Source organism: Carcharodon carcharias, chromosome 13, assembly GCF_017639515.1.
Source record: "Carcharodon carcharias isolate sCarCar2 chromosome 13, sCarCar2.pri, whole genome shotgun sequence".
In the NCBI taxonomy this organism is placed as follows: Eukaryota; Metazoa; Chordata; class Chondrichthyes; order Lamniformes; family Lamnidae; genus Carcharodon; species Carcharodon carcharias.
This window is the reverse complement of record NC_054479.1, coordinates 61,483,268-61,601,609: the sequence shown is the minus strand read 5'-3', so window position 1 is coordinate 61,601,609 and position 118,342 is coordinate 61,483,268. Positions and strand designations below refer to the sequence as shown.

The window sequence follows — 118,342 nt, the reverse complement described above, 5'->3', positions numbered from 1 at the left end:
AAACACTGCAGTACTTTGCAAAGCATAATCAAGGAACAATCCATGAAAGTCCATGGTCATCAACACATGAGCCCTGAAAGAGTTGGAATTATGGATGAGGAAGTGCTTTAGAGAGGGTGCAGAAAAGATTTATAAGAATGGATGAGGGACTTCAGTTATCTGGATAAATTGGAGAAGATTGGTTTCCTCTTTGAGAAGAGATTTGTTAGAGACTTTCAAAATCATGAGGGCTCTGGCCAAAATGGTGTAAGAACAGCCCTAGTAACTACAGACCAGTCAGTTTAACATCAGTGGTAGGTAAGGTTTCAGAAACAATAGGCACTTGGAGAGGTTTGAGTTAAGGACAGCCAGCACGGATTTGTAAAAGGCAGATCCTGCTTGATTATCTAAATTTTTTGATGAAATAACAAAGGTTGATGAAGGGAATGTGGTGGACGTTGCCTATATGTGTTTTAAGAAAGCATTTGACAAAGTACCACATAAAAGGCTGGTTAACAAAATTGAGGCTCGTGGAATAAGAGGGTCAGTGTTAACTTGGTTAAAAAACTTTGCTTTAGCACAGAAAACAGCGAGTCATGGTAAATGGTTGTTTTTCAGACTGGACCAAGAGTCGATGCAAGGATCACTGTTCTTTTGACCTGATGCTCTCACCCATTGAGACAGCTAAACATCATGTCCATTACAAACTCGCTGATATGCATCCCACCCTTACCCTACCTAACATCACAATGTCCTCATTGATCAGGTCTGAAAAACACAACCAACTTTAATTCAATGATGAATTTAGAAGGAGAGTCATACAGACTCAAAACTTTAACTCTGCTTCTCTCTCCACAGTGCTGAGTTTTTCCAGCATTTTTTGTTTTTATTTCAGCTTTAACTTAACATATGCAGAATACCAACAAAGTCAAACAATCCTGAGAGCCACAGTGGTGTGTTTACGTATTCTTCTTCAAACATTTGTGAGTGCTGTGACGAGTGTGTCCCCAGACAATTTTAAGACAGGCTGCTGCTCTCCACGCCCCATGGCCTTTGATGACCATGCTGGGCGTCCCCTGCTTGCTGCAGGCCTGCTTGAGCCAGGGCAAGTATGGGGCTGCAGGGATAGAAAAAGAAAATGCTGGAAAAACTCAGCAGGTCTGGCAGCATCTGTGGAGAGGGAAACAGAGTTAATGTTTTGAGTCCGTATGAATCTTCTTCACTCTTCACTCAAAACGTTAACTCTGTTTCCAGCATCTTCTGTTTTTATTTCAGATTTCCAGCATCTGCAGAATTTTTATTTTTTCTTAGGGAGTGCAGGAACCTGTTCTGTGTCCAATGCTGCTGGAGGAGTTCCACTCACTGGCTTGGGGGTGGGAAGCTACTGGCAACCCTTTGAGTACCATGGGAGATATCCTCAAGTTTTTCAGCAGCAACTCCTCAGTCCTCAGCGTAGGGTGGCACCTCCCTGTTTCCGCAGCTGGATGTGCTCCTGGAAGGATGTCCAGGGGTATTGCCCACCTCAACATTGTGTTCATGGTGCCATGGTCTGCAGATTCATGCCAACACCAGGCATCCACTGTGTGGTTTCCTGTGTCTGCCTTTCCATGACAGTCACCACCATCTCCATGGGAGAAATGATGCGCTCGCCTACCTGAGCTGTGGCAGAGCTCATAGCCCGGATGAACTCCTCCTTCAGGGGCACATGCTTGCTCAATGCCTTGAGGAGCGCTGCCAGATCTTCCTATGTCTGTCTCAGCAACTACAGCAGCCTGTGTGGGCTATCAGAGGCCCTTCATCTGCCTGGGGCACAGCATGGGCGTGGCCTCCAGCAGTCCTCCATCAGTGGCCTTGGCCGCCACAGCCTCCATTGTCTGCATGCGCTGAACAGTGAGCTGTTCACCAGCGTGTGACACAGAGCTGATACTCACGTGCCTGCCCATTGGGGGTGTGTGTATCTGTGCTGGTGCAGGGTGCAGGGGAATGATGTGACAGTGCTTCCTCTGAGACTGGACCACACTTGTCATCAGAGGAGATGGCAGGCGGCTCACTTGCAGTTCATCTGCTGCATTGTCTGCCATCTTTCCTGTCAAGGATATAGAAAAACAATGAGATCCTCAGATTATACACGGTGAAATATTGACTACAGCTGCAGGGCTCTCCCATTTTGATGCAAGCTAATTGCAACACGCCACATACTCCAACCTCTGAGTCTGACATCAATCACCCTGCTACCCAGCCAGCTCCCATCTCTGCAGGAGTGAGAGCTCGGATGTCAGGTACTCCTCTGTCAGTCTTGGCCCACTCTCCCCTGTTGTGAACCCTTTTGTCCTACAAGCACAGTGGACAGCGAGTTAAGAGTATGGATGAGGCTGAGGAAATGCCCTCAAAGCTGGACTTGCCCCTGGTCCTGTGACAGGTGCGCAAGGTCGCACATGTCCCTCCCAAGCCTGCACTTTTATGTGAGGTGATTGAGGTGGAGAGGAAGATGGGCTCTCATGGAAGCCACATGCATCCAATAAACCTGAAGCAGCTGGTGAGAGTGCATAGGGTAAGTTTGATGCTCTGACCAATTACATAGAAATTGAGTGACCCCACTGTCCCCAGCCAGCTTTCAGCCACAGTTCTCACTCAGGCTCAGTCTTGCAGATTGAAGGTCATTCATCCTTTTGTGGCACTGGACCCATCGGCCTGCACCCCTCAGCTGCTAACCTCTGCTGCTACCTGTGACCAGCCTTCCTCGGTCATTCAGGTCATCCTGTTGGGAACAGTATCTTCCTGCTCTAATGGCCTGAAGCAGGTCCGTCTGCGATGCATCACCAAGCCTTGGGGCAACCGACCACCCTGCGACTTCTCCTCTGGAATGAACTTCCAGTCTCAATCTGCATTGTAGACTTCAGTCCAGGATGAGTTCTTCCTGATGGGCAGCAACACTTTATTTCATATGATTTTACCCTTTACCAACCAGCTCCTCTCACATCCACAGGGGCACACTGTTTAACCATGCTTTAATAATGAGTGTCGGTGTGGCCACCTTATAAAAATGGTGCCAGCACCAGGACGTGTGTCAGGTGCTCTGTGGGGCTCTCACCCCCCCCCCCCACCATGGCACTTCCATTAATTGGCCAGCTGGCACTTGTGGTGGGATTTTCCGATCCCGCCAGAAGTGGGCATCATTGTGGGAGAATTTCCAAATTTTACTGTCCCGCCTGCAACAATGCCCGCCACTGGTGGGACCAGCAAGTCCTAGCCTTGGTTGCGTTCAGGAAATGGCAGGATACCTGTGCCAGATTGCCGCTGCCCTCCTAGCCCAGTGTCAGGTTCCACAACACCATGATTAAAAATTCTACATAAATGCAAGTAGACAAAAGCGTTGGGAGCAATTTCTTTTTCATTCACAGGATGTGAGTGTCGCTGGCAAGGCCAGCATTTGTTGTCGATCCCTAAGCACCCTCGAGAAGGTGGTGGTGAGTCACCTCCCATCAACTGAGGGGCTTGCTCAGCCATTTCAGGGGGCATTTAAGAGTCAACCACATTGCTGTGGGTCTGGAGTCACATGTCGGCCAGACCAGGTAAGGACGGTAGATTTCCTTCCCTAAAGGGCTTTAGTGAACCGGTTGGGTTTTTATGAAAAAAATGATAGTTTCACGGCCACTGTTACCGAGACTAGCCTTTTGTTTCTGATTTTATTTAATGAACTGAATTTAAATTCTCCAACTGCCAAGGTGGGAGTTGAACTTACAGTACCAGATCAGCAGTCCAGGCCAGTGGATTACCAGTCCAGTAACATAATCAATTTGCCACTGGAGGCACAAGCCATCACTATTGGCCAATAAAGATGTGTTAAGCCTGACTGCAAACTATCAGCTTCTTCCACCAATGTCTCAAGTGGTTTACCCAGTGCTCTCGGTTGAGTTATATATATATATATATATATATATATATCAGGAGTGGAGGGTCCTGAGCTTAATTTACAATGTGTGTTGGGTATTCTGATCTCAGTCTGGGTGGGGATAGGAGATTTACAATTGGCCTCAGTGCCCTGTTAGATGGGTGGGTCAGTATTCCCCCCTCCAGCTTTCCTTTTCCAATCACTACCTTAGAAAGTGCACTTGTATAGATAATGGATGAAGAGACAGATGGATAAATGGCATTCGGGTGCGGTGTTGGAGAGTTGCTGGCAGCTGCGGAACCGCACCCACCATGAGTCAGTAGCTGCAAAGCAGGAGCAGGGAAAGAAACCGGCTTCAATTATTAAACAAATGGAGAAAAAGGATGATTTAGCAGGATAACCTGTTGCTGCAGGTTAACAGAAAGTGACAGACCAGCTATTTGAAACTGACATGCAACTGACAAACAGGCAGAGGGAAGAGAATGAGAATTTCACACGTCACTTCTAAGATAGTTTTCTGTTCCTATTCAATGCACTGAAAAAAGGAACCAGTGTTAATGTGCATGGAAGTAACAATTCTCTTTCATTCTCTTCTCTATTCATGGATCAAATTCAGAGAGAATTTCACTGGAAATCTTCTAACAATAACCACTTTCATACAGATGTAGAAAATCTTTCAACTTCTTTGGAAATATACACCTCACTTGAGTTACCTTGTCTGCTCTCCTCCTTCAGCCTCCACCCTGAGTGACTTCTCACCCTCGGTGCTTTCAACCTCCATTTCAACTCTTCTTGTTCTCCCTCCTGTCCTCCGTCCCTCCCTATATCTTTCCCTTCACACATGGTTAGTCCCCGATCTTGCTATCTCACTCGGACCACGTTACCCCTATGTTGCCATCACTGATAAGACATGTATCACTCGCTAACCCTATTCCCCTCCCCAAGCCCACTTCTTTCTGTGTGAGTTCTGGATAAAACCCTCACTGAATCAATTCTCTCAGCCCTCTCTATCCCTAATTATCTAACGTTTGGCCTTTCATCCACCATGGCATCACAACAGCTATTGATTGGCTCAATCACCCACTCTCCACCACCTTTTATACCCTTGTCCCCACCAGAACTAGTACTCTTTGCCTAATTGTTCCCTCATCATACTCATCTCCCCTCCCTTAAATCAAAAGAACTGAGACTTGAATGTCTTTGGTGAACAATTGGTTCCATTCATCACCAGATCTGGCTAGATCACTTAAAGCATCATTGGTAATGCTCACTAGATCACTTAAAGCATCATCGGTAATGCTCACTGATCACTTAAAGCATCATCGGTAATGCTCACTTGAAGCATCATTGGGTGTTTAACCAGTGGTCTTTAAAAAAAAAGAGCACTAGAAACCACCACAGTACAGTGCAACCTGAGCCCAGCACAAATAAAAATCTGAGCTGTTTCCAATCTATCTGTGGCTCATAACGACCTCCCAACATTGCCTGCCCCCCATCTCACCTGGGACCCAGCTCTCTCAGGCTCAACATTACACTGGAACATCCATGCCATACAGTGATGTTAACGTGAAACAGCAGCATTGCAATACAAATGCATTAGTTGAAGATCATCGTTAAAGCAAAATGATGGCGTGTAGGACAATATTAGGCGAGAGTTTCTTATTCTATGCTTTTCCAAGTGTACTTCAGGACTTGATGGCCAAGGAAGATGTGTCCATAATGTAGCCAAACAGGTTGACAATCAGACTGGAAATCCTTCCAACATGCCTAATGGCAGGTGGTAAGAGTGGGAGAGTTTCCTGATCAGGCATACTGCAGAAGGCAATGCCAAACCACTGCCAAGCATAATCAAAGACCAATTCAATGAAAGTCCAAGGTTACCAATTCGATCTTAGGACATGATACCTGGAAGAAGGTTGGCGGGGTGGGGGTGGTAGCTGTTGTCTCAGTGCTGACTGCAATTGAGAACCCTTTCTCAGTGCAATCCCAGTGCTGTTCTTTCCCATTCATACTTGGGATATAAATGTGGCTGGCAAGACCAGCATTTATTGTCCATCCCTAATTGCCCTTGAGAAGGTGGTGGTGAGCTGCTTTCTTGAACTGCTGCAGTCCATGTGGTGTAGGTACACCCACAGTGCTGTTAGGGAGGGAGTTCCAGGATTTTGACCCAAGACAGTGAAGGTATGGTGTTATATTTCCAAGTCAGAATGGTAAGTGGCTCAGAGGGAAACTTGCAGGTGGTGATCTTCCCATGCATCCGCTGCCCTTGTCCTTCTAGGTGGTAGAGTTGGCAGGTTTGGAAGGTGCTAAGGAGCCTTGATGAGCTGCTCCAGTGCACCTTGTACTTTGCTGCCACTGTGTGTTGGTGGTGGAGGGAGTGAATGTTTGTGGATGTGGTGTCAATCAAGTGGGCTGCTTTGCCCTGGATGGTGTTGAGCTTCTTGAGTGTTGTGGGAGCTGCACTCTTCCAGGTAAGTGGAGAGTATTCCATCACACTCCTGGCCTGTGCCTTGTAGATGGTGGACAGACTTTGGGAAACACCCCAGTCCAACTTCCATCTCCTCATATTCTGAGAACCTTGAGTTTCAGACTTTGAAATTTTCAATTCTTCATGTTGGAAGGATTTCCAGGCTGATAGTCAACCTGTTTGGCTACATTATGAACACATCTTCCTTGGCCATCAAATCTTGAAGTACACTTGGAAAAGCATTGTACAGGAAACTCTTGCCTAATATTGTCCCACACACCATCGTTTTGCTTTAATGATGATCTCCAATTAATACATTTGTATTGCAATGCTGCTGTTTCACGTTAACATCACTGTACGGATGTTCCTGGAAATGTCATTAATATATGTTTACAAAGTTACAAATTTGGTATAAAATCAACAAAAAACAGTAGAATATTTAAATTACAAAATGTTCACTGAATAAGAGGGAGAGGAAAACTTGACACGTAACCAGCACTGCCTGGTAACACAAACAGTCTGACACTTAGTCAGTTAAGGTACCCCGATGACCCAAATGATCAATAGAACAAACACTAAACAACTTTGATAAAAAAAATTAATGAAAACTCTTTATTTTAAAAACTTGACAAGCAAATGTTTGCATTTTTATATTTTGAGATTTGTTGCTATGTGCATATGCAGAGTCACAAATTTGGAAATAGTGCAATTGATTTCATGACTTTACACCGAGTGTGATGACTGAACAGACAGGGGGCAATCAGCTAGTTAATGGGAGAAGTACCTGGGATTAATTTGATCTAGGTCATGAAATAAAAGGGAAAGTAGGCACTCAGATAAGAAATTGGCAGACTGACAGGAAGCAGAGAGTAGTGATAAATGGTTGTTTTTCAGATTGGAGGAAGGTTTGTAGTGGAGTTCCCCAGGGGTCAGTGTTGGGACCTTGCTCTTCCTAATGTACACTAATGACTTAGACTGTGGTGTGCAGGGCATGATTTCAAAATTTGCAGATGATACGAAGATTGGAAACAAAAACAGAAAATGCTGAAAAAACTCAGCAGGTCTAACAGCATCTGTGGAGAGAAAAACAGAGTTAACGGTTCAAGTCGGTATGACTTCTTCAGAGATGGGAAGATTGGAAATGTTGGCAACAGTGATGGAGATAGTCTTGAACTTCAAAAGGATATAGACACATTGGTGAACTGGGCAGTTAAGTGGCAGATCAAGTTCAATGGAGAAGTGTGAGATGATTCATTTTGACAGGAAAGGTATGGTGAGGCAGTATAAAAATAAAGAGAGAGCCTCTAAAGAGGTGCAGGAACAGAGGGACCTTGGTGTATATGTACATAGGTCACTGGAGATGGCAGGGAATGCTGAGAGAGCCTTTAGTAAGGCATTTAGTATCTTAGGTTTTACTAATAGGGGCATAGAGTATAAGAGTAAGGAGATCATGTTGAACTCATATAAGACACTAGTTAGGTCTCATCTGGAGTACTGCATCCAGTTCTGGGCCATACTTGAGGAAGGATGTGAATGCACTGGAGAGAGCACAGAGGAGATTCACAAGAATGAATCCATGCATAAAGAACTGTAGCTATGAGGAAAGATTGGAGAGGTTCGGGTAAAAGCAAAAAACTGCGGATGTTGGAGAGGTTGAGTCTGTTTTTCCTTGGCTGAGAGGAGACTTGATAGAGGTATTCAAGATCTTGAGGGGTACGGACAGGGTAAATAGTGAGAAACTGTTCCCACTCAAGAGAACATCAAGAACTAGAGGGCACAGATTCAAAATAATTGGCAAAAGGAGTAAACGTGATGTGAGGAAAAATATTTTCACTCAGAGGGTAGTTGGGGAGCCTGGAACAAACTCCCTGAAAAGGTGGTGGAGACAGGTTTGATCGAGGTATTCAAAAGGGAATTGGATTACTATCTGAAAAGAGAGAATGTGCAAAGTTACGGGGATAAGGCAGGGGAATAGGACTAGGTGGAATGCTCTTTCAGAGTCAGTGCAGGCTTGATGGACTGAATGGACTCCTTTTGCACTGTAAAAACTCTGTGAGATGCTGTGATACTGAGTGGTCTGCTTGGTACCATGGGAGATGTACCTGAATGGTCTTGACTGTTGTGTGGGGGCTTCACCAATTCTGGGGGTTTCCACTTTGTTTTTTCAAGGGGTGCACACCATGTACACCCCTTATACACATCAATACCAAGAGTTCCTGCTTCCAAGGCTCAGTCAGGACGAGGTGTAACCCTGGGTGACGGAGTGCCCAGTGAGGTGGTGTGGAGTGATGACCAGGCCAGGCAATCAGCTTAGACTCCCGAAGAAGTGGATTTTATTTTCAAATTTGTTTTTGTTTGCCTTTACCAAGTGGGCCGAGTGGAATGTTGCCTGGTGATCTGCACGCCTGTATCCAGTGTGAAGTTCCCTCTAAACTGCATGGGCGTGCAGCAGCCTGAAAGATCCTGCAAAGGCCATGCACAAGTCAGCCCCTTTAAGTTATTGAGCATGCCTGGCCATGCAAAAAAAATTAAAAGGGCTGTGCACTTAAACAAATCACCAGGGCACTCCAAAAAACATTAAAGGTGCCTTGCTCCAGCCTCAATAAAAGGGCATGCAAGCCCCTGGATTTCCTGTTACAGGTTCCAAACAGGTTCCATACCGATGCTAGTACCCACCTACTTGCCAATTAAATGCCCTCACACTGACCCCACTTCACTTTCAGTGCTGACAACTGATATTAATGGGATCTTGTTCTAAGGAATTTCAGGGCTATGTCTCAAACACGGGATTGTGCACCTGGATGCAACTGTCTTTTGTGATCCTGTACATCCTGTCTTCCTATATAAACCCTTCCGGTTCCTTGCATCCTCCTGACTGACCTTCCTAAGCATTTTGTGCAGTTGTAACAGGGGAGCAGCCCTGACTGTTGGGGAGGGGAAAGGGAGGGTTGGGATGGGGGTGGGGGTGGTGTTGGACCTTCAGTGTGGAGCGAGTACTGGAGAGATCCGGGGCCTCTCTCAGATGTTGGTTTCAGGTCTTCTTTGTTCTGCTATACAGTTTCTGTAGGGATTTGGGACAGGTAGAATGGGGAGGGTGGGGGTGGGAACAAGGCTCTTAATATATCCAGAAGACCAAGCATATACACTGCTCAGTCTGACCAACATCTGGAATGTCAGTATCTGAACACTTGATGTATTAAAGCTCAAACACAGTGGTGTTTTTGTCCAATGTCTAAATACTAATCACATTCCAAGGTGTGGATTCACAAGATAATACCAAGAGTATGAACACAGACTGACTTTCTCTCCCCCAGTGTCCTGCCCAGGGGCACCGAGGTTACTTAACTCCACACAGATGGGTATGTGAGCCTGAATCTTTCTAGCCTAACACTAGGCTCTCTGGGTGAATGATCCTAGAATGAAATTGAAAGAGTTATGCTACCTGGTGTCAATCACAGGATTTGCCCACATACTCACACTATCTAATTTATTTAATTGATTCATTCACGGGATGTGGGCATCGCTGGCTAGGCCAGCATTTATTGCCCATCGCTAATCACTCTTGAGAAGGTGGTGGTGAACTGCCTTCTTGAACCGCTGCAGTCCATGTGCTGTAGGAACACCAACAGTGCTGTTAGGGAGGGAGTTTCAGGTTTTTGACCCAAAGCATCATGGTCTCAATCCTGGAATCTGGTACTGAAGGGGTAGGCCACACTGTTGTGACCAGCGAACATAGATCAGCAGACAATCTACAAACAGGAGCTTCCTACATTACAGAATTGGATAATCGAGTAACTCTGTGACCTCCCACATGCTGCAGTTGCCCGTTAACTGTGGCTCTATTCATTCTCCACCTTCAAAACCTGCCTATACCAATTGCGCTTCATTTTTCTAGAGCTCAGAGAGTCTAAGTACAACCGGATGCTATTAGTGACCAACTGGGGATTTGCAAGTCCTAGGTTGTCACTAGTACTGATCAGATTACGGACGCCGGACTGTGGGTCATTATGGTGAGCTAGCTGCAGGATAATTAGGCTGATTCCCTTGAAAGCAAGTTTATCAGCAACTGCACGGCATATCACTTCTTGGTCAAAGAGCGGCTGCAGGGTTACTCTGCACTCAAGCTGAGAGAAGGAAAATCGATTGCTCCGTATATGCCCGGGAGTGGGATTTAGAACACAGTACAACTCCTGCAAGGCTCTCACATTGTTTAGAGCCCTATCTGCAAGAAATGATTCCCCAACATAGGCCGTGACTAAATGTTTCAGCTTATAGTTCCTGACCTCTGACCTAGGAACAATATCCTTGGCTAGCCATAACATATCCAGGAATCCAGTTACACATCTGGCAAACTGATCTTTCATGAAGAGGTCGCCCCATGCCTTGTAAATAATTTGACAGTCACGGAACCAGATGTTGTGGCCTGCTAACAGAGGCCTGTCCAGCGACTGCAGGAACTGGAAGAAAGCTGCCATGGCCTCCTGGAGGCTGCAGGTAGGCTGAGGCTCTCCTCTCAGGTACAAGATTCCATCCATGATTTGTATCCCAGTAACAGCTGCTGCTCCTGCCGATATCGGATTACTGGGCAGGATGTACTTGTCGAAGATCTTCTCACCGCTCACTGCTGACAGCTGCACAATATCGCTACTTTCTTTGAAAAATAAAACATATACTGAGTGTTAGTGACACCACTAACATAGAGGCAAGAATTCTACTGTGGACAGGGCTTTACTCTTTATCCAACCTCGTGCTTTACCTGCCCTGGGAGTGTTTGATGCGTACAGTGTAGAGGGAGCTTTACTCTGTATCTAACCCCATGTTGTACCTGCCCTGGGATGGTTTGATGGGGACAATGTGGAGGGAGCTTTACTCTGTATCTAACCCCGTGCTGTGCCTGGCCTGGGAGTATTTGATGGGGATAGTATAGATGGTCTAGACTACTGACAGCCTGGCCACTGAGTGTGGGGAGAAAGGAGTGCAAGGAGTTGGATTCAGTAGAGTTTGCGGGAGAGAGCTGGCTCTAGCCTTCCCGATGAGGAATTTTAGACTCATCCAGGATTGGATGTTGAACAAGCAGTTTGACAATACAGGCAGTGAAGAGGTCGAGAGAGGTGATGCTGAGGTAGAGCTGGATGTTGTCTGCATACACATGGATGCTGTATTTTCGGATGATGTAGTCTTGGGGCAGCATGTAGATGAGAAATGGGAGGGGTGGAGGCCAAGGATAGATCCTTGGGGGACACCAGAGGTAACAGTGAGGGAGCGGGAAGAGAAGCCATTGCAGGAGATGGTCTCGATGATTGAATAAGCAGGAATGGTGAGGGTTGTCCCACCCAATTGTACAACAGTGGAGAGGCTTTGGAAGAAGGTGGTTGGAAGCACAGGGAGGGATATCCCAGTCATGGAGGAAGTCATGTTTTGATTCGGCTGTTCCATAAGAGCTGCATCAAACAGGAACCAATAACACTTTCTTAAATATACACATTTATCATTTGGGGTTTACAATTTACCCCCAATCTGATTCCTTCTAAACCACAACCAAACTGGACAAACCACCAAAAAATCACATATCCCCCAACAGAAACAAGACACCCACAAACCAAAAAACATGGATCTAGTCAAATGCCTCGGATACAATTCACTGGAGACAATGGGAGGAATTTTACACCCCATACACAGGCGGGTTTGGGTCGGGTGGGAAGTTGGAATGTTAATAATTTAAAATCTGGATCCAAGCCTGTCCATTTCTAGTTTTAACAAAGGTGGGACAAAGGGTGGGTAACCAATCCGCTCTCGGAAAAAGGATCAGTTGTTGAAATCTGGGGCCCAGACTCATTAATCATTCCATCATCTAGAGTCCCAACTAACTTACCTCTCTTTAACCAGAGCCCAAATTAACTGCCAGGAACAATAGAACACAGACTAATTAATAATGGGTAGAGGATTGGCTAACTAACAGAAGACAGAGAGTTGGGGTAAAGGGGGCATTTTCAGGATGGCAACCTGTAACTAGTGGAGTACCACAGGGATCAGTGCTGGGGCCACAATTATTTACAATATATATTAATGACATGGATGAGGGAAGTGAATGTACTATCGCCAAGTTTGCAGATGATAAAAAAATAGGTGGGAAAGCAAGCGGTAAGGATGACACAAAGAGTCTACAGAGGTACATAGACAGGTTAAGTGAGTGAGCAAAAACTTGGTAGATGGAATATAATGTGGGAAAATGTGAGGTTGTGCACTTTGGAAGGAAGGGTAGAGGAGCTGAATATTATTTAAATGCAGAAAGACTGCAGAAAGCTGCAGCACAGATGGATTTGGGGGTCCTCATGCATGAATCACAAAAAGCTAGCATACAAGTTCAACATGTAATAGGGAAGGCAAATGGAATGTTGGCCTTTATTTCAAAGGGAATGGAGTATTAAAAAGGGAAGTCTTGCTAAAACTATACAAGGCACTAGTTAGACAACACCTGGAATACTGTGAACAGTTTTGGTCCCCTTATCTAAGGAAAGATAGACTGGCATTCGAGACAGTCCAGCAAAGGTTCACTAGGTTGATCCTGGGTATGGAGGGATTTTTTTATGAGAAGAGGTTGAGTAGGTTGGGTCTGTACTCATTGGAGTTTAGAAGAATGAGAGGCATATTGAAACATATAAGATTCTTAGGGAGCTTGACAGGGTAGATGCTGAGAGGTTGTTTCCCCTTGTGGAAGAGGCTAGGACCATAGGGCATTATCTCAGGGTAAGGGGTCACCCATTTAAGACAGAGATGGGAAGGAATTTCTTCTCTCAGAGGATAGTGAATCTGTGGAATTCTTTAGCGCAGAGGGCTGTAGAGGCTGGGTTGTTGAGTATATTCAAGGCTGAGATAGAGAGATTTTTAAGCAGTAAGGGAATCAAGGATTATGGGAAAAGGCAGGAAAGTGGATTTAAGGATTATCAGATCAGCCATGATCTCATTGAATGGGGGGGTGGGGGGCAGGCTCGATGGGCCAAATGGCCTACTTCTGCTCCTACATCTTATGGTCAGAGCCCCAACTAATGAATTATTCCAATAATCACAGCTCAGGCTAACTACAACTCTTATTAACCAAGGGACTGATTAATTAATAGTTCCAGTAACCTGAGCCAGACTAACAGTAACCAGTGCTGAGACACACTACAATTCTTATCAATTAGTTTGTGTTCTAGTTAATAACTCCACTAACCAGAGCCCAGATTAACTGCACCTCCCAGTAACTACAGCCATACTAGTTAATCATTCCACTAATGAGAGCACCAACTAACTCGACCTGCCATTAACCACAGACTAGATTAACTGCACTTCCTAGTAACTAGAGCACAAGCTAATTACTAATTTCACTAATATGAGTCCAACTAATAAATTATTCAATTATATACTACTAACTCCAGCCCAGTGTCCACTAACCAGAGCCCACACTAGTTAATAATTCCACCAAACAGAGCCCAGAATAATTAATATTTGTCTGACCAGAGACCAGATCACTGAACCACCTAGTAACTGACACCCAGAATACCTGCACCTCTCACTAACCAGAACACTGACTAACTACACCTCTCATTAACCAGAACCCAGACTAACCAGAGCGCAGACTAATTATACCACTAATCAAAGCTAAGACTAATTAATAATTCCACTAACCAGAATCCCAAGCAATAGTACATCCATCCCACTAACCAGAGCCCACACTAATTAATAATTCCACTAAACAGAGCTCAGACTAACAGCTCTACTCTTGTAACCAAAGCCAATAACCAGAACCTAAGCAAACTGTACCTCCTGCTAACCAGAGCACAGATTAAATGCACCATAGGATATATTGGCTTAGGAGGGAGTGCAGAGTAGATTAACCAGAGTAGATTTAGCGGAATTCTAAGGGTTAGATTATGAGCAGTGATTACACAAACTAGAATTGTATTCTCTGGAATTTAGATGGTCAAGTGGTGATTTGATTGATGTTTAAGATATTAGGGGGATAGGGTAGATAGAAATAAACTTTTTCTGCTGATTGAGGAGTCTAGGACTAGGGAGCATTGTCTAAAGATTAGAGTCAGACCTTTCAGGAGTGAAATTAGGAAACACTAATACACACAAAGGGTGGTAGAAGTTTGGAACTCTCTTCTGCAAATGGAAATTGATCAATTGTTAACTTTAAAACTGAGATTGATAGTTTTTTTTAACCAAAGACATTAAGGGGTATGGGGTTAAGAGGTTATAAGGAGTTAGATTGCACATCAGCCAGGATCTAATTCAACTGCAAAGCAGGCTTGAGGGGCTAAATGGCCAACTCTTGTCCCTATCAGCATCTATTCACCTGAGCCCAGAATAATTAATATTTCCACGAAGCAGAGCCCAGACTAACACCATCTCCCAGTCACTGGAAACCGGAATACCAACAGTGAAAGCACACATGGTGAGGAAGGGAAGAGAAAACTAGAAATGATAAAATAATCTGACCCATTCCTGTGGTCTGCAGTTGGAAGAACACCAGTGGATTTCCACCCAGCTCCTGACTGAGCTGAACTCCTGCTGCCTTATCTTGATACCGATCTCCACTGCTCCAGTTAGACATGTTTGGACCCACGGGATCAGACGGTGGCACAATGCTCTCGGTATTCATCACCGCAGAGGATGTCTCTTTCTGCACTTCAGTCAGGGGTGATAATACAAACTGCAAAAGATGTGAAAGATATTGATATTACTAAACCCCAATTTTATCAATTTTTCCCACGTAACATGGGGCCACCAAAAGCTGGTTAATCACCCATCTCCACCGACATTCATAACAACCATCATTTTTTGATTTGGCAGTTGGTTTTACAGCAGGATACCATTCCTGCCCATTAGCCCTCTCCATTTATCCAGGCTGGGGGCCGGCACCAATACACGCTGGCTTTTCTTCACCAGTGGCATGGTTATTCCGTGGCCAACAAATCCTCGAGTGGTACTGGAAGCCATAGCATTCTGGCTCTGAGACAAGGGTGCATGGCTATGCCACAAGACCACTGATATCATCAAACCCCATAAACCAGGTATCATCAAACCCCATAAACCAGGTATCATCAAATCCATTAACCAGATATCATCAAACCCCATAAACCAGATATCATCAAACCCCATAAACCAGGTATCATCAAATCCATTAACCAGATATCATCAAACCCCCTAAACCAGGTATCATCAAACCCATTAACCAGATATCATCAAACGCCATTAACCAGATATCATCAAACCCCATAAACCCAGATATCATCAAACCCCATAAACCAGGTATCATCAAACCCATTAACCAGATATCATCAAACCCCCTAAACCAGGTATCAGCAAACCCCATAAACCCAGATATCATCAAACCCCATTAACTAGATATCATCAAACCCCATTAACCAGATATCAACAAACTCCATTAATCAGATATTATCAAACCCCATTAACCAGATATCTTCAAACCCCATTAATCAGATACCATTAAACCCCATAAACCCAGATATCATCAAACCCCATTAACCAGATATCTTCAAACACCATTAACCAGATATCACCAAACCCCATTAATCAGATATCATCAAACCCCATAAACCCAGATATCATCAAACACCATAAACCAGATATCATCAAATCCCATTAACCAGATATCATCAAACCCCATTAACCAGATATCATCAAACCCCAGATATCATCAAACCCCATAAACCAGATATAATCAAACCCCATAAACCAGATACCATCAAATCCTGTTAATCAGATATCATCAAGCCCCGCAAACCAGATATCATCAAACGCCAGAAACCAAATATTGTCAAACCCAATAAACCAGATATCATCAAACCCCATAAACCCAGATATCATCAAACCCCATAAACCAGATATCATCAAACCCCATAAACCCAGATATCATGAAAATCCATTAACCAAATATCATTAAACCCCCCTAAACCAGGTATCATCAAACCCATTAACCAGATATCATCAAACGCCATTAACCAGATATCATCAAACCCCATAAACTAGATATTATCAAACCCCATAAACCCAGATATCATCAAACCCCATTAACTAGATATCATCAAACCCCATAAACCCAGATATCATCAAACCCCATAAACCCAGATTCATCAAACCCCATTAATCAGATATCATCAAACTCCATAAACCAGATATCATCAAACCCCATTGACCAGATATCATCAAACCCCATAAACGCAGATATCTTCAAACCCCATTAACCAGATATCATCAAACCCCATTAACCAGATATCATCAAACCCCATTAATTAGATATCATCAAACCCCATAAACCCAGATATCATCAAACCCCATTAACCAGATATCATCAAACTCCATAAACTAGATATCATCAAACCCCATTAACCAGATATCATCAAACCCCATAAACCCAGACATCATCAAACCCCATAAACCCAGACATCATCAAACCCCCTTAACCAGATACCATCAATCCCCATAAACCCAGATATCATCAAACCCGATTAACTAGATATCATCAAACCCCATAAACCAGATATCATCAAACTCCATTAATCAGATATCATCAAACCCCATAAACTCAGATATCATCAAACCCCATTAACCAGGTATCTTCAAACCCCATAAACCAGATATCTTCAAACCCCATAAACCAGATATCTTCAAACCCCATAAACCAGATATCATCAAACCCCATTAATCAGATATCATCAAACCCCATTAACCAGATATCTTCAAACCCCACAAAACATATATCATCAAACCCCACAAACCAGATATCATCAAACCCCATTAACTATATATCATGAAACCCCATAAACCCAGATATCATCAAACCCCATTAATCAGCTATCATCAAACTCCATAAACCAGATATCATCCAACCCCATTAACCAGATATCATCAAACCCCATAAACCCAGATATCATCAACCCCATTAACCAGATATCATCAAACCCCATAAACCCAGATATCATCAAACCCCATTAACCAGATATCTTCAAACCCCATAAACCAGATATCATCAAACCCCATTAATCAGATATCATCAAACCCCATAACCCAGTTATCATCAAACCCCACAAACCAGATATCATCAAACCCCACAAAACAAATATCATCAAGCCCCACAAACCAGTTATCATCAAACCCCATTAATCAGATATCATCAAACCCCATTAATCGGATATCATCAAACCCCATAAACCAGATAACATCAAACCCCATTAACCAGATATCATCAAACCCCATTAACCAGATATCATCAAACCCCATTAACCACATATCATCAAGCCCCAGACACCAGATATCATCAAACCCCAAAAACTAGATATTGTCTAACCCCACAAACCAGATATCATCAAACCCCATTAACCAGATATCAACAAACCCCATAAACCCAGATGTCATCAAACCCCATAAACCAGATATCATCAAACCCCATAAAACCAGATATCATCAAACCCCATAAAACCAGATATCATCAAACCCCATAAACCAGATATCATCAAACCACATTAACCAGATATCATCAAACCCCAGAAACCCGATATCATCAAACCCCATTAACCAGATATCAACAAACCCCATAAACCCAGATTTTCATCAAACCCCATGAACCAGATATCATCAAACCCCATAAACCCAGATATCATCAAACCCCATTAACCAGATATTATCAAACCCCATACACCCAGATATCATCAAAACCCATTAACCAGCTATCATCAAATTCCATAAATCAGATATCATCAAACCCCATAAACCAGATATTATCAAACGCCATAAACCCAGATATCATCAAAACCCATTAACCAGATATCATCAAACTCCATAAATCAGATATCATCAAACCCCATAAACCAGATATCATCAAACCCTATAAACCCAGATATCATCAAACCCCTTAAACCAGATATTATCAAACCCCATAAACACAGATATCATCAAAACCCATTAACCAGATATCATCAAACCCCATAAATCTGATATCATCAAACCCCAAAAACCAGATATCATCAAACCCCATAAACCCAGATATCATCAAACCCCATTAACTAGATATCATCAAACCTCATAACCCCGGATATCATCAAACCTCATAAACCCAGATATCATCAAACCTCATAAACCCAGATATCATCAAACCCCATTAACCAGATATCATTAAACCCCATTAACCAGATATCATTAAACCCCATAAACCAGATATCATTAAACCCCGTAAATCCAGATATCATCATACCCCATAAACTAGATATCATCAAACCCCATAAACCCATATATCATCAAACCCCATAAACCCAGATATCATCAAACCCCATTAACCAGATATCAACAAACCCCATAAACCCAGATATCATCAAACCCCATAAACCCAGATATCATCAAAACCCATAGACCCAGATATCATCAAAACCTACAAACCCGATATCATCAAACCCCATTAAGCAGACATCATCAAACCCCAGAACGCTGGATACCGGTCAAACCCCTTAAATCCAGGAAGCCCTCTAGGGTTTGTCCAACATCCTAGCGTTCTAGGTTTTGTGTATTTATTATACAATAGGCCTCTCCAGTGTGTTGTAAATAGTTTCATCCTTTGCTGAGGGGAGGTCTTACCTTGCTGGGGACCCCATTGTCCTCACTGTTTTCAGGTGATATTTTTATCATATCCTCTGTTTAAAGATAATAAAGCATCAGCTTCTAGGAAAGGTTGAGTTTCCAACATTAGTTTAACTTGTTCCATGTTTTACTCAGTCAGTATAACAATGAACTTGCTCCATCATATATTGTGTGTTAAAATCAGTGGTATCAAAGTTTCCTTCAATCGTTACAACTCAGAAATATGCTTGCTTTTAAATGCTTCTTTTATTTCCTTTTAAAACTAATGTATCTGCATGCAGGAACTTCAGGACCAGTGTTTTACTACAGCATATACTGGGATTCATGCAAGATTACGAACATACATGTTAAATCCTTGAAAGGTCTTTAATAATAATCTGCTATGACTGATTATTCACTGCCTCCGTTCTCACTGTCCAGGCTTGCAAACATTCCTTTCCTTGTTCTTCCTTTAAGTTAAAATAGCGTATTCACTGCACACAATGCAGCCTGCTCTATGTCGGGGCAACCAAATGCAGATTGCATGATCACTTTGTAGAACGCTTCCATTCAGTCCACAAGCATGACCCTGAGTTTCCAGCCGTCATTTTAGTTCTCTGCTCCCCGACCTCTCCATCCTCGGTCTGCTACAGCATTCCAACGGAGCTCAATGTAGACCCGAGGAACAGCACCTCATCTTTCAATTCGGCACTTTACAGGCTTTCAGACTCAACACTGAGTTCAACAATTTCAGATCGTGACTTCTGCTTTTTTTTTGACTGTAGTTTGTTTATGGTGATTCCACTACTTCCATTTACACCTCCTCTAGACCCATCTTTTATTTCTTTACTTGTCTCATTATTATCTCTTTTTGCTTTCACTATCATCCGTTTTGCCATTTAATCTTTCCTACCTTCTCCCCATCACAGAGCTTGCCTTTTATTCTTCCCTCCCTCCTGCCCTTTTCCCTCCGAACTTGTTCATAAACTGTTCAATCTAACTTCTCCCAGCTCTCATGAAGAGACACTGATGCGAAACATTAACTCTCATCTTTCTCCGCAGATGATGCATGACTTGTTGAGTATTTCCAGCATTTTCTGTTCTTACTGCAGGAGAATGGATCTCACAGCAAGAACTATTTAGCTAGATTGTCCAATCAGTTTTATTTCAAAATAAATGGTTGCTGTTGGTGCTAAAATAATAGAATGGGAAAATCTCAAGGAAGAATTTGCATGTATGTAGCATCTTTCACAACCACAGAATGTCCCTAGGAGCTTCACGTAGAGGTAATTACATTTTTGTGGTCATGGTTGTTGGACAGCCAAACATTGCAGCTTGTTTCTAGGCCAACAACTATTTACAACTCACACACTGGAATACTATGAGATGTTGTGATGATTGCAAAAACAAAGGCCACAGCGTAGACTGAATAGAACCGCATTAGCACAAAAATACTTTGAAAGAGCCAGCGGGTGGACTGATCGTACGAACATACAAATTAGAAGCAGGAGTAGGCCACTCATTCCCTCGAGCCTGCTCCCCCATTCAATAAGATCATGGCTGATCTGATTGTAACTTCAACCTCACATTCCCGTCTACCCCGATAACCTTTCACCCCCTCGTTAATCAAGAATCTATCTAGCTCTGCCTTAAAAATACTTCAAAGACTCTGTTTCCACAGTCTTTTGAGAAAGAGATTTCTGAAGACTCACAACCCTCTGAGAAAAAAAGTTCCTCCTCATCTCTATTTTAAATGGGTGACCCCTATTTTTCAAACAGTGACCCCTAGTTCTAGATTCTCCCACAAGAGGAAACATCCCCTCCACATTCACCCTGTCAAGGTCCCTCAGGATCTTATATTTTTCAATCAAGTCACCTCTTACTCTTCTGAACTCCAGCAGATACAAGACTAGCCTGTCCAACCTTTCCTCATAAGGCAAACTGCCTATTCCAGGAATTAGTCTAGTAAACCTCTGAACTGCTTCCAATGTATTTACATCCTTCATTAAATAAGGAGACGTGTACTGTACTCCAGATGTGGTCTCACCAATGCCCTCTATAACTGAAGCATAACCTCTCTACTTTTGTATTCAATTCCCCTCACAATAAGTGATTACATTTTATTAGATTTCCTAATTACAAGCTGTATCTGCATACTAACCTTTTGCGATTCACGCACTAGGGCATTCAGATCCCTCTGCATCTCCGAGCTCTGCAAACTCTCACAATTTAAATAATAAGCTTCTTTTTCATTCTTCCTGCCAAGATGGACAATTTCACATTTGCCTACATTATACTCTATTTGTCAGATCTTTGCCCACTCACTTAATCTATCTATATCCCTTTGTAGTTTCCTTATGTCCTCTTCACAACTTACTTTCCTATCTATCTTTGTGTCATCAGCAAATTTAGCAACCATACAGTCCATCCCTTCATCCAAGGTAAACAGTTGAGGACCCAGCACTAATCCCTGTGGCATACTACCTGTTACATATTGCCAGCCGTAAAATGACCAATTTATGCCTACTCTCTGTTTCCTGGTAGGTAATCAATCTTCTATCTATGCCAATATGTTACCTCTACACCATGAGCTTTTAATTTCCAAATAACCTTTGGTGTGGCACCTTATCAAATGCCTTCTGGAAATCTAAATACAGGACATCCACCAGTTCCCCTTTATCCACAGCACATGTTACTTCCTCAAATAACTCCAATAAATTGACTCTGCATGATTACCCTAATTTTTTCTAAGTGCCCTGCTATAATGTCTTTCAAATCAGCTTCTAACATTTTCCCTATGACAGATGCTAAGCTAACTGGCCTGTAGTTTCCTGCTTTCTGTCTCTTTCCATTTTTGAATAAAGGAGTTACATTTGCTATTTTCCAATTGAATGGAACCTTCTCCAGATCTAGGGAATTTTGGAAAATTAAAAGCAGTGCATTAATTATCTTATTAGTCACTTCCTTTAAGACACTAGGGTGAAGTTCATCAGGATAAAAACAAAAAACTGCGGATGCTGGAAATCCAAAACAAAAACAGAAATACCTGGAAAAACTCAGCAGGTCTGGCAGCATCGGCGGAGAAGAGCAAAGCTGCTGTTTCGAGTCCTCATGACCCTTCAACAGAAGTAAGCAGAAATAGGAAAGGGGTGAAATATAAGCTATTTTAAGGGGGGACCTGAAATCAGCTTATATTTCACCCCTTTCCTATTTCTACTTCGTTCTGTTGAAGGGTCATGAGGACTCGAAATGTCAACTTTGCTCTTCTCTGCCGATACTGCCAGACCTGCTGAGTTTTTCCAGGTATTTCTGTTTTTGTTTTGAAGTTCATCAGGACCTGGGCACTTGTCAGCCGCAGCTCCAACAATTTGCCCAGTACCACTTCCCTGATGATTGCAATTTTCTTGAGTTCCTCCCTCCCTTCCATTTCCTGATTTACAGTTATTTCTGGAATGTTACTTGTATCCTCTACAGTGAAGACCGATGCAAAATACCTGTTCAATTTATCTGCTATCTCCTTATTTTCCATTATTAATTCCCCAGATTCACTTTCTATAGGACCAACGCTCACTTTGTTAACTCTTCTTTTTTAAATATCTATCTCTTACTATCTGTTTTTATATTTCTAGCTAGCTTTCTCTCATACTCTAATTTTTTCCTCCATTATTAATCTTTTAGACATTCTTTGCTGTTTTTTATATTCTGTCCAGTCTTCTGACCTGCCACCCATCTTCGCGCAATTGTATGCCTTTGCTTTAACTTTGACACTGTCTTCAACTTTTTTTAATTAACCACGGATGGTGGGTCCTCCCCTTGGAATTTCTCTTTGTCATACAAATATGTATATTCTGTGTATTCTGAAATTTCCCCTTAAATGTCTACCATTGCATTTCTATTGACTGACCCCTTAACCTATATTATCAGTTCACTTTCATTAGCTCTGCTTTCATTCCTTCATAATTATCCTTATTTAAGTTTAAAACATTTGTCTTAGATCCACTCTGCTCTCCCTCAAGCTGAATGTAAAATTTAACCTTATTATGATCGCTGCTATCTACTGGCGCCTTCATTATGGAGTCTTCAATTAATTCTATCTCATTGCACAATACCAGGTCAAGTATAGCCGAGCAGGTTGGTTGATATCAGAAAGTGCTATTCTAAGAAACTATCCCAAAAAGATTCTATGAAGTCCTCATCTAGGCTACATTTACCCATTTGATTTTTCCAGTGTACATGTAGATTAAAACCCCTTGATTATAGTGTAGCTTTCTGACAAGCTACTATCATTTCTTCCTTTATACTCTGTTCTACTGTGTGGTTACTGTTAGGGGGCCTGTACACCACTCCCACAAGTGACAACTTGCCTATATCATTTCTCATCTCTACCCAAACTGTTTCTAGGAACCTAAGGTTTCCTAAACTTAGGTCATCCCTTTTTAATGTGTTAACACCATCATTAATTAACAGAGCCACCTCTCCACCTTTTCCTAGCTTCCTGTCCTTCCGAAAGGTCATGTACCCTTCAATATTCAGGTTCCAACCTATGTCATCCTGTAGTCATGTCTCTGTAATGGCTATCAGATTGTACATACTTATTTCTATTTGCACTATCAGTTCATCTGTTTTGTTTCTAATGCTACGTACATTCAGATGCAGAGCCTTCAGTTTTGCCCTTTTAATATTTTTGTAACCTCTAGCCTTATCTGCTAACTTACTCTTAGATTTGTACTCTCTATCTCTTCCTGTCACAGTCTGTTTATCATTTCCCATATTAATAACTTAATCTCTTGCCTCATCTCTACTCTTTGATTTACCACATCACATTTAATATTTTATATTGGGTAAAAAATCTAATGGTTGCGACCAGGACAGTGCACAGCTATAGAGATAATGCTGAGGCTTTACGACACACAGGTCAGACTCATTTAGTGTACCATGCTCAGTTCTGATTATCATGCCACAAAAAAAATACAAACGCTGGAGGAAGTGCAGAAAATAACAAGACTGATCCCAGTGTAAACAGAATGAGCTAAGAGGAAAGACTGGAGACTAGTGAACTTGTTCATTCGAGGAGGAAGCCAGTGTCTGGACATTGGAGGGAGGGTTTTGATGGGAGAGTTGGGTACTCGAGGAATAGGCTTTGATGTGAGATGTAGGAAACTACACCAACAACTTGCCCCTAGATAGTATCCTTAATGAAAACATCCCAAGGTACTTCACAGGAACAGCAGTGAACAAAATTTGACATTGAGCCAAAGGTTTGATTGCAGGGTTTGGTTTTAAGGAGCGTTGTAAAAGAGGAGAGCAAGGTAGAAATGGAGAAGGTCGGGGAGTCATTTCACAGTGTAGGTGGAATGATTAAAATCGGGGATGTGCAAGAGGCCAGAATTCGAGGAGCACAGGGATCTCAGAGGGTTGTGGAGCTGGAGGAGGTTGCAGAGATAGAGATGGGTAAGGCCATGGCGAGATTTGAAAAAAATAAGGATTTTAAAATTTAGTCACTACTAAAACCAGAGATAATGTAAGTTGGGTTGCACAAGGGTGATGAGTAAATGGAACTTGGTGCAAATCAGGACACAGGCAGTTGAGTTAAGTTTATGAAGGTGGATGATGGGAGTTTGAACAGGAGTGCATTGGAATAATCATATTTAGAGGTAACAAAGACATGAACAAGGGTTTCAGCAGCAGATCAGCTGAGATGGGGTGGAGTCGGGACGATGTTACATTGGTGGAAATATGCGGTCTTGGTGATGGAACAGATATATAGTTGCAAGTTCATCTCAGAGTGAAGCAGGATACCAAGATTGGAACAGTTTGGTTCCACTTCAGACAGTGACCAGGGAGAAGCCGTTAAAGTTATTGGTTAGGGAACAAAGTTTCTGACAGGGATTGAAGACAACAGCATCATTCTTCCTAATATTTCACCACAGGAAATTACTGTTCACCTAGAATTGGATGTGCCTGACAACGTAGACACAGCGGAGATGTCGAGAGAAGGAGAATGGGTGTTATTAGCGTACATGTGGAACCTGACATTGTGTTTTTTACATGATGCTACTGTGAGGCAGCATGTAGATAGAAATAGGAGGAGGTCATCGGAGGAAACAGTGTGGGAGCAGAAAGAGAAGCCATTGCAAGTGATTCTCTGGCTGCAACCAGAGGACTGAGGCACGAGCAGTTCCACCCAGCTGGATGATGGCATTGGAGGAGGATGGTCTGATCTGCCATGTCAAAGGTTGCAGACTGTTCAAGAAGGATGAGGAAGGATAGTTTCTCATGGTCACAGCCATACATTTGTGACTTTGATAGGGCTGTTTCAGTGCTGGGGCAGAGTCAGAAACCTGATTGCAGGAATTGAAGCATGGAGTTAGGCTTCAATGGGAGAGTTAGGAAATTAGAGGTATAGGTCTCCAAGGTAGACTTAGGCTAGTGGAGGGATGAGCTTTAATGGGAAATGTAGGACAGTGGAGGCATGGACTTCCTTGTAAGAGAAAGCAATCTGGAACTGAGAAACAGACAGACAGGTTTTGTGTAAGAAACTGACCACACTATGTTGCAATGAAACAAAACTGATCCTAATTACATCAACCAGAGACATTAAATCAACAAGAGAGAAGCTAGCAGTTTAATTATACTTCCATATGTGGCTGGGAATTTCTGCTTTACCTAACTCCATATGGTACATTACATAGGATATACGGCACAGAAACAGGCCATTCAGTCCAACTAGTCTGTGTCGGTGTTTATTCTCTACTCGAGCCTCCTCCCAAATTCCCTCATCTAAATCTACTATTGTAATCCTCTATTCCCTTCTCCCTCATTTGTTTGTCGAGCTTCCCCTTAAATACATCTACACTATTCACTTCAATCACTCCCTGTGGTAGTGAGTTCCACATTCTCACCACTCTGAGTAAAGGAGTTTCTCCTGAATTCCTATTGGATTTCTTGGTGACCATCTATACTGACGGTCTCTAGTTCTGCTCTGCCCCTACACTTTCTCTGTATCCACTCAATCAAAACCTTTCTGAATTTTAAAGACCTCTTTTAGGTCACCCCTGAGCCTTCTTTTTTTAAGAGAAAAGACCCAGCCTGTCAAGTCTTTCCTGAAATGTATACCCACACATTTCTGTTATCAACCACATCCCCTAGGAGACTTTGATGGGGACAGTATAGAGGGAGATTTACTCTGTATCTAACCCTGTGCTGTACCTGCCCTGGGAGTGTTTGATGGGGACAGTGTAAGGGGAGCTTTACTCTGTATTTAACCCTGTGCTGTATCTGCCCTGGGAGTGCGTAATGGGAACAGTGCAGAGGGGGCTTTACTCTGCATCTAACCCCGTGCTGTACCTTTACGGGGATGTTTGATGGGGTCAATGTAGAGGGAGATTTACTCTGTATGTAACCCCCCATTGTACCTGCCCTGGGAGTGTTTGATGGGGGCAGTGTAGAGGGAGATTTACTCCGTGTGTATCCACCCCCCCGGAGTGTACCTGCTTTGGGAGTGTTTGATGGGGTGAGTGTAGAGGGAGCTTTACTCTGTATCTAACCCTGTGCTGTACCTGCCCTGGGAGTGTTTGATGGGGTGAGTGTAGAGGGAGCTTTACTCTGTATCTAACCCTGTGCTCTACCTGCCCTGGGGGTGTTTGATGGGGTGAGTGTAGAGGGAGCTTTACTCTGTATCTAACCCTGTGCTCTACCTGCCCTGGGAGTGTTTGATGGGGTGAGTGTAGAGGGAGCTTTACTCTGTATCTAACCCTGTGCTGTACCTGTCCTGGGAGTGTTTGATAGGAGCAGTGTACAGGGAGATTTACTCTGTATCCAACCCCCTGGTGTACCTTGATAGTCATGTATACCATTTATTGCTATGTGATGTCCTTTATAACCCTGCACTGCAGGATGTGCCTAGGTATTAGCTGAATGTTCCTTACACTCCTTGTCTCACAATGAAATATGAACATCTTGCAGTCTAACCTGCTGGCAGTCGCCAGAAGTCCTCATTATTGATTTCAGTAGAAATGTTCAGCGCGATCACATCAGTGTTGTTCTGCGACAGGAGCTTGGGTTGGCTGTCAGAGGTTAGCTCCGTATGATAATTGTGTTCAGAGAGCAGGCACCTTTTTTTGAAACTCATATTTTTGTCCTCCGCTGACCCAGGCCTTCTGCCTCGCTCTTTCTTTGGAACTTTCTGCTTAAAAAGGAAAATTAGCTCAGTATCTGTAGAAACTTCCGCCCTCAACAGAGCCACATATTTCCAGTTCACTGCTCATTAATGTGTTCCTTTTCCCTTTCGGCCATGTGGTAAATCACAGCGGAGAGGTCAGGACCCTGTTCCGCTGCCTGTATCACCCCTGTTTCATAAACAGATATTAGGTTCACCCTCAGCTCAGTGGTAGCACTCCCACAAGATCGTGGGTTCAAGCCCCAATCCAGAGACTTGAGCACATAACCCAGGTTGACATTCCAGTACTGAGGGAGTGCTGCAGTGTCAGATGTGCAGGAGGAGATACACATCATAACAAAGAGGAAAATAGAAAGATAGAGATAAATATAGGAAAATAGAAGTTCAGCTTTTATTCAGGTGCTCACACAAACCCAGCCTGATCCATATTCTTCCTCTTGTTGACTGTAGCCTTTGCTGATTGATCTAATTCTGAACCTTAAACTTGGATGAAGTGGTCCCCGAGGAACAACTACTGCAATGGGTGAAATGTTCCTGGCAGAGTCACTGGGTACAGGAGGTCCATGTATCTCTCTGACAATTGGAGCCACTCATGGCAAACAGCAGCTGGCACTGCCTGCTTGCTCTCAGGCACTGCCTGGCTGGGCTGGGAGGGCATGCGGCCACTCTGAGAAGAAGCCACCTTGTTGGAGCTTCCAGTGGTCCCACTGATGCTGGCCCCCATGGCTGGAGCGCCAACGAATTGCATATGAACAGTCTGCAGGGTGTTCTGAGGCCATTGAAGCCCATCGTCAATGCCCGTTCTGGATGAGTGCCTATTCTTTCCAAACTGGCAGTGACGGACTCCTAGAGGCCCAATGTCTGCACAGCTTCGGTTGCAATGCTCCTGAGAGAATTGAGTTCTGTGCTCAATCTTCTCCTCCCGTGGAACTCCCCTGTGGATGGTGGTGAAGATGACACTGGCATCATTACACTCTGTGGTGATGCAAGTCCCTCTCACAGCCCTGCGGTGCTACCAGAACTGCTTTGCTGCTTATTCTCAGACACCTGCTGTATTTCCTTATTTGTGAAAGGATATAAATGCGTTAGAAGCCATTCGGAGAAGGTTCACTCAACTGATACCTAGGATGGGGGGTTTATTTTATGAGAAAAGGTTGGACAGGCTGGGCATGTATCCACTGGAGTTTGTAAGATTCGAGAGGTGACCTTATTGAAACATATAAGCTCCTGTTGGGACTTGACAGGGTGGATGCTAAAAGGATGTTGCCCCTTGTGGGAGACACTAGAACTGGAGGACATGGTTTAAAAATAAGGGGTCTCCCATTTAAGATGGAGATGAGAAGAAATTTTTTCTCTCAGAGGATTGCGAATCTTTGAAACTCTCTTCCCCAGAGAGCAATGGAGGCAGGGTCATTGAATATGTTAAAGGCAGAGGTAGATAGATTCTTGACTAACAAGGGAGTCAAAGGTTATCGGAGGTAAGTGGAATGTGGAGCTGGGGTCATAATCAGATCAGCCACGATCTTATTGAATGGCGGACCAGGCTCAAGGGGCTGAATGGCAAATTCCTGCTCCTAATTCATATGTTCGTATGACCTTTGAGGCAGACTCTAAGGATGAAATTAATACCTTGTGCTTCTGCATTGACTCGCATTGGAATGAAGGTCCGCTTGGACACATATCCCTTGTCCATCCACTGAAGCCAGGACATGGACTCAAAGGCTGCTCAGATCTCATTACTTCCTCTCCTGCCCACTCCAACTGCTCTAACACATGTGTGAATGGCACTCCGCAAGAGTTCATTATGCCACTTGGTTCTGGGTAACAGCCTAGAGGAAGAAACAAGAACAACCCATTACACTGCAACCTTGGTCAATGCCTTCAAATGGAGAGAGGTCTTGTGTATCTGCTGCAGCTATTCTTCAACCAACAGCACGTCAAAACTTCAAAAGAGGGACACACAAAATTGGTCAACGGGATGTGACTAGTGTGCTGAAATCCAACCTATGCCCCAGGGGGTTGCGGGCCAGGGGGCTGAAATCGACCATGACCAAACCGACACTGAGTCTGAGGGAGGTTGAGCAAGGTCCAATAGCTACCCACAGTTTCAATATGGAGCCAGGAGAACTATTCCTGCTTCTTCTGGCCCCATGATCAATTAGGTAAAATGTGTTGTTACTTCCTTATTCTGGACAACCTCCTTTAAAGTTTGGCTGCTTTGGGTCCTAGAAAACTAGACTAGAATTAGGGGACGGAGTGTAAAAATACAGGGTCTCTGATTTAGGGCAGAGAAGAAATTTTTTCTCCCAGAGGGTCTTGAGTCTGTGGAACTCTGTTCCCCAGAGACCGGTGGAGGCAGTGTCACTGAATATTTTTAAGGCAGAGGTAGATAGATTCTTGACTAACAAGGGTGTCAAAGGTTATCGGGGGTAGGCAGAATTTGGTCAGTCCTGGTTCAAATATGGGAAGGGGGCAGGTGGGTGACCAACTCTCGCGGGTTTTCCAGGACTGCTCCAGAATTTCCCCTCCTATCCCAAGTTCCAGCTGGAGGCTCCCCAGATCGGCATTTGTCCCAGATTTATCTCCTCTTGTCATATCCTGATCACGGTTGGTGTCTGTGCACCCGAACTGGCACAATGTACATGGGCAGACACAGCCACACTCACACAGCAGCAATGGCCAGCACCACTTGCCCCTTTTTTTGAACTCATTTACGGGATGTGGGCTTCGCTGGCTGGGCCAGCATTTATTGCTCATCCCTAATTGCCCTTGAGAAGGTGGCGGTGAGCTGCCTTCTTGAACCGCTGCAGTCCATGTGGTGTAGGTACACCCACAGTGCTGTTAGGAAGGGAGTTCCAGAATCTTGACCCAGCGACAGTGAAGGAACAGCGATATATTTCCAAGTCAGGATGGTGAGTGGCTTAGAGGGGAACTTCCCATTTATCTGCTGCCCTTGTCCTTCTAAATGGTAGTGGTTGTGGGTTTGGAAGGTGCTGTCAAAGGAGCCTTGGTGAATTCCTGCAGTGCATCTTGTAGATGGTACACACTGCTGCTACTGTGCATTGGTGGTGGAGGGACTGAATGTTTGTGGATGCGGCGCCAATCAAGCAAGCTGCTTTGTTCTGGACTGTGTCAAGCTTCTTCAGTGTTATAGGAGCTGCACTCATCCAGGCAAGTGGGGAGTATTCCATCACAGCTCTAACTTGTGCTTTGTAGATGGTGGACAGGCTTTGTGGAGTCAGGGGGTGAGTTACTCGTCGCACGATTCCTAGCCTCTGACCTGCTCTTGTAGCCACAGTATTTATGTGGCTAGTCCAGTTCAGTTTCTGGTCAATGGTAACCCCCAGGATGTTGACAGTGGGGGATTCAGTGATGATAATGCCATTGAATGTGAAGGAGTGATGGTAAGATTCTCTTTTGTTGGAGTCGATTATTGCCTGGCACTTGTGTAGTGCGAATGTTACTTGTCACTTGTCAGCCCAAGCCTGGATATTGTCCAGGTTTTGCTGTATTTGAACATGGACTGCTTCAATATCTAAGGAGTCGCGAATGGTGCTGAACATTGTGCAATTATCAGCGAACATCCCACTTCTGACCTTATGATGGAAGGAAGGTCATTGATGAAGCAGCTGAAGATGGTTGGGCCTAGGACACCACCCTGAGGAACACTTGCAATGATGTCCTGGGACTGAGATGATTGACCTCCAACAACCACAACCACCTTCCTTTATGCTAGGTATAACTCCAACCAGTGGAGATTTTTTCCCCTGATTCTCACTGACTCCAGTTTTGCTGTGGCTCCTTGATGCCACACTCGGTCAAATGCTGCCTTAATGTCAGGGCAGTCACTCTCACCTCAACTTTGGGAGTTCAGCTCTTTTGTCCATGTTTGAACCAAGGCTGTAATGAGGCCAGGGGTTGAGTGGCCCTGGCGGAATCCAAACTGGGCATCAGTGAGCAGGTTATTTCTAAGCAAGTGCCGCTTGTTAGCACTGTTGATGACCCCGTCCGTTGTTTTACTGGTGATTGAGAATAGACTGATGGGCAATAATTGGCCAGGTTGGTTTTGTCCTGCTTTTTGTGTACAGGGCAATTTTCCACATAGCCGGCTAGCTGCCAGTGTTGTAGCTGTACTGGAACAGCTTGGCTAGGGGCGCGGCAAGTTCTGGAGCACAAGTCTTCAATACTATTGCCAGAATGTTGTCAGGGCCCATAGCCTTTGCAGTATCCAATGCCTTCAGCCGCTTCTTGATAGCACACGGAGTGGATCAAATTGGCTGAAGACCTGTGAAGACCTTCCATCACCTTTGATGCTGGGGGCCTCCGGAGGAGGCCGAGATGGATTATCCACTCGGCACTTCTGGCTGAAGATTGTTGCAAATGCTTCAGCCTTATCTTTTGCACTGATGTGCTGGGCTCCTCCATCATTGAGGATGGGAATATTTGTGGAGCCACCTCCTCCAGTGAGTTGTTTAGTTGTCCACCACCATTCAAGGCTGGATGTGGCAGGACTGCAGAGCTTAGATCTGATCCGTTGGTTGTGGGATCGCTTAGTTCTGTCTATCACTTGCTGCTTATGCTGTTTGGCATGCAAGTAGTCCTGTGCTTCATCAAGTTGATACCTCATTTTTAGGTGTGCCTGGTGATGCTCCTGGCACAATCTCCTGCACTCATCTTTGAACCAGGGTTGATCCCCTGGCTTGATGGTAATGGTAGAGTGGGGGATATGCCGGGCCATGAGGTTACAGATTATCTTCGAGTACAATTCTGCTGGCTTGGACAGGTGGATGGTTGGGGTTCAGGGAGTCCGGGAGGTGGCAGTCCAGCTCTGTCTGGCACTCAAGCCCGACTCAGAGTGGGGAGGGCCTGAAGTCAAGTTTGGCAGCAACCCTCTCAGGCCTGAGCTTGGGAGGATGGATCCAGCACCATCCCGATGTTTCCAACCAGCCTGGAAGGGCAGGGGAGGGGAGAAATCTGGGCAGGCCTAAGGGTGGGGGGGTCCAGGTAGGGGAAGGGTGATCGAGGAAAACCTGGAAGGAGGGGTGGGGGGAGGTGGGGTGGTGAGCCAAGCAACCATTCTGCTGCTTTTGCCCACCCACCCCCAGTCCTCAAGTCTTGCCAACATGACACTCTCACCCACTCCTCTTTGTTTGGCTAGCCTGGCCTGGAAACAGTGTGAGACCCTGAATTTACAGAGGAAATGGGCTTAATGCTAATTTCAGACATGTGGCCTAACCAATTTGGCACTTGGCACTAGCCTGGAATAAGTTCATGCACGCTGACACGTATTGGACCCTTCAGTGGCCGAGCACTGCACAGTCCAATCTCTGGGCCAGAGTTTTTTCCAGAGATGACAGATACAGTACATGGAGGGAAAATAACGAGGACATTCAGAAGTCTTTGACAAGGCAACACGCAGCTGACTATTGGAGATGATTAAGGGGTTTGGAATTTGGGAAGGGAAGCAAACAGGATTAAAAAAAAACCTAGATGGGAAGTGTGGGGTTCATTTAGAATCCCACATCAGACATCACTGACATTTCTGGTTGATCTAAGGGAGAAATCTGTTCACTGTGCCAAAGTCTTCCACTTCAGGAGAGGGAAGTGAGATGTCACAGAGGATGAGCCAGAGGCCTGGCACCCGGGCAGGGCAGACTCTCAGACAGAATCAAAATACTGCAGATGCTGAAAATCTGAAATAAAAACAGAAAATGCTGGCAAGTCTGGCAGCATCTGTGGAGAGATAAACAAAGTTAATGTTACGAGTCTGTATGACTTCTTCAGAGCTAAAGAGAAGTAGAAATATGATGAAATTTATACCGTTTAAGGGGGGTGGAGTAGATGAAGCTGGAGAGAAGGTCAGCAATAGGTGGGGGCTAAAGAGAGATTGACAAAGATGTCATGGACAAAAAGACAAATGGGGTGTTAATGGTGGTGGTAAGGGCTGAAGGAGGTGCTGATGGTGGCATAAAGGTAAGAAAGCAGAATGTGTTAATAGCAGAACAAAGGTAAGCACTCTGTGAAAGAACAACATGGAACACGTAACAGATGGTCCTTGTGGGAGGGGGTTAGGGGGAGGGGCAGTGGTTGGGGAAAAAGGATAGAAAAAGCAATAAAAAGGGGGGTAAAAAAGGATAAAACAATGAATAAAAATGAAAATAAGCGGATAAAAAAATAAAAATAAAAAAGGGGTGAAGATAAAGGAGATAGTTCATGGTCTGAAGTTGTTGAACTCAATGTTAAGTCCGGAAGGCTGTAAAGTGCCCAATTGGAAGATGAGGTGCTGTTCCTCCAGTTTGCATTGAGCTTCACTGGAACAATGCAGAAGGCCAAGGATGGACATGTGGGCATGAGAGTAGGGTGGTGTGTTGAAATGGCAAGTGACAGGGAGGTCTGGGTCATGCTTGCGGACAGACCGAAGTGGTCACCCAGTCTGCGTTTGGTCTCCCTGATGTAGAGGAGACTTCATTGGGAGCAGCGCATGCAGTAGACTAAATTGAAGGAGGTTCAAGTGAAGCACTACTTCACCTGAAAGGAGTGTTTGGGTCCTTGGATGGTGAGGAGGGAGGAGGTAAATGGGCAGGTGTTGCACCTTCTGCGGTTGCATGGGAAGGTGCCGTGGGAAGGGGCTGAGGAGTTGGGGGTGATGGGGGAGTGGACCAGGGTGTCCCGGAGGGATAGGTCCCTATAGAATGTTGACAGGGCGGGGGGAGGAGGGTTGAGGGGAAGATGTGTTTAGTGGTGGCATCATGCTGGAGTTGGCAGAAATGGCTGAGGATGATCCTTTAAATGCAAAGGCTGGTGGGGTGAAAAGTGAGGACAAGGGGGACTCTATCATGGTTCTGGGAGGGAGGGGAAGGTGTGAGAGCAGAGGCGCGGTAAGTGGGTCAGTTGAGGGCCCTGTCAACCACAGTGGCGGGGAGCCTATGCCTTCTTAACCAAGGGCTAGTTTGAGTGGCCAGGAGGGAGGCGGAATGTGACTTGTGGAGGAGAGGGGAGGGTGGGGCTCCCAAATGGCATGGTGGACCGTCAAAAGAGGCTCCTCCCCCCAACCTCTGCGCATCATCAGCTCACCCCATAAAAGCTGTCGGGCTTCCCAACTAGCCTGGGCCTCCCTCTGCCGCAGGTAAAATAGCAGCGGGGAAGGGTGAGATACTTAAGTTGCCATTAACAGGCCTCTGAAGGGCCTCAATAGGCCAAAGGGCAGTGTAAATTGCTGCCCACGGAGTCATTTATGGAACGGAAGGAGGCCACTGGCCCATTGCGTCCATGCTGGCTCCCAACCGGAGCAATCCAGTCAGTTCCAGTCATCTGCTCGGTCCCTGTATCCCTGCACACTTAGTTCCATCACATGCCCATCGAATTTCTTTTTGAAATCATTGATTATTTCTGCTTCTACCTCCGTCGTGGGCAGTGAGTTCCAGGTCATTACCACTCACTGTGTTAAGAAGTTCTTCACGTTCCCCCTGTATCTCTTACCCAAAATCTTAAATCTGTGAACCACTGTCATTCCTTGTCCACCTTATCTAAGCCTGCCATAATCTTGTACGCCTCTCTCAAATCTCCCCCTAACCTCCTTTGCTCCAGGGAAAACAACCCCAGGCTTTGCAATCTAACCTTGTAACTAAACACTGTCCTCGCCCCCGCTGCACCCCCATCCCTGGAACCATTCTGGTAAATCTCTGCACCCTCTCAAAATCCTTCATATTGTTCCTCAAGTGTGGTGACCAGAACTGGAAACAGTACTCTAGTTGGGGCCGAACCAGATATTTATATATGTTCAGCATAACTTCCCTGCTTTAGTATTCAATACCTCTGAGGAGTTGGGGGTGATGGGGGAGTGGACCAGGGTGTCCTGGAGGGATAGGTCCCTACAGAATGTCAGAATGTTGACAGGGCGGGAGGAGGAGGGTTGAGGGGAAGATGTGTTTGGTGGTGGCATCATGCTGGAGTTGGCGGAAATGGCTGAGAATGATCCTTTAAATGCAAAGGCTGGTGAGGTGAAAAGTAAGGACAAGGGGGACCCTATCATGCTTCTGGGAGGGAGGGGAAGGTGTGAGAGCAGAGGCGTGGTAGGTGAGTCAGTTTATGAAGCCCAAGATCCCATACGTTTTGCTAACCACGCTCTCAAAATGTCAAATATTGATGCGCATGCACCCCCAGGTCCCACTGCCCCTGCTCACTCTTCAGAACTGTGCCATTAAATCTATATTGCCTCTCCCTATCCCTTCTGCCAAAAAACATTGTATCCTGCATAAAATAAATTTTCTTCCTCTCCTCCCTGACTTTTTATCTAAAATCTGGAACCTCTGGTCACCGATTCTCCTGCCAGTGCCATTTCTCCTTATCTACTCTATCAAAACCCTTCATAATTCTGAGCATCTCTTATTAACTCTTCCCTTTGCTTTCTCTACTCCAAGGAGAACAATTCCAGCTGTTTGAGTCCCTTCACAGGACTGGTGTCCCTCATCCCTGGAACCACTCTCGTAAATCTCCTCTGCACCTTCCCTAAAACCTTGACATCTTTCTAAAGTGTGATGCCCAGAATTGGCCAAGCTACTCCAGCTGAGGCCGAATCAATGATTTGCAAAGAAGTCAAAAAGAAAAAAGATATTTACTGGATGGTGACACCACATCTTCAAACTCAGCCTCATCAGTGCCATCCACGGTTGCCCTGAGCAACGGAGGGGGGACAATCTCGTTCCCTGCTGGAAGGATCTCGGGGTTGGCTGAGCCCTCTCCTGTTGAAGATCTCTCGCAGTGCTCATGTGAAGCCATGTCCTAGAAACAGAACAACAGTCAGGAATACCAAAGGAATTGATAAAGTGCCACTGTGGCAAGAGTCGCACTCTCATGGGGCCAACACGTTACAAAAGGCACTTTGAGGTGGTTGAGCCAATTTGGAGCAAAACTCATGATGGCCTCATGGTGTTGGTCCTGTGCCATGTTATTCGTTCCTGTGGAAAGGGAAAGATATCATCAATCACCATCCCTGGGGGGCAAGGGAGCATCAATTCATGTTTGCCACGCCTTCCAAGTATCATTTTGGCTCAGCTGAGTTAGAAGGTTGTGGGTTCAATTCCCACTCCAGAAACCTGAGCACAGAAATCCAAGCTCATACTCTGCTGTACTACTAAAGGAGTGGTGCACAGTCAGAGGTGCTGTCTTTCAAATGAGACATTGAACGGAGGCACCATCTGCCATCTCAGGTGGATATGGCACTATTTTGCAGGGGAGCTGGGGAGCACTCCCTAGTCCGATCATGTTTTATCCCTCAACCAATATTTGTAAAAGATTTATTTGAAAAAACACGCACGCACGCGCGCGCACACACACACACACGCGCGCACACACACGCGCGCGCACACACACACACGCGCGCGCGCGCGCGCACACACACACACACACACACACACACACACCTTACCAGTAGAATCTCCTCATCTTCAGAATCGCCAACTTCCTCATTCTGCTCTGAACGCAAGAAATGACAATCAGTCGGTGTGGCTTATTATTGGGGTCAACTTTCAGTAATGTCACAAACCAAACGCTGGTGCTCAATCCTTAGCAAAGCATGAATCACATTTCAAAAGCCCAATTGGATGAATATCAGTGAGGCTCCTCAAAGTCAAAACTATGATCCTATAAGCAATACAAACCGTAACAGAGAGAACTACAGTACAGCCATGTCATCCATCATTGGCATCAAACACTCCCAAGGCAGGGGCAGCGCAGGATTAAATACAGAGTAAAGCTCCCTCTACACTGTCCCCATCAAACACTCCCAGGGCAGGTACAGTATGGGATTAGATACACAGTAAAGCTCCCTCTACACTGTCCCCATCAAACGCTTCCACGACAGGTACAGCACGGGTTAGATATAAAGTAAAGCTCCCTCCACACGTCCCCATCAAACACTCTCAGGGCAGGTACAGCACAGGTTAGATATAAAGTAAAGCTCCCTCCACACGTCCCCATCAAACACTCTCAGGGCAGGTACAGCACAGGTTAGATACAGAGTAAAGCTCCCTCTACACTGTCCCCATCTAACACTCCCAGGGCAGGTACAGCACGGGTTAGATAAACAGCAATGTTCCCTCTACATTGTCCCCATCAAACACTCCCAGGACAGTTACAGCACGGAGTTAGATACAGAGTAAAACTCCCTCCACACTGTCCCATTAAGAGCTCACAAGGTAAGTGTAGCCTGGGTTAGACTCAGAGTATTGTTTCCTCTACGCTTATTAAGTGTCAATTACCTTTCTTGGTGATGAGAGCTCTGAGTAGATTCGGTGTTTCCAATGTACATTCAATAAGCTTTATCAAAGTAGCTTCCTTACTCACATCCACAGGTGTCTCTGCCACTAAGGCTGTTAGTGCTGATCTGATTGTTTTGTACATTTCCATCATCTCCTCATTGGTGCCAAACTTCAGCATTTTTCCTGCTAGTTCTTTCCCAGCTCCCATTCTGTCAATCATTTGTTTGGTTTGTTTCAGGCTCTCAGCCAATCTGCTCTCCTCCACATTACACTTGGTTTCCAGCTCCCTCAGCAATGCCTCCCCTTGCTTACTGATCTCTTGTATCACAGCAGAAGCCTTCTGTCGTATTAACGCTTCCACGTTATTTTGCGCAACATCCAGGCCTTCCTGCAGGAATTTCAGTTGTGTGATCCTTACAGTGAATTTATGGTGATTTTCTTGGATTGTGTCCATCATTTGTTTCAACTCTTCCTTCTTCAGAGCGACCTCCTGCTTAATGTTGTGGTAACAGTGCTCTGGGGGGATGTGATAAAGCAGCAGGCAATTGCAGCAAATGCTCATGGAACATGTCTTACAGAAAAACCTGAAAATAAATCAAACACAACGTGATGAAATGGAGATTCAACAACAACAACTTGCATTTATGTAGCACCTTTAATATATTAAAACATCCCAAGGTGTTTTGTGAAGCAAAATTTGACACCAAGCTGCATACTGAGCTATTTATAGAATCACAAAAAGTCATGGCACAGAAAGAGCCATTCGTCCCTCTTGTGTCTGTGCCCGGCCAAAAAGAGCCTAAAAATCTCACTTTCCAGGTACACCGGTCACCACCACCCCTCCTTCCTCCGCCCACCCCCCACCCTTCTGTGGGGGTATTTATTATAGAACAACGTCACATATCCTTTACTTCTCATCCAAGTACAAGGTCTAACAAACACAGAAATGTCTGATTAATGCTCTTTATTAAATCAAACAAATAACATTTTAAAAAACGCCTTACATGAGACTGTAACTGATCACAACTCACTGGCAAAGGGTCCATCATCAGGAGGCTGCCAGTGTATTGTCTTGACCACATAAGCTAGCCTCAGCAAGACTATAGGTTGAAAACCCCAAAGAGTTCCAATGTGTCATATCTCCTACAGGATTAAATGAGATATGTCATCATGTTCTGTATGTATGTTAATGTTTTATTCATTTACGGATATGGGTGTCAATGGCTAGGCCAGTATTTATTGCCCAAGCCTAACTGCCTTTGAGAAGATGGTGGTGAGCTGCATTCTTGAACCGCTGCAGTCCATGTGGTGTAGGTACACCCACAGTGCTGTTAGGAAGAGAGTTCCAGAACAGCAATATACTTCCAAGTCAGGATGGTGAGTGACTTGGAAGGGAACTTCCAGGTGGAGGTGTTCCCATCTATCTGCTGCCCTTGTCCTTCTGATACATTACCTCGTTTAGTGGTAAGGTTAGCTGCTGTCATGTGTTGCACATGGTCATTAATGTCATTAGTCATTTATTGCAGTCCAGACATTAGGACTAGGACTTAGGAGCAGGAGAAGGCCATTCAGCCCCTGTACCTGCTCGGCCGTTCAATAAGATTGTAGCTGGATTTGGTTGTGGTCTCAACTCCATTTTCCTATCTGTCCCCCCATAACCCTTGACTCCTTTGTCTATAAAAAAGCTATCTAACTCAGCCTTGAATAAATTCAATGACCCAGCCCCCAATGCTCCTTGGGAAGTGAATTCCACAGGCTAACAACTCTCAGAGAGAAAAAAAAATCTCATCTCCATCTTAAAATGGAGATCTCTTAGTCATAAACTGTGTCCCCTAGTCTCTCCCACAAGTGGAAACATCCTGGTATCTACCCTATCAAGTCCCCTCAGGATCTTATATGCTTCAATAAGATCACCTTTCATTCTTCATCTTTATCAAATGCCTGCTGAAGATCTAACTACACCACATCTACAAGTTCCCCTTTATCCACCTTGCTTGTTACTTCCTCAAGAAACTTTAGTGAATTAGTTAAACATGATTTCCCTTTCACAAAGTCATGCTGACATTGCCTAAACTAATTATGATTTTCTAAGTACCCTGCTATAACCTCCTTAAAAATGGATTCTAGCAATTTCCCTGTGAGAGATGTTAGGCTAACTGCCCTGTAGGTTCCTGCTTTTTGTTTCTTGAATAAAAGCCTTACATTAGCTTTTTTTAATTCTTCATGGGATGTGGGGCATCACTGGCTAGGTCAGCACTTTTTATTGCCCATCCCTAATTGCCCTTGAGAAGGTGACGGTGAGCTGCCTTCATGACTCATGTGCTGTAGCTACTTCCACAGTACTGTTTGGAAGGGAATTCCAGGATTTTGACCCAGAGACAGTGAAGGAACGGCGACATATTTCCAAGTCAGGATGGTGAATGGCTTGGAAGGAAACTTGCAGGTGGTGATGTTCCCATGCATCTGCTGCCCTTGCCCTTCTAGATTGTAGAGGTTGTGGGATTGGAAGATAATATTTTCCAATCCACTGAGACCCTTCCAGAATCTAAGAAATTTTGGAAGATGATAGCCATTATTTCTCTTATTCCACAGCTGCTTCTTTTAAGATGCTAGGATGCAGGCCATCTGGTCCTGGTGGTTTGTCAGCCTTTAGATCTAATAGTTTTCCCAACACCTTTCCTCTAGTGATGGTTATTGTTTTAAGTCCCCCCACCTCCCCGCTGGTTCACCTCCTGATTTTCAAGTATCTTTGGGAAGTTTTCTAAGTCTTCGATAGTGAACTTAGACACAAATTCCTGTTCAATGCTTCTGCCATTTCCTTGTTATCAGTTCCCCAAGCTCAGTCTCTAGAGGACCAACACTAGCTTTAGTTACTCTTTTCCTATTTAAATACTTGTAGAAACACTTACTATCTGTTTTTATCCTACTAGCTAGCTTTCTCTCATACTCTACTTTTTGTCTTTTTATTTTTTTAGTCATACTTTGCTGGTTCTTAAAATCTGACCATTCTTCTCAACTAACACTAATCTTTGCAGATTTATACAGTGTTTCCTTCAATTTGATACAATCCTTAACTTCCTTATTCAGTCACGGATGATGCATCCTTCTCAAAGAGTCTTTATTTCTCACTAGGACAAATCTTTGTTGAGGGTTATAAATATCTCCTTAGAAGTCTGCCACTGCACCTCTACTGTCCTACCTTTTAACTTGGTTTCCAGTTAATTTTAGCTAGCTCTGCTTTCATACCCTTATAATTACCCTTACCCACATTAAAAACACTAGTCTTAGACTCACACTTCTCCCCTTCAAACTGAACATGAAATTCTGTCATGTTATGATCGCTGTTGCCCAGAGGCTTCTTTACTATGAGGTTATTAATTAATCCTGCTTTACTGCTCAATACCAGGTCCAGAATAGCCAGCTCCCTGGTTGGCTCTAGAACGTACTGCTCTAAAAAACTGTCCTGAATACACTCCATGAGCTCATTTTTCAGGCTATCTTTGCCAATCTGATTCATGCATATTAAAGTCACCCATGATTATTGTGGACCTTTCTTACACATTCCATTTATTTCTTCCTGTATACTCTGTCCTACCATGTGACTACTGTTAGAGGGCCTATGAACTACTCCCACAAGTGACCTCTTACCTTTACTATTTCTTATCTCTACCCAAACTGATTCCGCATTTTGCTCTTTCGAGCTAAGGTCACGTCTCACTGCTGTACCAATACACAATTAATTAACAAAGCTACCCCACCACCTTTTGCTAGCTTCCTATCTATTAGAAACGTCAAATACCCTTCAATATTTTGGTCCCAGCCTTTGTACTCTCTGTCCCTTCCTGCCACATTCTGGTCATCATTACCCAAATCGCTACTCCTGTTCTATTACTTCACTGCTTCCCTCTGATTTACGACATCTCCTCTAGCACGATACTTTCCCCCCACTATTAAGTTTAATGCCCTCTCTGACACCCTAGTTATACAACTCTGCACTGGAGAGGGTGCAGAGCAGATTTACCAGGATGCTGTCTGGGCTGGAGGGTCTGAGCTATGAGGAAAGATTGGATAGGCTGGGGTTATTTTCACTGGAGCAGCGAAGGTTGAGAGGGGACCTGAAAGAGGTGTCTAAGATTATGAAGGGCTTAGATAGGGTGGATAGAAAGACACGTTTACCATTAGTAGAGGGGTCAATAACCGGGAGCATAAATTTAAGGTAAGAGGTAGAAGGCTAAGAGGGGAGTTATGGAGAAATTTTTTCCAGAGGATGGTGGGAGTCGGGAACTCACTGCCTGAAAGGGTGGTTGAGTCAGAAACTGTAATTTAAGAAGTATTTAAGATGTTCACTTGTGTTGCCGTAGCCTCCAGGGTTCTGGGCCAAGCGCTGGAAAATGGGATCAGTGTAGTTAGATCTTTGTTGACCTGTGCCGACACGATGGGCCTAAGAGTAAACATCTATGAGTCTATGGATACCAAAACGCTGACCCCAGCCTGATTCAGGTGTAGACTGTCCCAATGGTACAGCTCCACTTTCCCCAGTACTGGTGCTAGTGCCCCATGAACTGAAACCCATTTCTCCCACACCAGTCTTTGAGCAATGCATTCATCTTTCTAATCTTATTTACCCTACGCCAATTTGCTCTTGGGTCAGATAATAACCCAGAGATTTACCTTTGAGATTCTGCTTTTTAATTTAGCCCCTAGCTGCTCATATTGCCTAAGCAGAACATCTTTCCTAGTACTAAGTTGTTGGTACCTATGTGGACCATGATAAGTGAATCCTCCCCCCTCCCACTGCAAGTTGCTTTCAAAACCAGAGATGTCCCGAACACTGGCACTGGCCAGGCAACACTGCCATCTGGACTCATGCTCTTGGCTACAGAGAACTGTATCTATCCCTCTGACTATACTGCCTCCTAATACCATAACATTCCTATTAATTCTCCCTGCTTGAATGGCTTCCTGTACCATGGCGCTCTGGTCAGTTCACTCGTCCATCATGCAGCTCCTGCTCTCAACTATATAGGTTGCAAGAACCTCGAAACTGACAGACAATTGCAAGGGCTGAGGCCCCTCCACAACTACCTTCTCAATCCCCTTACCTGCCTTGTTTGAGTCACACCTCCTGCCCCTGACCATTGGCCAAACAAAAAGAGTCTATCCTAAGATGTGTGACTGCCTCCTGGTACAAGGTGACCAGGTAACTTTCCCCCTCCCTGATGTGTTGCAGTGTCTGTAGCTCAGCCCCCAGCTCAATAACTCTGAGCCGAAGCTCTTCCAGCCACAAATACTTACTGCAGACTTGAGGAGCTTTAGCTCAGAATCATTGAGCTGGAAGCCAAGGTGCGGGCACTGTGATCCCTACATGAGTATTCAATATCAAAACAAAGGAACAGGAGTAAGTCAATTAGCCCCTCGAGCCTGTTCCGCCATTCACGAGATCATGGTTGATCTGTGACCTAACTCCATATATGTGCCCTTTGCCATGTATCCCTTAGTAACTTTCATTAACAAAAATCTATCAATCAAATTAACCATTGATCCAGCACCAATTACCATTTTCAGAAGAGAGTTCCAAACTTCTACCATGCTTTGTGAAAAAGTGTTTCCTAATTTCACTCCTGAAAGGTTTGGTTCTAATTTTTAGACTATGGCACCAACCAAATGAGATCAATCTACTTCTTCTGTTTCCCTTAATATCTTGATAACTTCAATCAAATCACCTATTCAACTTCTAAATTCCAGGGAATACAACACTCGTTTATGTAAACTCTCCTTGAAATTTAACCCTGGGATTCCAGATAAATCTTCACTGTGCTCCCTCCAATATATCTTTCCTGTTTGATGCCCAGAACCACTCACAGTGACTCCAGGTGTGAACTAACCAGGGCTTTGTATAGCCGAAGCTTGACTTCTACTCTCTGTATTCTAGACCTTCTGATATAAAGGCATTAGCCTTTTGATTATTTCTGTACCCATTCATCACATTTTAATAATCTATATATGTATATGGGGAACTTTATCAAATGCTTTCTGGAAGTCTGTATAAATAATATCCATAGACAATCCCCGGTCCATTACTTTTTGTATTTGTCACTCTTTAGTTCAATTACTTTCTTCATTACTGTTATTTTGTTTACATTAATTTTAGTTATCTCTGTCCCTGATTCAATGTGAGTTTCTTCACAATGTCTGGCATGTTGATCTCTTCCTTTAATGTAAATACCAACACAAAGTAATTATTCAGCATGTCCACCGTTTCCATATTTTCACTGACAACATCACCATTGTCAGCTTTCAATTCACCGGCATTGCTCCTGAACACACTCCATTATCTAACATATTTGTAATTTTAAACATTTTTTGTGCTGCTTTGGATAGCCATTGCAAATTTCTTTTCATATTTCCTTTTTGTGCCTCTTGCTGTTTTGTTACCCTTTGCTGTTCTTAATATCATTCCCATTTGCCAGCGTTTGGGTTTTTTGTATTTTTGAATGCTTTTTCTTTTAGTTTTCTACTGTCTTTTACCATTTTAGTTTTCCAAGCAGAACTCCTTGTCCCTGAGGGTATAAACTGGTTCTTCACCACATGTTTTCTGAACACCTCTCTCTGATCTTCTATCATTTTACCCATTAACAGGTTTGCCCAGTTTACTGTGGACAGTCTCTGTCTCATCCCACTGAAATCTAGAATCTTAGTTAAAAGCAAAATACTGCAGATGCTGGAAATCTGAAACGAAAGCAGAAAATGCTGCTAAAACTCTGCAGGTCTGACAACATCCGTGGAGAGAGAAACAGAGTTGATGTTTCAAATCCATATGACCTTTCTTCAGAGTTAGAGAAGTAGACATGTGGTGAAACTTATGCTGTTTAAGGGGTGGAGCAGGTGAGGCTGGAGAGAAGGTCAGCGATAGGTGGAGGCAAAGGAGAGATTGACAAAGATGTCATGAACAAAAGGACCAAGGGAGTGTCAATGGTAGTGATAAGGGCTAAAGGAGGTGCTGAAAGTGGCATAAAGGTAAGAAAGCAGAATGTGTTAATAGCAGAACAAGGGTAAGCACTCTGAAAAGAACAACATGGAACACGCAACAGATGGCCCTTGTGGGGGTGGGGAGGGGGGAGGGGGCGGTGGGTGGGGGGAAAAAGGGATTAGAAATAGGATAACAAGGGGGAATTAAACAATAAATGAATGAAAATAAAAATGGATAAAAATAAAAATAAGTGGATGAAAAGTAAAAATGAATTTTGAGAAAAGGGATAAAAAAGGGGGTGAGGAAGGAGGAGAGAGTTCATGGTCTGAAGTTGTTGAACTCAATGTTAAGTCCGGAAGGCTGTAAAGTGCCCAGTCAGAAGATGAGGTGTTGTTCCTCCAGTTTGAGATGAACTTCACTGGAACATTGCAGCAGGCCAAGGACGGACATGTGAGCATGAGAGTAGGGTGGTGTGTTGAAATGGCAAGTGACAGGGAGGTCTGGGTCATGCTTGCAGACAGACCAAAGGTGTTCCACAAAGCGGTCACCCAGTCTGCGTTTGGTCTCCCCAATGTAGAGGGAACCGCATTGGGAGCAGCAAATGCAGTAGACCAAACTGAAGGAGGTGCAAGTGAAGTGCTGCTTCACCTGAAAGGAGTGTTTGGGCCCTTGCATGGTGAGGAGGTAAATGGGCAGGTGTTGCACTTTCTGCGATTGCATGGGAAGGTGCCAAAGGTAGGGGATGAGGCATTGGAGGTGATGGAGGGAACAGTCCCTATGGAACGCTGACGTGGAGCTGGTGGGGGTGATGGGAAGTGTTTGGTGGTGACATCATGCTGAAGTTGGCGGAAATGGCGGAGGATGATCCTTTGAATGCGGAGGCTGATAGGATGATAAGTGAGGACAAGGGGGACCCTATCATGGTTCTGGGAGAGAGAGGAAGGTGTGAGGGCAGATGCGCGGGAGCTGGATTGGTCACTGTTGAGGGCCCTGTCAACCACCGTGGACGGAAAACCTCGGTTAAGGAAGAAGGAAGACATGTCAGAAGCACTGTTTTGGAAAGTGGCATCATTCCTTCGTCTCCATCACATCAATTCCAATGATGCCACTTTCCAAAACAGTGCTTCTGACATGTCTTCCTTAACCGAGGTTTTCCACCCACGGTGGTTGACAGGGCCCTCAACCGTGTCCAGCCCATCTCCCGTGCATCCGCCCTCACACCTTCCTCTCCCTCCCAGAACCATGATAGGGTCCCCCTTGCCCTCACTTTTCACCCCACCAGCCTCTGCATTCAAAGGATCATCCTCCGCTATTTCCGACTCCAGCATGATGCCACCACCAAACACAACTTCCCTTCACCCCCTGGCGGCATTCCGCAGGGATCGTTCCCTCCGGGACACCCTGGTCCACTCCTCCATCACCCCCAACACCTCATCCCCCTCCCACAGCACCTACCCATGCAATCATAGAAGGTGCAACACCTGTCTCTTTACTTCCCCTCTCCTCACCGTCCAAGAGTCCAAAAACTCATCTCAGGTGAAGCAGTGCTTCACTTGCACCTCCTTCAATTTGGTCTACTGCATTCGCTGCTCCCAATGAAGTCTCCTCTACATTGGACTGAGTAACCGCTTTGCAGAACACCTTCGGTCTGTCCGCAAGCATGACCCAGAACTCCCTGTTGCTTGCCATTTCAACACACCATCCTGCTCTCATGTCCACATGTCTGTCCTTGGCCTGCTGCAATGTTCCAATGAAGCTCAACGCAAACTGGAGGAACAGCACCTCATCTTCCAATTGGGCACTTTACAGCCTTCTGGACTTAACATTGAGTTCAACAACTTCAGACTATGAACTCTCTCTTCTATCCTCACCCCTTTTTATCCCTTGTTTCAAAATCCATTTTTATTTTTTATCCACTTATTTTTATTCATTTTTTTATTTTCATTCACTTATTCATTGTTTTATCCCCCATTTTATCCCCTCTTCTTATCCCATTTTTAATCCTTTGTTTCCCCCACCCACCACCCCCTCCCCCCACCCCACCCCCACAAGGGCCATCTGTTACTTCTTCATGTTTTTTCACAGAGCGCTTACCCTTGTTCTGCTATTAACACATTTTGCTTTCTTACCTTTATTCCACTATCAGCATCTCCTTTAGCTCTTACCACTACCATTAACACTCCCTTTGTCTTTTTGTCCATGACATCTTTGTCAATCTCTCCTCAGCCCCCACCTATCCCTGGCCTTCTATCCAGCCTCACCTGCTCCACCGCCTTTAACAGTATAAATTTCATCACATATCTATTTCTCCGTAGCTCTGAAGAAGAGTCATATGGACTTGAAACATTAACTCTGTTTTTCTCTCCACAGATGCTGTCAGACCTTCTGAGTTTTTCCAGCATTTTCTGTTTTTGTCTAGAATCTCAGTAACTGTTTTTTGTTTCTCCCTTTCAAATATAACTTGATCATATTATGATCACTGTTACATAAATGTTCACACACTGTTGGGCTGTTAACTAAATCTGGCTCATTACTCATTGACTCTCGAGAAACTTATTTCTTCCCAGTACATCCATAACCCCTAATTGTACTCCCTCCATATTTTTGACTGATTAACTATGTACTTCCTTTATTTCTTACCTCTTCTAGTGGACAGTTATTGAGGTCATCACTTTGATACTTTAGGCCTCATCTGCATAGCCACAGAATATGCCTTTAATAGATGTAATATATATTACATATTAATGGAAGCTACAATGGTAGTTTGACCTGGTACCCCCATAATTACACCCACACTCTCAATTCAGGGATCATGCATGATGTGAGGAGACCTGAAGGCCAAAGTGGTAGAGGGATATAATCTATGGGATCACCATCTGTACAGTATTACCTAATGTGCTGCTCCTTGTGGACTGGACAAATCGTCTGTTTGCCGTTTCTTGCCAAAGTAACAAAGTCTTCACAGCCAAGCATCCTCAGATCATCCAGGGTCTTCACCAAGTGCCCGTACCTCTCCGTCAACAGCTGGTGGGAAAGGCAACATCTCAGGCACAAGAACTGGTCACACTCGAAGCACAGGGAAGTGGCAGGCCTGTCATCCCCACAGGCCTGGCACAGGCTACACTGGATATCCAATCCCATTCCAATCCTCCTCCTTAACTGCAGCTTGCTCAGCAGGTTTGTTACAAATGTGTTGTCCTGTAAGTTGGTGACATCTCCGTCTGTGGGAGCACTGCAGACAGGACAGGTGGAAGCACTTTGACCTGCCCACTCATTCTGCAGGCACTCCTGGCAAATGCTGTGCAGACATGGGAGTAGCTTGGGTCTGTCGAACTGTTTACAACAAACTCCACACTCCAGTTTTTCAGACTCTAGACTCTCCTCAGATGCCTTTTCCGCCACTTTAACAAAGCAAAAAAACATTGAAATGAACAACATGGTTTGTTGATTAAAGGACACCAAAGGACAGAGAGATCATTATGAAGCATTAAACCACTAGGACAGTCCTTTGCTGGCGTTCTCAGTCACAGCAGAATCCCTGTATTACTGCACATCGGCACATAAACTCACTATCTGAACAAGTACCTTGTTCCTTCACTTTTAACAAATGCTGTCTGGGCTCGTCATCAGCAGCATCTCTTCCACTAGTAACAACAAGGTGCATTTATATTGTGACTTGAATATACTTGTACCTTTGTGACATAGCAGAAAGTCCCAGGCCCTTCATAGGGTAATCAGGCAAAACTGACAGCGAGCCAAAGAAGGCTCTATTATGACAGGGAAACAAAAGCTTGGGCAAAGGAGCTTCTTACAGGTAGAGTGAGTGGGGAGGTGAGGGGGGCAAAGAGGAGAAAATTCTGAAGCTTTGGGCCTGGCAGCTGAAGGTACGGTCACTGACGGTGGGGGCAAAGGAAATCAGGGAAATGCAAGAGACCAGAGTTGGATGGACGAGGGGCACAAGATCTCAGAGGGTAGTGGGCCTGGTGGAGACTTCAGAGGGAGGAAGGAGAGCACACAGGGATTCGAAAACACGGTGAGAACTTTAAAATCAAGGCAACACGGGACCAGGAACCAATCAAGATCAGCAGCAGGCACAGAGGTGATGGGCGAATGGGACTTGGTGAGATTTAAGAAATAGGCAGCAGAATTTTACCTCAGCTGAAGGTTAGAGAAGATAGGAGGCCGGACTGGAGAGTACTGGAATAGTCGAGCCTGGAGACAACAAAAGCACAGATGAGGGCTTCAGCAGCAGATGAGCGGAGGCAGGGTGGGGACAGGCCATCTTGTGGAGCTGGGAGTCTTGCTAACTGAGAAGAAGACAGGATAGGAAGTACAGCTCATGTCCAATAGGTCACCAAGGTTATTAAAATGGTTCAGCCTGAGACAGTAGCCGGAGGAGACAATGGAATTGGTGATCGGGAAACCAAACTGCTGGATGAAGAGAATGACTGGGGTCAGAGCACTCACTGTGAGTATCCATAGAGGAGTGTTCAATCACTGAATAAACTAACCAATTAAACACTATAAAAGAACACAATTAACCTACATCTGGCTCAGACTCCACTGGGAGCTAATGATCAAGATAAAATGACTTTTGGGAGCAGCACTAAACACTTGTTGCCTGGAACATGCATAGGGCTTTAACCCAGTTGGAAAAGATGGGGACACATCTGCTCCAGAGGCAAAATCTTTTCCCTCCTGCACTGACTGTGCCTCAGATGAACCACACCAGTTTGGTTTGACTCCATGGGAACAAACTACATCACTCGCCAATGAAGCTTTGGTGTATTAAAGGATTAGTGTTTGGTGCAGCGAATAAACCTCTACAGATTAACACCTGTAAAAGATACACATGGGGCAGAATATTGTGCTCGTCGAGCAGGCGCACGCCTGACCCAAACGAGCGTAAAATGGCACATGGTGACGTTGGGCGAACGTCCCAATGTCCTCATGTACTCACGTGATATTTCAGTCAGCGGGCACGCGCGGGAGTTGGCAGCACACCGGCCAACAATTAACAGGTTATTAAGGTCATTAAGGTCACAATTAAATGAAATTTTTCGATGCCTGTCCAGCCTTATGGTTGGCGAGTGGGCGAAAAGGCCAAGTGGCCTTTGGATTTTATGTGAAACCTCTTTCGATGAGTGATTTTAATCAAAATAAAAAGATTTCAAGCTAATTTGTAACACGTCCCTGTTCACATGACAGAGTCACATGAGGGGACATGTTATTAACATCTTTAAATTCTTTAATTTTTATGTTCAAAAAGCTTTCAGCTCCCTGAGACAGCTCTATGCCTCAGGGAGCTTTTTCTGCACGCGCATGTGCACATGCGTGAAGTTCCGTGCTCGCCTCCCCCCCTCCACAGGCAGCGCTGAGCGCACAATTCACGATGGCTGGCCTGTACTGGCCGATAGCGGCCGCTCCCACTCGCTCCTGCTGAGCCTGCCCGATGAAGGGAAAATCCTGGTCTTGGTTAATAAGACATTGGACCAGTGAAGGCACAGGAGTGTTATCAATTTCTGTGACTTCAGACAGAAGCATCTGGAATAAACTGGAGGGAGATTAACCACCTATCCATAGAGAGCTTGTTTTAATTTTAAGTGTTTACATCTTCATTTTACCTGTCATTGTAGGGATGATTTCAGTGCTACAGTATATACCTAGAGCTGAGGCTGATTTTGTAACTCAGGTTTTGTGTATTCAGAATGGGAGGGTTTTCCTCAGTGGTCAGTATTAGGGCTATTGCTCATTTTTTGATATATGTTAATGTCTTGGACTTTGTCATCAGTTCAAAATTTGCAGCTGATACCAAACTTAAAAATGTGGTAAATAGTGAGGAGGATAGTTACAGACAGATTGCAAGATGGGCAACCACATAAGAAACAAAACTTACTCAAAGAAATTTACTCACAGAAATTTGCAGAACAGAAAAATGTAATGTGGTGCACTAGGCCTGTGACAGGTGTTACGAGCAACCCCCCAACCCCCAACCCCCCCACTGAGGTTACCCCTGGACAAGCCAGGGTTTATTTGTTTAGATACTTGGAGAGGGGCTATTGAACAGAGTCACTGGAGTCAGCTAATGAACTTTTAACTAAAGCATAAAACATTTATTAAACAAGAAAAGATGAACTACATCACAATACTCCTTCACACACAACTATACCTTTAGAGATATATATATTGATTTGTAAGGATAACACACATTACAAAAGCTATCTTATACTCCAATGTCCACAGTAAGTACACAGTAAGTAAAGCAACCTGTGGTCAGACACACCACGCTCTGAAACCAATTGACAAACGCCACCTCAACCAGATTCTGTGGATCTCCTCCTCAGCTCCCCCTAGACGCTTGCCACACTGTGAGCCAACCAGTCTCACTGAACTCCATCTTTCACACGAAGGTTCCCAATCTCCTCTCTTGAAGAACTCGCTTTTGAATCTTCTCCCAAATCAACGCTGTCTCTCAGATGCCTTCTGCAAGGGTTCACCTCCAGGGTTTCAAACTCTCTTTCCGATGTTCCTCTTCCCTGGGTCACCACATGCATTCAAGCTCTCTTCCATGCGTTCTCTCTTATCGACTCAGCTGTCAACAGTATACCACTGGTTCACATGCCCAGAGCAGAGTTACAGACCTTCAGCCTCTTTTTGGACCTTCTGTCTCTTGCAAGCTGTTCTCGCTGCTTTCTGCAGCTTTTTCCTCTTTAAATCTGAAGCTTGGAGCCTTTCTCTTTGTCCCTCACTCTTAACTTCACTTAACGGGGCCTTTTCCAGGTTCCTGTCCTTCCTTTGACTCGAAGGTCTGCTTGGGACTTTCTCCTGTTCCACACCCCTGGATTATTGGAGACTTTCTTCATTAGCCTGGGACTGGAAAACTGTCCCTTTTGCTCCAGTCTCTCTCTGGCAGCTACATTCAATCAACTTTAGCCTGGAACTGGCTATCTGTCCCTTCTAGGCTGCTTCTGCCTGGCAGCTATCTTCGAAAAAATGAATTCAAAACTGATTTTCTAGTTCTTTCTGTATGTGTCCATGGGAGGGACCTGCCTCACTGGACCCCAGTTGCTAGGCAACAGCATTTGGACATGGATTGCTTCAGTATCCGAGGTGTCTCAAATGATGCTGAATATTGTGCAATCATCAGTGAACATCCCCACTTCTGACCTTATGATGGAAGAAAGGTCATTGATGAAGCAGCTGAAGATGGTTGGGCTGAGGACATTACCCTGAGGAACTCCTGCAGTGATGTCCTGGAGCTGAGATGATTAATCTCCAACAATCACAACCATTTTCCTTTGTGCTAGGTATGGCTCCAACCAGCGGAGTGGTATCCCCCTGATTCCCATTGACTCCAGTTTAGCTAGGGCTCCTTGATGCCACACTCGGTCAAATGCTGCCTTGATGTCAAGGGCAGTATCTTTGACCTCACCTCAGGAGGTCATCTCCTTTGTTCATGTTTGAGTCAAGGCTGTAATGAAGTCAGGAGCTGAGTGGTCCTGGCGGAACCCAAACTAGGCATCAGTGAGGAGGTTAATGCTAAGCAAGTGCTGCTTGATAGCACTGTTGATGACCCCTTCCATTGCTTTACTGATGATCGAGAATAGACTGATGGGTCAATAATTGACCAGGTTGGATTTGTCCTGCTTTTTGTGTACAGGACATAATTGGGAAATGTTCCACATTACCAGGTAGATGCCAGTGTTGTAGCTGTGCTGGAGCTGCTTGGCTAGGGGCAGGGCAAATTCTGGAGCATAAGTCTTCAGTACTATTGCTGGAATATTGTCAGGGCCCATAGCCTTTGCAGTATCCAGTGCCTTCAGCCGTTTGTTGGTATCATGTGGAGTCAAACAAATTGGCTGAAGCTGGCATCTGCTGGGGACCTCCAGAGGAGGCTGAGATGGATCATCCATTCGGCACTTCTGGCTGAAGATTGTTGCGAATGATTCGGCCTAAATGTTTGCACTTGTCCAACTTCTCACCTTTTAGACTTGTGCAAATAAACACACAGGCATTAAAACACCATATCAAATTAAGAATATGTTATTACAAGCTAACAGAGATGTTTAACAGAGATGTCAATCAAAGGTTGCATTCCCCTCTGCAGCTGTGTTAAATATTGCCTGTTGAGAATTAGGAGCAGGAGTAGGCCATTCAGCCCTTTGAGCCCGCTCTACCATTCAATGAAAGCATGGCTGATCTTCTACTTAAATACCATTTTCCCTTGATGATTTTAATATGTAGAAACCTATCGATCCCTGTCTTGAACATACTCAATGACTGAGCTTCCACAGCCCCATGGAGCAGAAAATTCCAGAGACTCACCACCCTCTGAGTGAAGAAATTCTTCCTTAGCTCAATCCTAAATGACCTGCCCCTTATTCTGAGACTGTGTCCCCTGGTTCTAGACTCCCCCAGCCAGGGGAAACATCCTATTGACATCGATCCTGTTGAGCCCTGTAAGAATTTTGTATGTTTGAATGAGAAGGCTTCTCATTCATCAAAACTCCAGAGAATAAAGGCCTGGTATATTTAATCGTCCTTCACAGGACAATCCCTCCATTTCAGGAATTAATTCAGTGAACCTTAGTTGCACTTCCTCTTTGGGAAGTATATCTTTCCTAATGTAAGGAGGCCAAAACTGTACACAATACTCTAGTTGAATCACCAAGGCTTTACATAACTGCAGTAAAACATCTTTACTATTATATGTAAATCCTCTTGCAATAACAGATCAGTCACTCTTTGAACTCAGCCAAGTGTTCATAATGGCTGGAGGTGCAGATGTCGTGAGCAGCTGAGGAGTAGTTGCAAGAATGTGGATCCAGTGCAGGAAGAGGTTTAATGACCTACTCAAGTCTGGAGAGGTGGGTGGTGTGTAGAGTTACCAACCAGAAGCCCAGCAGGAACTAAAAGGTGCCATTGAAGTGTGAGGCTAAGTGGTAGATCCATACATGGTGCAACATCAGGCACTAACATCCATATTGAGAAATGTTTCACTTTGGCCCCTCCAAACTTGATGGCATTGCTTCTTCAACATTCAGCCAGCAGACAGCTACACATACGGCTGCCAGTTCCCTCCACAACCCAGCTGCTGCTCAGATCTCTCCACATTTGAATAGACAAGACTCTGAGCCTGCATGCATCCTGTGCACCATTCATAGCATCAGAAAAAGGTAGGAAAGTAGCCGACAATTGGCTCTATAACAATATTAAAGACCTGTCTGCTGTCAATGTGTCTGCCACAGGTTCATCTCAGGAGCCAGCCTAACGTGGGCCCATGCCATTTTACCAGCACCCCTCCATTCCCACTGCCACATGGCCAGTAAAATTCTGCCCATTATCTCTTCTGTCAGTTCATCATTCCTGCCTTCCAACCTATCATAGGCCTTCCCTTTTCTTCTTTCTCTGTACTTGTTTATAAATTGTAAAAAATCTCCAACTTCCTCCAGTTTTGATGAAAGGTCATTGACCTGAAAGGTTAACTGTTTCTCTCTCCACAGATTCCGTCTAACCTGTTGGGTATTCCCAGCATTTTCTGCTTTTACAAATTAAATAGTACAATCTTTAAAAGGCGGCAGGAACAAAGAAACATAGGGATTTGATGTGGTAAACCAAAGAGTAGAGGCAAGGCAAGAGAGAAAGGTATTAATATGGGTATTGATAAAGAATAAAAATCTAAGAGTAAATCAGCAAATAAGAAAAGGACAAAACTAAAGGCTCTATATCTAAATGCACATAGCAATCGAAACAAAACAGATGACTTTATAGCACAAATACAAATAAGTAAGTTTGTTCTGATAACCATTACAGAGACATGGCTACATGGTAACATAGATGACATAGAATATTGAAGGGCAGGTGACATTTAGGAAGGACAGGAAGCCAGGAAAAGATGGAGGGTGGTTCTGTTAATTAATGATGGTATTAGCACATTAGAGAGGGGTGACCTAGCTAGTAAAAGTTTCTATAGATATTTAAATAAGAAAAGTTAACAAAGTGAGCATTGATCCTACAGAAAGTGCGTCTGGGGACTTGGTAATGGGAAGTAGGGAGTTGGAGGATGAACTAAACAGGTATTTTGCATCGGCCTTCACTATAGAGGACACAAGTAACATCCCGGAAATAGCTGCAAATCAGGAAATGGAAGGGAAACTCGGGAAAATTACAATCACCAGGGAAGTGGTATTGAGCAAATTGCCGGGGCTGTAAGAGTAAATAGGTAGAAACAGTTTTCACTAGCAGGTCTGCCAGTAACCAGGGGAGACAGGTTAACTGACAAAAGAACCAAAGGTGAGATAAGGAAAAATTTTTTCCTCCGTGCGTTACCTGGACTGCACTATGGCGAGGCTATTAGAAGCAGAGTCAATATTGACTCTCAAAAGGCAATTGGATTAGTAATTGGAAAGGAAACATTTGCAGAGTCATGGCGGGAGAGCAGGAAAGTGGCAGTAACTGGATAATTCTATCGAAGAGTCACAATCTTCATACTTTGTGTTAACATCTCCCCTGGAGCTTGTCCACTTATTTTATCCCCTGGGTGATGTCCTACCCCCTCCCCTCACCCCGCGCTTTTGCCTCTTCACCATTGCTTCTCAGAAATAAAAAACACCTTATTCTGCAATTAAACCCAATACTTACTGGTGGAAACGCGCTATTTCAGACTTGTCACACCAGGAGCTTGTTAAACTCAGCGTATTGACAGTGTGGTCAGACTGGATCGAGAGGTTGAAGGGAGATTCAGGCGGCTCCTGGTTTCTCTGAATTAAAACCTGCGATTGAATAGTGGCGATTGAAGCGGGAATCTGACCACCGGGCTCAGTTCTGCTGGACTCTGGTCAGGCGAGTTCCTCTCCATTCGTTAGAGTCTCTGAGAAAGTGAAACTGAAAGTAAATACACCCATGTTCCGGTCCAGCCCACACTCTCCACTACACGGATATTTCGTTGGCAGGTTGCACCAATTTTATGCCAGCCAGATTTATCCCAGACTGGTAGACCCTGAACTCCTGGGCAACCTTCAAGTGTTCCCTCAAAGACTGGAGCAAGAGGAGGCCATTCAGCCCCTCAAATCTGTTCTACCTGTCGGTTAAATCAGGCCTAATCTCTGTCTTAATTCCACGTGTCCTTCTTGGTTCTATAATCCTTAGTACTCAAACCTAACAAAAATTTATCAATCTCAGTTTTGAAATTTACAAATTATCTAGCCTCAGTATACTTATGGGGGAGCGGGTTCCGGATTTCCCTTTATGTAACCAAATGCTCCCTGATATCACTCCCAACAGCCCAGCTCTCTAAGATTCTACCCCCTTGTTCTAGACTTCACCAACCAAAGGAATCTCTGTCTACCCTTCCCAATTCCCTTCATCATCTTAAACACCTCAATTAGGATGGCACTGTTGAAGTTACCTGTGATGGAGCTGGGTTTGTTCAACTGGGAGAATGAGGAGTTGAACTTGAGATTCAACTTGGCAGGAAAGGGACCAAGCTGGGAACTGGGGAATGCCAATTTGCCAGGTCCTCTAAAACCTCATTGGCTGACCTCAAAATAATTGAGGAGAGATCATGACCCCGACTGGCCACTACATGGGGTTATTTATAATACAGTTCATTTATATATTAGAGGCCCCTGTCACATTATTCAACTGCATCAGAGAACATGGAAGGGTATGCAGGTTGGAATAGGTTACAGTGGTAGGAGGGGTTGAGGCCATGAAGGAAGGTGTAATTAGGATGGTAAATCCGATTCATTGAATATAGGTTGCTCAGTAGGTTAGGGGTGATGGCAAGGAGGGTGTCCCGTGGTTTGGATCATTTGACACTTTGTGGAGACTGTAAGGCTGGTAAGGAAGATACTGCTGCAATCAAGTCTAGAAATGGTAAAGGAACAGATAATTTACAAGAATGGTCCAAGTTTTGAGAGTTTTCAGTTATGTCGATAGATTAGTAAAGCTGAGGCTGTCCTCCTTGGAGCTTGAGAGATTTAATAGAGGGGTTCAAAATCATGAGTTTGGACAGAGTAGATAGGGAGAAACTGTTCCCATTGGTGGAAGGGGCGAGAACCAGAGGACACTGATTTGAGGTTGAATGGCAAAAGAACCAAACATAACACAAGAAAAGACCTTTTGACACAGCCAGTTGTTAAGATCTGGAATGCACTACCCAAGGGGGGAGGGGGGTGGAGGGCAGATTCAATCATGGCTTTCCAAAGAGAAAAAAATTTTGCAGAGCTACAGGGAAAAGGTGGGGGAATGGGACTGGTTTAATTGCTCTTGCAGGGAGCCAGCACAGATACAACAGGCCAAATGGCCACCTTCTATGTTACTTAGGAGCAGGAGTAGGCTATTTGGCACACTGAGCCTGCTCCACCATTCAACTAGATCATGATTGATCTTCTACCTCAATGCCAACTTCCCACACTATCCCCATATTACTTGATAGCATTGATATCAAGAATACTAGCAACCTTGGCTTTGAACATTCTCAATGATTGAACCTTCACAGCCCTCTGGTGTAGAGAATTCCAAAGATTCACCTCCCTCTGACTGAAGAAATTCCTCATCTCGATCCTAAACAACCTACCTCTTATTCTGAGACTGTATTCCCTGCCTCTAGACCCCCTCAACCAGAGGAAATGTCCTTTTTGCATCTACCCTGTCAAGCCCTGTAAGAATTTTGTACATTTCAGTGAGGTCGTTGCTCATTCTTCTAAACTCTACAAAATACAGGCCCAGTCTCCTCAATCTCTCCTCATAGGACAAACCCACCATCCCAGGAATCAGTCTGGTGAACCTCAGCTGCACTCCCTCTACAGCCAGTATATCCTTCCTAAGGTAAGGGCACCAAAATGGCGCACAATGCTCAAGGTTCAGTTTCACCAAGGCTCTAAAAAAAACTGCAAGTCTTCCTTACCCCCATACGCAAAACCCCTTGCAGTAAAAACTAACATACCTTTTGCCTTCCTAACTGCTTGCTACGCCTGCCAGTTAACTTTCAGTAACTTCTGAACAAGAACTCCCAGGTCCCTTTGGACATCAAGACTTCCCAATCCAAGAAATACTCTGCATTTCTGTTTTTCCTACCAAAGTGGATAACCACATTATATTCCACCTTCCATGTTCTTGCCCACTCACTTAGCTGTCTAAATCCCCTTGAAACCTCTTTGCATCTTCCTCACAACTCTCATTCCCAAGTTTTGTGTCATCAACAAGCTTGGAAAAAATATGTTTGGTCCCCACATCCAAATCATTGATAGAGATTATGAATAGCTGGGGCCCAATGAACCTGAACCTTGCAATACCCACTAGTCACAGCCTGCCAACCTGAGAATTCTACAGTTCTCAAGAGTCCTGGCAGCAGGGGAAGGGGGGAATTCAGGTAGGGATAGAGGTGAAGTGAGAAACTTGGCAGTAGATACGAGACAATGTTTGAGGTTTAGCCCTGGTTGCATGCAAATCACCCTCCACCTAAGTAAGCAATCAGAAATGGGGATGGTGTTGATGGCAGGGTATGGTTAGGGACATCTTACTACATGAAAAGCACTATACAAATGCAGGTATGATTTGTGGGGTAACAAAAACAAATGACTTACATCCAGTGCTTAACTGTAGGAAATTCTGGTTGATCCACAATTTAGTGCCAGCCAGGGAGGACTGAAGTAACAGAAACAATACTAAAATAATATCCTCCTAATACTTCAACAAAACACATTAACCCTCTAACTTCAAAGTCAGTCACAGTTTGAAAATATTTTATTTTAAAAAGTTATAAAATCAAGTACATGGGTCCATGTTCATTTCATTGATTAGAAATCTGGTTCAGATTCCCACTCCTGCTTGCTACCCCTGTACGTGTTTTTTTAAACTGCATGTTAACCAAGAGCAGGGATGATGATGATTCCCACAGTGGAACTGTCTACAAACTGTCACTGTTCATACACTCGTCTAGATGGAGTTGTGTAAGGCACCTGGTTTCCTTGTTACTGAAGTCAAGCAGCTTCTACAGTGTTAAGTATTCACTTTGCTTTCCTCTTGATTGATGGCAGTAGTTTGATCAGTCAGGTTTAACAACGCAATTTTATGCTTTGAGTATAATTTTTCCTGCTTCCGTCCAGTTCCCCCTCCTATCGTTTTTCCACGATTTCGCCTGGCTCTTTTAGACATGTTCCAGTCGAACACACTCCAGTAGGCTTCAATGAAAACAGTGTCAACAGTCCACAGTATATCTAAACCCAGCAACAAACATGGTGCTATACCATACTAATCCCTTCCAAGAGAACAAGCCTTCATATGGAATTTCAGTCTCAGCACCCCGGTCCCTCAGTGAGTTTTCCCAAGAGCTGAGCTGAAGAGAAGAGCGGCCGTAAAAACAGTAAGTCAATATCCTTGTAACAGGATGGGATGAAAAATTCAATAGAGGGGACCAGGGAGAGGAATCGCATTAAGACCATTGAAGGTATGGCTCTCAGATGCTAACAAATTGCTGGTGCAATGTTGGTCAACGACCACCAAGGTGATGGTCTGAACAGTTTTACAGGCCAGCTACAAAATCCATTCAGAGACCAAGCCTGCATCCGATCAACATTACAAGCTACAATAACACTGAGAACTTATTGCAGTACAAGTGTGAGTGCTGAAACCATTACAAACTATAATAGATATTTATATATAAACATATATTTTTGTGAAAGGCAATATCAGTTTTTTTTAATCAAGATCCCCTCAAATCCAGGTGGGCAGCGGATTTTCTTTAACCCGATGATTTCCAACCTTCCTGTTTCTTTCTTCAGAGACATTTCCTCTTCTTTTCATCCTGCATGAAAAAAAATGAAACTTAAATACTGACATTGTCACCAACAGAGACTGAATCACAAGCAGGCTTTAGTTAAAAGGGACCAGGAGTCCCGAGTCTCCCTTCAACCTCTCGATCCAGTCTGGAGAGCTGTTGCATGACCACACTGCCAACACGCTGAGTTTAACAAGCTCCTGGTGTGGCAAGTCTGAAATAGCGCATTTCCACCAGTAAGTATTTGGTTTAATTACAGAATAAGGTGTTTCTTATTTCTGAGAGGCAATGGTGAAGAAGCAAAAGCCCAGGGTGAAGTGGGGGGGGGGGGGGGCACGCAGGTAGGACATCACCCAGGGGATAAAAAAGTGGACAAATTCCATGGGAGCTGTTAACACAAAGTTGAGCGATTGTGACTCTTTCACAGAATTGTCTAGTTTCTGCCACTTCCCTGCTTTCCCCCACTATGATCCTGCAAATGTTTCCTTTCCAACTACTAATCCAATTGCCTTCTGAGAGTCAATATTGGCTCTGCATCTATTTAATCCACATTACCTTTTGAGGGAGAAACTCGCCTCTTGAAGAACATACGAACTAGCAGTAGGCCACCTGGCCGGGTGAGGGGAGTGAAACGGAAACTGAAGGGTTTGCTCGCTCCCGCCCCGGCAGTCTCTGCGCAACCAACCAAGTGTTGGGTGGTCAATTAGTGGCCATCCAGAGGGAAGGAGGCCAATTATAGGTGCAAAGGAAGTTTGATTCCTGACCACAAACCCTCCCTCCCCTTGCCCCCACCCTCTTGTTCCCATCCAATCTTGCACTTATCAGGGCCAATTTTATGTTTCTGATTACTGTTTTTAGATGCACTGTTTTTCAGCTCGTGACTTTGACTTACTGTAAAAAAAATATGGTGTTGAATTTTTATTTCAGCTACATTCACAATGGAATATGAATCAGACCTTGGTGTGAACTTTAAGGTTCTGAGAAGCTGTGGTACAAAGGGGGAATCCGCGCCCCACTGGCACAGAGGGGCATTACCACGAATAGGTCAGTCAGTCACAGCTAGAAATAAAAAGGCAGCCTGCTCTCCGAATCAGTCTTTCTTATTTATTGAAGGCACAAAAAAGATAAAACAAGTCATTAGAAAACATAAAGGTGCTACCACCTTCCCCAGCAGAATCTGTTGATATATTCAAGCCTGGTGGCCTTTTGTACCACCCATGTGCTGTCTCATTTTAGCTGGCATAAAAAACTCGCAAACTTTTTTACACCAAAACCCTAAAAATGCAGCCACTTACCACCTACTTTCATCTGCCCAACATTATCCCCCTCTGCACCTTAATTCTGAAATCTTTTTAAGAGCTTCCATCTCACTGACGAGCCTGCAGGCCAATCCACATACAGTAACCTGCTCTGAAAAAACAGCTCACATTTTGACAGCTGTGACAAATTCCACTACAGCCACTGAGACAATTCAACATTCTACACAAAGCCCACAACATTCTTATAAAAAAGTCAATTTACCCCATCTCCCAATGTTAACGGTCCTTTCAAAAATTCCAGGATCCAGAACTGCATCTTTGCCAAAAACTAATCAGCTCCATCTTTGGGCCATACCCTGTGTACCAAGTTTTCCGTTGAAATCTGTCCATTCGTTTTTGAGATATATTATTTACAGACAAGACGACTAACAAATGGATGGAAACATTACCTTCACCCACCATCAGTGGCAGAGGTAACAAAGGGTCTCCTATTTAAGACAGCTGAGGAGGAATTTCTTCTCTCAGAAGGTTGCTAATCAGTGGAGGCTAGATCATTGAATCATAGATTTTTGATTGACAAGCAAATCAATGGTTATGGCGGGGGGAGGGTAGAGCAGCGAGCAGTAGGCAGAAAAGTGGAGTTGAAGCCATAATCAGATCGGCCATGATTTTATTGAAAGTGGAGCAGGCTTAAATGGCCAAATGACCTACTCCTGTTTCTATTTCTTATGTTCATATGTTTATGTTCGCCCATGTTTCTGGCACCCCAACTCAATCTCTTCCCCTCGTTTCCAGCCTCTTATCTTCAATAAATTTTAATTTGGTAAGATAGGAACAGAAGGAGACTATTCAGCCCCTTGAGCCATTCAATGACATCATGGCCGGTTTGCATCTCAACTCCATTTACCCGTCTCCAAATCCTTTGATATTCTTACATAACAGGTATTCAAAATACAGCCACCCACATGTGGACCCACACCACATTGTCTTGCCCTACCCACCCCATCCTCAGTAACCTATATTGGCAGCTCCAGACTGCAATAGAACATTTACATCCCTTCAAATTCTTCAATACATTGACACAGCCTTTCACGTCCCCTACTACACACATTTCCCCAACTTAGTTACAGGTAGCAGTGCCTTGGCCTGCTCTTTGGAACGCCTCTCTCAACACCTTCACTACTTCTCTGTACAGTTGTAAAAAGCTTTCAAAACCTATACTTTCGACCAAGCTCTCAGTCAATGTTTCCACCGTGGCTTGGGGCTGCTCCTTTATTTAAACTTATTTTATCTTCTTTTCCTCTCCCCAAAGCCCCTTGGATCTACTCTATTTCCATGTGCCATCCTCACCACTTTCATCATCTCCATCTGTCCTGAGGATAAGTGTTGAAGGTTAACCAAAAACAAGTGCACTGACCCCAAATGTGGCAGTAAAACTGCAGTCAGTAAAGTCCAAGTTTCATTTTAACCATTAAATGAGCTTGAAAGACTTTATAATAAAATCCTGTGTAGGCCTGACTTACCTTAAGAACCTGCTGAAGCTCTTGCAAAGCCCCTTCATAGCGCTGGATCAATGGAATCAAATATTCCTGTCTTACCAATTGCTTCTTCAGCTCTTTGCTGCCAGCATCTCTCAGCATCTGAAGAAAATGTTGTTCCTGCAATTACAACGTCTAAATTCTTAAACCCTGCAAGCCAGTAAGACACAATATCAACCTGCAGGAATAGCAAGGTCAGATTGGCACAGACCTGCCCTCCCTCTTTAAAAAAGTGAACAAAGACATTTTTTTTCTATTCATTCATGGGATATGAGCATCATTGGCAAGGCCCATCATTTAATGTCCATCCCTCTTTGCCCTTGAGAAGGTGGTGATGAGCCACATTCTTGAAATGCTGCAGTCCATGTGGTGTAGGCACTGATGCCCACATCCCATCAATGAATAAAGGAAAAAACTGTCCAGATCCTTCATGATTTTGAATGCTCCTCTTCTTTTCTTCAAGGAAAATAGTCCTAACTTCTCCAATCTATCTTCATAATGGAAGTTCCTCATCCCTGGAACATTCTTGTGAATCTTTTCTGCACTCTTCAATGTCTTCACATCCCTCCTAAAGTGTGGTGCCCAGAACTGGACGTGATACTCTAACTGAGGCTGAACTAGCAACTCATACAAGTTCAATATAACCTCCCTGCTCACTGACAACAGATAATCTAATGGTCATAACTGGCTACAACTGTAAGGCGCTGGTGAAAGGATTAAAACTTCATCAGACAAAAGCTTAAAAAAGTAGGAAGCTGAGGCAGTGAACATAGTACCCAGTAACTCACCTGTACTTTTAGGAGGAGTGTGAATGCTAGCCCAGCTTTCCCAGCTCGAGCAGTTCTACCCACTCTGAAAAACACAAATCAGTGCAGGATATTACAAGGAGCACTGGACAAAACAAACACAGGAGATAGACAGCAAACCTAGCAACATCTGACCAGAAATAAACAGGATGAGGATGTCCAAAGCCCAAATTGAGTTAAATTGCCCAGCGTTCTAAATAATTCCTTTATCCTGCGATTAATTTATCCACAGATAAGGAGCTTCAAATAAAAAGGCCATCTGCAGGGAACCATCAAAACAACCAGTGCCTCAACTGGGGACAGAAAAGGTAACACACTGCTCAAATTTAAAGCTGCTTTAGCTCAGCACCTACATAAACTCAGTTCCACATTTAATTAATCACCAATTAATCATTTCACTTTAAAAGTAGGCAGGCTTCAGTGCAACCCTCCAATGCCTCACCCATGTGGCTATTCTTTCCCCTTGATGCGCGATACTAACAGCCATCAAGTTGTTTGGTTGAGGGAGTTTCATATCTGAGCCCAATTCTGGTGGCACCCAAAGTCCATATGCATGCATGTTCAGCAGACGGCACTGAACTATGACCAGGATTGTCACCTCTGCTGATTTGTTTTCCTCCTCCTTAGCAATTGCAGCTTCCAAAAGTTTCAAGTTTAAATTTAGATTACGACTAATTTCTATGAAATCAGCAGCACTACGAGCAGTGATTCAATAATATCATGCTGCGCAGACAACAAACATGCAGTGAAACCAGGGCATCCAGTTGTAGGGGATTGACAATTACAGGAACTGTACTCCTACGAGAAGCTAGTTTGAACTAATTGTCAACAGAGAGTTGCAAGCAGTACCAAGTGTATCAATGATAGAGTGATGGGCTTGCCATCCATAGGATGCTTTATATCACTTCTATATTAGAGCAGGAACCAGAAATCAGGTCAAGGGAAACACATGACACTTCTTAAAACTGTCACATCGATTTTTATGACCTGCAAACCCTGGAATTGGGAGCTACAAATATTTCGAACTGGGGGTGTGATATACATCAGTCTTCCAATGCTCCTCCCAATCTCAGCACTGTCCTCCGGCCTTACAGCCCTGCTACTCTAAACTCTATTTCTCCAATTCGAGCCTTTTGTGTATTGTTCCTTCTTTGGTCCCAATCTGAGTGGCCATACCTTCAAATGCCCCAGTCCTAATCACTGGAATTCCCTCACTAAACTCCTCTATTAAGTCTCACCTTTAAACCACCTCTACCTCAACCTAATATCACCGCTTTTAATCTATCCTCCTTTGGCTTAAAGACCCCTTTTCCTTTTACACCTGAGACACCATGGGACATTTTTCTATATTAATAGAAGTTCTTGTTATGCAAGCAACGTTCCACATTAATGGGAAAGCCTGCTCTGTGATAAGTGTTAAATATTGATTTGTGAACTGAAGGGGCAACAACTTCAGGTACATTCAGATTATTCAGATCAGCCATGATCTTACTGAATCGTGGAGCAGGCTCAAGGGGCCGAATGACCTACTTCTGCTGCTATTTTATATGTTTGTATGCGCATGTATGGTGCGTCAGCTGGTGATCCTGTACAGCAGCCTCTCATTCCGCCTGCGGTGTATTTAAACATTGTCCTGAGCCAATGCTTTTATGGACCCAGATGCTGGCACCTTTCACATATCACAACACTTTGATACTGGTGCCACGCTTTGGTCTTGTCCCTAACTTTAGCGTGTTAATAACTGATTGGGGAAATGCATGTCAAAGTCAGCTTCAGCATTGTATGCTGCTCTTAATTTATTCCCTTGGAATGACCTCATCACAAGTGACAGATCTATACCTAAAAGTGTTACAGCTCAGTGTTTAGACTGGTCGAAAAGAATGTGCAATTTCAGCACCGAGTATGAAATTTTCATATGTGCCACCATTATTAACCTTACTGACATCCCGAGGCCATGGTGAGCAACAACAAGTTAAAGGTTTACAGAACACGTGATAGTACTGTGATGTTAGTCAATAATCACCAGACAGTAACAGGATAAATTGAAAACTATTGAAGTTACAGAAAAGTATGTTACACAAGCCTTTGCAACATGATTCTGAGCACAAGGCCAGTCAATTGATAGAAAATAAATCATATCTATTAGCTTTGGGTTAGTTTCATTTACATCATGTTTTAAAATTAATTAGGGTACAGAACAGGTTTATTGGTGCCCTGGATTCCTTTCTGGATATCAAGTGGCAAGAATCCAAATTTAGCATGCTGCTGTATGATGCCTATTTGCAGTGTTTAACATTAACATCCTTTCAGACACAGGAAGCGGTTTGGATGGGGTGAGGGTGGGGGGTGCGCGGTGGTTGGAGGTGTTTCAAGTTAAAAACCCACTGCTTACCTGTGGATGTAGGTCCTGATGAACTGCGGGGCATCATAATTAACCACACATCTGACACATTTAACATCAATTCCTCTAGCACTTGCATCAGTGCTGATCAGTCTGTGGGAGAAGGTATTAAAAATTGTGTGACTACAACAGCAAGTGGAACTCCAGTCTATAACCACAACAGCATGTGACATAGTCTCAAAGTGGCCAGATACAGAATCATAGTAAACCCGCCCTGAACATTCCAAACTACCATTCTATGTCCTATTTGCCATTCCTCTCCAAAGTCCGTGAACTCACTAGATCCATGGCCATCTCTTCTGCATCTTAATGTCAGAAACTCTCCAATCAGGTCTCCACTCCAGTCACATCTCTGAAACAGCCCTAACATGCACCGTGACTGTGACTGCTGAGCACTAATCCTCTGCATCCTTTAACACAGTCGCCCAAACCATCCTTCAATGTCTCTTTTTCCTTGTCCAGTTCACTTGAGACTATCCTCAATTCATTCCACTCTCACTGATCAAAACATACAGAACATCTCCAACATTCAGTTCTTTACCCACCCTACATTGTCACCTTGGAGTTTCCAAAGGATCTAAGATGAAAGCAAAATACTGCAGATGCTGGAAAAACTCAGCAGGTCTGACAGCAACTGCAGAGAGGAACACAGTTAACGTTTCGAGTCCGTATGACTCTTCACCAGAACTAAGGAAAAATAGAAAAGCGGTGAAATATAAGCTGGTTTAAGGGGGTGGGACAGATAGAACCGGATAGAGGGCCAGTGATAGCTGGAGATATCACTGGCCCTCTATCCAGCTCTACCTGTTCCACCCCACCTTAAACCAGCTTATATTTCACCGCTTTTCTATTTTTCCTTAGTTCTGGTGAAGAGTCATATGGACTTGAAACGTTAACTGTATTCCTCTCCGCAGATGCTGTCAGACCTGTTGAGTTTTTCCAGGTATTTTTGTTTTTGTTCCAAACAGTGGCAAGACCTAAGGCATTGCAAACCCATTACAAACCCTTCTCTGCCCCCACACTGAGACCCATAGTACCACCCAACCAACTATGCCACTAGAATCCATCCCCCAGGCTGATGCCGACATGCACACCACAAGCCGACACAGACACACACTTACATTTGGAGTTTTCCTTGTTCAAACTCTTTCAGTGTTTTTTGTCTTTCATTGGGGGAAAGTCTGGAAGAAAATTCTGCCACTTGTATACCACCAAAGGCATGGAGTAACAGATACAACCTGCAACAGACCAGAAACAGCTCACTGTCACACTGATCATCCTGTGTAAACAGAGACAGTTCACTGTCAAAACAATCATCCTGTGTAAACAGAGACAGTTCACTGTCACACTGATCATCCCATGTAAACAGGGACAGCTCACTGTCACACTGATCATCCTGTGTAAACAGGGACAGCTCACTGTCACACCTCTCATCCTGTGTAAACAGGGACAGCTCACTGTCACACCTCTCATCCTGTGTAAACAGAGACAGTTCACTGTCACACCTATCATCCTGTGTAAACAGAGACAGTTCACTGTCACACTGATCATCCCATGTAAACAGAGACAGCTCACTGTCACACCTATCATCCCGTGTAAACAGAGACAGCTCACTGTCACACCTATCATCCCGTGTAAACAGGGACAGCTCACAGTCACACTGGTCATCCCATGTAAACAGGGACAGCTCACTGTCACACTGATCATCCCGTGTAAACAGGGACAGCTCACTGTCACACCTATCATCCTGTGTAAACAGGGACAGCTCACTGTCACACTGATCATCCCGTGTAAACAGAGACTGCTCACTGTCACATCTATCATCCTATGTAAACAGTGACAGCTCACTGTCACACCTATCATCCTGTGTAAACAGAGACAGCTCACTGTCACACCTATCATCCTGTGTAAACAGAGACAGCTCACTGTCACACCTATCATCCTGTGTAAACAGAGACAGCTCACTGTCACACTGATCATCCTGTGTAAACAGGGACAGCTCACTGTCACACTGATCATCCTGTGTAAACAGAGACTGCTCACTGTCACATCTATCATCCTATGTAAACAGTGACAGCTCACTGTCACACCTCTCATCCTGTGTAAACAGAAACAGCTCACTGTCACACCTATCATCCTGTGTAAATAGGGACAGCTCACTGTCACACCTCTCATCCTGTGTAAACAGAAACAGCTCACTGTCACACCTCTCATCCAGTGTAAACAGAAACAGCTCACTGTCACACCTATCATCCTGTGTAAACAGAGACAGCTCACTGTCACACCTCTCATCCTGTGTAAACAGAAACAGCTCACTGTCACACCTGTCATCCTGTGTAAACAGGGACAGCTCACTGTCACACCGATCATCCTGTGTAAACAGAGACAGCTCACTGTCACACTGATCATCCCGTGTAAACAGAGACAGCTCACTGTCACACTGATCATCCTGTGTAAACTGAGACAGTTCACTGTCACACCTATCATCCTGTGTAAACAGAGACAGCTCACTGTCACACTGATCATCCTGTGTAAACAGAGACAGCTCACTGTCACACCTATCATCCTGTATAAACAGAGACAGCTCACTGTCACACTGTCAAAAATACCAGCAGCAAGAACAATCAACAGGCTGGTTACCTGTGCGATGCCTCTCTGGAATTGGTGAAACAGAGGATATGACTGAACTTCATTCTCAGGACAAAGTAGAGGATTATCAGAGGCTTCTTGTTGAGGTGGCACGGGACATAGAACTCCTGCATGGGAACAGAGGAATACATCATTTTCTTTTGGTAACATTTAAAATTTTACATCTTGTAAATTGCAAATACAAACAGATTTGAAATACTTGCTCTCCAGCAGCTTTGGCCCATTAGTGAGTCTATCATAATTGTGGCAGAGGGAACAAAGGAGGCTTCACAGCAAAGTTCGCCACACTTGTTAAGCAACTCAAAAAAGCTCCAAGGAAAGTCTCAATCGATCATGAGGTAGCTTATCTCCTGGGGATCATCACCAAAGCACCATCTCCCAACAGAACCCACAACTGTGCATGTTGCAAAATGTTGCTCAACTATACCTCCGAGGCCACATTCGCCCCACCAGTTCCTGGATAGCTTATAACATTGATGGCTACAAAGCAAATGGGAATGAGTATGAGCTCCTGACACAGAAGAGCTGGAAATGAAGACAGAAGAAGGGCCAACAAAGGGTTAGGGGTTTAAGTCCCACTCCATGATACTGGATAAAGGATAGCTTTAGCATGGTTGTATCCCGAAGCTCTGATGGACTCAAAACGTTAACTCTGTTTCTCTCTCCACAGATGCTGCCAGACCTGTTGAGTTTTTCCAGCATTTTCTGTTTCTTATTTCAGATTTCCAGCATCTGCAGTATTTTGCTTTTATTAAAGGATAGCTTTGGCCTGCGTGTTTTGCACCCACACCTGCCGCCCAAACCACAGCTCCTTAATTTGTCCTGTGGTACTCACTAAGGAGGGACCTCAGCTCTGCCTAGGTGTTATCTAAATGTGCAGAACTAGCCATACATTTGATACTACTACACCCAAGTGATTGCACGTTCCCAGCTGATAATAAGAAGTCACAGGTGATTGTGACATATTGAGCTCCTGATCCCTGCTGAGCCATCAGGGAGAGATGTTGAGTACAGGCCTGGTACTGCCTTCCAAGCCACTGTGCCCAGCGCCAAGGCACTAATCACTCAGAACCAACAGGGAAGGGACATATTGTTCGCATGCCTGACACCAGATTCCAAAAGCAACTGCTCTACTTGGAACTCAGTTGTGGCAGGAAACTCCCCGGAGGACAGTTTAGGGATGTCTTCAAAGCACCCCTGAAAAAGTCAAACTTTGCTGTCAACTCATGGAAGTCCCTGGTTTGTGACCAACCAAAATGCGGAAGGCTCATCTGGGAAGGCACCAAACAGATTGAGAGACTTTTTCGGGAATGTGTCAAAGCAAGATCAAGACGGAGAGCGCACAAACCTCCAAACAACCCGTCTACCCAACCCTTCAAGCACCGCCTGCCCCACATGTGGCAGAGTCTGCAGATTGTGCATTGGACTTTTCAGCCATTTCAGAATCCATTGAACCGGAATGGAAGCAAGTCATCCTTGATCCTGAGACTGCGAAAGAAGGTGGTATTACCTCTCAAATGGAGATATATAACTGGAAACATGAGTGCCCCTCAGATAACTCCATGCAGTGTTGGAGGCTGGGGCTAGGCTCTCTGTCATCACCCGTCTCCCCACAATCCTTGTAACTCAGTTACAGGGGCCCTGAGCCTTCAGATCCCATGCTCTGAAATTCCCTCCACAAATCTCTCTAACTCCCTCTCCTCCCTTAAGTCACACAAAACATACCTACTTGACCAAACTTTTGGTGACGCCCTCCTAGTATCCCTTTTTGGCCCAGCATCCTATTTTATTCTAGAGTGCACCTCAGTGAAACACTTTGGGGCAAATATGTTAAGGTGCTATTATATAAAGCTGCTGTTGTACACAGCAAGAGAAATTGCGGGGAGAGAGCATGTGTGTGAGAGAGAGAGAGACTGAGAGTGAGTGAGTGAGTAAGAGTGAGTGTGAGTGTGTGTGTGCATGCTGAGGAGGTGCTGTAGAGTGCCAGTAACTGTAATATCATGTACAGCAATCTGATCACAAGCACCTTGTCTAAACTTCCAATCAGTCATGTCTGTCTCATGCTTTGCTTAACTCTTCCGGCAGCAGTGACTCAAATTTAATGAGTAAGGATTCCCGAGGCAGTTGAAGAGTTAGCTGTTCATTGGGTGTGGCACATCTCAAACTTTGTCATGCATCCTATAAAGCTCAGAGTAAAAGGTTCCTTTGTCAGAATTCCAATTGAAAATAGCTCAAGGCAGTCTCCCTCCCACCGCACAGGTAAGTTTCCTTGCTAACAGAAATGGGCAGGCACTACTGGTGTTACACATTCACCAGCATCAGCCACAGAACCCTCAATACACAGAGAAACAGATTACAAATGGAAAATTACAAATAGATTGTGTGTCAGGCGTGGTTCAGTGGTAGTATTCTGGCCTCTGAGTCAGAAAGTAGTGGTTTCAAGTCCCTCTCCAAGGCTGACTCTCCCAGTGCAGTCTGGGGGAGTGCTGCACTTTCACGAGGTGGTGGGATGTTTAACCAAGGTCCCCGCTGCCCTCTCAAGTGGGTGTTTTGAAGAAGAGCAAGGGAGTTCTCACCAGGTGTCTCAGTCGATATTTATCCCTTAATCAATATCACTAAAACAAACTACCTGATAATTATTTCATTACGGTTTGTGGGAGTTAACCTGTGCAGAATTGGCAGTTGCATTTTTGCGTTCTCTACATTACAAGAATGACTACACTTCAAAAGTACTTCACTGGGAAGCCCCAAAGCTCTTTACCACCAAAGTCATGAAAGATACTATAAAAATTCATGTTTGTTCTTTCATTCTATATCAAGAAAGAGGAAATTAGTCTGAATCAGTACGCACCGTCAGCCCCTCGGGCAACGTGTACTTGTTTTCGACGGTGTCCACTGATTCTCGGTGCTCACTCTGGGTCACGTGTGGCTCCCGCTCAAACCGTGTGTAATTGGAGGTGAAAAGCTGAGGCTGGTGCAGTCCCAACTGCTGCAGTTTCTCAGAATCTTGGGTGAGGGTGGCAGAGAACAGCAGTTTCTGCAGGGGCATCTGCAGACGGGAGTGGCTGTGGAAAGAAGTCTGAAGTTACTGACCTTGAGTACAGATACATATCTACAGCGATATGGAGTTAACAGGCAACAGTTAGATGATGGGTGTATTAATCAGCAAATCCTCCTGTAAAAATAGATGGAGCTGGGAACACCACAGGGTCCCAGTGTAATCGAATTATTAACATACACAAATATTGTTCCCAATTTGTTTCACAGAGCCAAATTTTTATTTTCAAAATGCCAAAAAAGTAGAAAACACAAATGTAAAGAAGCTCTCAACTGTACTTCAGTCACAGTCACAATCTCTTGCCATGTATTTAAAACAGACTTAACCATGTAACTGATCATATCTTTAACGAAATACCTTTGCCTATAGAAGATGTCATGGTGAAAGGTTCCCCTCACCTCTGATCCAGAAATAGTCTTTAAAATCTGACAACTACCATTTTACTTAGGCTGTTGTCAAAGCTAATTGTTCAGTATTGTAATTGAACAAGCAAAAAAATTTGAAAATTAAAATTTTACAGCATCTACCATGACTCAGTGACAGCACTCTCATCTCTGAATCGGTTCAAATCCCAATGCAGAAGCTTAAGCACAAATCTACGCCGACATTCCTTGTCTGCATTGGTGTCTGCACTGGAGGGCTGCTTTGAGCTGCATTAGAGTGCTTCAGTTGGAATTTGGTGAGAGACAGATTTTTAAAGGTTAATTTCTATCTAAAGTCTAATCTTTCTTTAATTTAGCAACTAACTAAAAGTTGCTCTTTGGGTTGGGAGAAGGTAAATTTTAGTCCAGCTTTAAAACAGGGGTTACACAGGCTCTGCTAGCAGCTGCAGCTAGTAAAATACCCTGGTCCACTCCTCCATCACCCCCTATTCCTCAACCCCCTCCTACGGCACCACCCCATGCCCACGCAAAAGATGCAACACCTGCCCCTTCACTTCCTCTCTCCTCACCGTCCAAGGACCCAAACACTCCTTTCAAGTGAAGCAACATTTCACTTGCATTTCCCCCAACTTAGTCTACTGCATTCGTTGCTCCCAATGTGGTCTCCTCTACATTGGAGAGACCAAACGTAAACTGGGCGACCGCTTTGCAGAACACCTGCGGTCTGTCCGCAAGAATGACCCAAACCTCCCTGTCGCTTGCCATTTTAACACTCCACCCTGCTCTCTTGCCCACATGTCTGTCCTTGGCTTGTTGCATTGTTCCAGTGAAGCCCAACGCAAACTGGAGGAACAACACCTCATCTTCCGACTAGGCACTTTACAGCCATCCGGACTGAATATTGAATTCAACAACTTTAGGTCGTGAGCTCCCTCCCCCATCCCCACCCCCTTTCTGTTTCCCCCTTCCTTTCCTTTTTTTTTCCAATAAATTATATAGATTTTCCTTTTCCCACCTATTTCCATTATATAAAAAAAAACATCTTTTATGCTCTCCCCACCCCTACTAGAGCTATACCTTGAGTGCCCTACCATCCATTCCTAATTAGCACATTCGTTTAGATAATATCACCAACTTTAACTTTAACACCTATGTGTTCTTCTGTTCTATTGTTGTTGACATCTTTTGATGATCTGCTTCTATCACTGCTTGTTTGTCCCTACAACCACACCCCCACTCCACCTCTCTCTCTCTCTCTCTCTCTCTCTCTCCGCCCCCCACACACACACCTTAAACTAGCTTATATTTCAACTCTTTCTTGGACTCGAACTCAAGTTCTGTCGAAGGGTCATGAGGACTCGAAACGTCAACTCTTTTCTTCTCCGCCGATGCTGCCAGACCTGCTGAGTTTTTCCAGGTAATTCTGTTTTTGTTTTTGTTTAGTAAAATAGGTAACTGGCTTAAACAAGTTTTCAGAAGCTAGATTCAGACAGCATAAAAGCAAGCCATCTACATGTTGCTTTTGTCTGCCCTGGAATGCTGCTTTGGGCTGTATTAGAGTGCTTCAGTTGGAATTTGGTGAGAGAGGGAGTTTGCTGAAGTGGGAAGATGATCCTTTTATTTTCTACCTTTCATCAGTAAGAGCTGAGCAGCCTTGGTAAGTAGGACCTGATAAATAGTTCTTCTGTCCTTAATGCTCTCTAAACAAGAGGAAGTGAAAATAAAGGGAGTAATTTAAGGGTAAGTCATGGCAGGGCAGCTCAGCCAAGTGGAATGCTCCTCCTGTATGATGTGGGAAGTCAGGGACACTTCCAGTGTCTGAGGTGACCATGTGTGCAGGAAGTGTTTCTGGCTGCAGCTATTCGAAATCCATGTTTCGGAGCAGGAGCTGTGCTTGAAGTCACTGTGGAGCATCCACAAGGATGAGATCTTTATGGATAGCACATACAGTGAGATGGTCACACCACAGGACCACAGGTAAAGAGTGCACAGTCAGAAAGGGAATGGGTGACCGCCAGACAGAGTAAAAGCACTAGACAGGTAGTACAGGAGTCCCCTGGGTCCATCTCCTTCTCCAACAGTATACTGCTGGGGGAGATGGTTTCTCAGGGGAATGCAAGGAGAGCCAAGCCCGTGGTACCACGAGTGGCTCAGCTGCACAGAGGAGGGAAAAAATGAGTAGGAGAGCTATAGTAATAGGGGATTCTACTCTAAGGGGAATAGATAGACATTTCTGTGGTCGCAGGCATGACACCAGGATAGCATGTTGCCTCCCTGGTGCTAGGGTTAAGGATGTCACTGAGCAACCAAAGGACGTTCTGACATTCTGAAGGGGGACGGCGAACAGCCAGAGTTTGTGGTCGATATCAGTATCAATGACATAGGTAAAAAGAGGGATGAGATCCTGAAAGCAGAATATAGGGAGCAAGGAAATAAATTAAAAAGCAGGACCTCAAAAGATAGTAATCCCAGGATTACTCCCAGTACCACATGCAAGCAAGATCAGGAATAGGAGAATAGACCGAGTGAATGTTTGGCTGGAGAGATGGTGTAGGAGGGAGGGATTTAGATTCCTGAGGAATTAGGACTGATTCTGTGGAAGATGGAACCTGTACAAGCTGGACAGGTTGCACCACAGCAGGGCGGGGACCAATATCCCCGCAGGGGTATTTGCTAGTACTGTGGGGGAGAGTTTAAACTAGATTGGCAGGGGGATGGGAACCTGAGTGGGGTGACACAACAGGGGGAAACAAAGAGGAAAGACAGACAGAACAGTAGAAAGCAGAAGTGGAAGCAGAGGAAACAAGGGCTAGCAGCAAATAGGGCTATGGTACAAAAAATGTGTAAAAATGTGAAAAAGACAAGTCTAAAGGGACTGTTTCTGAATGCACAAAACATTCATAATAAGGTAGATGAATTAACAGCGCAAATAGATGTAAACAGGTACAATATGATTATGATTATGAGATATGGCTGCAGGGTGACCAAGGGTGGGAACTGAATATCCAAGGGTACTCAATATTGAGGACAGACAGGCAAAAACAAAAAGGAGGTGGAGTGGCATTGTTAGTTATGGATAAAATCAGTGCTATAGTGAGAGAGGATATTAGCTCAGAAAATCTAGATGTAGAATCAGTCTGGGTGGAGCTAAGAAGAAACAAGGGGTGGAAAACATTAGTTTGAGTTGTCTTTAGGCCTCCAAACAGTAGTGATAAAGATGGGGATGGCATTAAACAGGAAATTAGAGATGCATGTAACAAGGGTGCTACAGTAATCATGAGTGACTTTAACTGGGCAAACCAAATTAGCAATAATACTGCTAATAATATTAGCAATAATATTATGGTGGCTGAATTCCTGGAGTGTATACGAGATGGTTTTTTAGACCAGTAAGTTGAGGAGCCGACCAGGGAACAGGCTATCCTAGATTTGGTTTTGTGCAATAAGGAGTTAATCAATAATCTTGTTGTGCAGGGTCCTTTAGGCAACAGTGACCATAACATGATAGAATTCTTCCTTAGGATGGAAAGTAAAGTAGTCCAATCTGAAACTAGGGTCCTAAATCTTAAAGGAAACTATGAAGGTATGAGGCGTGAGTTGGCTAAGATAGATTGGGGAACTTCATTAAAAGGCATGACGGTGGACAGACAATGGCTAATATTTAAGAAATTAATGAATGCATTGCAACAGTTATATATTCCTTTCTGGTGCAAAAACACAGCAGGAAAAGCAGCCCAGCCATGGCTAACAAAAGAAATCAGGGATAATATTAGATCTAAAGAGGAGTCATATAAAGTTGCTAGAAAAAGTAGCAAGCCTGAGGATTGGGAGCAGTTTAGAATTCAGCAAAGGAGAACCAAAAGATTGATTAAGAGGGGAAAGAGTACGAGTAAACTTGCAAGGAACATTAAAGCGGACTGTAAAAGCTTCTAAAAGTATATAAAAAGAAAAAGATTGGTGAAGACAAATGTAAGGTCTCTTACAGGCTGAAACAGGAGAATTTATAATAGAAAACAAGGAAATGGCAGAGCAATTAAACAACTACTTTAGTTCTGTCTTCATGAAGGAAGACACAAATAACTTCCCAGAAATACTAGGGAACCAATGGTCTAGTGGGAAGGAGGAATTGAAGGAAATTAGTATTACTAAAACAGTAGTGCTGGAGAAATTAATGGGACTGAAAGCTGATAAATGCCCAGGGCCTGATACTCTTCATGCGTTGGTTATCATCTTCCAAAATTCTGTAGATTCTGGAACAGTCCCAGCAGATTGGAAGGTGGCAAATGTAACCCCACTATTTAAAAAAGGAGGAAGGGAGAAAACAGAGAATTATAGACCAGTTAGCCTGACATCAGTAGTAGCGAAAATGCTAAAGTCCATTATAAAGGATGTGATAACAGGACACTTGGAAAATATCAATGGGATTAAACAAAGTCAACATAGATTTATGAAAGGGAAATCATATTCCACAAACCTAGTGGAGTTTTTTTTTGAGGAAGTAACTAGTAGAATAGATAAAAGACCACCAGAGGACGTGGTGTATTTGTATTTTCAGAAAGCTTTTGACAAGGTCCCACATAAGAGGTTAGTGTGTAAAATTAAAGCACATGGGATTGTGGGTAATATATTGGCATGGATTGAGAATTGGTTAGCAGACAGGAAACAGAATGTAGAAATAAATGGATTTTTTCAGAGTGACAGGTAGTGACAAGTAGGGTACTGCAGGGATCAGTGCTTGGGCCCCACCTACGCACAATATATATCAATGATTTGCATGAGGGGACAAAATGTAATATTTCCAAGTTTGCTGACTACACAAAACTTGGTGGGAATGAGTGATGAGGAGGGTATTAAGAGGTTTCAAGCTGATTTAGACAGGTTGAATGAGTGGGCAAATACATGGCAGGTGCAGTATAACGTGGATAAGTGTGAAGTTATCCACTTTGGTAGGAAAAACAGAAAGGCAGAGTATTATTTAAATGGTGATAGATTGGGAAATGTTGATGTACAAAGGGACCTGGGTGTCCTTGTACACCAAGCACTGAAAGCAAGCATGCAGGTGCAGCAAGCAGTTAAGAAGGCAAATGGTACGTTGGCCTTCATTGCGAGAGGACTTGAGTACAGGAGTACGGATGTCTTACTGCAGCTGTACAGGACCTTGGTGAGACCACACCTGGGGTACTGTGTGCAGCTTTGGTCTTCTTACCCAAGAAAGGATATACTTGCTATAAAGGCAGCACAACAAAGGTTCACCAGACTGATTCCTGGGATGGCAGGATTGTTGTAATGAGGAGAGATTGGGCTGACTAGGCCTGTATTCACTGGAGGTTAGAAGAATGAGAGGGGATCTCATTGAAACATAAAATTCTGGCAAGGATGAACAGACTGGATACAGGGGTGATATTTATTCTGGCTAGGGTTGGGGTCTAGAACAAGGGGTCAGTCTCAGGATACAGAGTAGACTATTTAGGACTGAGATAAGGAGAAACATTTTCACTCAGATGGTGGTGAACCTATGGAATTCTCTACCACAGGAGGCTGTGGAAGCCAAGTCACTGAATATACTTAAGGAGGAAATAGATTTCTGGACTCTAAAGACGTCAAGGGGTATGGGGTGAGCACGAGCGTAGGCGTTGTGATAGAGGATCAGCCATGATCATATTGAATGGTGGAGCAGACTCGAAGGGCTGAATGACCTACTCCTGATCCTTGGTTCTGTGTTTCACTCCCAGTGGAGTACTGAGGGAGCTTTTTGAATGAGACATTAAGCCAAGGCCCTGTCTGCCCTCAAGCCAGGAATGAAAGGTTTCTGTAAACCCTGCCCCTCCTCAGAGCTGTGACTATTAGAAAGATATTCAGTAATAGTATTTCATACTGTGCCAATTAATTCATCCAAAAGCAGCTGCAGAAATATTTGATAAAGATTGAAAGTGCAAACAGAGATGATTAAAGAACACAGGGAACATGCTGAGACAAAAAGAAAAATCAATCAATCTAGGCAGGGTGTTGGTTGGGTATTTCCTGGTTGCAGGGAGGGAGAAGCTCTATAGAATAATGTTCCCTCAATGTAAGTAAATTGGGTAGAGCACATGATAGGATAGGTTACATAGACTGTGGAAGGACCAAATGGCCTTTAATCCTTGAACTTCTGTTATTTTGTAGCCTCTGCAGGTGACAATTTCACTTCATTCTCCTGGCCGAGAGCCAGAGGGGTTGGTTTGGGTGGGGTATTCCCCTGGCATTGTGCGGGGGGTGGGGGGGTTGGTGGTGGTAGTGGTGGTATTTCCCCTGGCAGAGAGGTATTGGGCAACATAACTTTCCAAACTCCCAGCTGACTGCACCTATCCCATTGACTATACTGTTCCCATCACCACCACGATCCTTTTCACTTCTCTCACGTGAATGGCCTCCCATACCATGGTGCTGTGGTCAGTTTGCCCATCCATCCTGCACTCTTGATCTCATTCACATGGGTAACAAGTACCTCATAAATGATGATCAGAATCAAGGGCTGAGGCTACTCCATCCACCACAAAGCATCCCACTTAATTGGTTTCCCATCCACAAACATTCACTCCCTCCAGTGGCAGCAGTGTGTACCATCTACAAGATGCACTGCAGGAACTCACCAAGGCTCCTTAGACAGCTCCTTCCAAACCCACAACCACTACCATCTAGCAGGACAAGGGCAGCAGTACGTGGGAACATCACCACCAAGTTCCTCTCCAAGCCACTCACCATCCTGACTTGGAAATATATCACCATTCTGTCACAGGGTCAGAATCCTAGAACTCCCTCCCTTACGGCACTGTGGGTGCACCTACATCACATTGACTGCAGCAGTTCTAGAAGTCAGGTCACCGCCACCTTCTCAATAGCAATTAGGGATGGGCAATAAATGCTGGCCCAGCCAGTGACGCCCACATCCTGTGAATGAATTTAAAAAATCACGACATGCTGGATTCCTGTCCCACCTGAATTGTAGTAACAATCTCCTGTCCCTTAGCACTGACCAACTCTAAAGTTCTAGAATCAAGAAGAACTTCTTCACAAAGGGTAGAAGAAATCTGGAAATCTTCCCCCAAAAGACTGTCAGCCATAATGGGGGGAAATCCTCAGTTGAAAAAGGAAGATACGTCAGAAGCTTCGCTATGGAAGGTAGCATCATCGGAACAGATGCAAGAGAGATGGAGAAACCAGGAAAATGAAATTGCAAGTTTACAGGAAACAGGGTGTGAGGACATTAGTCAAGGTAGCTGTGGGAGTCAGCGGGCTTGTAATACTATTAGTAGACAATCTATCTCCAGAAATGGAGACAGAGAAGTCAAGGAAGTGAAAGGAAATGTTAGAATTGGACCATGTGAAGGTATAAGAGGGGTGGAAATTGGAAGGCATGACTGTCTCCAGGAACAAAGTTTAGGTAACTCTTCCCCCTCTCTGGTGCCCAGCAATGTCAGCTGGCTTGTGCTCTAGTACAACAACTCTGAACTCAAGTTCTTCAAGCTGCAAACACTTAGTGCAGATATGGTTGTCTGGGTGTCCACAAACTCCCGTATCCTGCAGGTGCATTATACCACCTATCAAAACATACTTATTTATTTGATTAGTTATTTATTAATTTGACTCAATTATTTGAGTTTTATTAACAGGTTTATCTAGTTTAAGTTATTAGTTTAGTAAAATAATAGTAAGTTACAGGTTCCCAGCTCAGACACCAAAAAACAAACTGTAAAACTCTTAACACTCACTAACCAGTTCAGAAAAGTTTTCTGAGTTTTTCTCATCCAGAACTAGAAAAATTAATCAATTTTGCTTCCAATTTCCACCCCTCTTATACCTTCACATGGTCCAATTCTAACATTTCCTTTCACTTCCTTGACTTCTCTGTCTCCATTTCTGGAGATAGATTGTCTACTAATAGTATTACAAGCCCGCTGACTCCCACAGCTACCTTGACTAATGTCCTCACACCCTGTTTCCTGTAAACTTGCAATTTCATTTTCCTGGTTTCTCCATCTCTCTTGCATCTGTTCCGATGATGCTACCTTCCATAGCGAAGCTTCTGACGTATCTTCCTTTTTCAACTGAGGATTTCCCCCCATTATGGCTGACAGTCTTTTGGGGGAAGATTTCCAGATTTCTTCTACCCTTTGTGAAGAAGTTCTTCTTGATTCCCCCACTGAATGAGCTAGCCCCAATCTTAAGATTTGGCCCTTCCCTACTGCACTCTGACCTCACCAAAGTGACTTCACTTGCAGCTTCTCAAGAAGCCAGACAGATCAACCAGTGAGAGAGTACTCCCTGCTGTGGCAAATTACCATCACCGGACATTAACCGGGCTCTGCGCAGCCGCCAATGTGGTATTTGACAAAGCACTTCTTCCTCTTGGTATTGACAGCCCTAGCCCCAGGGACACCCAGTCCCTTACCTTGCAGCCGTGCAGGTTCCTGGTTCTATCCTCTGGAACAACTTGCTTGGAGCTGGACATTCATTCACTTGGTATACTGCCTTCACGACGTGGTTCAGCCAATCCTGGTGCATACTGTCAAGCATTCGATCCGCCTCATCAATTATCTACAACACAGTTGCACACCGGGTTATCAACCTTTAGGTCTGTGACTTTGACAAATGCTTTTTAACAAAGGGCATGAAAAGTTTTGCACCATTCCCCAGAACAGGAACAAGCATTGTTGCTATCCAGTGACGAGTATATGTCAAGAGATCAGGTGAGGAGCTCAACTGGGATGCTTATCACAGTTTAATATCCCGCCAACACTCGCCTCCTTAGCTTACATGGAGTAGTTGCTTAGAGGAGGCAGTGGAGGGTGGCCAGCACTCGTGAACCAATCGGAATCATTAGTTAGGAGGAAGAAAGCTGCAATTACTGAGAGAATTATCCACTATCTTTGGTCGAGGTGGTTGAAACCTTACCAGGTATCGGAGATGCTGCAGATTGAATCCGTCTGTTTTGGAAATGTGGTCAACTAGACGTCCTGGAGTTGCAACCACGATGTCTGCCAAGCTGCAGTAGCCAGTAACCCTGCAACCAATGAAAGGAGGAAAACTGGTTCATTATCACAGGCAGTAAGGAATCTAGGCTCATCAAATACAGCACTGCAACTACAATCAAGGGTATTAGTGCACATCAAGAAACAGGGTTTATGCAGGTAATTAAAAACTAACATTACTAGTGAAGCAGTAGGGCAGGTTGAGATGCCAGCTTTCTTTACCCCTGTTCAGGTAGTGTTAATGTTCCCAGCTTAGCTGTTTTAACTTTTCACTGGAGAGATAATCTGCAAATGGCTCATCTCCCTGTACTGCACTATCACTTTCAGAGTTCTACAAAGGATCTATCCTTAGCTGCCTTGCCTTTCCCAACTACATTATGTCTCTTTGCAACATCATCCAATGGCTTGCCATCAGTTTCTACATGTACCCTAATGCCACTTAGCTCTACCTCTTCACTACATCCCTTGACCTTTCCACTGCCTCCATTCAGTCAGACTGTTTACCTAACATTGAGTTTTGGATGAGCTGCAATTTCCTCCAACTAAACATTGTGAAAACCAAAGTCATTGTCTTTGGTCCATGTCACAAGTCTGTACTCTGCCACCACTCCTGGTCAGTGTCTCATGCTGATAGCCTTTTTAAAATTCGTTCATGGGATGTGGCCATTGCTGGCTGGGCCAGCATTTATTGCCCATCCCTAATTGCCCTTGAGAAGGTGGTGATGTGCTGCATTCTTGAACAGCTGCAGTCCATGTGGTATATGTGCATCCACAGTTGTGTTAGGGAGGGAGTTCCAGGATTTTGACCCAGTGTCAGTGAAGGAACCCAGAGCTGAAATTCCAAGCCCATATACCCTCCATCACATTGACTGCCTACTTTTCCCTTCCTAACATCACCCACCTCTATCCAACTCAGCCCGCCCGCTGGAGGAAACCTTTATCCCTACCTTTGTCATCTCCAGGTTCAACTATTGCAATGTTCCCTTGGTCAGCCTCCCATTCTCTACTCTCTGCAAGCTTCAACTTATCCAAATCTCTGCAGCCATGTCCTATATCAAGACGTGTTCATTTGTCCTTGCTGACCTACCTGTGTTCCTCCGATTCAAACCTCGTGTATCCCCCTCTTTGCCCCACCATTCCATCAGTCACCTCGGCCCTATGCTCTGGGTTCCCCTCCCTAAACTGTTCCTCTTCTCCACCTCCATCTACTTTCATAATACCCATCTCTTTAATGATGTGTTCATCCCTCCTAATATGGCTTGGCGTCCTTTGTTTCCACCTTGTGCATCTGTGAAATGCCTTGGGGTGTTTTTCTACATTAAAATGCTACATAAATGCAAGGTGGTGTTCTACTTCACTTTCTCCATCCCCACATTCTTCTATGGGAGCTGATCTTTATCAAATTGCAGCATCTGTGGAAGTGTCAATCAAACTGATATTTTCTGTTTATGGTGATGACTAAACTTAAACATTGCTATTGAAAGCTGTCAAGAACAGGAAATCTTACAGGTTAATTCTACCGTCTGATGTCAGATACTCACAGATATCCAGCATTTTTTGCTTTAAAAGTTTAAGCTATTCCAAACTTTCCATCTGCTTTTGTTTAACTGTGAATTTATCTTTCATATCAATTTAGTTTAATCCTAAGCGTCCTAAGGAATGTTGCTGGGTGGAGGTTGTGGGGGGGGGGGGGGGCGCAGGTTGAGCGGGGAATGGGGTGGGCGGGGGAAAGAGAGTTGTTAACGGTAGGGGGTGAGCAGTTGACCATAGTGGGAGTGTGGGGAGTGTAAAACTGGATTCGCCCTGAAAAAAATGAAGACCCACCTTTTCACAGGCTGTGGTTGAAGCTGCAATCAGGCCTCAGAATAGCTACCCCCACCAATAGTCAAAAAAAACAAACATTGAAAGGGGCTTCGCAGCTGTCAAAACTCAATCCACAGCCGTCATTGCTGCCTCGGATCTCGTGACCCCAAAATCTTGTCCCAAAAACCCACTGGGGCTCACATCCCAAAGTTTGGGAAGCCCCATTTTAGGTTAAAAATGATTGAGGGAAGAGTGCAGAATGCTTTTTTCTTTTAACTTTGGAACTGACCAGATGTAGGGAAATGGTCTTTTCTGATTTTGTATGTTTCAATGATGTGGATCAGTTACACTGCTCCAATTGCAAAATCCAGAACTCAAATCTATTATTTTTTTTAAAAAGTTAGGATTACTTACGTATGCTCAACAAGAGAGCTCTGCTCCGCAGCAAATGGTTTCTGTCCAGCAACAATCACTACTTTCAGACCCATGCCTTCAACATAACTACTGAAAATCTTACACACCTGAGGGAAATAATAATCCTTTAAATAAAGGGTAGTGCATTATCTGAGTTATTCAAATCAATCTGTCAATATAGAGCTATGTTTCTGAAAGAGGCTTTCAGCACAGTGTGAGCTGCAAGTTAGGATGGGTGCAGATAAGGAATAAGGCAGACCCACGACAAGGGGTCTGAGCCCACTGCTCACAGCATTTCCTTTCTACATTAGCTTGTAACAAGAACAGACTGGTGCATCTGGCATTGCTGGGACAAATGGACGACAGCTAACAAGTAGAGCCACTCTCAGCCTATACAGATATGTTTTCCACCTTGGGCGTGCTATTAGACAGGTAAAAGGCTTGGCAAAAGGACAGGCAAGTTTCCTAATATAGAAAAGGCAACAACTCCCTAAAAGGTGCACATTTGTGGAGACTCTTCGTGTAGTTTCCTGATGTTTGGGTTCACAGAGTGGATCAATAGACTGCTCATGCATGCCTCCTGGTGGTTTGTTTGCAGAGCGGAACTGACAAAAGTTTGACAGCAGCACTGTATACTGCAACTCTTGTTCAGTTTTTTGAACCTCCCTCATCATGGAGTGAGGCAAAGTTAATTGGGAACAGGAGGTATTAATATTTACAGAGTGGCCTTTTTTTAAAAATTGAACGCAACCCCCACCCCCCTCCCCAGCATTCTGTTCTCTTACATGTTTCTGAGTCACTAATGGCTTTGAGGTCTCCAGCAGTGTTGGTCTGAGCTGCATGGTCCAGTGGTATTCAAGAATGAACTAAATTAATTCTCCTTCACTGTGAATTTCTGCTCAGGCCTTTCCTCAGTGACAAGGCCGAGCTGGGGAACTCAAACCTAAGGCCTATCCGCTGCATGCTGTGGATCATCAGGATATCACTCCCCACACCCACTGTGGTCCCCAACAAATAGGCCAAAAAGCAGCCACAACAAGATTGAAGCCACTCCTTCCCTTTACCTGCTGTGCCAGTTCCTTGGTCGGCAGCACAACCAGGGCTCGAATTCTGCATACCACACGCTCCATCAGCGCCTGTAAATGAAGCCAGGATTTACTAAGGATGCATGGGGCAAATGAGCATCGAAAAACATTTATAGGGAGCTTTTCAAGACTTCAGGTCATCCCAAAGCCAATGAGGTACTTTTGAAGACTAACTATTGCTGTAACTTAGAAAACGTGGCAGTCAATTTGTGCCCAGGAAGCTCCCACAGGCTGCAATGTGATAATAGCCAGCTTACCCATTTTTAATCATTTTGATTGAGGGGTAAATATTGGAGAAGGACACTGGGGAGAACACCCTTGATTTTCTGTGAAATAGTGCCATGGAATCTTTTGCATCCACCTGAGCTGACAGGTGCAGTCTCGATTAACTGCCTCAGCACTGTGCTGGAGTGTCAGCCAGGATTATGTGCTCAAATCTCTGCAGTGGGAACTGATCCCATAATCTTCTGGCTCAGAGGCAAAAGCACTAGCAACTGAACCACCTTTATTGTCTTCTGCTTAGGCCCAGCAATGCCTTCAAGAATAGGGCACACACACTTTTCAGTCAGCAAGCAGCATTGGGGTGGTGACATCAAGAAAATATAATCTGTGATATAGCAATCAGCTGCCAACTGATTACACTCAATCTGCTACACTCCATTTATTACAATACCCACCTTCAGCCAGCTAACCTCCAGAAAAACACATCACAGAGCAAATTTTCAGCCCATCATCCCTTCCATAGACCATGGTTAAGTTGTGCCATTGAGGAGCCTGCCTAATTTAACTAATCTCCTGAGAGGGGAAAAAAAACACAGGATTACCTGCCAAGAGAAACTCTATAAATACAAGTGAAGAGGGTACTCAATAAAGCACATACCTCCACCACTGTGTTAACTCAACATTAATAAAATTATGCAACTCTTCCTTCAGGTTTTTCCTTGCCTGGCTAATGCTCTATAACTACAAAGCTGAAAAATAAATATTTTTATTAAGAGCTTCCATCTCACTGAGGAAGTTTCAAGACAATCCACATCCAACAACCTGCTCTGAAAACTCTGTTCACATTTTGACAGCTGTGACAAATTCCACCAGAGCAGCTGAGACAATCCACAATGTGCTAAATCAATCAATAACATTCGAAACAACCCACAACATTCTTTAAAAAAAAGTCAATTTGGGTTATTGCCCAATGTTGACAGATCCTTTAAGAAAAATTCCAGGATCCAGATTTCCATCTCTGCCAAAAACTAATCAGTTCTTCCTTGGGCCATACCATTGTACCAAGTTTTGTTGAAATCTCTATTATTATTCGAGATTATATAGTTTACAAACAGATTAAATCAGGAGCCCACCTTCACTGGCGGAAATAAGAAAAGCAGAAGATGCTGGAAGTACTCAGCAGGGCAGGCAGTTAACGACAGAGAAAGAAGCAGAGTTAATGTTTCAGATCAATGAACTGGGAAAAGTTACAAATGAAATACTGTGGTTTCAAGCAGTTGAAATGGGGGTAGTAAAAGAACAAAAGGGGAAAACCTGTGACAGGGGCAGAAGATGGGAGATATTAAAATAACAAGAGAGCTGGTTGTTCAGAGCCAAAGGAGATGGTAATGGGACAAGCGAAGGAACAAAAGATGTGCCCAGAGGCGGTGTGCTATAATGAACAGCTGTCATCAAAAACAAAAAAAAGGGGATAAACAAGATTAAGACCGAAACATTCAAAGAGGAGGAAACAAAATAGGGGCAAAGATTACGTCTGAAATTATTAAACTCAATGTTAAGTCCGAGAGGCTGCAAAGTGCCAAATCTAGAGAGGATGTGCTGTTCCTTGCACTTGCGCCGAGCTTCACTGGAACATTGCAGCATGCCAAGGACAAAGAGGTCAGCATGAGAGCAAGATGGAGAATTAAAATGACAGGCCACCGAAAGCTCAGCGTCAAGCTTGTAGGTTGAACAGAGATGTTATACAAAGTGGTCAACCAATCTAGGTTTGATCTCCCCAAGAACAGACTGCATTGTCAGCAATGAATATGGTATAATAAATTGTTTCATTTGGCAGGATTGTTTAGGACCTTGGGTGATGAGGAGAAAGGAAGTAAAAGGGCTTGCATGGGGGGGAGGGGGTATTGCAGGTGATTGAAAAGTGGTCCAAGGTGTCACAGAGAAACAATCCCTCCCTAATGCTGAAAGGGAAGGGGAGGATGTGTTTGGTGGTGGCATCATACCAGGAGTGGTGGAAATGGCAGAAGATGATCTATCGAATATGGGGTCTGGTGGGGTGAAAGGTGAGGACCAGGGTAACCTCATGGTTCTGGGAGGGAGAGGAATGGGTGAGAGTAGAAGGGCAGAAAATAAGGTCAAACAGTCAAGGGCCTGTCAACCACAGTTGGGGGATTCCCCAGTTGAGGAAAACATTTAGCACAATGCTTGACCAAAGTTTCTTTCAAATAACAAGTACTGGGTTGTACTAACAGAGGGATAGAGCACAAATCTCAGTAGAAGTTGTTTCAGTTTGGAACCAAAGTTTCTTTACTTACCCCATTATCACTCCCTGTGGCTTTGCACCACCAAGCTTTTTGTCATTTAACCTCCCTGGCCCCTGTCACAGGCCTTTCCTTTTGTTCTTTTTCTCACCCTCTCCCCTTTTACTTGATTAAAATCTATTACACTTCTAACTTTTCCCAGTTCTGATGAAAAGTCATCGACCTGAAACTTTAACTCTGCTTCTCTCTTCACAGATGCTGCCCGACCTGCTGAGTTTTCAGCATTTCATGTTTTTATTTCACAACAAACACGTTTGGTGAGGGACAGAGGACTTAGGAGCAGGAGTAGGCCTTTCGGCCCTTCAAGATCACATGAAGTATGGTCGCAGGAGGCTCACATGGAGCATGGATCTGTTGGGCCAAATGTTTTCAACCTCTAAAAATTATGTACTAAAGTTCAAGACACCTAATCAAGTGAAGGGTATTACTGAAAGTGTACATAAAGGAACAACAAAGGTGACTGGATATCAAGAAATTAAATTGAGAGCAGGTTATGGGGGATGTTTTCTTTAGAGAAAAACTAGACTTTGATGTAACCTAATTGAAGCTTTTCAGGTTACAAAAATAATGGACAAAAATGGCAGAGGCAAATTATTAATTAGTGAAAGGTTTAAATACCAAGGGATTAGAGTGTTAATAACATGAAAAGTCAATGAGAACTAAGGGGATCTAAGGTATGGAATCAGTTACCAGATAAGCCTATTGCAATAGAAGAGTAAATGGGTCAAGGGATAATTAGATATGTTTCTGAAGAGGGAGCAATTTGAGGATACAGTCAGAACGAGATTTTCTCTGAAAAACAAAGTCTTGTTGAGCTTTAATACTTTTCCTCTTCATAAAATTTCTCCTGGTGCTACTGTAACACAGTAAGGAGTGCAGGAGGAGACAGGTGACTATGCCAGAGTGAGACAGAGACAGTGAATAGCGAATTAGGTTCACATGGAAATTCGGTGCACGGGGGATAAAGGTGTAGCATAGATAGGAATTATTCTAAGTTAATTAAGTGAGTAATTAAGTCAACTAAATAACATAAATAACAATGGCAGTACAGGTGTCATGTTGCAGCTGTGGAGTGTAGGACTTTTGGACACCAAGGCGATCCAGGACAAACACATCTGCAGAAAGGAGTAGCTTGAGGAATTCTGGATTAGGATTATTGATCTGGAAGTCAAACATAAGGGAGAGGGAGAAATACCTGGACATTTTGTTCCAGAAGACAGTCACACCTCTTAGAGTATGGTTGGCTGTTTTGGTCAGGAAGGACAGGAACTGGGACCGAGCAGACAGTAGCGGAGGAGTCTCAGACTTTGCAACTGTCAAAAAGATTTGAGGTACTCACAACCTGTGTGGGTGAAAGCAAGGTCTGCAAGGTGGATGAGCAGGCTGGCCATAGCACCATGGTACGGGAAGTTGATCAAGCTGGGGGAGCAAACAGGAATGTAGTAGAAGTAGGGGACAGTATGTAGTGGTAGTAGGGGACAGTATAGAGAGGGGGATTGACAGTGTTCTCTGCAGCAAAGAGCGAGAATCAGAAGGCTGTGTTGCCTGCCTAATGCCAGGGTTCAGGATATCTGCTCAGGGCTGGAGAGGTACTTGCAGTGGGAGGAGGAGGGTCCTGTTGTTGTGGTTCATGTAGGCACCAATGACATAGGCAGGTCAAGGAAGGAGGTTCTGCATAGTCAGTATGAGAAGCTAGGTACCAAATTAAGAAGCAGAACCTCAAAGGTAATAATCTGTGATTATCTGAGCCACGTGCAAATAGACATAGGGCAAATAAGATTAGAGAGATGAATGTAGGAGAAGTGGTTCCGGTTTGTGAAGCACCAGTACTCGGGAAAGAGGGGGCTGTATCATTAGGGTGGTCCACATCTGAACCTTGCTGGGACATGTGTCCTTGCGAATCACACAACCGGAGAAGTAGAGAGGGCTTTAAACTAAACAAGAGAGGATGAGGGGTCAGGCTTGGGTAGATGTGGCAAATCAGGGGTAGATTCAAAGCAGGAGACCATAACAGTAGTATGGGAAATGAGGGTCAGAATAGCAGGAAGGGACAGAGAGATAAAACCTAAGAATACACCAATAGTCAAGACTAGATGTTACAAATAACAAAAAGACAAAACCAAAGGCTCTGTATCCAAATGTTCATAGCATTCATAAAGTAAACAATTGATAGCACACATTAAAGTAAATAAATAATGATACGCATTATGGAGCCATGGCTGCAGGATGACAAGGTTTAGGGCCAGAATATGGAGGGGTATATGATATTCAAGAATAGGAAGCTAAAGGCGGAGGGGCAGCACTGTTGATCAAGGACGGTATTGGTGCTATAGTTAGAGATGACCTTGGTTCAGGAGATCAGGATGTAGAATCGGCTTGTGTGGAGATGAGGAATAGTAGGGAAAGAAGTCACTAGTGGGAGTCATTTACAGGCTTCCTAATAGTAGCCACAATGTAGGACAGAGTATACAAGAATAAACACTGGGTGCTTGTGATAAAGGAACTGCAATAATCATGGGTGATTTTAATCTACATATAAACTGTAAAAATCAGACTGGCAGTAGCAGTCTGAATGAGTTCATAGAATGCTTTCGAGATAGTTTTTCCAGAGCAGCACGTTCTAGAGCCAACCAAAGAGCAGGTTATATCAGATTTGGTACTGTGTAATATGACAGAATTAATTAAATGACCTCAGCGTGAAGGCAACCCTACGTAGCAGCCACTATATTATCAAGTTTTACATCTAGTTTGAAAGGAAGTAGAGTGGGTCAAAGACTAGTATTTTAAACTTAAATAAGGACAACTATGTGGACATGAAAGCTGAGCTAGCTGAAGTGAACTGGGATACTAGGCTAGGGGATACATCAATAGAGAAGCAGTGGCAGACATTTAAGGGGATATTTCAAAATACTCAGAATAAGTATATTCCTACTATGAAGAAAAATTCTAAGGGGAGGACTCACCATCCGTGGTTAACTAAAGATGTTAAGGAAAGCATCAAACTTAAGGAAAAAGCATATAACTGCACAAAGATGAGTGGCAGGTCAGATGATTGGTCAGAAATAAAGAATTGCAGAGAATGGTTGAAAGGTTAGTCAGGAGAAAGAAATTAGATTATGAACAAATATTTTGCTTCTATCTTCACTCTCGAGGATACAAAAAAAACATTCCAGTTATAGCTATACATCAAGAGGTAGAAGGGAGAGGGGAACTTGGTGAAATTATAGTCACTAGGGAAATGGTACTGAGCAAACTGATGGAGCTGCGGGCTGACAAGTCTCCGGGTCCAGATGGACTTCAATCTAGAATCTTAAAAGAGGTGACTAATGAGATAGGTGTGTTGGTGCTAATTTTCCAAAATTTGCTAGATTCTGGAAAGGTTCCATCAGACTGGAAAGTAGCAAATATAACCCCTCTATACAAGGAGAGGGGGAAGCAGAAAACAGGAAACTATAGGACAGTTAGCTTGACGTCTGTTGTGGGGAAGATGTTAGAGTTGAACATCAAGGAGGTCATAGCTGGGCACTTAGAGAAACTCAAGGTAATCGGGAAGAGTAGCATGGCTTTGTGAAAGGGAAATCATGTTTAACCAATTTATTTGACTTCTTTGAAGGAGTAACATGAGCTGTGGATAAAGGGGAGCCTGTCGACGTACCGTACTTGTCTTTCCAGAAAGTATTTGATAAGACTAAATAAAGATCACCTCCAGTATCATCCTTCACTAACTGGCTTTCTGGAATAGAATACAGCCTGGCTTTATATCATTGACAGAGCCACTTCATCAACCATAGATTACTGCAAAGGAAATCTTACAAGAAATCTAGAGTAATGGAGGGCCACAGGCATCATGAGTTAAAGGAATCAAGTTAAACCATTTTGATCAAAAACAAAAATACCTGGAAAAACTCAGCAGGTCTGGCACCATCTGCGGAGAGGAACACAGTTAACATTTCGAGTCCGTATGACTCTTCAACTTCTGTTGATGGGTCATTTGGACTCGAAACGTTAACTGTATTCCTCTCTGCAGATGCTGCCAGACCTGCTGAGATTTTCCAGGTATTTTTGTTTTTGTTTTGGATTTCCAGCATCTGCAGTTTTTTGCTTTTAAACCATTTTGATAATGGCTTCTTAACAAACTGGTGCAAGTGCACCCATTAATCATTTAAATAACAGAGGGAAATAGCTGTGTTCTTTTAAAAATATTAAGTGAACATATATTTGTAAACTTCAACAGAACAAACAGAAACAGGTCAGATTTCAAGACTCACCTGAACAATAGGAATAACAAATGCCAGGGTCTTGCCACTGCCAGTTGGTGCAGACACACAAATGTCTCTCGGCCTGTAGCCCCCTCTGCCCAGTATCAGCCCGTGGTTTGTGCTCTCCAGCAGGGTGGGGATCACTTCAGTCTGAACTGCAGGGGGCAAATAAAACAGAGGTTAACAACAGGACACTCGGGGTGACGTACTGGCACAGGCAGCATGTGTTGTTCAGTGTGAAGTAACGATGCTAATCCTGTGTAATAGTGAATGGATGACTATTGCAGTAAGGATTTCCAAGACCTCAACCTGCAAATAGCTGCCAAAAGAACAGGAGTAGTCTGTTCAGCTCCAAGTCTGTTCAACCATTTATCTTGCTTTGCCCCATGTTCCTCAATAACCTTAACCAACAAAAATGCAGCTATCTCAGTTTGAAATTATCCATTGCCTCCACTGCCTTTCTGGTGGATGAGTTTGGCAGATTTTGACTACCCTTTGTGTGAAGAAGTGTTTCCTAACAAAAGCTCCAAACATCATAGCTCTAATTTTAATCTCCCCCATCAGAGGAAATAGTTTCTCGATCCAATCACATAACACAAAAAATGGAAAGTCCTCATCTCATTTTATCAATCTGTATATTAGGTTTTCTCCTCCATCAATTCTCCTACATCGATACTCCTCCCCCAATTCAATCACAAACTCCAATTATCCCATGTCAGTAGGTAGGCTCCAAGCATTCATAGCCACGCTCACTAATGGGTGTTCACACATACACGATCAGAATGACTGGCTCAGTTCAATGAACCAATCAACAACTGCAGGGAAGTCAGTAGACTGTTGAAAAAGATATTCAAACAAATCTCATAGCCAATCACACATTTCAACAATAACTTGCATTTAATCTTTAACATAGTAAAACTATGTGAAGTGCTTCACCAGAGGATGACAGACAAAATGTGACAAACCAGACAAGGACAAACAATGGCTGAACTTTCAGTTATCTGTCCAAGAGGTATATTTCAATGAGTGTCAGAAAGGAAGAGAGAGAGAGGGATTGAAATGCAGAGGTTTAGGGAGGGAATTCCAGAACTTATGGGCCTAGACAACTGAGGGCATGGCCACCAACAGAGGAACATTGAAAATCGGGGAAGTGCAAAGGGGCCAGATTTGGAGGGCTACAGAAATTGCAGAGGCTTGGAGATTTAGAGAGATGGGAGGAGCAAGGCCACGGAAGAATTTGAAAAGAAGGATGAGAATTTTGAGTTAAGACAATGCTGGACCAGGAGCCAGTGCAGGTCAGCGAGATTAGGTAAACACTGCAAAGCAGGATGTGCCATTCTCAGCCTGGCACTGCATTCCCACTGCAGAATAGTAGGTTCGGTATCAGGGAATGGGTTACAAGGCTAGAGGCCATTTACAAACAAAGAAAGCTTTCCAATGCTGGGGAATATGTCAAGTGAGAGGCCAAGAACTTGCTCTGACTAGGAAGAGGAAGTGGAAGTATCCCTGGTTCCCGTATCATTTGCCTATGGATAGCGGATAGATGCAACAGGAAAACATAGAAATTAAAAACCAAATCACATTTTTTTTAAAAAATCAAGTCGTAAGGAAACACAATTTGAAAATTTATTCTGTTTAATCCACCTTGATTATTAAAATAGTTTTGCTTAAACACATGATGATCATATCAGCAAAATGTTGCCTTCATAAATTATGATGCCTCACCAAATAATGGGTTTTCACACACTGGTCTAGACTGAACTATGGAGTGCACTACAACCAGGCTCGTTTACCTCCACAAACATGTACATTCTGACAGACATCCACTGGATTAATGAGCCTTGGTTCATTCGTCGCCATCTCCGCCCCCACCCCAGTTCCTTAGCCCAAGGACACCAAAACTAACTGTAACATCCCCAGTATTAGCTCAGCTGAAATTGATTAACTTAGCACAAGCCAGGAATCATACCTGGAAGTTTCTGTTCACTACAGTTCAGTGCAACACGCGCAGTACATTTATTCATTTAAACATTTTACTTCCATTTCTATGTTTGTTATTTCCATTCATCACGAGCTTTAACACCAAATTCAAGTTGATACAATGCTAGTGGTATGACCAGGACACAAGGAAATAGATTTCCATACTTGTATTATTCTGGAAGAAGTTTGCAAGTTTCTCCCGTCAAATTTCCCTTTCTGTGCCATAGTCTGTCGATGCTCAACACCCAGACATTAAAGATGAGAATCTATCCCCAGGAACCAGCCAAGCCCCTGTGCGCTCCACAGCAGCAGCAATTCCACACCTACAACATCATAGGTGACCCTAGCACCTTTTCATGCAGTGCGTTCCAAATATAACTTGCTACATAAAATAATCTTCTCTTCCTGCTGGCTATTTTGCAAATTATCTTGAATCCATGTCCTCCTGGTTTCTCCAGGCTAGTGGAAGCGATTTCTCCTTATGAACTCTACAAAAATCCCTCAATTATAAACACCTCTATAAAACATCCCCTTAACCTTCACTAATTTAAGCAGAACGATTTCAGCTTCTCCGGACTCTCCACATAACTGAAGTCCCCCCCCCATCCTGCTACCTTTCTGATAAACATCCTCATTAAGGCCTCGATATCCTTCCTAGAGCATGGTGCCCACACACCTGGGAAGAAGGAATGGATACCATTGGCTCGAAGCTTCTGAAGCAGTTTCTGATGGATTCCTGGAACATCCTCAATTGATTTCAGATTCTGTTTAATGTCTTTGTTGACCAGCACGGGCTTGGCAAGCCACTGAGGCAAGACTCGCTGCACCTGTGGAAAGATAAAATGGGGGTCAGGCACAGGGGGTACAGGCTACACAACTGACATCTTAATCATTTACCAGAACCCAGTCTTAGCCATTTGTCTCAAATTCAAAAGGTTCAACCTCCAATAGCACCAAAGATATGAGCTCCTGATGGGTCAAGATAGTGGAACTGTCATGTCAGTAATGATAGTACTGGGTTTGTGCCACTGCAGTGCCTCTACACTGTCCAATCAAACACTCCCAGAGCAGATACATCATGGTTAAATAGAGTGAAAGCTCCCTCGGCACTGTCCCACCAAACACTCCCAGGACAGGTACAACATGGGGTTAAATACAGAGTAAAGCTCCCTCTACACTGTCCCCATAAAACCCTCCCAGGACAGGTACAGCATGGGGTTAGATACAGAGTAAAGCTCCCTCTACACTGTCCCATCAAACATTCCCAGGACAGGTGCAGCACGGGGTTAGATACAGTGTAAAGCTCCCTCAGCACTGTCCCATCAAACACTTCCAGGACAGGTATAGCACAGGGTTAGATACAGAGTAAAGCTCCCTCTACACTGTCCCCATCAAACACTCCCAGGGCAGGTACAGCATGGGGTTAGATACAGAGTAAAGCTCCCTCTACACTGTCCCCATCAAACACTCCCAGGACAAGTACAGCAAGGGGTTAGAAACAGAGTAAAGCTCCCTCTACACTGTCCCCATCAAACACTCTCAGGGCAGGTACAGCATGGGGTTAGATATAGAATAAAGCTCCTTTTATATAAACCAAACAACATGCTCCAAGCCCTGCCCTGTTGAATGATTATGTGATGAGGTTTGCACTCTAGGCTGACATTATCAAAATCCCCTTCAGTCAGCTCCTCAAGTGATCACCGTTTTGTCTTTGAAGAATACTAACCTTCTGAATCTTTTTCTTCTGAAAACCTTCTAGAATGGTCAAGCTGGATTTGGGAGCAGTTGGCTTTTGGTTCTCACCCTGATTATCTTGCTCCTTCAATCCTTTCTTCTTTTTCTCCAGCTCTCCATTCCCTTCCTCTTCATCAGTCTCACTTTGTTCTCCAGAAGCGTCCAATGGACTTGCCCCATTGTTTGAAGTTTTATCCACTGTCTCTGTGGGACATTTTTAGTAAGTACCATTAGATCAATTGTACCACCCACACTGATGCTGTACCTCATCATACTGAAACAACTCAGAAGTGATCCACGCAACTAATGTTATTTTTGGATTGCACCTCCCTTTTTATGTTGGAAGGTACAGGTGCCACTTTGTACACCAGCAGCCCACAACAGCCATTGGATGAATTATTAGCAAATATATTCTGGTTGAGATCTGAATGTTGGCCAAGACACCTGGAGAACTCTTTGCTGTTTTCCAAAGCATCCTCCTCAATAGGGAGATGGGACTTCAGTTCAACGTTTCATCTGAAGGACATGTCCATCAGCAGATTACTCTCTCAGTGTCACCCTAGGTTATGTGCTCAAGACCTGGAATTGGATTCAACCCACAATCCAGTGGCAAAATTTTACAGGGCAGAGCTCAGTAAATGACTGCCGACCTACAGCTCCTCAGTGGTCAAGGAGAGACTATTTGTTTGGTTGGCAGAACTTGGCTTAAGAGCATGGGCAGCAAAGATGACGTGAAGTCTATGGAGGGCAGAATGTGGGAATCTAGCCAGGAGTGTGCTGGAATAGTCAAGTCTAGAGATAAAGGCATGGATGAGGGTTTCAGTAACAGACGAGCTGAAGCAGGGTGGGGTTTTATGATGCTACTGAGGTGGAAGTAGGCAGTCTTGGTGATGGCGCAGTTGTGTGGTCAGGAGTTCATCTTGGGGTCAAATAAAACACTAATGTGCCATTTGTGAATTTTGATAAGAGCTATCGCAGGACTGTGGCAGGGACAGAAACCTGACTGGAAGGATTCAAACACAGTTCTGGGAAAGACGGGCATGGATTTAGGAAGCAACAACACGCTGTAGGATTTTGGAGGGAGGTTAGAAGTGGATCAATCAAAAATCTAACCACTTTGTTTTGGAACTCCGTTTATCTGGACACACGCAATTCACTGGGTGACAAGTTCTCAGAATGCACACTCATTGCAACTGACAGAAAAACTATATACCTGCATCATTTGTACCTCGATCCTTTTTGCATTTCCTCTTCACTTTGGCGCCATTCCTCTTCACCTTCATGTTGTATAGCTGATTAGTACTGAACACTGCATCACTCTTCTCTGGCTTTTGTACTTGGCAGTCAGCATTCCTCCCATGTTCCTTGATGACTCTGGATTCACTCAACAGTCGTTTTGCTTTCTTTCTGCTTTTCTCTGAATGTGTTGCCTCTTCTTTCACTCCTCTTTTCCCCTTTCTGTCCTGCACTCTTTCATTCTCATTTATTCCCTGGTTGCTCCTCTCCTCTCCATCTAATTTAATTCCCAGATGTTGCTGTCTGACCTTGGCCTCTTGATGAAGCTTCTTTAGCAAAGTTTGGGATCGGGACTCGTTGTGAAGACTGTTGGTAGGTTCATCGTCACCGAGATACCTGAGATTCATGAAAGAGAAGATTAGAAATATTCTCGGGGAGGGCCAGCAGAGACATGACTGTGACCACTTGCATCAAGGCCTGCAAAGTTATTCCATTGAGCGCTTTAACCTTTTAATTACTAATCTACGAGCGTATTGATCTCTCCTCCCCCCACCCCCCCTTCCCCCACTTCCCCCTCCTCCTTCGCGTTCTTCCCCCTCCCCGCCCTATCCTATTCTCCCTCTCCTGACCTCTGTTGATCTCAGTCAGCCCCCACCCCGGGACTTGCCCCCAAGCTCTCACTGATCAAGTTTGAGCTCCACATTCCCACCTGTTAATGTAGAACAGCGCCATGTAGAATAGCAGCTCTCCACTCGTCATCCGGCAACAAGAGTCAGCACTGCTCGGCGCACACTGATGTCGTCAGAGCAACCTTAGCGACAGCAACTACGGATGAGAGACTGACGGCGCCGCCCGGCGGAAGGGAGGAGTGACTGACAGGCGGCAATGTGCTGTTTGTGAGGACAGATTGAACCTCGTTACTATCTGACCAGGACTGGGGGAGGGAACGCATACCAGGCTGTCTATGGTGGAGAAAACCCCAAAAAACAACTTACATTTACTTAGTATTTTTAACTAGAAAAAGTTCCAAAAACACCATGGAGAAATAGCGAAAAATTGATCCATTGTAAGAGAGTGATTAGGAGGGGCAGCCAAAAACTTGCTCAAAGATATGGGTTTTTAGAGGCACCTTAAAGGAGAAGAGGAAGGTGGAAGATTCCAGACAGTGGGATTTGGGCTTCACTATCTTCAATAACGGGGCAGCCACTCTACGGGTTATAGGTTTATCAACTGTGATTAAATGTATTCCTGGAGGTTTCATCACATGACTTGCCCCGCATTCCCGCCATTAGCCGGCCCACATGTCCATCCTGTGACAGGCTGCCTTCCTGTGCCAATTGAAAAGCATAAAGACTCATTACCCAATTGGATAATGCTCGACTGTCAGTCAAACAACCTTTCCTACCGCCCCCCCCCTGCCCCCCCCAACATTTTCAATATTTTTATATCTGGTAAAGGGAAATGTTCAAAGAATATTTTTTAAAACTATCTTTGGTAACGTCCCAATGATTTTTCTTCAGAATTGCACACAGGAGTGTCCTGGATATTGATCTTCAATTCAAGGTGGTCTTGCAAGAGAGGTGGCTGCCAAGATATATGAAGTGATCAATATGTCCCAGAGTCTCTCCTTCAACATATGTGGGAGGTGGAATAGTTGGCTGACCAGGTCTGGGTTGATATTTGAGTTTTGTACTGGCGACATTCATTGGAAGGGCAAGTTCCTCGAATGCAGAATTAAAGAGATTGAGAGTGGCTGGCAAATCTGGTGCAGTGACATTGCAGTCATTCACTAACTGTAGATCATCTGTGTCTATGGTGGTCAGTTTAGTTTTGACATGGAGGCAACTGAGGTTAAATAATTTTCCATCTAAGCAGTATTTATACACCGGGGGGCAGTTGATGGACGATGGACTGGACACTGGGTATGGATGGCCAAAAAATGTCTCCCCCACCAGGTCCTGTTTTCTCAACTCTCAGATGACCAGCATTCTGGGGAAGGACAAAGAGAACACTACCGAGACACTCAGAATCTCACTTTGGAGCACAGCAGCATTGACGTTAATGACTGGGGAGCTTGCTACCACTCATTCGAAATGGCAACAACCTGTCCCTCAAGCTGCAATATGCTTTGAGTCCAAATATCTCTGAGGCAGAGTGGCTGCAGGGAAGGAAAGAAAAGGAAGCAAATCCTGCACCTTGGTTCACACTACCTCGTGGGATGTCCTGCCCCATATGCCCAAAGATCTGTGGATCGAGAATCAGCTTGTTTGGTCACATGAAGACCCATGGCAAAAGCTTACAACCTTGTGTAAATGATATCCGCAAATTGAGGAACAGCCAACGACGACATAAGAAGCGCAAAAACTAATTTGTCTTCAGCAAATTCCCACAAACAGCAATGTGATAGTGAACAGATAAGCTGTTTTTTTGTGATGTTGATTGAGGGATAAATATTGGCCACTGTGGTGACACTGAGGACAACTCCTCTCTTCTTTGAAATAGTGCTGTGGGATCGTTTAAATCCACCAAAGCAGGCGGATGGAACCTCAGTTTAATATTTCATCCAAAATCTGGCACCCTCAACACCTCTTCCATACTATTTTTATTCTTTCATGGTATGTTGGCTTCCAGATTTGGCCATCCCTAACTGCCCTTGAACTGTGTGGCTTGCTAGACCATTTCAGAGGACAGTTAAGAGTCAGCCACATTGCTGTGGATCTGGAGTCACTTGTAGACTAGACCAGGTAGGGATGGCAGATTTCCTTCCCTTAAGGGACATTAGTGAACCAGATGGGTTTTTACAAAATTAACTAGCTTTTCAATTCCAGATTATTAATTGAATTCAAATTCCACCAGCCACCATGGGGGATTTGAACCACCCATGCACCCAGAATATTAACCTGGGCCTCTGGATTACTAGTCTGTGATATTACCACTATACCACCATCTCCCCAGTACTGCATTGGAGTATCAGCTACAGCCCTGTGTGGTACCCAGGGAACGTAGACTGTCACAAACAAAGATAGAAAATGCTGGAAAAACTCAGCGGGACTAGCAGCATCTGTGGAGAGAGAAACAGAGTCCGTATGACCCTTCAAAGGATCCCGGCTGAGATTTTTTTGATTCAGATTTCCAGCATCCACAGTATTTTGCTTTTATCAAAGTGCACTGTCAGATGTGTCATTAAACTCTCTTCCTTCTCAGGTAGATGCAAAATACCCCAATGTGGGATAAATCCTACATACTTTTAAATAGATTTGTACAACTGGTGACAGTAAATAATGTTCGATAATTCACTTCATTTATCATTGACAAAGCATTAATCTTAAAATATCTTGTACCAATTATACAGAGTAGCTTTATGTCTAAGCACTCATATGTGTGGTATTAACATGAATCCATGAAGATGCCTTCTCTAAGGCTGTTTACACCACGGGTTCTTAAAGGAAGCAAGTGTTTTCTTTTCCTTCTTTCCATCTAAGTAAAAATGACATTCCTTTTGTTATAAGGCTATGCCGATTATTTTTGAAGATATGATTTCTCAACTTTCAACTGGCTGGAACTTTTGCAATTTGAACTAAGAGACAGAAAACTGCTTTAAAATGCTAGGCTACATTCCAAGTTGAAGGTGAGAGGTCAAAAAGTTACCCTCAGAACAGTGTGAAGAGAGAGACATTTCTTGTGATCCAGACACCATCGAAACTCGTAACTGTCTAAGGAAGATACATTAAAATGCAAAGTACTGGCTATTATAACAATGGTTGCCACAGACAGATGCACCCAAAACTGCTTGGAAATACCCAATGGGTGAAGTATTTCAAGGCAAGACTGCCAGCCACTAGAGAGAGATTGCAAGTGACACAAGCAGTAACCAGAAAGTCTTCAGCAGAGGAAACAAGCTGAGAGCTCTCTCTCTCTCCCCCTCTCTGTCTTTTGGAATAAGCATGTCACCCATTTCGAGAAGCCAACTCTACCAGAAACCTACCAGCGAACCAAGATCTCGTAATAATTGCAACATCTTCAACATCTGACTGCATCCAAAGTACCAACTAACCTAAATTGGCCTCAACATTTAAAATATATGCCTAAGGACAATCAAAGGACACTTAACTGTATATTCTTTTACCTTTCTTTTATTGGACTGTAACTTCCCTTGTTTCTGATGCCTATGTGTGTGTTTGCCTGGGCCCTAATGACTGCATGAGGTTCGAATGCTTGACATTGCATTTTTGTTACTTTTCTCCAGTTCAGGGGTTAATAAATTTGCTCTTTGACTCAAGAAAACCTTGATTGGATTGGCTCCTTATTGCTCACAGCTTAAATAGTAAAATACATTCTGATTTAGAAAAGCCATATCCACGTGAAAAAGAAACTTAAACATTTATTGTGACCAAATGAGGAAGTTGAATAGAGGGGAACCAGTTCACCCCTTCTCACCTAGTCAATACACCTTTTTTATACTATTTTCTTTTATGGTTCCCTTTCCTGTTGGACGTATGACCATCAATTGCTTGAACTGATTGGCAGAGATGAGGGTGTCTCTGTTTTTTCATACCATACTATTACTTCCTGTCATTGCTTTGCCAATTTTGTTTTTCAACAAGCTTTAATGCTTTTCTCATTTCAGCACATTACTTTTCATACTGTCTGCACTTACATTCTCCCTTGCTAGACGCCCGTGCGTCTAAAGCTTGTCTCATTTAGGATCATTGAGGAGAAAATGCAGACTTTTTGAGAACACAGTTTACACTAATTTTCTCCACATCATTGTTAGAAGCATTAGTAAGGTAAAAACATTTGGATATTTTTACACAACATTTGTGGAAGAGCAGGAGAGTTCTCCCAGTGTCTTGGCCAACGTTTATCTTTCATATATCACTGAAACAGATGATCTAGTCACTTTCTCATTGCTGATTGTGGGAGTTTGTTGTGCATAAATTGGCTGTCATATTCACCTCCAAAATAACAGTGACCATATTTCAAAAGTACCTTATTGGTGGTCAAATGCTGTGGAATGTTCTGAGGTCAAGGGAGGCACTGTATAAGTGCAAGTTCTTTAAAATCAATAATAGGACAGCACTAAAGAAGGTTATTAAGCCCATCGAATTTGCACTGGCTCTTTCAAAGAGCAATCTGTTTAGTTCAATTCCGTCTTTCCTCATTTTTTTCCCCCTTCAAGTACTTATCCAATTCCCTTTTGAAGGCTGCTATTCAATCTGTATCCACCACCCTACGAAGCAGCGGCCTCCAAATCTGAGCCTCTTGTGTGAAAAAGACCTTCCTCATATCACCACTGGTTCTTTTACCAATTGCCACAAATCTCATCATCAGCCTTTGGAAATCATGATTAAGCACCTCCATCATCTTAGCCTTCTGAACTCTTAAGGAGAACAACCCAGCTTCTTCAATATATGCACAATGTTTCTTCATCCCTGCAGGCGTTATGGTAAACACCTTCTGTACCGTCTCTCTGAAGCCTTCCTTCACATTCTTCCAAAGGTGTGCTGCACAGAATTGAGCACTATTCTCCAGCTGGGGCCAAAGTCACATCTTATACAGGTTCATCCTAGTTTTTGTACACTATCCCCCTATTTATAAAACCCAGAATCCTATACACTTTATTAACCCTGCAAACTGCAAAGATTGTGCACAATCACCTCCAGGTCTCTCTTTCTGCACCCCTTTAAAATTGTACCATTGGGCTTGTACTGTCTCCTCTCATTCATCCCACCAAAATGCATCACCTCCCATTTCCCATGTTGAATTTAAGCTGCCTTGCATTCGCCCATTCCAGCAGCCAGTTAATATCTTCAAATCTATTACTAGAACTTCCTCACAGTTTACTACACTTTAAAGTTTCATGTCATCTGTGAACTTCAAATTTGTACCCTATACCTCCAAATCTGAGCCATTAATATATTTTAAAAACCAGTGATCCTAGTACTGAACTTTGCTTAAGTCCACTGTACCCCACCCTGAAAAAGCAGCTACTTAACTGTTTTCTCTTAGCCAATTTTGTATCCATGCTGCTACTGTCCTATTTTATCTCAGACTTTAATTTTGCTAACAAGCCGAATACATGGTACTTTATCAAACACCTTTTGTAAGTCCATTTACACACCCGCCTCTACGTTACCTCATCAAAAGCTCAATCAAATAAAAGCAAAATGCTGCAGATGCTGGAAATCAGAAATAAAACAGAAAATGCTGGAAAACCTCAGCAGGTCCGGCAGCAACTGTGGAGAGAGAAACAGTTAACATTTCAAGTCTGTATGACTTCAGAGCTAAAGAGAAGTGGAAATGTGATGGATTTTATCATGTAGGAGGGGGGCAGAGCAAAATAGGTTAGGGAGAGGTGGGAGCTCAGGGGAGATCTCCTATGCTCCACCTATCCCTGACCTTCTATTTTGCTCCGCCCCCTCGTTTAAAATCCATCACATTTTCACTTTTTAGCTCTGAAGTCATACGGACTCAAAACATTAACTTCTGTTTCTCTCTACAGACACTGCCAGACATGAGTTTTTCCAGCATTTCTGTTCTTATTTTAAAAACCCAATCAAGCGAGTCAAACAATTTGCTTGCAACAAGTCTATGCTGGGTCTCCTTTATTAGTGCATGCATGTCCAAGTGCCTGTTAATTCTATTCTGTGTGTAGTGCCTTCCACTTGTTGGCATTTTCATTTGTCATTGCAAGGTCTCATTTCTTTCTCTGTAATTTCTGCACTGTTTCTTCCAATTCTACTGCCTCTCCCAGTGGAAATCTCACCCCTTTACACTAAATTTCCAAGTCTACATCACTTACCATAAACTGAAAGCAATAATGGTCCCAACACTGAGCCCTGGGACATCCCACTCAGCACTTGCCCCCACTTTGATATAATTGCTAATGAATACTCATCAGTTTCTTACCTGTTCCAAGTGTTTACCCTGAAGCACCACATCTTTGACTAACAACATTTCATGGGGTCTCTGCAGTCAGGTTCGCTAAAGCTCACTTAGGTCAAGAAGCCAAGTTGGCTGATCAGGTGGGATCAATCCCTTATATATTCATGTTAATGTTGTAGACAATCAGGTTTACTCCTAGTAACCAATTCCAATATTTTACAAGGAATAGATGTGTATATCCTGTTGACATGGATAAGAATCAAAACAATTCCCAATAAAATTCAGGAACCTCCAGGGTGGCCAGCCTGCCAGAAAAGTCCTAGAGTCTCCAGGAATTAAAGAATAATCTTCTGTACGCTTCTGTGAACAACCTAGTAGGAAAATCATAAGAGCATGAAAAAAAATTTGAGGAACTTGGAAATTGGGGGAAAATAGGTTGTTTGACCTAGTGGGAGGGTTGGAGGTGAGAGGTTACATGATGTAATCTGCAGGAATACATCCAATCCAAGTTGGTAAAGTCTAGCAATCACTGTTGAATGGAAAATTATTGATCGATTTAAGAGGTGTAATGTGGTTAATATTTACAGTCATTGATGATCTAACACATCCAGACTGATGAACTCGCCCTTTAATACATTGCATCTCATCATGCACTGAAACGTCGCATGTTGCAAGCCCTGGGCTTGCTTTAGGAACTGGTGTCATTCTTGGTAAGATTCAGTCGACAAAAGTTGTCAGCTTGAGTGGGCAGAAGTGTAGCAATTGTGTTGGTCATTGCTCTGTGCCCGTTCAATCATTTGTGATACACACTCATACATACACAGAGCCACCCCCCCCACATCCCCCCCCCCCCCCCCCCACCCCCCCCCCCCCCCCCCCCCACCCACACCCCCCCCCCCCACCCCACCCCCCACACCACTCCCCCCCCCCAACCAACCGCCACCCCCCACCCCCCCCAAACAATAACCATGCACAGTAACAAGTCTCATACATACTGCAAAACATTCACCCTGAAACACACACTTAACACGGTTATAGTCTTTAACACAGATATACAGTAAATACACACTCTAACATACCCTGTAATAAACATCCCTTATAATAAAAGCACACACACCCTCATCAGCCTATGATAAACACATAAGGACATTTGTTGAATCTACTTTATTGTTAAAACAGAAATGAGACATAATTTCATGAATCTTCTCTCTGGCTCCATGGCCATTGATACTGATGAAGACACAAACCACAAGTTTAATACATTGATCATTCAGGAATGTTCTGAATCAGCACCTAAGCAAAGGTGTTGCTATTCCAGCCAACATTAGCAGCATCCAGGTCATGGAAGACGATGTACATCCTGTGAAACAAGCAAGGTAAAACTGTCAGCAAATAGCTAATTCAGAGGCCCTGAAAATGGTCACCCTCAGACTAAACCAGGCCTGGTTCTAACACCCACTGACTAAATCAGATCCTGTTCTGACACTGACTACACCAGGTCCAGTTCTAACACCCACTGATTAAATCAGTCCCTGTTCAAAAACCGACTGACTAAACCAAACCCTGTTCCAACACTCTGACTGAACCAGGCCTGGTGCTAACACACTCTGACTGAATCTGGCCCGGTTCTAATACTATCTGACAAAATATGACCTGGTTCATTAAACTTTGATTAAATCTGACCCAGTTCTAACATCCTCTGACTAAATCTGGCCTGGTTCTAACACCCTCTGATCAAACTTGGCCCAGTTCTAGCACCCACTGACTAAATCTGGCCCGGTTCTAACACCCTCTGATCAAGCCTGGCCCTGTTCTAACACCCTCTGATCAAACCTGGCCCAGTTCTAACACCCCCTGACTAAATCTGACCCAGTTCTAACACCCTCTGACTAAATCTGGCCTGGTTCGATCACCATCTGATCAAACCTGGCCCAGTTCTAGCAACCACTGACTAAATCTGGCCCAGTTCTAACACCCTCTGACTAAATCTGGCCTGGTTCGATCACCATCTGATCAAACCTGGCCCAGTTCTAGCAACCACTGACTAAATCTGGCCCAGTTCTAACACCCTCTGACTAAATCTGGCCTGGTTCTAACACCCTCTGATCAAACCTGGCCTAGTTCTAACACCCTCTGAGTAAATCTGGCCTAGTTCTAACACCCTCTGACTAAGTCTGGCCTGGTTCTAACACCTTCTGATCAAACCTGGCCCAGTTCTAGCACCCACTGACTAAATCTGCCCTGGTTCTAGCACCCTCCGACTAAATCTGGCCCGGTTCTAGCACCCTCTGACTAAGTGTGGCCCAGTTCTAACACCCTCTGACCAAATCTGGCCTGGTTCTAACACCCTCTGATCAGACCTGGCCCAGTTCTAACACCCTCTGACTAAATCTGGCCCGGTTCTAGCACCCTCTGACTAAATCTGGCCTGGTTCTAACACCCTCTGATCAAACCTGGCCCAGTTCTAACACCCTCTGATTAAACCTGGCCCAGTTCTAGCACCCACTGACTAAATCTGGCCCAGTTCTAGCACCCACTGACTAAATCTGGCCCAGTTCTAGCACCCTCTGACTAAATCTGGCCCAGTTCTAGCACCCTCTGACTAAATCTGGCCCAGTTCTAGCACCCTCTGACTAAATCTGGCCCAGTTCTAGCACCCTCTGACTAAATCTGGCCCAGTTCTAGCACCCTCTGACTAAATCTGGCCCAGTTCTAGCACCCTCTGACTAAATCTGGCCCGGTTCTAGCACCCTCTGACTAAATCTGGCCCGGTTCTAGCACCCTCTGACTAAATCTGGCCCGGTTCTAGCACCCTCTGACTAAATCTGGCCCGGTTCTAGCACCCTCTGACTAAATCTGGCCCGGTCCTAGCACCCTCTGACTAAATCTGGCCCGGTTCTAGCACCCTCTGACTAAATCTGGCCCAGTTCTAACACCCTCTGATTAAACCTGGCCCAGTTCTAGCACCCACTGACTAAATCTGGCCCAGTTCTAGCACCCTCTGACTAAATCTGGCCTGGTTCTAACACCCTCTGATCAAACCTGGTCCAGTTCTAACACCCTCTGACCAAATCTGGCCTGGTTCTAGCACTCTCTGACTATATTCTGTCCCGGTTTAGTACCCTATGATTAAATCTGGCTCAGTTCTAACACCCACTGACTAAATCTGGCCCGGTTCTAACACCCGCTGGCTAAATTTGGCCTGGCTCTAACACCCGCTGGCTAAATCTGGCCCAGTTCCAGAAGTACAAAACAGGAGCAAGAGTAGGCCATTCAACCCCTCAAGCCTGCCCAGCCATTCAATAAGATCATGGCTGATCTGCCCCAGGCCTCAACTCCTCTTTCACGCCAGCTCCTCATAGCCCTCATCTCCCTGACATTTTAAAAATCTATCTACATCCTCCTTAAATACTTTGCAATCTAGCCTCCACAACTCTCTGGGGTAGAGAATTCCAGACATTCACTACCCTCCCGAGAGAAGAAATTCCTTCACATCTCAGTTTTAAACGCGTGCCCCCTTATTCTGTAACTATGATCCCTAGTTCAAGACTCCCCCACTAGCAGAAGCATCTTCTCAACATCTACCCTGTCAAGCCCCTCAGAATCTTGTACATTTCAATAAGATCACCCCTCATTCTTCTAAACTCTAAAGAATAAAAGTCTAAGCTGTTTAGCCATTCTTGATAAGTCAACCCCTTCATCCCAGGAATCAGCTTAGTGAATCTCTTTTGAACTACCTCTAATGCCAGTATATCCTTTCTTAAATACAGGGACCAAAACTGTACAAAGTACTCCAGGTGCGGCCTCACCAACACCCTGTACACAGTTGTAATATGGCTTCCCTGTTTTTAAACTCCAACCCCCTTGGAACATAGGCCAAAATTCCATTTGCCTTCTTAATTACTTGCTGCACCTGCATGCGATCTTTTTGTGTTTCATGCACAAGAAAACCCAGATCTCTCTATGCTGCACTTGTTTGGAGTCTCTCTCCATTTAAATAATAATCTGCCTTTTGATTTTTCCTACCAAAGTGAATGACCTCACACTTTCCTACATTAAACTCCATCTGGCAAGTTTTTGCCCATTTATTCAACCTGTCTATATCCCCTTGCAGATTCCTTATGTCCGCATCACAACATGCCCTCCCACTTATTTTTGTATCGTCAGCAAATGTGGATACAGCAGTACACTCTGCCCCCTCCTCCAAGTCATTAATGTAGATAGTGAATAATTGAGGCCCTAGGACTGATCCTTGTGGCAGTCCACTGGTTACGTCTTTCCAACCTGAAAAAGACCCATTAATTCCGACTCTGTCTTCTGTGTGTTAGCCAATCCTCAATCCATGCTAATACAATACTCCCAATACCGTGAGCTCCTATCTTGTGGCACTTTATTGAATGCCTTCTGTAAATCCAAAACCACTACATCTACCTATTCCCCTTTATCAACTCTGCTTGTTTTATCCTCAAAAAACTCTAACAAATTTGTCAAACACAAAATCCCTTCCACAAAACCATGCTGACTCTGTTTGATTGCGTTAAGCTTTTCTAAATGTCCTGCTATTTCTTCCTTACTAATGGTCCCTAGCATTTTCCCAACTACAGATGTTAGACTGACTGGCCTATAGCTTCCTGCTTTTTGTCTCCTTCCCTTCTTGAACAGGGGTATCACATTAGCGGTTTTCCAATCCTCTGGGACCCTCCCAGCATCCAGTGAGTTCTGGAATATTTTGACCAATTCCTCCACTATCTCTGCAGCCACTTCCTTCAAATCCCTTGGATGCAGGCCATCAGGCTATCAACTTGTCTGCCTTTAGTCCCATTAGTTTGTCAAATACTTTGTCCTTCGTGATAGAGACTGTTACAAGATCTTTCCTCCTATTAGCTCCTTGCTTATCTGATATCTTTGGAATGTTTATAGTGTCCTCCACTGTGAAGACTGTTTAAATTATCTGCCATTTTCCTGTTCCCCTTTATCAATTCTCCAGTCACATTCTCCAAGGGTCCCACAGTCACTTTAGCTACTCTCTTGCTTATTAGATACCCATAGAAGCTCTTGCTGTTTTTATATTTCTTGCCAATTTACTTTCACAATCAATTTTCACCCTCTTTATTAGCTTTTTAGTCATCCACTACTGGTTCCTAAAAATTTCCCAATCCTTTGGCCATTTTGTATGCCTTAGTTTTTGATTGGATGCTCTTCTTGACCACCTTTGTTAACCATGGGTGGTTCATCCTTTTCATAGAGTCCTTCTTGTTGACTGGGATAAATTTTTGCTGAGCATTATGAAATATCTGCTTAAACGTCTGCCACTGCTCATCCACTGACCCTCCCCTTAGTTTACTTTCCCAGCCTGCTTTAGACAACTCTTTCTTCAGACCTCTTAACAACCTCTGACTAAATCTGACCCAGTTCTAACACCCTATGATTAAATCTAGCCCGGTTCAACACCCTATGATTAAACCTGGCCCTGGTCTAACACCCTCTGACTAAATCTGGCCTGATTCTAACATCCTCTCTAAATCTGGCCTAGTTTGAACGCCCTCTGACTAAATCTGACCTGGTTCTAACACCCTATGATTAAATCTGGCCCTGTTCGAACACCCTCTGATTAAATCTAGCCTGGTTCTAACACCATATGATTCGATCTGCGCTGGTTTTAACACACTCTGACTAAATATGGCCCGGTTTTAACACACTGATTGATTAAAGTTGGCCCAGTTTAATACCCTATGATTAAATCCAGTCCAGTTTTAACACTCTTTGATTAAACAAAAACAGAAAATGCTGGAAAAACTCAGCAGGTCTAACAGCATCTTTGGAGAGAGAAACAGAGTTAACGTTTCAAGTTCGTATGACTCTTCTTCAGAGCTAAAGAGAAGTAAAAATGTGATGAAATTTATACTGTTTAAGGGGGGTGGAGCAGGTGAAGCTGGATAAAAGGCCAGTGATAGGTGGGGGCAAGGAGAGATTGACAAAGATGTCATAAACAAAAGGTCAAAGGGTGTTAATGGTAGTGGTAACGGCTAAAGGAGGTGCTGATGGTGGCATAAAGGTAAGAAAGCAGAATGTGCTAACAGCAGAACAAAGATAAGCACTCTGAAAAGAACAATATGAACAAGGGACAGATGGCCCTAGTGGGGGTGGGGAGAGGGGATGGTGGTAGGAAAAGTTATCGAAAATATGATAAAAGGTGGATAAAACGATGAGTAAAAATGAAAATAGAATATTAAAAAAGGGGAGGTGCAAGTGAAGCATTGCTTTACCTGAAAGTTGTGTTGGGGCCCTTGGATGGTGAGGAGGGAGGAGGTAAAGGGGTAAGGGTTGCACCTTCTGCGATGCATGGGAATGTGCTGTGGGAGGGAGATGAGGTGTTGGGGCGGGATGGAGGAGTGGACCAGGGTTTCTCGGATGGAACAGTCCCTACGGAATGCCGATGATGGGGAGGTGAAGGGAAGATGTGTTTGGCGATGGCATCGTGCTGGAGTTGGCGGAGGATGATCCTTTGGGTGTGGAGGCTGGTAGGGTGAAAAGTGAGGGCAAGGTTTCATGGTTCTGGGAGACAGAGGATGATGTGAGGGGAGAGGCGGAGATGGGTCAGACTCAGACATGGTTGAAGGCCCTGTCAACCACGGTGGGTGGTAAAACCTCAGTTAAGGAAGAAAGAAGACATGTCAGAAGTGCCATTTTGGAAGGTGGCGTCATCAGAACAGATGCGATGGAGGCGAAGGAACTGGGAGAATGGGATGGAGTCCTTACAGGAAGCAGGGTGTGAGGAGCTGTAGTTGAGGTAGCTTTGGGAGTCGGTGGGCTTGTAATGAATATTGGTGAACAGTTATCACCTGAAATTGAGACAGAGAGGTCAAGGAAGGGAAGAGAAGTGTCAGAGATGGACCATGTTAAGGTGACTGGAAGCAAAATAGATAAATTTTTCCAAGTCCAGACGAGAGCATGAAGAAGCACCGAAACAGTCATCGATGTACTGAGAAAAGAGTTGTGGGAGGGGGCCAGAGTAGGACTGGGACAAGGAATGTTCCATATACCCCATAAAGAGACAGGTATAACTGAGGCCCATGCAGGTACTCATAGCCACACCTTTTATTTGGAGGAAGTGAGACAAGGTTAAGGAGAAATTGTTCAGTGAGAGAAGAAGTTCAGCCAGACGGAGGAGAGTGGCGGTGGATGGGGATTGTTTGGGCCTCAGTGCAAGGAAGAAGCGGAGAGCCCTCAGACCATCCTGGTGGAGGATGGAGGTGTAGAGGGATTGGACAGCCACGTGAAGCCCAATGCAAACTGGAGGAACAGCACCGCATCTTCCAAATAGGCACTTTACAGCCTTCTGGACTTAATACTGAGTTCAACAGCTTCAGACCATGAACTCTATCCTCAACCCTTTTGTTATCCCCTTTTTTCAATATTCTATTTTTATTTTTTATCCACTTATTTTTATTTTCATTTTTATTCATTGTTCTATCCCCACCTTTTATCCTATTTTTGATCTTTTTTCCCACCACCATACCCTTCCCCCACCCCACCCCAACAAGGGCCATCTGTCCCTTGCTCACATTGTTCTTTCCAGAGTGCTTACCCTTGTCCTGCCACTATCACATTCTGCTTTCTTACCTTAATGCCACCATCGGCACCTCCTTTAGCCAGTACCACTACCATTAACACCCCTTTGTCCTTTTGTTCATGACATCTTTGGCAATCTCATCTTTGCCCCCACCTATTGCTGGCCTTCTATCCAGCTTCACCCCCCTTAAACAGTATAAATTTCATCACAATTTTACTTCGCTTTAGCTCTGAAGAACGGTCATACAGAGTCGAAACGTTAACTCTATTTTTCTCTCTACAGATGCTGTTAGACCTGCTGAGTTTCCAGCATTTTCTGTTTTTGTTTCAGATTTCCAGCATCCACAGTATTTTGCTTTTACCCTTTAATTAAACCTGGCCCAGTTCTGTCACTAACACAAAAAACAAAATTCTGCAAGTGCTACAAATCTTAAATAAAATCACAAATTGCTGAAAGGTTCAGCAGTTTTGGAGGCATCTATGGAGAGAGAAAAACTGTTAGTTTCAGGTCAGTGTTGTCAGGACTGGAAAATGTTCCACCTCTAAAGTAGTTGAAGCAAATACAGAACCTAGGAAAATGCGTGGGGGGATGGAAAGAGCAATAGGAAAGCTCTGAGGCCTGGAAGGAGCAATGAAACAAAACATCAGAATCATTTCCAGCACTAGCAGTCTGTGGTTGTGACCTGATATTGTTGAAGCAATGACCTACCCAACCTTCTGGACTAGGAGCAGCAGGAGGCCATTCAGCCCCTCGAGTCTGTTCCACAATTCAATTAGATTATGTCGGAGCTGCACCATTTCCATCCTATCCCATTTCCTCCCCTTCACTCCACAACCTTATCAAACAAATATCTTCTCCGCCGATGCTGCCAGACCTGCTGAGTTTTTCCAGGTAATTCTGTTTTTGTTTTTGTTTTGGATTTCCAGCATCCGCAGTTTTTTTGTTTTTATATCTGCCCATCTCAGGATTGAACATTAAGCCTGAACCCCAGCACCCGCAGCTTTGTTGGGGACGGTGGGGAGAAAGATTTCCAGGTTTCTAGCAGCCTTTCTGTGACCAGTTTCTCTAAATCAATTCCTTTCGTCATCTCACTTACTGCAGGCTCCTGGCACTGCAATCACCCTTCTCAGGGATGAGGGTTACTGGACTTGCGTGTGTGCGTTTTGTGTCACCCACCAATAAACCTTGGGCTCACTCCATGAAGCCACAACCGATCTTCATGAGCTTTAATTAACAGCCTTTCAGCAATCTTTAAAACAGGTTGGGTGCAGCAAAAGCAGCATGTTCACAGCAGTGTGAACTCAGGCAGCCGCCAGAGTCAATGCGACTCTGCACAGCTGGGGAGACTCGCTGACAATCGAAACGACTGAGTGAGCTCTCCATGCTGGGGAACTGGACCCCCTTCACCTTCCTCCGAGCTGCTCCACCATTCGATACGATCATGGCTGATTCTCAGCTTCAACTCCATTTTCCTGCCCTCTCCCTTACTCCCCTGAGAGCCCAATGATCTGTCTATCCCAGCCTTAAACATATTCAACAATGGAGCATCCACAACTGAATGATCGCCTCCCCCCTTTATCCTCAGACTGTGTCCCCGCGTTCTACATCGCCCCACACCCAATCAGTCAGCCATACCTGTCTGGAGAAATATGTAGGTGCTTGTTTACCAGGTCGAACAGCACCTTGGAGTAGTTTTTGTTCTGCTTGTTGCCGATTTTGCCAATGCTGGAGAGGCTCCCGAGAGCACAGGGCTCAGAGGATCCCGCAAAATGAAGGATCTGGTCGGGCACAATGTGCACTGCAATGTACTGAAAAACAGAGAGAGAGCTCATTGAGGCACTGGAGATCTCCACAATCCCTGACACAGCCCCTGCAGCAAGGGGTGTGCCCAGAGGATAACAGTGTATATGCCACAGGGTGAGTCACAAAACTGCAGAAACAAGGGGAGGACAAGCAAAGAGGGCAGAGATCATCATGCCATCCCCTTCCTGCCACACCCCACAACATCCCCAACCACCCACCTCACATCACTGCCACTAATCTACTCTCATAATTTAACACCTCAGCCAAGTTTCATAGACACGTTACTCTTTTTTTGTGACTTATCATGTGATGAATGTTATTTTGAGGGGTGTCCGGTGAGAGTTGGATGGAAATATCACAGTGGCTGTCTGACAATAAGACCGAGCAGAAAACAAAAACTACAGACAAAAGATTTTCCGTTATACAATTAGAACATAAGAAATAGGAGCAGGAGTAGAGCACAGGGCCTGTCGAGCTGCTCCACCATTCGATACGATCATGGCTAATTCTCAGCTTCAACACCATTTTCCTGCCCTCTCCCTTACTCCCCTGAGAGCCCAATAATCTGTCTATCCCAGCCTTAAACATATTCAACAATGGAGCATCCACAACTGAATGATCGCCTCCCCCCTTTATCCTCAGACTGTGTCCCCACGTTCTACATCCCCCAGTCAAGGGAATACTCCCACTGTGCCCCTTCAGAATCTTTGATGTTTCAATGAGATTAACTCTTATTCTTCTAAACTCCAGAGAATAAAAACCCAATTTACTCAGCCTCCCACCATAGGATATAGAGCCTGAGTACAGTGAAATGGAAGAGTAGCACCCCACCCGCCTCACCTCACCCAACCCCGCCTCACCTCACCCTACCCCACCTCACCTCACCTACCCTACATCACCTCACCTACCCCACCCTACCTCACCTACCCCACCCTACCTCACCTCACCCACCCCACCCTACCTCACCTACCCCACCCTACCTCACCTATCCCACCCTACCTCACCTATCCCACCCTACCTCACCTACCCCACCCTACCTCACCTCACCTATCTCACCCTACCTCACCTACCCCACCCTACCTCACCTATCCCACCCTAACTCGCCTCACCTACCCCACCCTACCTCGCCTCACCTACCCCACCCTACCTCGCCTCACCTACCCCACACTGCTTCGCCTCACCTACCCCACACTGCTTCACCTCACCTACCCCACACTGCTTCACCTCACCTCACCTACCCCACCCTACCTCACCTACCCCACCCTGCCACACCTCACCTACCCCACCCTACCTCGCCTCACCTACCCCACCCTACCTCCCCTCACCTACCCCACCCTACCTCCCCTCACCTACCCCACCCTACCTCGCCTCACCTACCCCACCCTACCTCGCCTCACCTACCCCACCCTACCTCGCCTCACCTACCCCACCCTACCTCGCCTCACCTACCCCACCCTACCTCGCCTCACCTACCCCACCCTACCTCGCCTCACCTACCCCACCCTACCTCGCCTCACCTACCCCACCCTACCTCGCCTCACCTACCCCACCCTACCTCGCCTCACCTACCCCACCCTACCTCGCCTCACCTACCCCACCCTGGCTCACCTCGCCTCACCTACCCCACCCTACCTCGCCTCACCTACCGCACCCTGCCTCACCCTGCCTCACCTACCGCACCCTGCCTCACCCTGCCTCACCTACCCCACCCTGCCTCACCTCGCCCCACCCTGCCTCACCTCGCCCCACCCTGCCTCACCTCGCCTCGCCTCACCTACCCCACCCCGCCTCACCTACCCCACCCCACCCCACCTACCCCACCCCACCTACCCCACCCCACCTACCCCACCCTGCCTCACCTTGCCTCACCTACCCCAACCTGCCTCACCTCGCCCGCCCCACCCTGCCTCACCTGCCCCACCCCACCTTGCCTCACCTCACTCACCCCACCCTGTTTCACCAAGCCCCGCCCCACCTTGCCTCACCTCGTAACATCTTGCCACACCTGACCTCCTTTACCTCACTGCATCTCATCTTCATCGCCAACCAAGGAAACATCTCACCAGAAACTCCACATTCTCTGTCGCAATACCCACCCATAAGCAAAAGCAGCAAGCCTCACCACATCTCCCTAGGACCCAGGCAGACAACTCACTCTTCACAGAATCAATGCATGACTGAGATCACCTCCTGTCCACACCACCAATCTTATAGAACATTTTAACACTACATTCATTGTCCTTTGATGTGAATTGTGAAATCCCCTTTCCTGCTGCTGCAGCGAGAGCGGGAGCTAATTATTGAACATTTCCCAGCCCTCTCGCACACAGAACCAGCTTTTGTTCTTACTCATCAACGGGGACTTTCTGAACTTGTGAGTGGGACCTGCTCAGTATTCCAGTCACACTATGAGAAACTGGTGCCACATGTCAGAGCACTTCAGTGGGTAGCACTCATACCTCGAGCAGAAGGTCATGGCTTCAAGTCTCACATCAGAGCCTTGAGCACAGGATTCAGGCTGGCACTTTGAATACTGCATTGAGGGAGGTTTATTTGGTGAAACATTAAAACCACACTCCTGCCTATCCCAGTAATGTTTATCACAGATTCCTCCACGGGAGAACCGTGAAATAGAGGAAAGATTTCCATGTTGATTAAGAGTCTGAGATGTGAACACTCCTTACTTGTCTGTAACAATCTTTACAGCTAATCACTATGGGGGACGGGAGAGGGCACTGCGAGGGGGGGCGGAGGAGGTGGCAGGGCGACGGGGTGGGGGGAGGAGGGGGCAGGGCGAGGGGGGGGGGAAAGGAGGGGGCAGGGCGAGGGGGGGGGGGAAGGAGGGGGCAGGGCGAGGGGGGGGAAGGAGGGGGCAGGGCGAGGGGGGGGAAGGAGGGGGCAGGGCGAGGGGGGGGAAGGAGGGGGCAGGGCGAGAGGGGGGAAGGAGGGGGCAGGGCGAGGGGGGGAAGGAGGGGGCAGGGCGAGGGGGGGGAAGGAGGGGGCAGGGCGAGGGGGGGGAAGGAGGGGGCAGGGCGAGGGGGGGGAAGGAGGGGGCAGGGCGAGGGGGGGGAAGGAGGGGGCAGGGCGAGGGGGGGGAAGGAGGGGGCAGGGCGAGGGGGGGGGAAGGAGGGGGCAGGGCGAGGGGGGGGAAGGAGGGGGCAGGGCGAGGGGGGGGAAGGAGGGGGCAGGGCGAGGGGGGGGAAGGAGGGGGCAGGGCGAGGGGGGGGAAGGAGGGGGCAGGGCGAGGGGGGGGAAGGAGGGGGCAGGGCGAGGGGGGGGAAGGAGGGGGCAGGGCGAGGGGGGGGGAAGGAGGGGGCAGGGCGAGGGGGGGGAAGGAGGGGGCAGGGCGAGGGGGGGGAAGGAGGGGGCAGGGCGAGGGGGGGGAAGGAGGGGGCAGGGCGAGGGGGGGGAAGGAGGGGGCAGGGCGAGGGGGGGGAAGGAGGGGGCAGGGCGAGGGGGGGGGGAAGGAGGGGGCAGGGCGAGGGGGGGGGAAGGAGGGGGCAGGGCGAGGGGGGGGGGAAGGAGGGGGCAGGGCGAGGGGGGGGGGAAGGAGGGGGCAGGGCGAGGGGGGGGGAAGGAGGGGGCAGGGCGAGGGGGGGGAAGGAGGGGGCAGGGCGAGGGGGGGGAAGGAGGGGGCAGGGCGAGGGGGGGGAAGGAGGGGGCAGGGCGAGGGGGGGGAAGGAGGGGGCAGGGCGAGGGGGGGGAAGGAGGGGGCAGGGCGAGGGGGGGGAAGGAGGGGGCAGGGCGAGGGGGGGGAAGGAGGGGGCAGGGCGAGGGGGGGGAAGGAGGGGGCAGGGCGAGGGGGGGGAAGGAGGGGGCAGGGCGAGGGGGGGGAAGGAGGGGGCAGGGCGAGGGGGGGGGAAGGAGGGGGCAGGGCGAGGGGGGGGAAGGAGGGGGCAGGGCGAGGGGGGGGAAGGAGGGGGCAGGGCGAGGGGGGGGGAAGGAGGGGGCAGGGCGAGGGGGGGGAAGGAGGGGGCAGGGCGAGGGGGGGGAAGGAGGGGGCAGGGCGAGGGGGGGGAAGGAGGGGGCAGGGCGAGGGGGGGGAAGGAGGGGGCAGGGCGAGGGGGGGGAAGGAGGGGGCAGGGCGAGGGGGGGGAAGGAGGGGGCAGGGCGAGGGGGGGGAAGGAGGGGGCAGGGCGAGGGGGGGGAAGGAGGGGGCAGGGCGAGGGGGGGGAAGGAGGGGGCAGGGCGAGGGGGGGGAAGGAGGGGGCAGGGCGAGGGGGGGGAAGGAGGGGGCAGGGCGAGGGGGGGGAAGGAGGGGGCAGGGCGAGGGGGGGGAAGGAGGGGGCAGGGCGAGGGGGGGGAAGGAGGGGGCAGGGCGAGGGGGGGGAAGGAGGGGGCAGGGCGAGGGGGGGGAAGGAGGGGGCAGGGCGAGGGGGGGGAAGGAGGGGGCAGGGCGAGGGGGGGGAAGGAGGGGGCAGGGCGAGGGGGGGGAAGGAGGGGGCAGGGCGAGGGGGGGGAAGGAGGGGGCAGGGCGAGGGGGGGGAAGGAGGGGGCAGGGCGAGGGGGGGGAAGGAGGGGGCAGGGCGAGGGGGGGGAAGGAGGGGGCAGGGCGAGGGGGGGGAAGGAGGGGGCAGGGCGAGGGGGGGGAAGGAGGGGGCAGGGCGAGGGGGGGGAAGGAGGGGGCAGGGCGAGGGGGGGGAAGGAGGGGGCAGGGCGAGGGGGGGGAAGGAGGGGGCAGGGCGAGGGGGGGGAAGGAGGGGGCAGGGCGAGGGGGGGGAAGGAGGGGGCAGGGCGAGGGGGGGGAAGGAGGGGGCAGGGCGAGGGGGGGGAAGGAGGGGGCAGGGCGAGGGGGGGGAAGGAGGGGGCAGGGCGAGGGGGGGGAAGGAGGGGGCAGGGCGAGGGGGGGGAAGGAGGGGGCAGGGCGAGGGGGGGGAAGGAGGGGGCAGGGCGAGGGGGGGGAAGGAGGGGGCAGGGCGAGGGGGGGGAAGGAGGGGGCAGGGCGAGGGGGGGGAAGGAGGGGGCAGGGCGAGGGGGGGGAAGGAGGGGGCAGGGCGAGGGGGGGGAAGGAGGGGGCAGGGCGAGGGGGGGGAAGGAGGGGGCAGGGCGAGGGGGGGGAAGGAGGGGGCAGGGCGAGGGGGGGGAAGGAGGGGGCAGGGCGAGGGGGGGGAAGGAGGGGGCAGGGCGAGGGGGGGGAAGGAGGGGGCAGGGCGAGGGGGGGGAAGGAGGGGGCAGGGCGAGGGGGGGGAAGGAGGGGGCAGGGCGAGGGGGGGGAAGGAGGGGGCAGGGCGAGGGGGGGGAAGGAGGGGGCAGGGCGAGGGGGGGGAAGGAGGGGGGCAGGGCGAGGGGGGGGAAGGAGGGGGCAGGGCGAGGGGGGGGGGAAGGAGGGGGCAGGGCGAGGGGGGGGGAAGGAGGGGGCAGGGCGAGGGGGGGGAAGGAGGGGGCAGGGCGATGGGGGGGGAAGGAGGGGGCAGGGCGAGGGGGGGAAGGAGGGGGCAGGGCGAGGGGGGGGAAGGAGGGGGCAGGGCGAGGGGGGGGGAAGGAGGGGGCCAGGGCGAGGGGGGGGAAGGAGGGGGCAGGGCGAGGGGGGGGAAGGAGGGGGCAGGGCGAGGGGGGGGGAAGGAGGGGGCAGGGCGAGGGGGGGGAAGGAGGGGGCAGGGCAAGGGGGGGAGGGAGGGCAAGGGGGGGAGGGAGGGCAAGGGGGGGAGGGAGGGCAAGGGGGGGGAGGGGGAGGAGGGCAAGGGGGGGGAGGGGGAGGGAGGGCAAGGGGGGGAGGGGGAGGGAGGGCAAGGGGGGGAGGGGGAGGGAGGGCAAGGGGGGGAGGGGGAGGGAGGGCAAGGGGGGGAGGGAGGGCAAGGGGGGGAGGGAGGGCAAGGGGGGGAGGGGGAGGGAGGGCAAGGGGGGGAGGGGGAGGGAGGGCAAGGGGGGGAGGGGGAGGGAGGGCAAGGGGGGGAGGGGGAGGGAGGGCAAGGGGGGGAGGGGGAGGGAGGGCAAGGGGGGGAGGGGGAGGGAGGGCAAGGGGGGGAGGGGGAGGGAGGGCAAGGGGGGGAGGGGGAGGGAGGGCAAGGGGGGGAGGGGGAGGGAGGGCAAGGGGGGGAGGGGGAGGGAGGGCAAGGGGGGGAGGGGGAGGGAGGGCAAGGGGGGGAGGGGGAGGGAGGGCAAGGGGGGGAGGGGGAGGGAGGGCAAGGGGGGGAGGGGGAGGGAGGGCAAGGGGGGGAGGGGGAGGGAGGGCAAGGGGGGGAGGGGGAGGGAGGGCAAGGGGGGGAGGGGGAGGGAGGGCAAGGGGGGGAGGGGGAGGGAGGGCAAGGGGGGGAGGGGGAGGGAGGGCAAGGGGGGGAGGGGGAGGGAGGGCAAGGGGGGGAGGGGGAGGGAGGGCAAGGGGGGGAGGGGGAGGGAGGGCAAGGGGGGGAGGGGGAGGGAGGGCAAGGGGGGGAGGGGGAGGGAGGGCAAGGGGGGGAGGGGGAGGGAGGGCAAGGGGGGGAGGGGGAGGGAGGGCAAGGGGGGGAGGGGGAGGGAGGGCAAGGGGGGGAGGGGGAGGGAGGGCAAGGGGGGGAGGGGGAGGGAGGGCAAGGGGGGGAGGGGGAGGGAGGGCAAGGGGGGGAGGGGGAGGGAGGGCAAGGGGGGGAGGGGGAGGGAGGGCAAGGGGGGGAGGGGGAGGGAGGGCAAGGGGGGGAGGGGGAGGGAGGGCAAGGGGGGGAGGGGGAGGGAGGGCAAGGGGGGGAGGGGGAGGGAGGGCAAGGGGGGGAGGGGGAGGGAGGGCAAGGGGGGGAGGGGGAGGGAGGGCAAGGGGGGGAGGGGGAGGGAGGGCAAGGGGGGGAGGGGGAGGGAGGGCAAGGGGG

The 118,342-nt window shown here is 45.5% G+C and overlaps 3 protein-coding genes across 8 annotated transcripts in view; all 3 read right to left on the bottom strand.

The window, feature by feature from the left end:
- Positions 1-8,648: 8,648 nt before the first annotated feature.
- On the bottom strand, positions 8,649-55,454 carry LOC121286479 (protein PML-like). Of its 4 annotated transcripts, none has more exons than XM_041203613.1 (10): positions 55,006-55,454; positions 47,255-47,765; positions 37,395-37,978; positions 36,563-36,609; positions 35,754-35,916; positions 28,765-28,964; positions 26,928-27,141; positions 18,975-19,030; positions 14,823-15,036; positions 8,649-10,989 (listed from the first exon to the last, which is right to left on the bottom strand). In XM_041203613.1, coding segments are annotated over exons 1-10 (2,802 nt in total). In that variant the 5' UTR covers positions 55,007-55,454; the 3' UTR covers positions 8,649-10,177. The 4 variants fall into 4 exon arrangements, with proteins under 4 accessions (XP_041059547.1, XP_041059548.1, XP_041059549.1 ...); XM_041203614.1 differs by having other exon boundaries at positions 36,563-36,604; positions 37,480-37,978; XM_041203615.1 differs by having other exon boundaries at positions 47,255-47,388.
- Positions 55,455-58,095: 2,641 nt separating this feature from the next.
- Positions 58,096-96,128, bottom strand: ddx51 (DEAD (Asp-Glu-Ala-Asp) box polypeptide 51). Of its 3 annotated transcripts, none has more exons than XM_041203510.1 (16): positions 96,012-96,128; positions 95,280-95,698; positions 94,059-94,270; positions 93,009-93,159; positions 90,362-90,507; positions 83,530-83,601; positions 82,466-82,572; positions 80,172-80,280; positions 79,669-79,814; positions 70,651-70,864; positions 67,791-67,906; positions 66,272-66,388; positions 65,142-65,243; positions 62,732-62,795; positions 61,929-62,063; positions 58,096-59,173 (listed from the first exon to the last, which is right to left on the bottom strand). In XM_041203510.1, the coding sequence occupies exons 1-16, from the start codon at positions 96,059-96,061 to the stop codon at positions 59,147-59,149; spliced, it is 2,187 nt and encodes a 728-aa protein (XP_041059444.1). In that variant the 5' UTR covers positions 96,062-96,128; the 3' UTR covers positions 58,096-59,146. The 3 variants fall into 3 exon arrangements, with proteins under 3 accessions (XP_041059444.1, XP_041059445.1, XP_041059446.1); XM_041203511.1 differs by having other exon boundaries at positions 61,929-62,045; positions 96,012-96,099; XM_041203512.1 differs by having other exon boundaries at positions 93,030-93,159; positions 96,012-96,099.
- A 7,208-nt stretch (positions 96,129-103,336) lies between these two features.
- Positions 103,337-118,342, bottom strand: part of LOC121286218 (macrophage migration inhibitory factor-like) — a 22,827-nt gene continuing 7,821 nt past the window's right edge. The window contains exons 2-3 of the mRNA XM_041203227.1: positions 111,396-111,568; positions 103,337-103,547 (exon numbers count right to left, since the gene is read on the bottom strand). Coding sequence (XP_041059161.1) covers positions 103,481-103,547; positions 111,396-111,568 — 240 coding nt within the window. The 3' untranslated portion in view covers positions 103,337-103,480. The remainder of the gene's footprint in view (positions 103,548-111,395; positions 111,569-118,342) is intronic.

What these genes read in the sequence shown, in the direction of transcription:
- LOC121286479 (XM_041203613.1), bottom strand. An exon ending in AGCTCTCATCACCAAGAAAG is followed by an intron (nt 36,610 to 37,394) that starts GTAATTGACACT and finishes TCTTGCGTTCAG; the next exon opens with AGCAGAATGAGGAAGTTGGC. An exon ending in AAGATGAGGAGATTCTACTG is followed by an intron (nt 35,917 to 36,562) that starts GTAAGGTGTGTG and finishes TTCTGTTTCTAG; the next exon opens with GACATGGCTTCACATGAGCA.
- ddx51 (XM_041203510.1), bottom strand. Translation starts at nt 96,061, where the DNA reads ATGACGAGTGGAGAGCTGCTATTCTACATGGCGCTGTTCTACATTAAC. An exon ending in AGAAGAAAAAGATTCAGAAG is followed by an intron (nt 93,160 to 94,058) that starts GTTAGTATTCTT and finishes ATCTTTCCACAG; the next exon opens with GTGCAGCGAGTCTTGCCTCA. An exon ending in TATCCATTCCTTCTTCCCAG is followed by an intron (nt 90,508 to 93,008) that starts GTGTGTGGGCAC and finishes TGCCCCCTGCAG; the next exon opens with TTCAGACTGAAGTGATCCCC.